This window comes from Peromyscus leucopus, chromosome 6 (genome assembly GCF_004664715.2).
Source record: "Peromyscus leucopus breed LL Stock chromosome 6, UCI_PerLeu_2.1, whole genome shotgun sequence".
Taxonomy (NCBI): domain Eukaryota; kingdom Metazoa; phylum Chordata; class Mammalia; order Rodentia; family Cricetidae; genus Peromyscus; species Peromyscus leucopus.
Genome location: NC_051068.1, coordinates 50,466,243 through 50,593,102, shown reverse-complemented (window position 1 = coordinate 50,593,102; position 126,860 = coordinate 50,466,243). Strand labels below are relative to the sequence as shown.

General features: G+C 34.3%; 1 protein-coding gene across 1 annotated transcript; it reads left to right on the top strand.

Annotated features, from left to right (window-relative positions):
- The first annotated feature begins 9,644 nt into the window (after positions 1–9,644).
- Positions 9,645–84,419, top strand: Si (sucrase-isomaltase). The gene is made up of 48 exons (XM_028867202.2): positions 9,645–9,942; positions 10,863–10,980; positions 12,261–12,367; positions 17,307–17,424; positions 17,699–17,808; positions 19,736–19,887; positions 21,447–21,618; positions 24,461–24,560; positions 25,492–25,604; positions 26,356–26,481; positions 28,127–28,258; positions 28,345–28,464; positions 30,470–30,583; positions 32,402–32,486; positions 33,834–33,951; positions 35,736–35,907; positions 38,109–38,225; positions 39,998–40,152; positions 41,448–41,532; positions 42,285–42,341; positions 44,030–44,154; positions 45,736–45,824; positions 47,579–47,628; positions 48,301–48,471; positions 48,704–48,859; positions 53,651–53,857; positions 54,074–54,228; positions 55,546–55,714; positions 57,762–57,858; positions 57,968–58,080; positions 58,167–58,292; positions 59,592–59,720; positions 60,380–60,490; positions 61,762–61,824; positions 62,862–62,978; positions 64,792–64,879; positions 66,400–66,538; positions 68,383–68,516; positions 69,480–69,514; positions 69,601–69,717; positions 73,025–73,173; positions 75,368–75,452; positions 75,535–75,591; positions 76,161–76,285; positions 79,454–79,542; positions 81,342–81,391; positions 81,590–81,757; positions 84,066–84,419. Exons 2-48 carry the CDS (start codon positions 10,863–10,865, stop codon positions 84,132–84,134), a joined length of 5,454 nt encoding a protein of 1,817 aa, XP_028723035.1. The 5' UTR covers positions 9,645–9,942; the 3' UTR covers positions 84,135–84,419.
- The last annotated feature ends 42,441 nt before the right edge of the window (positions 84,420–126,860 follow it).

The following is a 126,860-nucleotide window of genomic DNA, read 5'->3' as shown; positions in this document are numbered from 1 at the left end:
GGTGTTTTTGTGAGATTTCTAACTGTGGGAGTGAGTGTGTCTCTGACTCTTTTGGCTTGTCTTGGGTCTCATTTTCATCTATTGGGTTGTCTTGTCCAGCCTAGATATGAGGGTTTTTGCCTTGTCTTATTTTATCATGGTTTGTCCTGCTCAACTGTAATCTCTTGGAGGTCTGCTCTTCTCTGAAGAAGAAACAGGTGTGTGTGTGGGGGGGGGGTTCTGTGAGACAGAGGAGGAGGGGGAGAGGGGAGGAGTGCAGAGAGTGAAGGCTGTGGTTAGAATGTATTGCATGAGTGAAGAATCTGTTTTTAATAAATAAAAAAAGAAAATTTAAAAAAGGTGGCTTTTTGATCTTTCCCATGTTCTGTTTTAAACAGAAGTTGGAATTTTCAATATTGGATAAAACAAGCATTTAGGGAAATCATATTAAATTTTACTCATCAAAATTATATACTGTAACATTTAGAATACATATTTATTGCATATAATATAGCCTAAATCTAAATTTAATCTGAAATATCATTCTAAATTTATATTGCAGCTAAGGTCTCTCAAACGTTCTGAGAAGAATAAGTATGAAGTTAATAGTGTAATGTTAACTTTGTATATTTTTGAAAACTGTAGGGAAGTCACTGGCAACATAAAATGTCATTTTAGTCTTTGATTTATCTAAGTTAGACAGTTTTTTTTATCATTTCATAAAGAATTCTGTAACTTGAGACTTTTGTTCCAAAAAGAAGCTCCTTCATAGTTAATAGGCCTGTGATGGAAGTCTTACTTTCCTCTCCTCTCCCAGGAAGAGATGGCCTTCCTTAACACATTAACATGTAACCATGGTCACAAAAATCTCAAGATATGGCACTTATTAATATTTGAGCTGGGAAGATTTTCTTGGTCCAATAGCTGTTCAGTGGCTTAGAAAATATATGGGCTAAATGACCCTTTATGTCTGTCTTTTCTTCCTGGAAGCATATTCTTGAAATGCCTGTTGATGTGGACATAGAAAAGCCTGTGTTGGAAGCTGGTAAATGTAACATTAGGAATATCATATAGACATGGTAATTTATAAAGGTTCTCTTATGACTGTCAACATTTTACTTTAAACATCATTTGAAATTCTCCTGTGGTAACTGAGAGATAACATATAAACGTTCTATAAGTTAAGTTCTGCCTTTCTTCTTATTTCAGGGATAAGACAACTCAGAGGAGGGAAAGGTTTATTTTATCTTACAATTTACAGTCTCCCATGAAGAGAAACGAGAGCAAGAATTCATAAAAGTCGGAGTCTTACAGCAGGAACAGAATAGAATATAAGAGGGATGTTTCTTACTAAATTCTTCCTCAAGGGCTTGCTAGCCTGATTTATTATATAACCTAAGACCCCAGGACCACCTGCCCAGAGATGGTACTTCCTCAATGAGAAGGACTCTCACACATCAATTATTAGTCAAGAATATACCCTGCAACCTTTCTTATAGATAATTTGGTGGAGGCATTTTCTTGGTTGAGGATCCTCTTCCCAAATAACTCAAGCTTCTGCCAGAATGACAACAAAACCCACCATCTCAATTCCAAATATGAGAAATTGAGTATTTGTCCATGTTTTCTTGAAAATGTACTATCATTATTAAATACTTAAGAGACTTAGAATTTAAGATAAATTTTATGAAGTCCTAGGAATTAGTATAATGCAAGTTTTACTGTACATCTTCAACCATGTGAAATTACTTTTTATATAGCTAGAATGTGGATTTCGAAGATAGCTTTAGGGTTTTCATGTAATGTCTCAAAGAAATGTGGTTTTAAGTTTCTAGATTTCTAGTTCAGAGAAGTAAACCTCAGCATATCAGTGACCAGACTAATTTCAGGGAAGTCCTACTTGCCTTTAAAGTCTTTTCAGCTTTTATGTGTGCAACTTCTCTTTCAGCATGGTATATAGTATAGTCAATTTTCAAAGTCCTTAATCACTTTACTTTCTGTTTTTAATATATAAACAAATATTCCATATTTTCAAAGTAGTTTTGCCTGTAATAAATTTCATAAAATTAAAATATGGAGATATACTTAAAGAAAACAATAAACAAGTTGATAGTTTTAGACATATTTTAGAAATATGACAGATTTTCAAAAATGTTTGCCTTATTTGTTATATGAAAATATATAGTGCAATATTTATATTAATTAAATGTTCCATTTTAGGTGAATTTTGTAGTGATGACAAGATAAACATTTTACATATCACAACCTGAGTAACTACTAGATGCAGTATATTTTACCCATTTGCTTCAATGATGAATAAAAAACATGTTTTGAATATTATTAGGAGAATTTTAAGGACATACATTTGAAATAATGAACAAATTTTCCCCCCTCTGTCAATCTGAGTCTCCTCAGGCTGCTCTAGGCACTCATCGGCTTACACATGAACAGCATTCAAGCCCTTGATAGGCTCCTCTCCTGTAATGTTCTTTGCAATCACAAGGCACAAATCCAAATCCTGCTTCAAATCTCATCCCAAGTTTGAACCGACACTCTCTGCTCTCCCCGGATTATCTGCAGCTGTGTCCCAGACAGCATTAGGCTGGTGCGACTTGACAAGGAGAAACTGCTGTGAGTATGTAACTATGCTATCCACCGCCGTATCATTCCACAGAAGAGATCAGAGAAGCATTGTGGACCAAGGCAGTAAAGGTACTTCTGCTCTTTCTGTGTTCTTGCTCATCTGATGGCTTCAGTATAGGATGAGCTGAGCCAGCACTCTAATATTATATAACACACTGAGTTGGGTAAAGAAGAAAAATTTGTACTTTTGAGAAGTATTGTAGGAGAAGTGGAGGAGGTTTTTTTTTTTTTTTTTTTTTTTTTTTAATGATTGCTGTCAGGCAGGCTTTAAAATGTGGATTCAACCTGCATTAAGAAAGTACAAATCATATGTGAGACCAAATACACAAAGTTGAGCAGGTTGAGGTAGAGTGGAAGCAGATTGTATTGAAAATAAAATTTCCATTTAATACAAAATGGAGATCCCAATGTATGGAGTTTTCAAAATGGTACTTTTGGAGGGTTTTGCCTCATAATGCTTTGTCTTAGCTTTTTTTTTTTGAACATATATATATATATATATATATATATATATATATATATATATACATATACATTCAACAGAGAAATTGGGAGATTTGAATCTGCATGACTTTGAGAAGAGATATTAAGAAAGAAAACTAGAGTTGACTGAGTTCTATTTCATATCAACTGAAGATGAGACTACCTAGGAACTTGGGCATGAAGCTTAGGAGAATAGTCAGATATTGAGATTGAACCCTAAATTTGTCTATCCAGTGTATCCCTTCCTAATAATCTTGGGAACATTCAAGACCCCCCAAATCTCTATTTTCTGAAGGATCTTTGCCTGATGACATCTAAGATTGTCATCTCTCTAATGATGATGATTTTGGAGTCTTCCTTTTGTACTCCTCTCTCTGTTCTCCTCCTCTTCACTAGTCCCCTCTGGCTCTCTTCTTCCTTCTCCTTTGTTCTTATCTCTTGTCCTACTTGTCCTCCCTTTATCCTCCTACTGAATTCTAAGTTCACCCTTTGTCACTGTGGTCCTCTGCTTTGTCTTGCTGTTCTCCTGACCTTCTGCCCTTTGTCCTTATGATCTTCCTCTTTCCCTGCTCTGCTCCTTCTGCCCTCTTCTCCCTCCCTCTCTCCTTCCTTCACCTCATCTCACCTTTCTGCTTCGCTCCTCCCTCTTTTCCTTCTCACCCTTCTGTCTCCCTTCCTCTTCTTTTCCTTTATTTCCTTGTTGGTGAAGTTTTTGACATGTTCTCACACAGGATCAGTATCTCTCCCTTTTGACTTTGATATTTACTTCTGTTTCTGGCTTCTGTAAGTAAAGCTCAAGTTCTTCAAATCCTAGGGCCTCCTGCCAATGTAGCTCCAGTCCCAAGCCTGTTATTTCATTTCATTTCTGGGTATATTTTTTGTAAGTCTCTGAAATAAGTAGGAACTTTCTGATCATTCCATTTTTTTTTTAAATATCTCTGTATTATTGCTGTGAATGTTAAACTTTGGTCACTTATTCTTTCTACAACATTAAAAATCAGCATTTAACTATAAAGATTTTGTAACTTTTACTCTAATGTGCATATTGGATATGTTTAGCTATCATAAATTTCAAATCCAGAAATGCTAATTAATATGTCTAAGCACATTGATCTATAATGAGAACATTTTAGCATAAATCTGTTTTGATTATAGTAAGTGTCACTCACTATTTATTTAATTTCACTCTAGTGTTTACAACATCATCTGCTATTTTATAACCTACTTAAATTTGAGTTATTTTGTTTCACAGTCTTAACATTTTTGTACAGTTTGTATTTTGTCAACTAAAAACTTTGTGGCTGGAGAGATGGTCAGGAGGTACGGCTACTGATGGTTAGTTTTTGTTGCACAAACTAGTCATTTGCGAAGCTAGGACCTTAACTGAGGAGTTACCTACATCAGAATGGCCTGTGGGCATGACTTGGAGGCATTTTCTTGTTTGATGATTAATTCCAAAGGGACCAGACCAACGTGGGCAATGCTATCCCTAGATCAAGAAGGGCTTCTCCTGAATAATAATAATAATAGTAATAATAATAATAATAATAATAATAATAATAATGGGGGATCAGAATCTATCCCTGGTGCATGGGCAGGCTTCAGGAACCTGGTGCCTGTGGTGTGACACCTTGCACAGCCTTGGTGCAGTGGGAAGGTGCTTGGACATGCCTAGGCTCAGTGTGCTGGGTTCTGCTGACTGCCCGTGGGAGACCTCGATTTGGGGGATGTGGGGATGCGGGGTGGCTCGTGAAAGAGGGCTGGAGGGTGGGAGGAGGGAGGAGAGGGGTCTGTGGATAGCATGAGGAGTGAGTAGAAAATTTCTTAATGAAGAAAAAAAAAAGTAGCTGAGTAAGCCAGAGAAACAAACTATTCAGCAGCATTACCTCATGGGCTTTACTAGAGTTTCTGCCTCCAGGCTCTTCTCTTGAATTCTTTCCTTGACTTCCCTGGATGATGGACTGTAAACTATAAGCAAGATAAACCTTCTCCTTCCAAGTTTGCTTTTGGCCAGTGTTTTATCATAGAAGCACAAAGCAAACTAGAAAGCTGCTCTTACAGATGGAACTGAGTTCAGTTCCCAGCACCGAAATTAGGCAGCCCCAAATTGCCTCCAGCACCAGGGGAATTGATGCCTCTGGTCTCTGTGGACAACCAGTGCATACCCAAGTCCCTCATATACACATAATTATAATTAAAAATAAATATTTAGAAATTCACATTTATATTAAATTACAACATACCATGAGATAAATGCTTTTTTTTTTTGCTACTGCATATAATTTGTTTCTGTTCATAATTGAAGAGCTATCATGGTTTTATCGGAGCCAAACCTCTCAGTAGTTTCTAAACCGATTGCTTAATGTAAAGGAGAGTGAGAAGAGAGATAAAACAGTGGCAAAGAAAGAAAAGGATGAAAGAAAGTGCTCAAGGAAAAGACCAACTCATAGTATCAGGCAGATGGGAATTACAGAAGAGAATGTATGAAAATGTAACCATATGCATTTAAGGAAGATTAAGTTTACTTTAAAAATAAACTTTGATTAGCACGTAAATATTAGATTAAATAATGATATTTCTGAAACAAATGTTTTGTGGTTTCTTCTCACCTCCACTCGTCTCTCCTCCCCTTTCTGTCACCCCACACGGTAGTAGCTTCCTATGCTTCACCTTTTGACTTTTGCCCTTTTCTCTCTTCCGCAACACCTGTGATTTGCCCCCCACCCCACCCCCATCCCCAGCACCAGTGGTAGCCTAGCTAGTATCAGGGCCTCATGTGCTCTCACATGGTTTTCCTAACGTACACACAAACACTCAAATTAGGGTCCACATATGAGAGAGAACATATGATTTTTGTGTTTCTAAATTTGGGTCAACTCAATGTACGTGGAAAAGACAAAAGCTACTATTTAAGATGTTTTAATATACAAAAGAAAATGTGAAAGTGGAGTAATTAAAATTGACAGTTTCATCCAAAGATGTTGAACACTTGTAAAAATATTTGATCTTAATAGAGGGATAATAAGTGCAAACAGGCACAAACTGAAAATTGACGGGCTTTCTTTATACCTTCAGAGAATTAAAGCTGATGCTAAAAGAATTAAACTGAACATTAAAGTCATTTATGTTATTATTTTCATACATTAGAAGTTTCTAATTGTTGTTGCTGAGTAATTTGCCAGTTTATGTATATGTAGGATTGGCAACTAGATTCTATATATTTTAAGGAAAGTTTGAATCAAGTAATTATGAAAATTTTGATATAAAATTTATGTCTCATCTATGTCTATTTTCTATAATTTTAATTGATTTTTTATTTTATAGATGAATATTGTATTTACTTCATTTCTACCCTCTTCACCTTCCAAATTCTCATGTGCTTCCCAAAACCTCCTCTCCTCTTTGTTTTCTTCTTTAGTTACAGTTTAGTAATCCTATAGTTTTATATTTATACATTATATACACACATATCTCACTGAGTTTATTAGTGTTGCTGCTGTGTACATGTGTTTAGGGATGCCATCTCACCACTTGGGGTTGGATAACCAACCAGGGAGCTTTAGAAAAGTGCCTGGAGAAAAGTGATTCTTTCTCAACAGCAATTGTTGCCTATAGCTCTTTATCTAGGGTTGGGGCCTTATGAAATTTTCTACAAATATGTAAACATGACATGTCTCCTGGAATTGTCACTATGCATATCTTGTTTGGGAAACCACATTATTGAGACTTTACAGATACAACATTCCTACTAAGCACAGGAGCTATCATATCACACAGACATCTTATTCTGGCCATTACAGACTTTCTGCCATATGACCAAGCTATACCACAGATTGTCAAACACCCAAAAGATTCTTTCTACTACTGAGAACCTTGCTCATCCTTGTTCACTGTTGCTCTGTTCATAATAGGAAATGGAAACAACTCAAATGCCTTTTAAGTAAAGAATGGATAATGAAAATGTAGCATATATATGCAATAGAATCCTATTTAGCTGTGAATAAAAATAAAATCATTAAGTCTATAAGCATATGGTTAGAAATAGAAAATATACTGATATATACATATGTATGTGATTATAGATAGAAGATAGTTAGATGGATAGTTAGATGGATAGGTAGATAGAAAGATAGATAGATAGATAGATAGATAGATAGATACAGACTTAAATGTAGATAGATAGATACAGATTTAAATGTAGATAGATAGATAGATTGACAGATACAGATTTAAATGTAGTTATGAGATATAGAGGGAATTAATTTTCTCCACAAGAGCCGTAGGCTATATAACAAAACACCAGTACCTCCCTGTCATGTAAAACCTACCTCTTAATTCTTAGAGTAGTAGTCCAAGAGACTCTCAAAACAATTTATGGTCTTTCCATTGATCTTGGTTTATTCCCTGAATTTGAATTTATGTCTCCATTGAAAAAAACCACACACTTTGTACACAATACTTGAAGGAATTAATCTGTAAATGACATAGTAGTTTCCTCTGTGAATACAACATTTAATATCATTGGAAGGTGCTATGCAAGTTGCCAAGGGAAAAAATAGCTGAAAATTCTAGGAACCATGACAATGATTGTCCCAGCAATATGCCCCCAATGGTTAAATAGTGGCTCTTTTATGTAGGGAGTAGTCAATAACTGTCTAGTTGGATTTAAGGTCCATTCAGTAAGAGGGAATTCATGTCTCACACAAAAAACACAGCTAATTACCCATGACTGAAGAGCTCATAGACCCCAGAAGAGAACCCAAGGCTGCCATTTTCTTAAAACAATATAAATTATAACTGTATAAAAATATTTATTTTTATACACACAGATTAGTGAAGATTTCACTTCTTATCCACATTCCTTTCAGCAAGACCTTTCAACAAGACAATGACAAAGATCCTCAACTGGCCAAACTATAGAAAATAAGTGACTATGTGGTAAACAGTCCTAATTAATACATTTATAATAAAACACTCACAAGACAGAAACCCAAGGCAGAGAAATAGTACAGATGAAATTTTATTTCAGCATTTTGAAAATATGTATTTTACTTTGTAGAACCAGCAGCTTGATATTAAATGAGAATGCGACCCATTCATTCATTTGACTATTCTTTCATCAATAGATTTTTAAGTCTTCAGAATAGAATAACTTCTAATAGTTTTGAAAAAGTTCTACCCAGGAATGTGGCTTTTGTTCTTGAGAGGTGATTTTACAAGAACAAGTATATATACATATATACTTGTGTCTTAGTTTTAGCTTCCAAATGGTCATTGTTACCTTGGAACTTAATGGGCTAACATGTATCACCTTTATATACATTGTTTGCCTTCATATATTTTTTCCTAGGGGGTTTGAGAAGAGTTTATGGGGATTTTCTACATGTATTCACACAGTCTATAGGTAGAAAATAATAGTCTCAAAATTTCTGTTATATTGTACTTATTTTCTGCTTATGGAGGCCAGTCTAGGGCAATCTCATCTTATTTCTTTGTAACTAGAAGTTTTTCATTTCTCCCCAGAGTCTTGTAATGATTCAGTCATACTGGTCTTTTGTTGTTTATGTTCACATTTGTACTCCGATTGCCTTGAAAGGGAGTTGTTCTTTCTTCTGTGATCACATTATTTTAATATTGCTCTGTTCAAAACAAAGTGAGAGACTGTTTGCAGAGTTCCAGTACTATGTATGAGTCAAAGTAGACTGCCCTTGTGACAGTAAAGGTGGAAGAGTGGTAAGAGACTATGAGAAATGATCTTATTCTCTCATTGAGCACAAGGTAGTTTCTTTAGCTCTTTTAGGAAAATGAAGGGTATTCTTTAATAAATTTGCCCATAGAATTTGTGAGCAAGATAGATCCATATTATGTCCTATGCTCCCAGAAACCATAGTAATGATACCTTCAATTAGCAACATAATCAATTCTGTAAAGTTTGCAGTATGAACTGAGAAACATTTAGATTATGATTTTGTAAAATAAATTAGTGTCATACATAAAGATAAATGTGTGTTGCTTAAGCCCTACATTTACATTTTCTTCTTATGAATTTCCTCAGTTCTGCTGCTTTAGGGCTAGTAATATACATGATTAAATTTTATATAATCATTATTTTATAATGAAGTATTATCACATAATTGTTTTCATCTGAATGAATCTGATTTTAATTATTTCTTTATAAAGTGAACATCAAGCCTGAGAATGAACAAAATCCAATAGTCTGTAAAGAGACAGCTTCAACGCCATGTGTGGGAGACAGTGACCGAAACTTAGAAGTGGTCCTGAGGGTTCACATACCGTATTCAGTGGCTCTGTAAATCTTTCTGTGCCATTGGAAGTCTTGTGATGTAAGATGTCAGCTCCAACCTTTGATTTATCAAAGTGAAAAAATGCTAGCTAAGTGTTCGTTCTTGTAAATATTTTATAATCTACGTTGTTCAAATGTTTTTTTTAATTTCATAAAAGAAGATAAAAATTCTTAAAACCATGTCCAAATATTGAAATAAAAACATACTCTACAAAGAGTAAAGCCAATTTCAAACAATGACTATGAGATGTTTCAATATTTTCTGCTATCTAGATATCAAAAGCTATCTAAAAACATGGTTATTAATTAACTTGGGATGGCAGAGAGGTATATTTATATAAACCACTTTCAGGGCTGAGTTTTCAGCAATTGAATGTTGAACAGAAGAACATTAAATGTTGATAAGCTTATGAAAGTGCAATAAAACTTTATGAGTAGTCAATATATACCTGAGCAATTTTCTCTGATCATTACTTTAACAGCCTTGTCCAGCTCCAACAGAACACAGCAAACAGGACAGGCTATGAGCTAAGGTAAGTCTCCAGGTCCCATTATATCTCTATGCTCATGTTTCTGAGCAAATATGGTTTTCTTTAATTATGTTAGAAATAGCCCCATTTCTAATTTTTTAATAGTCAAATAGTAAATTTGTCATTCTAAGTATGTTTTTTGTTCTCAAAGCAGAGGAATGAATTTAAATATTATGAAATACAATTTTTTTCTTGCTTGTTCTAACAGTTATTATTCACATATAGGTAGAACCTTGGTTTTGTTTAAATATTTTTATAAAAGAAAATAGATTTGAACATTTAAAAAATACTGGGAAGCCCCAGTTATTGTGAAAGTATTTTTTAAAGAATACCTACATAGGAAGAATAGATTCTAGATTCATTACATATTTTATTATTGCTTGCAGAACCATAGAATAACATCCATCAAGATATCATTTAATAAAGCAGTATTCATGTAAAATTGGTTATCAATTGTAACTTACATAGTTTTCCTGAAAATTAGTATGGTCTGAAAAATAATTGCTGTAATTTTCACTCACAAAGTGGAGAATTTTAGCCCCTATTGATTTTAATACTCATATCTAATTTGAATTTGGAATATAATTTTTGTTCCTGTTTTCTACATAAAGGAATGTTGGTGTCATGATACTATGCATTTTCAATTCTTTTTTGTTTTTATTATATTAGACTTTATAAAATGTATTTTTTCCATTTTTTTTGAGATTACAATATAATTACATTACATCCCTCTACCTTTTCCTCTGCCCAAAACTCTTCCCTGTACTCTCTTCAAATTCATGGCTTCTTTGTTTTTCATTGTTCTTACATATATAAATGCCCACAGCCTCTTGGCTTAGAAATTAATATATAAAAATTCATAATCAGTTGTGGCTTACTGACAAAAATTTTATGTTTAAGCACAAATTTCTTTCTTTCCTCAGATGGCAAAGAAGAAATTCAGCGGATTAGAAATCTCTCTGATTGTCCTCTTTATCATAGTCACGATAATAGCTATTGCTTTGGTTGTTGTTTTAGCAACAAAGGTGCCTGCTGTGGAAGGTAAGTAATACTCTCCATTTTAAGCAGTAGAGGGAAGTTAAGGGAAAGTTACTCCTCAAGTATCTGTGGGTTAAAAACTGTATTGGTGCTTGGTAAAGGGAAGTAATGAATTAACTTTCATAAGTTGCAAGTTGCCCTCTTGCTTCCATGATCATGTAATAACATCAGAACAATACCCCCTGACTAATGAATAAATCAATGAGATCAAAAACAGTTTTTAAATAATTTATGAAAAGTGGTATGAAATGTGAAGAATTCAGTGTAAGTTCCAAAGTTGCTACAACATTTTCTGTCCACTGAATTCTTTTGTTTTCAATAGAAAGCACTAAAATTAAAGAATCTGTGCACTTTGACATTAGTGGACTTCCCAGCATATATTATTTAAGAAAGAGAAATGAAGCAAAGTGGTAAAGCATTAAAACAGGTGGAATAACTTGCTGGTAGGATCTCCCTCCTCCATCTCATCACTCAATTTTGAGGATGCCAAGGTTTTTGCTTTGGTTTTCAGAAATTTGAACAGTACATGGATAGTATAGACAACATTCTCCTTGTCCTTGCTGTAACTGATGAAGTAGAGAATATATGACAAGGTACAAAGAAGGTGATTTAAGACTTTGTGTTTCTAATGATCTTTTCCTATCCTAATTAGAGGTCCTTTATATTATTGTCGACCTCAAATTGTCTTTTCCACTTAAATTTCCATTGACCAGACAGGAGGTGAAGAGGATGTTCTACGGTGTACTTAAGTCAAACATGAGTTAGAGATCCCACCACTGTCACTATCATACCTTCTCCATGTCATTGACAGCTCTATAAAGACAATATTCTCTTTAAAAAGAGGTATTTAGTATGTATACAGTGTTTGGCTGCATGTATGTCTGCAGGCCAGAAGAGGATGTTAGATCTCATTACAGATGGTTGTGAGCCACCATGTACTTGCTGGCAATTGATCTCAGGACCTCTGGAAGAACAATCAGTGCACTTAACCTCTGAGCCATCTCTCGAGCCCCTCTCATTTCCAACAGTTTAAAGAAGATCTAATTAAAATGCCAGGTTCTACCCCCCCAAGACAATATTCATCTCTACTAGAAATCAGACCATGCCCATAATTTAAAAATATTATTTAAACCTTTCGTTTTACTGACCAAGACTTGAATTTTCAGATCTTCTAGAATCAGAAACTGATGTCATTTTAATTAAACATAAAATGAATCAATTTGTTAAAATATTCATTACTTGAGAAATACATAAAAATAATTTTTAATATTTTCATCTTCCAGTAATTGAAAATCCGACTTCAACCCCTAGTCTTGGAAAGTGTCCCAGTGAGCAAGATGATCGTATCAATGAGAGAATAAACTGCATCCCAGAACAAACACCAACACAGGTCTGCCTAGAATGCTCTGGATGATTTTAGGAATAAATACACCATTATATGAAGATAACTACTCAATAGAGGTTAATTCCATATGATTAAAGATCTAAACATAAACTTCACTTATGTTTCCATTATTTCTCTGGATAAACATACCACAGAATATTTTATATTTTAATGAACCTGCTTTTGATTCCTTTGCTCTCCTCAAATTAAGAGGTTAATATCCATCCATACTTACCAAACTGTTGTTGATGTTATAAATCTTCATGAAATTTCCATCGCTCTTCCCTGCTTCTTAATGTATAATCTGTAATAGCACAGGGCCCTTGAATAACACTTGAGCATAAGTTATGTTATTTGTAGTGTCGGTGATAAGAACAATTTCTATAAAATTAAATACTACTCACCTTTCCAAATATATTTCTATTTTATTGTATGACAACTAGAAGAGAAGCTTGTTGGATTCATGTCACCATACATTGACTTAGACTTTTTAATTCACAAAAATTGTGAAAATAAAAGTCAATAAGCATATGTCTATATTTGACAAGTCCTATAATATTTGTTGTGTTTGAATCTCACTTCAACATTCCTTATCAAACTAAATAATAAAATATTTACCAGAACTTTCATGAATTATAATTTACACAGGATTTTCTTATTAGTTTATCAGAAACTATATAAATAAATTAAGTATGCATCATAGTAAACTTACAGTAATAACTCATATTACTCATTGATGGAGTAGCTAAGGAGATCAGTGATTACTGTTATATAGATGGAGGAAAGTCGATATTCTGATTACCATTATTCTCAAGAAATTACTGAAGATTAACTCTAAATTCTTTTTGGAAGAATATTGGTCTTCTAGGAAAGTTACAGATAAAAAGGCAGTGATTTAGCTTTGACGCTATCCATAGGTCTTTCTTGTTTATTCAATCCATTAAGTTACTGAAGAATATTTTTATTTTCACATGCTTAGTAATAACCTAATAGTAATGAACTTAGTTATAAACTAAGCTCCCGAAGTAAACAAATTCTACTTCAGCAAATACATTCAACAAGACAAAGTGAGTCCAACATTGGGTTTCATGCCTGTCATTCCAGCTCCCGGGGAATCTGAGTCAAGATGATCCTAAGTCTGAGGATAGCATGGAGAAATTATCCAAGATTATAAATACGTCTTCAGTGCATTCAGTGGTAGAGTGCTTACAAAGCATAGTAGGGCCTGGCTGGATTGAAAGAACAGGAAATGAAGTTGAGGTAGAAGGAGACAGCAACAGAAAAGGGGTTTCTTGACATTTAGAGAGAGAAAAAAACAACAACTCAAACTTAGTCAAAAATAGTTTATCGCTTTCACGCATTGAATTTTAGACTTAATTGGAAATTCAGAGAGCTTATCAAGGCTAAGTGAATATGTCATAGGAGTTCTACAAGTGTGTACAAAGTTCAGTCTTAGCTCATGTTCCATAAACTAAGTAGGCATTAGTCATTAACTAGTATATTAAAATGTTTTTAATCAGATGATTTTCAAAGGTAAATTTTTACTGCAGAAAACTGATAAAGTAAATGATGAATGAATAAAAAATAAAATGTGCCAGAAATCAGAAAAATGGTCTAAGCATTCTTCCTTCTTTCTCATACTTATAGTATACATTTTAAATGTAATGTTTATTCAAATCATGTTCTGTAGATTTTTATAGTTCTATTTTTAATTATGTGTTTCCAAAACTATTTTCTCAGTAATACCTTGTAAAATCTTTAAGACACTTGAACTGTTAGCTTTACATTTTCTTTAGTGACAAGCTAAAATAGTTTATTAACTTAATGTATATATTTGTAACTCTAAATATGAAATTAGCATTTGAATATATTTTATCTAACCCAAAGAAGGCATTTAAGATTGAGTTAGTCAAAATGATTATTTTCTGCTAATTTCCATAAGTTTTTTATTATAAAATTTTTCTTGGGTTTCATATATTTGAAGATATATCATAATTGATATAAGATTTAAATTTGAAATATAAAACATTGTATATACAGGGCATGAAATTTTTATTGTTCAATAATGACAAGATATATAAGAGTCAAAATGGTAACTTAACAGCTATATTCTCATTCAAAGTGTTTTAGTTCGTTTAGGCTCTGATAACAAATATCTCAAATTTGATAGTTTCTGCACATATTTCCCATAGCTCTGGAAGCTAGTTGTCCAAGACAAAGTAGTCATTTTCACGGATTTATAGTGAGGACTTTGTATTTGTTTTTAAGTATGTGTGCTTATTAACATTATACCCACCCTTCCTGTTCTCTTTCCCAATAACCCTCCTTCCCCCAGTCTCTTCATATTCATGCCTTCTTTTTCTTAATTGTTACATATATACATATAATTGAATAAATACAACCTCCCAAGTCCATTTAGTGTTGCTTGTCTGTGTATGTTTTCAGAGCTGAGGGCTTGGTATTGGATAACCAATTAAGGGCCTTATCCTTTAGGGAGACTGATTCTCCTACTATCAGCAGTTGTTGACTGCCTGCACCTTTTCTAGGAATGGGACCTTGTGAGATTTCCCCATCCACATTTGGCATATTCACTACTTGTATTATTATTCAACTCTTGTGTGGGTAACCGTACTGTTCAGATACCATGGGTGTGTCTCCCTACCATATTTAGAAGAGACTGTGTCACAGCAGATATCCTGTTCTTCTTGAGCTTTAGGTGTAAGACTTGGGCTGTACATGTATCCGTTAGTTCTAGGAAACATACCATTATTTGTTCTTTACATTTTGACAAGTAGTGGCTTCCTGTAATGGTCTCTTTCTGCTGCAAAAGGACACTTCATTTCATCTGGCATGAAAGATCAACTTCTCTGGGGGTATCTAGAGATGAGTTACTACTGTTATTGTAGGTACTCCTTCTTGCCATCCTTACAGGACATTTCTTCAGTGTGCAGAAGGAAGAAAATGTTTTTATAAGGATAGCAATACCCTTGGATGAGGTTCTATACTATGACTTTATTGTAGTTTCTATTCTTCCTTAAGGGCTCTATTGCCAAATAAAGTAATATGGGAAGAAGAGGCAAGGCTTTCCTTCAACATTTGAATTTGAGAACACAATTTTGTTTATACTGATTCAGCTTAGTGCTATATACTTACACAATAGAATTCTAATTATAGTATATATGTATTCATGATGCATAATTAAATAAGAATTGAATTTTTTGCAATTTTATTCATGAGTTTACTTAAATTGTGACTATTAATGGATTTCAGTGTTTCTTAACCTTCTGTCTTTCAAGCAAATCAGAAAGAAACATGAATTTAGAGAAACAAATAAGAGTATTAAAAAATTTAAATACTAGGAAGAACAGCAAAACAAACAAAAGAAACATCAAATTCCACAAATGAACTAAAATTCATACCAATCCCCTTTGAAGTTCATATTGTTTTTAAGCTAACACTATAATGTATGTATGTAGTGAGTTACATTATGCCTGTCAAGTATTTATGTTGTCTTGAAGAGTCCCAAAACTGGACCTTATTTGACAAAAGTGTTTTCAAAGATCTATTTCAAATGTTGACTTTATATAGAGAATCCATTCAGAGTGACAGATAGAATAAAACTGAATGAAGATCAGAGCTAAGGGATGCCAACTCTTCCTGGAGCCACTGGGAGTCATGGAAAAAAAGGAGGATTTTCCTCTGGATCCTCAAAAGCAGCATGGCTGCCTGAACACCTTGAGTTAGCACATCAAACCAGTAGTGCTCTGAGAGTTTATGTCTGTTGCTTTAAGGCACCTTTTATTTTATGGTTTTTATGGCAGCCAAAGGAAAGTACTAATAGAGTATATTTTGAGAAATTTACTATAATTCCACTTTACTTTTTGCTTTGTCAAACTATGCTTATAATGTGCTCTGTTTTTTTTAAACATAACCTCACACATTTTCCGATTATTACATCTATGTCTTGTTCTACTTTTGTATTTGAACTAAATTAAATAAAACATCTTTGAAAGTTTGATATAATGGCCATTGTTTTAATTATTTTCCAGCATATCTTTGTGTTGTTGGGGATGTTTTGACAGGTTACGGAACTTGAGATAACAACTGTCCAATTAAAGGCTGTATATGAGTGGTTTCAACTGATACTTTTGCACTCTCACCTGTAATGTATGCATGTGCATGACTGTGTACATGACTGTGTACATGAAGCCATTTTAATGTGATAGAAAGATAGAAGATAGGAGTTTAAAGCATATATTCAGTTGATCAACACGTACAACTTGAAAAACTGTTTTCACAAAAATAGTTATGAAAACATTGTACCAGTATTCAAATTGTAAAAATGTTTCATAATTGAAAATTATATTATATGGCTATTCAATTGCACTATTGATAATGTTCACCATCATTATGCCATTCAACATTTTAAGCATGTGTGCATTTATGGCTTTTTCTACTTTCTATGATTTTTTTAAAGTAGGAAGTAAAATCAATCACTCTAAGTCAACATTTTGTAATGTTTATTAAATTATGGTAATTTTTTGTGACTATTTAAAATAACTCATCTGCTAAGATGTTTAGCTAATAAATGGTTGTAAATTTGTTATAAACCTTTGGGCTGAGAATGTGATTAAGTGGTTGAACAGTTATCTAGGATGCACAAGATCCTGTTTGTAAGCACTAATCTTTGCTGCATGGTATATGGGATGGAATTGAATCTAAATTTTTATTTAAGTAACTTCACCTGCTTTTGATGCTTAATGAACACAACATATGTATTTAAATTCTTCCTTATTAGTATCATGATGAAGGAAAAATCATAATTAATGAAGAGCATAAAGTTTTAAAATGTGTGTGCTTAGAGTGATAACAATAAGTGAAAACAGACTCTAGTACGTCTGATTACAGTGCCAAACATTTTATTCATTTAAAAATATTTTACCAGGCAAAATGTGAAGAGCGTGGCTGTTGCTGGAGCCCATGGAACAACTCTATCATTCCTTGGTGCTTCTTTGTAAATAACCATGGCTATAATGCTGAGGAAGTAACTGTAAATGATACTGGTAAGGAGTGTCCTTGTCATGATAGATCAGAATATGTTCTAAGTTAAAAGATTTTATTTTATGTTTTTCTTGAAAATAATATCTTCAATAGAATCTATTAAGTACATATAGCAAAATACAATATTGAGGCATTTTTCACAGTTTCATCATGTAATATAAAAAAGAAACAGTTATTTATACTATAAGAAAATTATTAGTAGAGATAAATTATGAATAATTGTTAATATCCATAAATTATTTCAAATGCATGTGCTTTTCTCCACCTTTATTTAAGGACTTGAAGCCAAATTGAACAGGATCCCTTCTCCTACTCTATTTGGAGAAGACATTCAAAGTGTCCTCCTCACAACTCAGAGTCAAACTGCAAATCGTTTGCGGTTCAAGGTTTGACTTTTACTATTTCTAAAGATTTATTTCTCTTTAGTTTATGTGTGCAAAGTTTGTCTGTTTATGTCTGTGTGTGTTTGTTTGTGTGTGTGTTTCACCAGAGAGCAGTACCCATAGAGGACAGATGAGGCCAATGTATCTCCGGGAACTGGATTTAGAGATGGTTATGAGGCATCATGAATATACTGAGAACTAAATCCATGTCTTTTGCAAGAACAGCAAAAGACATTAACTATAGAGCCATCTCTACAGCCTTTGGCTTTTAATATTTCTAAGAAAGATTTTGTGATAAAGTGTACTTAAAAAACATACTTTGGGCCGGGCAGTGGTGGCACACGCCTTTAATACCAGCACTTGGGAGGCAGAGGCAGGCGGATCTCTGTGAGTTTGAGGCCAGCCTGGGCTACCAAGTGAGTTCCAGGAAAGGCACAAAGCTACATAGAGAAACCCTGTCTCGAAAAACCAAAAAAAAAAAAAAAAAAAAAAAAAAAAAAAAAACATACTTTGTCTTTCTCCTTTCCATGTGTTGTCCACTGTGAGAAATATTTATGTCAAAAAAAATAACTACAATACTAGTTACCCTCTTATGTGTCATTCTCTCCTTGAAGACAATATAATAAGAAAAGTTTCTTTTGTAGTCATTTTTCAAGAATTCAAGCAATGCATGGTAATTTAAAGTTTGCTTTGATAAAAGTTGATAGTGCTCTATGAATGCAGTGGTTGAAACTTCATACTTGAGTTTAAAGTAAGAGACTGTTGGCTTATAGGAAGGGATTAGTCATGTGCATGTATGCTCACACATAAAAAGATATAATCTGGAGAGGAAAAAAATGACTGCAATTTTTAGGAACACATTAAAAATAAATGACTTAAATTATTTATATATTAATTCAGTTTTGCACTGATAAGGATAGAACCCTTGAGAATTAATATGCTAAAAAGTGGTCTACTGCCACAATGTATGACAAAAATATTATTTGAAAACTCTTCCTTGTGTGTGGTTTGTTGAGACAAAGTTACTCTGTATAAAAGTCCTGGCTGTTCTGGAACTTGCTTTGAAGAACAGGCTGGCCTTGAGAGATCTGCCTGCCTCTGCCTCCTGAGTTCTTGGAATAAAGGCATGTGCCATCATGCCCAGTCATTTTAAAACACTTTATTCACTGTTGCAAAGAGCTGGAATAAAACTAGCTGCCCATCAACAGATGAATAGGTAATTTCCATACATATGTATATAGTATGATGTATATAGTATATGTATAGTTTGCTATTTTAATCTAGAGAAAATGTAATTACAAATTTAAAATAATAATGGGTAGAGTAAATACTAAACAGAGGTAATAAATAGGAGTTATGAAAAAGGGTATATACCTAATTGTTTTCTGGTACTAATTCTGTCAAGATGGTGGATAAACGCATAGGAAATATTGTGTACTACAAGCTTAAAATCCAGTGTGAAGCTTCACAACTTCCATTCTAAGGCTGTTTATAATCTAGAGATTCATTGGGATGTGTAGATTTGAGGTGTAGTTAATTTCAGTGTGTAATTTTTCTCATTTGTGAGTTTTTAAATAAAGTAATTAAAAAATAAAAATTAAAAATATTCAATCTTCATAGGAATATCTATAGAGACAGACACTTAAGGCACTTACAGTAACTTTAAAAGCTAGTTGTAAATTATACTTAGTGACAATATCTTACCCATCCTCATAGAAAACTTTTTAACCAATTAATTTATAATTATTTCATAGGGATTTGTATAGCTTATCCTTGCACAATCATAAAGTGTTAAATTTATATTGTGGCATTAATTGATATTTTATAAAATTATATATGAATATATATACATATTTCACAGCTTGTATGCAGTAAATCAGAGGTGGGAATTTCTCTATCACTTACTGTTTATGTATTAAATTTTTGACAGATTACAGATCCAGTTAATCAAAGATATGAAGTGCCCCATCAGTTTGTAACAGATGTTGCTGGAATCCCAGCTGCTGATGCACTTTATGATGTACAGGTCACACAATACCCATTCAGCATCAAAGTGATCAGAAAAAGCAACAACAGAGTCTTGTAAGTGATGCTCTCATTTTGCATTTACATCAGTTCCAGTAGGTTGCCAATATTATTCTCTTGCCCAAGGATAAGAACCTCTTAATGTCAGTTCCAGTTCACAAAGAATATCCCAAAAAGTGTAAGTAAAGATCTATAAATATAATGATGATGAATCAATTTTGATTCCCATTAAAAAATAAACTAAAATACAAATTTGAAAACATCAGTTGCTTCCAACCAAAGGCAGAGATGGAGAAAAGTGCTGATAACATTGTACATTGTCAATATTACTCAAATGTAAGAATGACTGCTCTGTTTGGTACCCTCATTACTACCTCTTTCCCAAAAGAATACTCAGAATTAAATAGTTTCTACTCAGTGAGGTATGAATTTCCATGGCAGTATCAAAATCATTTCCTCATACACATCAAGTTAAATACAAGTTGAATATTTTCATTTAGAATGCGTTGTCTGGGGAAAGGAATAACTATTGCAAAGAATTTAATAATTTCTTGCTAAAATTTCAGTCTCGTCATACAGGAAGCATTATATGCATGCACACTCACACTCACACACTCACACACACACACACACACTCACACACACAGTATGTAACAAGAATTAATAATAAAAATTTATAGATTTAAAAAGGGTAAACAGGGATATATGGGAAAGTTTTGGGGAGGGAGGGAAGGGGCAGTGATTTAGTAATTACATTATAATCTCAAAAAAAGAATTGTTCTAAAAATAAAAGTAATGGTTTTGAAGTAGAGAAAAGTGAAGACACAGGCTCCATGTTATCATCTAACGATGAACAGTGTTGGAAACCAAATCTCACAAAATGACTTTCACTAAATATATTTGGAAAATTTTTAAAATTTGCTTTGTGCAATTTCCTAAAAAGTACTTAGTTCTAAGCATAGTAGTTCAGCACAGAAAGAAAAATATTTCACTGAATCAATTACATGTGAACTCTAGACAATTCTAACCATAGAACTGAGTAACACGCTGCTTATCTTGGGTCTAGGTCACGGTAGAAGACAGGAGGCTTTTGCTAATTAGTTAGACATGAATAATATGTTTTCAAGATTTTTTTCATGATATGTTTTAAAACAGTGGTTTTGAAATTAATTTTACCATGAATGAAACCAGTAGAGTGATGTATTATACACAGTACCAAGGACAATGAACACAGTTAAAACCTGAGTCTGCAGAATAAGATTCATGATCTTTGAAAACATGACTTGCTTCATTCATGCATTTGTTCATTCATTCATTCATTTACTTATCTATTATTTATTTATGTGTAAGTTGCACCTGTGTACAACGAATGATAGTGGTAGTTAAATTCTGCGACTGTGAGGAGGACTACAGGGAAGCATGCCTGTGAAACTTTGTACTAATGGAAATGAAGTTATTTTGATGACATGTGGAAGAATTTTCATTTTCCCTAATCATGACTGCAGCTGAAATCTGACACCTTAGAAATCAAATATCCTGGGTGGTGTCTACGGTTAACTAAAATGAAGGAATATTTCATCTATACACATACCATTTCTTTTTCTTCTGTGGTTCAGGTTTGATACCAGCGTTGGTCCACTGGTGTACTCAAACCAATATTTGCAGATTTCAACAAAACTTCCAAGTGAATATATTTATGGTTTTGGCGAACATATTCATAAGAGATTTCGTCATGACTTATACTGGAAAACATGGCCAATATTTACTCGAGATGAACTGCCTGGTGATGTATGTTATTATCTTGGCTTTATAGATTAAATGATTATACTGGAGAAGTTGTGATGGAATTTGACAATATTGTTCATATCACATTGCTGATTAAATTATTTACATAACAGAAATACCTATCCTAGCATTGTACTTATTTTCAATTTGTTTTAAAATTATATTTGTCAAACAAAGTATCAAATTTATTATAAAATTTTCAAACATGATTTGTTTGGCTTAATCCTCCCTCGCCCACATCCCCACAAACCCTCTCATCTTCCTGCTTCCAGACTTGCACCCTCCTACCCCTAGCAGCCTTACTGCTTTTTCTGTCTCATACGTGCTGTTATCCTCTCCCTTTCTCAACATCTATTTCTCTTCATGCTCACTTTTCTGGTTACATGACGTGTAACATGATAGAGGGAGAGAATGAAAAAGAGAGGGTAGGTGTTTAAAACCAGTACTCACATGTGAAAAGGAACATATGGACATACAGTATTTGTCTCTCTGAGTCCAGATTACTTATCTAATTACAGTATTTTCCAGTTCCATTCATTTCCCTGTAAACTTCATTTTTCTTTAAAACAAAATAAAATATTGTTGTATATATTTATCACCTTTTCATCATTCATTCATTAGTTGATGGGCATCTAGTCTGATCCATTCCCTTACTATTATGAATAGAGTAGCAGTAAGTCTAGATAAGAAGATATCTCTGCTGTAAGATATGGAGCCCTTTGAGTAAATGTCCTGAAGTGATAAACATCAGTAAATATGGAAATTTTGGTTTATTATTTATTTATTTAAGAAACTTCCATACTGATTTCCATAATAGATGTACCAGTTTACACTCCCTACATCTGTGAATAAGGGTTCCTATGTCCACACATCCTCATTTGGGTTTTCAGGCATTTGTTTTCTTTTTTTGTTAATTAAAAATATATATATTCATTTATTTTACTTTTATATGTGTGTGGATTTGTCTGCACCTTTGTGTGTGTATCATGTGCATGCTTGGTACCTGCACAGCTCAAAGGAGGTTATGCATCCCCAGGAGCTGGAGTTACTGATGGTTTTGAGCTTTCTTGTGTACTTCCTAGAACTCGGCTCCTCTGCAAGAGTGCCCCGTTCTCTTACCCACTGAGCCAACTCTCCAGTTCTTGTTTGTTTTCTTGATAACCAGTCTTATTCAGGCGACATGGAATCCAAGAGTTGTTTTAGTTTGCATTTTCCTAATGGATAAGGATATCGAACACATTTTAAAATATTTATTGATCTTTGCTGTATTTCTGTGTCAGAGTCACCTATTTCATTGATTACTTCAGTTGATTATCAGATTTGTTCTTTGGGCGTCTTGTAGTTCTTTATATATTCTATCAATTAACTACCCTGTCTGTAATATAGCAGTCAAATATTTTTTCCAGTTCTTAATATGGCCTCTGTTTTGCTCATACCTTCTTGGACATGAAGATTTTAATTTCACCTTATCTAAGTTGCTACCTCTTTGCCATTAGAGAGATGTTCAGAATGTTCTTTTCTGTACCTAAACACTTGAATTATATTTCTCCACTAATTTCAGCATTTTAAGTTTTTATAATTAAGAACCTTAAGTCATTTTGTGTTAATTTATATGAATTTTATGCAGAAGAGATATGTAGATCTAACTTATCTTAATGAAAACTGATAGAAAAATATCTGCACTGATTGATTTTTTTGTCAGTACTTGAGCATGCATTTCCAGCTAACTACTGCTTACTTTTTTATTTTTGCATTATATTATTCTATTTTTAGTCCTCTTGTAATTAAAGACAATGAGCTGGAATAATTCCAAATACCATGCTCTCCACAGGATGAAGTATCTACCTACATTTAGTCACCATCCATTACAGTTTCGACAACTTCCTCCTGACCCACAGCACACAATCCCCTAAAACATCTAGTTTCTGCAAAGAAGATGATTTCTTTGAAAATACCACAACTTCAGATTGTTTGTACCTCACATAATAAGTTATATGAAGTATCATGTTGCAAGAACTTCTCCCAGACCTTACCACGAAGAATTCAGCTTCTAATACTTTCCAGAGCCTCCCACTTTAAGAGGATCATAGTCAGTGTATATTTTTTTTCTGAATGGATGTGTTTCTTTCATTAATGTGGAACTTACAGGGCCAAAGGATCAACCTCTAAAGTTATTTTTACTTACTACTTGGTTATCTTTATTATTTTTAGACATGAATGCATGCTATTTCTCCAAAGGAGTAAATGGACAGTTGTTTTAAGGAATTTCTCTTGGTACAAAACTGCTGATTAATTCTAGCAGTCTCTGTGTTAGAGTTGACAGCATTACCCTCTGAAATAAACACCAGGCTGAAAGTTTCTTCAAGCTGTCTTTCTACACAGGCTTTCCTTTAAGCTTCTGTATAAAACCAATCAGATAGACTTAACTTTTCATTTGTCATCCTTTTTAGGACTTGGCTGTATTATCACACATTCTCACATGATCTTAACAAATACACTGCAGAATCTAAGATCTGTGTGCCCTATGAAAAAATGGGTCCTGATGAGTGTTGCCATAATATCCGCATGGCTTATTGAAATATTTCTATTTCTAATAAAACAAAGAGAAGCAAGTGATCTATTAATACATGCTAATGTTTCCTTTTGCTAACATAAAATAATTAACTGCAGTACATTATGTTATTTTATACTATAATCTTCTATGTGATATATAGTAAGGGAAATTAGTGTGGAACTATAGAAGGTTAAACTACAGGAGTAAATGCATTTGTAAAGTCCATTCTAGCATATTTTGTTTTCACTTTAGATTCAGTTCAATATTTAAAATTTGAACTTCACCTTTCAGCATAATCATAATCTCTATGGGCATCAGACATTCTTCATGGGCATTGAAGATAACTCTGGAAAGTCATATGGTGTCTTTCTCATGAATAGCAATGCAATGGGTAAGCATGATTTAATTGATAATTAGTTTACGTGGAGTTTATCTTGACATGCTCAAGCACACTTTTGATTCCCATCATAGATATTTGATTTCAAACTAAACAATTTTGTAAAAATTTTATTGGAAGGTTTTAAAATTAGGTTTTAGCTGTGAAGATTATAACACTATAATACATAGTGTTGTGACTCACAGGCAATCTCTTTCCCTTCAGAATAAAGCTGAAATGCATTCACACAGATAGGTGCTTCACACAGCCTCACTGTCAAGATAAGCTAACACACTACCCTCAGGAAAAGAAAAGCTAAAACAAACGGCCAAACAAACAAACAAAAAAACAAAACAAAAACAAAAAACAAAACAAAACAAAACAAAAAACCAGAAAGATCTTTATGGCCAAAGAAGGAGTAAGTTCACTTCAAGTAATATATAATCTCTTGTTTTCTGTATGATGTGAACAGAATGTCTTAAGAGTTGATTGAATGCTATTGAAATTGTTCAGCAAGAAAAATGTTTTTCATAATTATTCAGTCAATTACTTGTACAATGTTAAGTTAAACACTTTCAGAATTCTTTTTAGAAATTAATGCGTGGTAAGATGATCTTTCAATTGAAGTTAAATTGCAATAACTAATTGAGATACAGTTTTAGCAAAATATTTGTTCTTGTTAGGAGTCTTATCCTCTATGCTCTGCTAAACAACTTCCAGAGGTGACATGTCAGCTCTGGAGAGGGTATCCTGTCACAGGCCTTACAAGTGGCACCTTCTGTTGTCCCCAGAGTTGTTCTTATTTTCAATAGCTTACTTCTCCTTAACAATTGAACGTGATGTGCACTGAGATGGTTATCAAGAGGCTGTAAATGTGTGCCACGATTATTTTATCATTATGAGCATTTCTCACACTATGTTTATGTTTTCCTATTTTTATTTGTAGAGATTTTTATCCAACCAACTCCAATAATTACTTACAGAGTTATTGGTGGCATACTAGACTTTTATGTATTTCTTGGAGATACACCAGAAGAAGTAGTTCAACAATACCAAGAGGTTGGTTTCAGACTGATTTTGTCAAATATTTCCTATTTTATAAGCTTTATAGGTTATAAACAGCTTTATAATTTGTTTAATAATTCATTGTTGCATATATAGCCTTTCTTATCTACATGTATTTTTCTTCTCAAAATTTAAAGCCATGGAATAATTTTTATTTCTTCCCTGTATAATGAAATCTGCATATATTTAAATGTATATTTTTATTTAGATTAATTTTTATGATAGGTTTTTCTGAGTTCAGATGTCATATTTATTTAAAATGTTCCATATTAAAACTTTATTTAGTTATGATCATTTTTGAATAAAGCAAAAGAAAGTGTATAATTTTGGAGAATAGGAATAGTCACTGAAAGTGTAGGTTGCTCACAATTTTGATGAGAATAGGAAATGAGGATATGACAAAAAGTGTTCCTTTGTGTTATAATATCTTTTTTACTATACTTTAATTCTTGTCATTAATTTTCCATGATAGACGAATATATCTTTGCAAATGTTATTTTCCTGAGTGTTTCTTTAACACAAAATACACAAAAGATGTGGGACAGAACATAAACCGACTAAGTGTTTTATAAGGAAGTTCTGGGAGATTCTGAAGGAAAAAGAATAGAATTCAGATGGGATTCTGAATTGATAGCATGTAGTTCAGTGAGTACTAGAGGAACAGTAGAATAAGAGCACATTAGTAGTAATAACTCTAAAGAGATTTCTCTTTGTTGAAACTAACTGACTGCCCATTTACCTCAAGCTCATTGGACGACCAGCAATGCCAGCATATTGGAGTCTTGGCTTTCAACTGAGTCGCTGGAATTACAAGTCACTAGATGCAGTGAAAGAAGTTGTCAGAAGAAATCGGGAAGCGGGCATCCCATATGTAAGGAGAATAGGGATTGGGGAACCAAAGATAAACATTATATCATAATAGAAATTGACTCCAAGTGTCAGGGTACACCGATACATAAAGTGTGCTAGATTGATGTTCTAGAACATTTATATTTATAAAACTGATTTAATGGTAAATTCATTCTATATCCATATATGGTGTCCATAGGCCGATTGAATTTATTTCCTTTTTTCTTTTTGTTTGAATTTATAATGTACTTACATCATATCTCTCTCCAAACCCTCTAATATCTACCTCCTAGCTTTTTTCAAATTAATAGCCTCTTTTAATTTTTAATTGCTTAAAAATCATATTTTTGAAAAAAAACTTATCAGGAATTTTAATGTGTCATGATAAATGTTTGTTTGTTGTTCATTTTTAATGTAATTTTTGAGAACTCGTTAATGAGTGCTGTATTTAATCATTTGCACCCTCCCTCTCAGACTTTTAGTTCCTTCTGTGTTCTCATCATTGCTTCTAAAATTCATAACTTCTTACTTAATTACTGTTATATACACATAACACGTGTATATAAATATATCCTCATGAGTACATTTAATGTTGCCTGTATGTGTTTAAGGCTGATCTCTTAGGATCCAATAACCTATTCCAGGCCTTGTCCCTGGAGAAGATTGATTCTCCCTCTCTTAGCATTGATTATTTGCTAGGAATCTTCATCTAAGGTTGGACCCTGTGGGCTTTCTACATCCATGCTGACACACCGACTAGCATTGTCATTGTGCAACTCAAGCTTAAGCAACCTATTATTAAGATTTCAGGGCATCACTTCCTGTCACACACAAAGACACTATCTCACGGCAAATGTCCTGGACCTCTGGCTCTTACAATCTTCCTGTCCAGTCTTCTACAATATTCCCCGAGTCTATGGGGATTGCACTGTAGATATATCAGTCTGAGTTGGGGACACCATGATCATCTGTAATATACATTTTCACCAGTTGTAGATTGCTGTAAAAGTCTCCACTGGCTCCTAAAGGAAGTTTCTGTGATTAGGATTAAAAGCTACACTTATCTGTGGGTATAAGGAATGCAGTTAGCAAGTATATACATTTAGGTATATACATTTAAGTATGAAAAATCAAATTTGTCTTTAAAATTATATATATATATATATATATATATATATATATATGTATGTATATGTATGTGTATATATGACATGAATAGAATTCACCAATGAAAAATTTCAATTAATGGTAGTTTAAGGCTTTTACACATAAAAATGGGATAACCTAGGGCCAGGAGAGTGGTTCAGTAGTACAGCATTCATTAGATTCTAATTTTCTTAACAGCACTAAAAAAGGAAACACAATAAATGAATCATATGAATGAAAGTAGACAATTTTATGAGCAATATTATGTCTTATTTTTATGAAAATAAAGTAAATTACAAACAATGACTCACTCTGTAGCTCAGGCTGGCCTGAATTTTGAGGACCTCTTACTTTACCTTCCAAATATTGAGATTAAATACACTAGCCTGCTCTCTCATGACTAGATTGAGTTCATTGTTATGTTAGTTTCTCTCTCTATGAAACAAATGTTTGTGATTAAAGATTGACATTACAAGAAAGCTCTTTCAACTCTCACTGAAACACATTTTGCTAATTTTCAGGATGCACAAGTCACCGATATTGACTACATGGAAGACAAAAAGGACTTTACGTATGATGAAGTTGCTTTTAATGGGCTTCCTGAATTTGCTCAGGATTTACACAACCATGGACAAAAATATATTATCATCCTGGTAAAGATAAATTGTGTAGTAAAATATATTTTATCATTACACATTTGTATGTTAACATTGCCTACAGAATCTTATTTCTTTATCAGGACCCTGCCATATCTATAAATAAGCGTGCTAATGGAGCAGAATATGAAACATATAACAGGGGTGAGGAACAAAAGGTTTGGGTGAGTGAGCCAGATGGAACTACACCACTTATTGGAGAGGTAAGTTCTTCCATCCATTAAATTCATGTGGCTCTGGTTTCCTATTTTGCAAACATTTTTTTTGTGTAAATGGTGTGTGTGTGTGTGTGTGTGTGTGTGTGTGTGTGTGTGTGTGTGTGTGTGTTGTTGTTGTTGTTGTTGTTGTTGTTTTCCTCTTTGGATTTAAATTGCAGTTTTTCAAGGATAGTTTAGTCAGAATAAACACACCATTAGTCCTTACAGGAATTTAGTTGTACAAGAGTAGATGGCAGGTCATTTAAAGTCAATAATCAGAATCAATGCCAATAAATCTGACACACTGTTTAAATTCTTACAAAAATTCTGCAATGTTTGTGTAGATGATTTAATGCAAAATATTTGCAATTACAAACTGAGGAACTTTATACTAGGCACTGAGTTTTTTTTAAATTTACATTTAGACCTCAAAATACTGTGTAGTTATTGAAACTGTTGCAAGGAGGACAACGGAAATATAGAAAATTGAATTAAAATTTCAATGATCACAAAACCAATTATGAAAGAGATGCCTAGCTTTTAGATATATGTATATTTACATGTGTATCTGTCTGTCTACCTATCAGTAAATCTTTCTATCTATCTATCTATCTATCTATCTATCTATCTATCTATCTATCTATCTATCTATCTATGCATATGAATGCAGGCTTATGTGTGCCATGGCATGTATGTTTGAGACAGGGTCCTTGCTTGCTGCACTCTCTTGTTCCAGGAACTTCTAAGGATTCTCTTGTCTCCTCCCATCTCACTTTAGGAGTGTTGGGATTTTAGACTGTGCTACTGTTTGGGGAATCTAAATGGAAATCTCATGCTCATGTGACAAACACTTGATTGATGTAACCACCTGCCCAACATGTGAAGGACATGTTTGGATAGAATAAATATTCCTTTTAAAAGCATACTCATAAGTCATGTTAAAAGCAAAGAATGACTTGTATATGGAGTTGGTAATTCACTGCTGTGGTTTAATAAAACAAAATAACACTGTAAGAGGAAATAACAATTTTTATATGTGTATTTATTAAATCATTATTTGTAATACTGACAAATATCTTACCTATCCTTATCTTAGTTAGGAAACTTAAACTTTATGGGGAAGCATTTCTTTCCATGATTATAGGCTCCACCAGACCTACACGTGACCCTGTTTTTACTACCCCCTAATATTTCCCAGATTATGTTTTGTTAACACTCGTCACTGTGATCCTAGGCATATCAGTAAGCAACTGTGTTTATATGGTTTTAAAACAACATAAACTTGTCCTAATTAATTAAAAAATATTATTCTTTAATGCCATTATTTGAGGAATAGATCATGAAATATATTTTGAAAAGGAATACATAATCAAGAGACAACATAGTGTACTTTATCTTTGATATCATAGGGTCAGGTATTTGATGCCTTGAGTTTAAATATCTGCCAGCCAGGTGTGAGGAGGATGGCCTTGAACATCCTATTTGACATGTCTGTGTGTCACTTATCTCTCCTGCAAGATAGATTTAATTAACCTATCTTATATGTAAAATGATGACCAAAATGTATCTCCCAAATTTCTGTTGACTATGTTGTTAACAATTATAAAAATGTTTAGAACACAGAAAAGGTCTAGTGTATATTGCTATAATAATGAAATCTTCTCTTGAAGTTTTTGGAAGTAGATGTCTTTGGAAATGTAGTATCATGCTTTCAATTAATGAAACTGGGATGCATTATATTACTCTGGTTTATTAACCTGACATCTATAAATTTTCTTTCTTTTCTAAATACTTAATGCTTCTTCTTTATATTTACTTAACTATTTTCCCTTAAGGGAGTTTAACAAAATGTCCAGATAATTTTGAATGTAGGCTGCACATGAATCATACATACCTACTGAAGTACAATATTAGAAATTGAGTACTGACATTAAATACATGTGTTTGAAATACCACTTATTTTTAAATTCTCTTTTATTCATGTGTATATGTGAATGATCTATTCATCTAGGTTTGGCCAGGATTAACGGTGTACCCTGATTTTACTAATCCTCAAACCACTGAGTGGTGGGCAAATGAATGCAGTATTTTCCATGATAAAGTCAATTATGACGGACTTTGGATTGTAAGTAGTTATTGTAAAAGAACAAATGGTTTTATTTGGCGATCATAAAATGAATTATCCATAAATACATATATAGGTATGCATTGTGTATCTATATAGAGAATGAATTCTAAATAAAATTTAAATACTTTCTATCACTTTCTAAAACACAAACACAATTCATGTTGAAGAAAGTAATCAAAAGTAAAAACTGTAAATTTAGATGTTTTTCTCCCTTATTAGTGGACTTTGAAAAATAAATTTAATTTTTTAGATGAGGAGTTATATCTTTATCCCCTATCATTTTTTTCTGAGATGATTGATTTGGGGATAGACCTAGGACAGCACAATTCCAAAGCACATTTAAAAATATACAGGGGCCAACTGCCACACTGTGTACCATTAATGCCCATCTTAGGAGACTTCCCTTCTAGTAAGTGATGGAAGAGAAGAACGTGAAATTGGCAGTGGTCTGTATTTTATTTCATTAAAATTTAGTTCCTAGATGATTAGTGAAATCACTGAAAAAACCCATAATGTTTGGAAAATTCTTGGGATAATTTTTGTTTGCTTGTTTTCATAATTTTACTTAATCACAATTTGCCATTTACAAGGCAGTCCCATGAGATAATAGTCAAGGCAAACCTGCATTTGTGGTGACTATAAACCCACTGGAGGAATAAAAATACCTCAAGATTCTAAACCCTAAGCTTAGAATAAACTTCTCATAAACATGAACACACACAAAAAAACAAACAAACAGAGGTTTTAAGAAAAGCAGAACAGTTCTGTACAGTATTAAATATTGTTGATAAGTTTTCTTTGGCTGTCTGGGTCTGTTATCATCATAATGAGCTCACTCATAAGTTAGTTATTAATTTATCTAATAAATTAGTAGTTAGTTATTAATTTTTCTAGTGAATTAATAGTTATTAATTTATCTAGTGTATTAATAGTTAATTATTAATTTATCTAATTCGGAGTTGTTCAGTCCACAGAGATGGATGACTCAACTGGTCTTCTGTATATATTAGAATCATGTAAAAGTAGGCTGCAATTCCAGGTGAAGCCAGAGCAAGGGTATGCAGGAAAGGGCAAACACTTCCTTCTTCTCTGTTCTTCATATAGGCTGTCAGCAGAACCTGTGGCCCAGATTTAAGGCAGGTCTTAATTAAGTCACTTCAGAAAAATCCCTCTCAACTGTATTGTGCTGCTTGAGTTTTAATTCACTGAAGATATAATCCAATTGACAATAATAATACCCATCATGTATACCTTAAAATAATTCCCCAACACTTTAAAAAATTTTGTTTAACAAATTCTTAAAATAAAATTAAGCTAGCTTAAGTTTCCTTGAAAGACTTTCAGGGTTTTATGTTGCTCCTAACATCCCATGCCTCCATTACTTATGACAGTTTAGAAGCTGTGGACCTGTGAATACTGGTATCAGCAATAGGCTGAGTGAATGATAAATTCTAGATAACTGCCCATCAAAATCAAATATGTATAAGAACGCCTGTGCTGGAAGAGGGGATACGTACACCACAGTGAGACAACTGACACAACTCTCTCAATGATGTCTGCTACATGAGCAGATGTGCTTTGTGTAGATTTATAATTCTGTAAAGTGAGAGAGGTTTGCAAGATTTAAAAATCTTTCCCTCCAACCAAGGTACCTGTCTTAGCATATTCACCCCATCTTTAGGTCTGTCATGTACACATGTATGTCATATATGTGTATGTATATGTATGTCATCTAGGAATTAAACAATTTCAAGAATGTCTTTTTAAATAGCATAGGAAATCTGTTATTCACAATTTATTTTTCTATCCACTCAGGACATGAATGAAGTTTCCAGCTTTATTCAAGGGTCTCTGAAAGGGTGTGCTGTCAATAAACTGAATTATCCACCTTTTACTCCTGGTAAGTTCTATTTGCTTACCTAATTACCCTTAGTTTAGACAAAATTTGTGTTGACTTATAAATTCTAAAATATATTTCTAAATCACAAAATTTTTTATAATTTTGAATCCTAAAATCACTGATTTTTTTCTTTTCCTTTGCTGAATAGAATAACGTGTAGTTCTATTAATGTAATACGTATTTATGTATGTGTTGTATGTATGCATTAATGTTTTCAAGCTTACAGATGAGATACTGAGGGTCTTATCTACTGCTCTCTATCTTATTTATATTGACCTTTTCGTGTGTGTTGTTTGTGTATGTACACGTTTGTATGTTTCCACATGAACACGTGGAAAATACTATGCTCATTTCTTCATCTATCATTCTCCATCTTATTTTGTTAATTTTATTTATGTGTTTATTTATTATGCCCATATGAGTGTAAGCACAAATGTTCATAAACACGAAAGCTTGTGCTGAAGCACAGAGCCGAGAAGAAGGTTTCTGCTTTACTCTTCTATCTCCTTCTATCTGTTCCACTGAGGTAGAGTTTCTCCTTCAAGTTAGGACTCACACTTTCCCAGCATACCCTAATGACTCTTGTTCTGAACCACTGAGTGATAGATCTGCACTCTGCATCCAGCCTGTTAGGTGGGTGCTGGGATCTAAATTTCAGTACCCAAGTTTTCAGTGCAAGCATTATTAATTACTGAGCCAAGCTCCTTCAAAACTCATTTTGATATGATTTCTGCACTAAAGCTAGAGGTCACTGGCTGACTAGATAAGAGAGAGAAAGAAAGAAATAGTGAGAGAAAGTGAGGAGAGAGAGAGAGAGAGTTCTGTAGACCCACCTGTCTCTATCTTACAGTGCAGGGAGGACTACTCACCATCATGTGTTCCTTGCATGGGCTAGAGATTCAAAATCAGGTACTCATTGTGTGCTGAGCACTGTACATACTGAGCCATCTCCTCAGTTCCTAACCAATGTCATATTTAAACAAACTTGTGTACTATAAATGACTAAAATTAGTATTGGGGGAATTCTATACAAGTGTGTAAATTACAATTCACTTATCAATAACTCTTTCCCATGGATTTATTTGTTATTAAAACCATAGAATATTGTTTAGTTAAATTAAATTACCCTAAATGAATTAATGTGTATAGTATTTACACTGGTTGTAGCTAAAATCCTTTTCCAGTCTCCACAGGAATGAAATGCATAAACCTAATTGGATATTGTTCAACTGAATGTAGTCTTCTGTTATTTTTTCATTAGGTATGAGAGAACAGATTATAAATAAAAGACACAAATGTTATCATAAAATATCTCATGAGAACATTTGCTTTGTTATTTCCTCTAAGGTATTCTTGACAAAATAATGTATTCCAAAACCCTTTGCATGGATGCTGTGCAGAAGTGGGGGCAACAGTATGATGTCCACAGCCTGTATGGATACAGCATGGCCATAGCCACAGAGAAGTAAGGGAAATTTTATGTGGAAACTCAATGACTCATTGTTTTGTTCATACACGTGTTTCTGGAAGATTAGCAATTCATATTGAAAGTTGCAAGAGTAAGAATTAAAAAAAATCTTCATGGTAAAATTCCACATTATTAAAATATTTTTTTCTTTTACTGATATAGGATGTTATCAATATTAGTCAGCTATCAAGAATCACATGCCATATGATTTTCATAATTCCTAGAGGTTTAAAGATTTATTCTATTTACTTTCTAGGGAAAACAATAAAGTTATTTTTTTTTAGCAACCATGAAGTTCTCAGCTGGCTTAAAAAGTGATGATATAATAACTGTCCTTTACTCTCCAAAAATAAGTGTTTCAATTCACTAAGTTTCTAAGTAGTTGAACATAATACAATAAGGAGCATGACACAAAACAGAAGCAGAAACCCAGTACTTACTGACTTTCTGTTCCTTACTAGTGTTCCATAAGGTTCTACAGAGCAGTAACTGATAGCACTGAGATGTAGGGCTCAATATATTTGCAACTTTCTCTTTAAGTAAATGCTCAAGTGTAAAGGCCTTGCTGGTGGCAAAACATGCAAAGTATCAAAACTTTTGTATATTTTCATTACAGTGTTGACATTTCTCTTTGTGCACATCTACACATATAAATAGTAATAAAGGAACACTAGGCTATTTATCAGCTTGGAGTTGGAGGACAACGAATGGTTTTGAGGGATCATTCTTGGCACAGGCTAGAGGGAGGAAAGGGAGGAGGGAAATGTTATAGTTCTATTTTAATTAAAACCATTCAAAAATAAATTAATAAAACCTGAATGCAATGTGAAACATTACTTTTTTGTTTGTTTGTTTGTTTTTTGTTTTGTTTTTTTGAGACAGGGTATCTCTGTGTAGTTTTGGTGCCTGTCCTGGATCTTCTTCTGTAGACCAGGCTGGCCTCGAACTCACAGAGATTACCTGGCTCTGCCTCCCAAGTGCTGGTTTTAGAGGCTTGCACCACCGCTGCCCATCAACACTGGGCTGGAGAAATGGCTCAGCCGTTAAAGGCTAGGTTCATAACCCAAACATTACATTTTTTAAGTAGGTAAAGTATTGGAGGAAAAAAAGAGCAATATCTGTTGGTTCAATATAATATAGCTTATAATATGGAAAAGGCATGTGATGATATTATATATTCACAAAGCCAGTCTGGTTGACTTCATATTTTGAAGTACTTATTATTGGTGAAATTATTAAGGTCACTCCACGTAGATAAAAGGGAGGTTTATTTTGTGGGGTAACTTACAAGTGAAGGGATAGGTAGCAGGCTCTGGGAAAGCTCTGGAGAACTCTGCTCTGTCTACCTCCAGCGTTCAAGGTCCAAGAACCAAGAGAGCCCACACATCTGGATCTTGGGTGTTCAGGGTCCTCTTTTGGCCCCACCTGGTAGGCGTGACAGTTACTGAAGCCTCAATGGGGGTTGGAACTTCCAGATCAAAGCTGGAGTGTCTACTCACTACAACTAATGATTTTTTGTTTGTTTCTGATGATTTCCTTTTGTGAGAATATTGTCTTTTCCAAAGATATCCTTCTTTTGAATTTGATCAGAATGTATTCAAATGAGCTACATTTTGATAGCTAAATGCAAAACTGATGTTAAAATTTCACAAATTTTTGTAAATATTATGTGTTATGTCTGAGAAAGGATCAAATATACATTTGAAAGTAATATTTTTAAGTTAAAGAATTCAATTTTATTTTAGAGGAATACTTATGTTTTATTTTGGTTATATTTTTAGAGCTGTAGAAAAAGTGTTTCCTGGTAAGAGAAGTTTCATCCTCACTCGGTCAACATTTGCTGGCTCTGGAAGGCATGCTGCACATTGGCTCGGAGATAACACTGCCTCATGGGAGCAGATGGAATGGTCCATCACTGGAATGCTGGAGTTTGGTCTGTTTGGAATGCCTTTGGTAAGACAGTTTAATACTACACAAAAGATAAGTGCAGAATAGTGTTCAAACATTTTAAGGTAAAGAAAGTATAGTAAATTGTAAATATGAATCATGAGTCTGACAGTAAATCTAACAAAAAATCACATAAAAATCAGAGATTCAAGATTATATAAAGTCATCACCAAATATTTGAAGTGCATGTCTAATCATTTTTTCAGTTTTCATTCATATACATGAATAAAGTGAACACCCAAACACAATGAAACAAAGTAACTTTCACGTACAGTATTGAATTTGGGAGGTAAAGAAATACACCATCATAATATATACAAACAAATTCAGCAAAAAACAAGATGAATTTCAGAAAAGGAAGAAAGATCAATCTATTACTGAATGTTAGCAATTTGATATTTCTTAATCAAAGTTGGTATGTTTTTAGCTACAAGGAAAATTTATAGTCTTAAATATTAAACCAAAAACACAAGCAGGAGAGTATGGTCAGCATGTGCGCAACCTCAGCACTAGGGAAGCCATAGTCAAGATCGGGCTAGACTTCTGAGTGTCAAGTACCAAGAAAAACTGGACTATTTAGCAAAACCTTTGGCTTGAATAAAAAAAATAAATAAAATAAAACAAACAAATATACGCTAACTAAAACAAAATCAAAGACACAAATAGTGCAAATTTTAATTAGTGCATGATTTAAATATAGGAAAAAGAAAGCAATTAACCTGAAATGTATAGCAATGAAAGAAAGATTATTTCAATGACAAAAAGAGGAATATAATCAAACACACAAAAGTGATTATTTGAAAATTTGAGCAAACACATTAAGTTAAAACATATGCTAATAAATATATAATTTCAACAATGTTCCTTAACCAATAAACACTGATATCAACAATATAAAACATTTATTTTGAATTATTTTTATTAACTTTTCATATGTGTCATTCTGTTTTGCTCTTATTCATTCTTCTGCCTCTGTTCCCGCTCATCTTCCCTGATCCCCATGTTTTTTAATCATTTGAAAATTTTATATCTGTCTGTAACTGTTTTGATCAAGTTCACTCTCAATTCCCTTCCCTCCCCTTCTTTCTCTATCACCTCCAACTTTCCCCTCTATTTTTAAAACATAATGAGTCTGCTTAATGCAGCCAGCATTTACATTGTTGTAGGACAGTCCACAGAATCACAGAAAACCTCTCAGGGATATCATCCCTGAAGAAAATTAACTCTTCCACTGAAGCCATGTACTATCAATAGCTGTAATTAGCACATTAAATATGGTTTGTGAGTTTTCAATTAGGCTTACAATAAAAAAAAGCACAGGCTCATGTATGTATACATACCTTCTAAATGCTCCACATTACTGTAGATATATAATGAAAGTACTAGATACTCATATAGATGATTAATTATACATTTGAAAAGACAAAATAACACATATTTCTCATGTATTCTGTAAAACGTCAATACCAAGTAGATAAAAGACATGTAATTAAAGTAGAGTTTAATCAATTTAGAAGAAAATATGAGTATAATTTCTGACATGTTAGAGGAATAATGTCTCAAACAGAACATATTGGACACAATTACAGATGAATGTAAATTGGATTAAAATGAAATTAAACATTTTGCCAATCAAAAAATATCTTAATTGTTAAAAGTAGAAAGCGAGCAACATACTGGGAAATGATAGTTTCAATTTATGTAATCATAAATGGTTAGTACTGAATTTACAATGCCTACTGTAAATCTATAGAAAAAAAGAAAATGTTTGGAAACCTATGGAAAACTTTGGAAAACGTGTGACAAACATTACTAAAAGAAAAACCTCTACATACTCAAACACTTCACAAGATCTCAACCTAAGCAGAAATCAAGTAAATTAAAGTTAAACATTGGTGAGACACATTTCGTGTAAACCCTTGCTAAAAATTAAGCCTGGTCATTGAGAACAGTTCCAAAAATTAACAATAGGAACATTTAGGGCATGGAGGTGAAGGAAGGAGGGAGATGGGAAGCAGAGAATAAAAGTAATGTGGAAAGAGATTAAAGAAGGATCGAACATGGAGCGTAAATCAGTTTAGAGGGTGTGTATGAAGGCCATAAAACAAGTAGACTATGAGCAATGCCAATTAGTTGTTGCATACATTGGAATGTAGTAGACAAGGCAGAATGTCAACACTGTGAATAAGAGGAACACTGTTGTTTAGGTTGGAGCAGACATCTGCGGTTTTGTGGCTGATACAACTGAAGAACTCTGCAGAAGATGGATGCAACTAGGAGCTTTTTATCCATTTTCTAGAAACCACAATGCCGATGGCTATGCGGTAAGTGACACTTGTTCCTCATGTTTTTAAACAAGCACAACTGCATTTTTGAGCAATGTTCTTTCATTAGTATAAATATGGTAAGATAAAAAGTATGCAACATATTTTATAAATAAATGCTTGAAATCTACTTCTTAAACGTCAATGTATTTTATGTCTAAAAGTGGACAAATGAGAAAAATCACAAAACAAAATGTATTGATACCATATTTTTGTCTTGGATTTTGATAGTGAAAATTTTGGTTTATAACAAAATATAACATTATATGCAAGATCCTTGCTCTTTGTTTTTATAAAAGGAAGTCCAAAGTTCAAGACCCTTATAACTGAGCCCAAAATTATTTTGTAATGATTATTAAGAGTGCAACAAGCATGTCAGCAAAGACAATACTAACTATTAAAGCATACTTCTGAACTGGTAGGAACAGAATCATAAGAAAATTCACATATTCTCATCTGAAATATGCATGCTGTGGGCTATCATGAACACATTTTTAAAAAGAGAACCATAGCATCCATTTAAATCTTCAAGTCGGTTAAGAACATGCTGATCAAGATAGTTTCAGTGTTCACATGTTGCTCTCATACAAAATCTTACTTCCATTTGGGAAGTGTCAACTGCACAGTTCAGGTTGTAAAGAAACTTCAGAGAACAAAGTCAAAATGGGCACAAAGGAGAGTTTGGGGAATCCATGTCCATAGGAAAGCTTTGTACAAGCAATTCTGTATACATCTGAGTTTTCTAAAATGCAAATGGCATGACAGAACGAATATGGTAATGATTAATTAGAAAAATGAATGTGAAAGACAACAAAGTGACCATGAGATAGTGGAGTGGTGAGACTCTTGGATCCACTGGTCAGGTCTGGGCTTCATGAAGCTGACAGAGGGTGGCAATTGGACATGGAGCACCAAACAGCAGCTGGGTTCTAGCAGTCTCTGCCAGGTCAATGGGAAAGATGTTAAGGTGAACAGGACCCCTGGGTAGCCTTGAATCTCCAGAATAGAGTCAGACACAGCAATGCCACTATTATGTGGTTGGGATTAGTTAAACAGGAAGGATGATTTTGCTGTAATTTTAAAGGGAAAACTCAGTAAATTCTGTGACCCCTTAGCAAAATGTATGAACAAACTTTATCACTGTGGTCCTTCTTGGTACAGACAGGCAGTTATTTCATATGTAGAGGATCTTTTGGTCTCAGGAGGAGTGTTGAACTTCAAAACTGAAGTTTGCTAACTGGCCAGAAAACTTTGTTGCTTGTAGTTCTGGATCTGTAGATTGTTACTGTCATTTCTGAAGTCCATGGCTATGAACAGGACAGAATCCATTAGTACATTTCAGGCCTGTGCTTGAATGTGCTACGTACATCCTATTTGTCAAAGTATACCATGTAGCTGAGCACAAATTCCAGTATAGGCATGCTGTTAGAATTGAAATAAACCACCTATTATTTGACTAAGGTTTTGAGAACATGAAAAATTAAAATCATCAAAAAATTAGTAGTTTGAAATTTGGTCATTTTTTGCATATTGAAAGTGTATATTTAAGTGAGAAATGTGTACTTAAAAATACAATTTGATTAAAATACAACTGAGGATACAAACCCTGAATCATCCAGTCATAAAGAGTTTATCCTAGGGATGTATTCAATTTTTCATAGAGGAGCACAATTTCAAACAATTTGCTTTAAACGCAATAATCAAAATGGTTCCACTTTAAATGTTTATTTACATTTTCTTTTCTCATTTTAATTTCCTTTGATATCGTACAGGAGCAGGATCCTGCATTTTTTGGACAAGACTCTCTTTTGGTAAAGACATCAAGGCACTACTTAACCATCCGCTACACCTTACTTCCTTTCCTCTACACTCTGTTCTATAAAGCCCATGTGAATGGAGAGACAGTTGCAAGACCATTTCTTCATGAGTGAGTATTGGGAATTAATAGTGAGAATTACGATTTCAGGGGTTAGAAAGCTGTCTCAGAGGGTTAGAATCTTGATTCTGCAAACAAGAGGAATAGAGTTCTAATTCCCAGTACTCATTCAAAAATTTGACATAGCTGCCTTTGATTGTAACTACAATATTAGGGGGCGCAGAGAGAGGTGGGTCCCAGGAACTCGCTGGTCTGCCACCACGCAGGCCAACCTAGCCAATTCCTGGTTCAGGAGGATGCCCTGATCCAGGCAATATGGTGAAGAACAAATAGAATAAGACAAATTTCTTTGATCTCTACATGTGAAAATGGGCATGTGCGTTTGCAATTTCACATACATGCACCACACACACATATATTGCACACATGTGCAAACACCTACATGCCATACTTATGCACAACATGACACATCTACACACATACCAAAAAACATAACATACATGCACACCACCTACACACATACATAAACACAGAGAAATAACAGTAAAAAGTATATTCAGAAATATAAGAAAACACTAATGGAAAAAATCAAGATGCAAATTGGATCTATGATTACTATTTTTTTCTACTTGTATAGAAACTTTTCTGAATATATATATATATATATATATACATATATATGTATAAAATGATTGTGATAAATATAAACAGGTTAGAAAATATAAAGCTACAAATGAGATAATTTAGCAGAACTTATAAAAGAAACTACATAAAAAAATACATCAGGGATGCCAGAAAGATTTAGCTTAAAAATTACTGAAAATGTAACAATCATGTATTATAAAATCACCTAAATATAGATAGCGTGGTATAATCATAAAAATGTACATCGTCTACATGCTTATATGATATGAACAAACAAGGTATTTCTTAGGGAATGACCTAACATTCCTTATAAACGCACATTACATTTTTGTTGAAAAATACTGAAAGTATATTATGAAGTAATTCTAGAAATTTATAGACCTGCTTTACAAGAAAATAATAAACAAAAATGGTTTGTTAGCTATTAAAAGTAGCCATATATCTATGGTAGACTTCTTAGGGGTTTTGAGTATGAAACTGACTCATGCCTACCATTCTTCTTTCCCTTTTACTCCCCTTCATTCCTCTTTGCCTGTATTCCTTATTGTATATTGTATGAACTACGTTAGAATTATTGCTTAAGAATGACATAGTAAACAAATATTTAAAGTAATGATTCTCAGTTAAGAGCTTATCTAAAGAAAATGAGATATTTTGCCTTGTGTGTTTTATAATATCTTAAATATTATCATTGTTCTTAGATTTTATGAAGACCCAAACAGCTGGATTGAGGACACCCAATTTCTATGGGGCCCTGCTCTACTTATCACTCCTGTTTTGAGACAGGTAGGCTTTACACATGTATTATATTTATTGCTTAAAGACAATTTTGCATAACAAAATTTGTTTACACTTATGATGACCCTGGATACCACTTACTTCTCAACGAACTATTTCAAGCTCACAAGCTCTCACTGAAATTTAAAATGCCAAAATATTTTAAAACTCACAAAGGTATTTGATATGTGTAGATTACAAAATATATAATAAATAACTTAGCAAGGGCGTCTGTATAGTCAGTTTTATATTGAAAAGTTTATATTTATTGCATTACCTCAAAGTTTATCAGAATGTTAAATAGCTTACACTTAGGGAGACATAAACATAGCAATTTTGCTAAGATGTGAGTAAAATAGTCATGTAAAACTGCTGACCTTAAGAATATGTAAAACAAAAAAGTGGACTGAGATTATGTGTCTTCTGTTTCTAAACTCTAGTGTCCATGTAGTTTATGTAGAAATGAACAATTTACATGAAAATAATCATGTGGCTTATAGCAGCACAAGTGTGTACATGAATTATAATTGTCACCTACATAATATCCCCTTTGCCACTACAGTGTGTATTTTACACATAAAACTAAGAATTCAGAACTACTGGAGTGTATGAACAGAAAAGTATTTTTTTCTCTTGAAAATAGAAAAATCTAACATAATTCTTAGGAAGATTCTTTCTTCATTTGAGTTTCAAAAATGTGCAAAATATTTTGTGTATATTTACTATATTTTGTATATTTACACCGATTTTCTTTATCTTAGGGAGCAGAATCTGTGAGTGCATACATTCCTGATGCTACCTGGTATGATTATGAAACAGTAAGTAACATACATGTATATAAGGCCAGAAGTACTTTTCCACATAACAGTGCATCTGCATCTGTGTTTGGGAGTTCTGAGATTATTATAAGAAATATTTCTCAACTGGAGAACTGTGTAAAAATTGATGTACAATTATTTTCCATTACACAAAAGCCAGATTTTTAATATAAAGCCATATTTTTATTAAGATAATATATTTTTGTTCTTAAATGGAATTAAAAGAGTATTTTAGAAAAGAATCGAAATTTATTTAATTCCTGTCTTCTAGTTTACATCTGCCTTCTTGCCAGAAGAATTGAGATAGGTTTATGTGTTTTTAAATAAAAAAAAATCATTGAAAATGTTTTTTCAAAGTCAACTAGAAAAGCCCAAATAATAACATTCACAAATTCATATATACAATTCTTTTTTTTTTTTTTTTGGAAGTGGATGTTACTAAAGCATCTTCATATTCAGATATATTATTTTTTAAAGTGACTATGTTTTGCATATTCATTTGGCTGAACAAAACATTTGTTTGAAACAATATTTGAAAAGACTTTCTAAAGGCCAGCAGACTTTATTTGGTGTGTGTCATTTTTCTGTTATTTACTTCTTTATTATTTTAATTATGTTTATGGAGCAACATGACAACCTAATGCAAGCATGCAACGTGTAACAAACAAATATGTGAACACTTGCCTCTCAAGCATTTTACATAATGCTTTGATTGAAACATTATAAATGTACATAAATATGAGTTCAGTGTAATGTTTCATTGCATTTGTCTATTCTACATTGGTCAAATCAGCTTAATATAATTTTCACCCCCTTATCATTACCTGTTGTGTACTGCCTCTAGCTCGCCCTTTAACAACTGTTGTTGCTCATTATAACTCGTGTTGTTTCATTATAACTCAAGTATAATGAAAAACATTGTAAAATGGTCCTTGGATGGCAGTTACACTACTCTGGTGTAGAAAAAGAGTACTCATTTATTACTTCGTTAATCAAATTGTGTCTTGGTATCTGTTACAAAACTCCCTTCTATTTTTCCTTGTGTAAGGTAGCATAAAAGTTCCTCCCAAATCTACTGACAGATTTGGTTTACTATCAAATTATGTTACTTTGGAAAGTATACAAGGACAGTGGCAGGAATGTTTCAAAATGATACACTCTTATGTTTAAGGTTGCACTATTCTGAGAGTAATATATCAAATCAAACTCCACGTCCATTAGCTGAAGAATGTACAAAGAAAATGTGGTTTACATGCAACATACTATTACTCACACGTAAAAATAGTGAAATCCTGTCTACTGCCAAACAATGGATCAGGACTAGAGGGTGTTCTATTGAATGACAGAGCCACACTAAAGACAAATACCATGCATTCTCTATAAAATGTAGACATATGTCTGAATGAAGAATCATTAATTATTAGAAGCATGATAACTAAAAAAAAGTACAAAATGTGGGTATAATTGTTAATTTTCGTAGAAAGGAAATATTTCTCTATCCTATTTTATATTTCAGAAGAAAATGAACTTATTTTCATATGCATTGAAAACTGAATGAAAATTATTTTCTCCCCATGATTATAAACAAATACATGGTTAAGTAGATAAAATGTATAACTTACAAACATTATGAAGCAAGTTTAAAACATGCATTAACAATAAAAGCAATTTTTTTTCTTTAACTATAGGGTGAAAAAAAGCCATGGAGAAAACAAAGGATTGATATGTACCTTCCAGCAGATAAGATAGGATTACATCTTAGAGGAGGCTATATCATCCCAATCCAGGAACCCAATGTAACCACAACAGAAAGGTAAAATGAAGGGCCATTGCATAGTCATATAGGCTCCTTATGCTTTATTTGTTGTATGTAGTATGTCTGGTATCCTAGACTACAAACTTCATGCATGTCCAGAATCACATTTTTATAAATTTATAACTCAAATATAACACTGCCTGGCCTCTATTTTCTGCAAATATTTATTGATGAAACATGAGTGAGTACATCAGTTTATGTTAGCCTTTAAATACTTTGGTTTTCTGGAGTTTATTATGTTTACAAGTGTTTCATGAAAGTTTTCTCAAAGATCAGTCATCACCCAGATCTTCCTGAACAACAGAATCAAACTTTGGCTAATGTGTGTAACATATTCTGTGTAGAACAGTTGCTAGGACCCTATAGCATCAGCAGCGTTATCTTATGGTGATACAGCAAGAAGATATGTAGTAATTGACCTCATGATTCATTTTCATTCTAACTGACCTCACTTTTGAAATTATTGTACATTTCAATGTTTTAATTTTAAAGTTTAAAAATAACACTATTTTAGTTAGGGTTACTGTTACTATGATGAAAAATCATGACCAAAAGCAAGTTGAAGAGGAATGGGTTTATTTGGATCACACTTACACATTATAGTTCATCACTGAAGGTACTCAGGACAGGAACTCAAGCAGGGATGGAACCTGGAGGCAGGAGCTAATGCATAGGGCATGGAGGGGAGCTGCTTATTGGTTTGCTCTCCATGGCTTTGCTCAGTTTGCTTTCTCACAGAGCTCAGGACCACCAGGCCAGGGACAGCACCATGCATAATAACTAGGCCTTGTCACATAAATAATGAATTAAGAAAATGCTCTACAGTCTTGCCTACAGCAGGATCATATGGAGGCATTTTCTCAATTGTGGCTCCTTCCTTTCAGATGACTCTAGCCTGTGTCAAGTTGACATAAACTTATCCAGTACAGCCACATTTTCATTTGCGTAGGATAATTAACACATTTCAATTTAAGGTTATATTGGTTGAAATGAACACTCTTATTTACTTTAAAATTTTACACACACACACACACACACACACACACACACACATATATACACATGCTTGCTTGTCTGTATGTGTACAATATGTGTGTGGTGCACACAGAGACCTGAAGAGGTTGTAGTTTTCCTGATAACGAAATTACAGACAGTTGTGATTCCCCTGGATGGTGTTACTGGTGACCAAACAGAGGTCCTCATAAATAGCACGAGTGTTTTTAACACTGAGCAATGTCTCCAGCACCCTAAATTAAACATTCTTCAAACACATTTAATTTTTTTGTTTCAATTGAAATGTTACATTGTTTAAATTTTGCAGATGTCATATCCTTCAACAATTAAATATCATCATACTTATACATTTATTATGTTTTTGTTTGTTTACATGTATGTGAATTATCTTTTAACTCATAATAGTACATTTATATTGAATTTATGAATGCAAAAATATATAGATATCAGTGTTCATTTGTTAATACACAACTAAAACTTCTTAACTGTAAATGTATTTGTTATAAGTTATAATTTGATTGCAAATTTATTTTAATTCTATACAAACCTCATTTTCCATGGTAGCCGTAAGAATCCTCTAGGCCTTATTGTTGCATTAGACGAAAATCACACAGCAAAAGGAGACTTCTTCTGGGATGACGGTGAAACTAAAAGTAAGTCTCAACGCCCTCTGTTCTGATTACTTGGTAACTTAGCTTTATTCAAAGAGATTGCATTCATAATGATATTTTTATGTTTCTTTATGCAATTTGACATCACTATTTGACTTGTTTATATGATTAACATATCAGCTTCGTGAACTGATGCATTGTAGAACCTCTTTGACAAATGTATGTGATTTTTAAGTTACATTCATACTTTTAATTTAATATAACTTGTCATATTTTCAATGTAGGAATTGCATCATGTTTTTGAGTATTTTGGATAATTAATTGTAATTTTTAAACATGAAATGTTATTAATGAAAATAAAAATGAAACCAATAATTTCAGATGTAGTTAATGTCGGTGTCAAATTATTTAATGTAAAAAAAATTTTCCTTTCTATTATTTAGAATGCTTAATTTATATTTTGAGAATTTAGTACAAACAGGAATAAACTAAATAATTAATAAAACAACCACAAGCCATTTTATTATATAATGTTAATCATATCTATTAATTTCATGTTTTTATATTTAATTGATCCTTTAAAATTTTACTGAAATTATTTTAATTTATTTATTTTAATATGTGGCACTTAGATAATAACCATTTTATGTGTGTCTACAAATATTATCATATAGTTTCCAATTGAACTCATTACTTTTCAAATCTCATTAAATTTTATTTTCTTCAAATTTGGCTAGTACTAATTTTCAGTTTCCTTATAATAGTGCCTTGGGAATGTTTTAGTATATGTGTGATACAGACATCATTGTTTTCTTACATTTCCCTCGTTAAATGTCAGTTTATTTATAGGCTAAATTAGTTTTTAGTGTCTCTCTACATTCATTCCCTTTTCCAGAATAATGAAAAATAATAAATATAGAAATGTGAAATAGAATAGTTCTATATCATGTCTTCATAAAAAATCACGTAATTTCATAGCAAAAATGTAAGATACAAATATCACTTGAAATAGTAATTTATAACAACATATCATTCTTTATAACCTTTCCTGTTGTTTTAGTAGTGGAGACCGTGTCCTATATATCCCAGACTGGGTGACTTTCTCACTCTCCTTTCTCTACCTCTGCCTCTCCAACTGGGATTACAAGCTCCAGCCAATACATCTGAGTAGAATAAGATTTGTTTCTTCTGAATTTCTAGACTCTTTTATTACTCATGAAGAAAAAAAACTAAATTAGATAACATATTTCACAAGGAAATGAGATAACAAAAATTTAATATCTTATTATTATTTGAAATACATATACCCATATGTGATGTTAATTTAATTACTTAAAAATGGTATTATAACTGCATCATAATTGCAGCATGTCTCCTTTTTTTCTATCTCAAATCAGGGCTGACCATTTGATGCAGGATAACCAGGTTGAGCCTCTTCCCTGTGGAAGGCTTTCTCCCACTCTCAGCAATCATCAGTTGACTGTAGTTCATTTTGTAGGGTTGAGTTCTCAGGAGCATTCCCTGACATACATGATATTTTTAAACTGTGATCCCCACACATTGATTCCCTTCAGCCCACCTTGTAGCTGCCCAAGCAATTTCCTTCTAAACTTCTTGCCCTTTTTTCTTTTTAGTGTAAGTCTTAACCTGAGTCTAGTTACTAGAAATGTCAAAGTATTAGAACTGTCTACAGCACTTCATTATTATGATTTTAAAGTAACTATTATATAAATGTAAAGTAAGAAAAGAAAATTTCTTTCACTTTGATTGAATAACTGTTTATTTTTCAATTTCAGATACCATAGAAAATCGAAACTATATATTGTACGACTTTTCAGTTTCCAGTGTAAGACATTATTTTGGAAAATATATGTGTTTCTTAATGTCTATTTTATAATTTACTATAGGCTACTTCTGTGGAGTGCTTAAATTTCTCTCCAGTTTTCAATTAATTCAGTTAAAATAAATTGTTGAATTAATTGTTAAATCGAAATTATTAGATAATGAACAAACAAAACCTTTTTATTAACTGTATTAAATTATATTTATAATGAAGCTATGCATTGATTATTTGTTCTTCCTTAAGTCTATTTTAACATAGCTTGGAAATAATTTCTATATATTCAATATGTTTTGGTATGTCAATCACAGTGATAATTCATATATATTTGGTGATAAAAATGAAAAGTATGTGCACATTTAATTTTTTAAATACCTAATGAATTTTTTCACAGAAGTTATATTTCTTTATTCTTTCTAACAATTCTGAGTTATCACTTATCAATATAAAGGCTAGAATAAGAGATATTACATATTATTGGCCTCATATGTGAAGTCATCATTAATTCTAAAAATAAAGTTTTATGACATATACAAACAAAATCAATTATATGCACAGTGGTAACTGGTGGGATGGAAGGGTGGATGCCTCAACCATTTCCTTTTTTCATATTCTATCCATTAGTGGGGTTAATATCAAAGGACTTAACAGCTAACATTGCATACCATTCTTCCTCAGAATGAACTGATTGCTACTTGCACACATTCGGCATATTCAGAAGGAACTGCTCTCTCATTTAAAACAATCAAAGTCTTTGGGCTGACAGACACAGTCACAGAAGTCACAGTAGGAGAAACTGCTCAGGAGATGAACGCTCATTCTGGCTTCACTTTTGATGTGTCCAATAAGGTAAACTGGTTTCTTTAAAATGTCTGTTATGTTTTTTACATCTTTCATACTCAAGTTGGAGTTCTAGATATCAAGTCATATGCCTTTCCCCGCCCCCTTGCGTTTCTGTTCTTCAAAAAATATTTCAAAATATTAAATAATTCTGAAAACCTACGGGGTGTGCTGTATTTTGACATACTTTTAAATTTACCCCTCATCAAGTTAAAGAATTAATCATTCCTTTTTTCCATAGGTTCTCTCAATTACAGATCTCACCTTTAATCTTGGAAAAAACTTTATAGTTAGGTGGAATCAAGTTTTCTCAGACAATGAGAGATTCGGTTGTTATCCAGATGCAGGCATCGCGACGAAGGATGTGTGCGAACAGAGAGGCTGCTTATGGCAAGAGGTAATAGCAGTTTTCTTGTGGACAAATATATGGTTTTCATGTAAGCACATTAGTGGGAAACTTACACATGCATATTAAATTCAACGGCATATAAATTACATTCATTTATGAATCGTTTGGTATTTGAAATTTGCACGTTTATATATCAATCAAATTTTAAATGAATTCATTCTTTAAAGACGTAGCTTAGCAGATGACAGATGAAGTGAACAGATACATCACTTTTCATGTGGAATGGATGATAAACTTTTCCCTTATAAAATAGCATGTCGTTGTACTTCCTCTGTGCATTGACCACAGCTGACTGGCTAAATTGGCAAGGTATTTTGTCAGTAGTAGCAAGTACTTTCAAAACAAATTTTCAACCTTTAAAAACTTGCACACATGTCACTCTGAGTTGCTCTAGTTATTTTGGCCAGTCTGAGAACAATCATGGCTGTGCACAGCAGGTGTTTCTATCTATCAGTGCTATAGGACAGAGGAATCGATGGGAAACATTCTCACCTGCGATGCTTATTATTCAGTTCTCGGCCTTACATCTCTGAGTTTTGAGAGCAGGAAGCATTTATTTATAAGACCGAGTAATTAAATTTTCGTTCTATAGGACTAAAGCCACAACACATCATCCATCAACTTCCCAGGGGGTTCCTACTTATGTGAAATAAGTCATAATTTCTGCTTCCAGGAAAATGCCCCCTTTCCTTTCTGTTTATAAAGAAGTGCATAGTATTTAGCATTAGGAATAATTAAGCACATGATAAGTAAAAAAACAAAAACAATTGCTTCTTTGTAACAACAACTCTGGAGGGGAGGAACAATTCTGAAGTCAATGCGAAGAATGTTAAGTGGTATTTGGTACTCATTTAGCATGAATCTTATTGTTTAAATGCAGTTACAATCCTAAAGATAAATAAGAACATTTTTTTTCCTCAAACACAGATAACTTCTAAACATCAAAAAGTGTTAAAATGAACTTTCACAGAGTCAGTAACACTTAAGAAAGAAATATCAACTGGTAACATGAAAAGAGTGGTTATTCACCAGCCACGTTTCACAAATAGGCCAAGCTGTGTGAAACAGAATTAGTGATGGAATAACATCAAGAATTGTGTCATAAAAACATGAAAACAAATAATTTAGATCAATCGGATAGTCCTTTCTTAGAATAATGAGTCTTAGCCTGAGGGAGGTTGCCGTTAAGATACACAAATGTCGAATCTGAACTTCTATTTTAGTATTGCCATCATTGTTGCCGTGTTGAAAAGACTGTTAGAGAGCCAATCAATTAGTTTGGTGTGGTCATATTTAAATCAATGAATGATTAGTCTCATACATATTTAAAACAAAAAAGCCAAGAATTTTTGTTTTCTCATTAGAGTGGAGAAAAAAGAAGAACAACTGTTGACTTCAGTTTGTTGGTTTGAAAAATTAGAAAAACAAGAAATGGGTTAGGAGAGATAGAGAAATCTTTGTGGTTGAGGAGCAGGCTGGGAGGAGAAGCTTCTGTCTTAGATATATTGAGGTCAATATTCCTAATAGAAGTTCAAGTACATCTGTCAAGTAGCAACACACATTTAAACGTCTTAAAGGATACTTCCTCATCACATGTCAGCATATGTGAAGTATTCAAAGCCATGTCATGGGATGAGATGACCAAGGGAGTGAACATGAACAGAAAAGGGAAGATCAGGTCAAAGGCTAAACCCCGAATCCTCATGGTTCTCCATCAGGAAAACAAAAAGTAGCAAAGGTATTAATATAGAAAATTTGTGGGCTCTTGGTAAGGAAGTTAAAATGCATCTTAAGCCAGATAAAATGATCTATCATTCAAATTACAGTTATAAATCTATGAGAAGAAGCCTTAAAATTGACATCTGGATTTGGTAGGATGAAAGTCATTAATATTATGGGCAAGTAAAATGTTGAATGGGTTTTATGGCTGCTTTAACTTAGTTAAACTAAAATGAAGTAAAAAATTGGAAATTTTAAGGTAGTAAATTTGATAAAATTTTCGTTTTTTTTTTTTTTTCCTGTAAAGAAAAAAGAAAACATGGAACTATGGGGGAAAGGTTTGTGAGGTGACAGTGTTTTTACTTTCTTTTTTAAAATTTATTTATTTATTTTTAAGACAATTTCTCTTCATTTTACATAACAACCACAGGGGTCCCTCTATTCCCTCTTCCCGCCCCCAGCCTTCCCTGCCAATGCCAACCCATCCCCCATTCTCATCTCCTCCGAGGCAAGACTCCCTGGCTGGAGAGATGGCTCAGCCATTAAAGGCTAGGCTCACAACCAAAATATAAGATCATTTTTACTTTCAAAATGGGTTAAGTACAATCAGCCAATATTATTAAGGATAACCTATATGAATGGAATATAAGCCATACAGGAGAAACTGGAGCTGAGTTAGAAATGTCTTCGATCAGAGGAGCACTGGATACACAACTAAAATGTTTCTTATTTGATATAAACCAGACAGTACATACCATGTACTGGGAAGTGACATGGTAGGTAGTTGTGATATTCTGCTCTGTGTTGTTTTCTGATTGCTCTCCTTTCCACACTCAAATAATAAGGAAAGCCGTGAAGTCATAATGTAAATAAAATCTGTGTTGGTCAGCAGTGAAGAACAAATGTTTTTGCACAGGTTTGGTGGTAGTGGTTGAACAGTGGAAAAGTCAACTAGGGTTGTAGCATTAGTACCCACTAGTTCTGTTGTGATTTTAGGAAAAGTGAGTGATAAGCATGGTGCTGTATTACCCTACTCATACACATTTGCACTGTTAAGGCATAATGCAAATTGTTTTTTCCAGGACTGTGAATATATATCGAGAATATAAAATGAGACTGATAACAAGGGTGTATGGATTAATGTCAATTAAAAACGAGGGAATTTAGTGATGGAGAAATATGTCGGCTTGATAAGGAAGGAGTCAAAGATAAAAAGTGAAAAACAAGACAGCATTGGATGGTGTGGTTAACCCAGCTACATTCAGACTGTGCATAATTTATGATGTTTATTCTGATAAGAAAGCAAATATAAAATTTTTCTTTACAAGACAGTACTGAAATGAATCACTGATATTATCAGGAAGCATAGATCTTTCCTAGAACTTGAGGTCCATTAGAGATTGCTCCAAGTCCACCAAGTGGTCAGCAGTCTTTGCATTTCTACTTAATCTGACATTAATTTTTCTGAGCCCCAAATGTCCAAATTGATCTGATGTCATTTGAAAACATCATGTCTATAAACTACACAGAATTACTACTTTCAAAGTCACAGCATCTTATTTAATTCTCTAACGTAGAGATTTATTGCCACATGGTAAATTTGTTTTAAAACAAACTTTTTTTTAAATCATGTATTTTAAGTTTCGGCATTTAGAAATTTTTTGGAAAACTCACATTACTTATTTTTCTGTTGAATACTTATCATATAGGTACTTAAGCTGTTTTTATTAATTATTTTGCTCAGTTTATTATTTTTTTTAGTTTTATATGGATGGCCATTTTGCATGTACGTATGTCTAAACCACATGTGTTCAGTACATGTGAAGGTCAAAACAGGATGTCCCGTGGCATAGGACTGAAATTTCAAAAGGTCGTAAGCCACCATGTTGTTACTGGGAATCAAACCCAGGCCTTCCAAAAGAGAAGTTAGGACTTTTAACTGGTTAGCCATCTCTCCACATCTCCCTAAATTACTAATACTAGAATATACACACTCTAAAAGAATGTCAATTATAATGGGAATGATGAACAAGAAGGTGATAGTGAAATTTAGGAAAATAACTCTCATAGAGTCACGTAAAGTTGACCATTGTGTAAACTGAATTTCGAATGTGAACCACAGTATTCATATTTTACAAGGATTGCTTTAAACTGATACTTTAAGCACCTAAAATCTGAGTAGCTAAAGCAAAACAGAATTTATTTTTTTTGGTAAATAGAAATCGAAGTTTGGTTTGTCAATATTTTAATACGATCAATGTGTCAGATTCTTCTACATGGTTTTGTCTTCAAAATTTATCATAGCTATTGACATTATATTGCAAACTACCCAGTACAAGAAAGAAGGGAGGAAAAGACCATCTTGATGTAATTAGTTTGTTTCAAATTCTTTTAAGGAGTTTTGAATGTTTCATACAATTTCTGAAAAATAGACTGAAATATGGAGAAATGTATTGCTTCTTGAGAAACTATAATCAATCAATAACTATGGAAGACTGTGAGAAAATGCTATAGTAAGCTATTTAATTCTCAATGCTGTAGTTATCAATTTTCCTTCGGGTACTATCTACTACTGTGTCAAAGAGCAGATATAAAATATCTTAATTCGGAGTTCCTGTTTTAAATCCTGATAGGAATGCCATATGCAGCTTTCAACATAAGCCATAAAAGATACTGTGTTAGTATCAGTATAAGTGGAAGAGAAGAAACTACAACTTTGTATTTTACAGTCATTTTCAGAAAGAGAAAATAGCAGCATTGTGAGGCATAAAATTACATACAGGCAAAAATTAAAGTAATGTTTGTAAAAGCAATACAGTTTATATTATTTTGCATTGAAAAACAAATATTTGATCTTTTGTCTCTAGTATTCTAACATTAGAGTCAATATGTAAATATGTGATATAATAATTTAGAACATATCTCAAATGAATAATAGATTTTTTTATTATGAGTTACACAAATTGTTACTAAGCTCAGATAACATCTTCCTGTTTGATTTTTTTAAGTTCAAGTTTACAATGCTTACACTTTCTGATGTTGAACATGTATTGCTTTTAGGTTCATACACTATCCGGTGCACCTGAATGCTACTTTCCTACAGACCACAATCCCTATTCATTAACTTCAGTTCAATATTTGTCAACGGGTATAACAGCTGAACTCCAGTGGAATCCTGTAAACGCTAGAATAAACCTTCCATCTAATCCCATCTCCACTCTCCGTGTGGAAGTAAAGTATCACAAAAATGACATGCTACAGTTCAAGGTAAGTTTCAAATAAAGTTTCTTAGGAGAAAAGGTTAAACGATTTCATATTCTACTGACTGCATTAGTTTCTGCATTTGCAATGTAGGTCTGTAAGGTAGATCTGCAGAATCAGACAACAATTCTAAGTGCTCCCATGGGACATGTTATTTAAAACATGTGCTCTCTCAGCAGTAAGAATGAATACTCCTGTGTGGTTACTGTTTCTCTGCAATAGATTTACGATGCCCATCAGAAGAGATATGAAGTTCCAGTACCATTAAACATTCCAAACACTCCTACAAGCTCTTATGCAAATAGACTCTATGATGTTGAAATCAAGGAAAATCCATTCGGCATCCAGGTTCGAAGGAGAAGCAGTGGAAGGCTTATGTAAGTGATTAAGTTATTCGCTACAAAGGAGAAAATTTTTAGTTTAAAAGAGCAATATGATAACAGTTGGAGTTTTATTAAATATTTTCCCAATTTTCATATTTTTAAACAATATACTCATAGAATCGTATAAAAACTCATTTAAAATTCTATTTATTTTATAGGAATGATTACTTTTGTTAGTAAGTATTAGATTCAGTATTATAATAATGTAAAGCAAATTCATGTTGAAATACATAGTGAGTGATAATAAGATAAACAATAAAGAGTGTGTTATGCAAATGTACTATTAAAACTGTTGAGAACATTTGTGAGATCTGGAACCTGATACATACTGAAAAAAACAAATTGAGCAAAATATGTATTGATATTATGGTGAATAAATGTATTTAAAAGATCATTTTCTTTATTTTCACCAATTGCACCAGATTAAAAGCATTTTCAGTTAAGCTCTGCAAGCCTTCTTTTAAATGATATCAGGATTCTGTCAGTTATTGGCAGTGTTGATGCAAATAAAGAACCCCTGACTGACCTGGTTTAATATGATTTTATTATAATTTTTTTTTAGTTTAAAAGATTAACAAACAAAGTTATTCATGAAGCAGGCACTTGGGTACTCTTCTTATATAGTAATTTCAAAAATGATGCAAAAGCTTTGAGGGTGCCTCTGATTTTTCATAATACAAACACCTCTCCCTTGCTGGCCTTGATTACTTTTCATCCTCCTTTCTTTCTTCTCACAAATAACAAAAGTAAAATGCGTTCCTTTAAAATACATTTCTTCCTATATTCCATGTATTATAAATGCAAAATACAATAAAAAATGGCTGACTGTAGTAGCCGGGAAGAACTTGAAGTTGAAGGATTTTTTTAAGTTAAAAAAACAAAAGCAATGATTACCCCCAAAGGATAGATCACATTTAATTTTAGAATATAAATTAAGGAAACAATATAATTTTTAAAAGTTTTATTTTTAAGACAACATTGAACTAAAGATGAATACATATACTATAGTCTCATCTTATATTTCCATACAATGTTACATAAAACAGTTTACTTGTAAAATCATTAACTTAGTCAAGAAAAAATATATATTACAGTAATTACATATATTCATTTGAGGCCTTGAGGTAATTAGGACTATGAGAAACATTATGTCTTTTAAGATCACAAAGAAAGAATTGACATTATTTGCAATATGATTTTGTGTTTGCATACAGAAAAAGTATTTGTTTAAAGTCAACAAAAATAACTACAGCTATTACTTTTTATTTTGCACATATTTAGAGTAATAGGCTTGTTTCCTTTTATTTTCAGCTGGGATTCTCGCCTGCCTGGATTTGCCTTCAATGACCAATTCATTCAGATATCTACTCGTCTGCCATCACAATATGTATATGGTTTCGGGGAAGTAGAACATACAGCATTCAATAGAGATATGAACTGGCATACTTGGGGGATGTTCACAAGAGATCAACCTCCTGGTGTAGGTACCCATATGTGGCTGCCTTATGAGGAAGCTAAAATAATGATGGGGATCTAGTTCACTTCTTTGCAGGCTGATAGCACAAGATTGAAACAATGCAAAGAGTGCTAGAGATTCACAGAGATGATGCAGTTGTTTTCTAAAAAAGATAAACATTATCAGAAATCACTGAAAAAAGTAGAGAAAATACAATTTGTTGGGTATTTAAAAAAACATATTGAACAATTTCTTTTAATTTTACTTCATGTTTTTATCTTTTAATTTTTGGAAATGTATTTTTAATTTGGGTATCTTTTTTTTTGAATCCACCAAGTCCAATTATTGGTTCCCATATACACATGGGCAGTGGATCATCTAGTGGAGCATGGGGAAGCCACTAGTAACTGTTTGTAAAGAGTGATTCTCTCTTCCTAGTCATCATTAATGGTAGCTAACTCTCAGCTGAGGGTGGGACACTCTGGCTCTCCTCCCTAATCTGTATGGAGATCCGTTGCAGACAAATGAAGGAACTGTGAGTTTATGTGTACAGCAGTTATGTCCACAAGACAGCATTTCACAGAATTCTCCATTACTGGCTCTTACATATTTTGTGCCTTGTCTTCTGAAATGTGACCTGAGCCTTGAAAGTTGATTTAGAGATATAGATGTCCTATTTGTGACTGAGTAGCCATAGTTGCTTAGTTTAATCATTTTGAACAGTGATACATTTTTTTTATGACTAAGAATGGTAGCAGCTCAAATCTGTGGAAATAAACATGACTCTCAAAAGCAATTTGACAGCATGCTCATTCAGAAAAGCAACATCCGTAGGTTCTCTGCTAGAGCCTATGGCTTCCCTAGTACTGGTTTTTGACTGTGTTTATAGTATTAGGCCTGAAACCCTCATCTGCCCTTGAGGGCAGATCTCAAGTCCAATCTGGACAGCAGGTGGTTACTTCCATATACTATCTCACCACTATTGTCAAATTGTGAATCTTGCCAGGTGAGTCAATATTATAACATGTAGGCTCCAGCACTGGACAAGACCACTGATGTCTATCTGCAGAAACCTGCATAGCACCTTGCAGCATTTATGAAAGCTAACCAGTTTCTTAACCTTTCCAGTTACATTAAACAAAACATACTTATTCAGTATTCTTCGAAATAACTGCTTATAAATATTAAATTTCACTGTTCATGTTACATATAATAGTGATTTGATACTATCCCCCCATACCCACAGAGCTAAAATTATACATTTTATTTGGTCAAACTACTGCTTATATTCATAACAAATATTTGTATGTGTTTTGATACTTTACAGTTCTGTTTTGAAAACAGAACAAATTTCCTTAATACTTAATTCAATGAACAATAAGTAATATTATAATAATTCCAAATATATCATTAACAAATGTTATATTTATTATATTAATAAATGTTTCAAACACTAGCTCACCTTTAGTTTTACTTGTAATTGCTGCTTAAATTATACATTTAGGGACAAACAAATTAATATTGCATTCATTTTTGTGGCGATACGCACAATCCATTGCTATCTTTACTGTATTGAAATTGTATCAGAATCTATTTGAAAGAAGGCTATATCAAAATTATTTCTGAAAACTCAATCCACATTTGAATAATTTACTAAAGTTCAAGTTTAGAGCCACAAATTACATGTTATGCATATGTAAGTTTGTATCCTTATAAATTCTTTCTTCTTGACAGGTTGATTACTTACACCACTATGATTTTTTCCAGGATGTTTTATTTTAGGGAGAATGTGAGACACCTAACTTTTTGAAAGAAACATAACTACTCGAACACCAGGGTTGTTTGCCAGTTATTGCTGCATATTTTCATATTCATTTGCACCCTCTAAGGAAGTATTAGTTCAAACAAAAGAAGTAATAACTTTAGACGAAGTACATTTGTTTCATTCAAGCAGTGTAACTTCGTAATCAGGAATACGTTAATTTCCAAGATCAATTGTAATGAACTTAAGCAATGTTGATGTAGTTTGTGCTTTAGTTTTACTAAATATACATTTTTTTATATGTTTCAGTATAAACTTAATTCCTATGGATTCCATCCCTATTACATGGCTTTGGAAGATGAGGGCAATGCTCATGGAGTTCTGTTACTAAACAGCAATGGAATGGGTAAGCCTATTATTTGTTAAATTTCTCACATTAAATGGGTAAATGCGATTCAATAGCAAATAGATGTCTCACATATAGATAAAAATTAAATCTTATTTTGAATTTTCAGATGTTACTTTCCAACCGACTCCCGCTCTAACATACCGCATAATTGGAGGGATCTTGGATTTTTACATGTTTTTAGGACCAACCCCAGAAGTTGCAACAAAGCAATACCATGAAGTATGATTAAATATTCATTTAAAAACTATAAAATTTTATTTATAATTTAAAATACTTCTTTTATCTCACATATAATATTTTTAAAGGTAATTGGCTATCCAGTCATGCCACCGTACTGGGCTCTAGGATTTCAGCTATGTCGTTATGGATACAGAAATACTTCAGAGATTGAGCAACTGTACAACGATATGGTGGATAAAAAGATCCCCTATGTATGTATACCAATAAACTAGATGCTGTAAGGACAGAAGGAAATGCTTCAACACTATATTCTTTAGGAGTAAGATTTGGAAATAACGCTCATATTTTGGTGGTATCTTAATAATTGGATGAGGGATTTTTATATATCTTTGTCAGATACATAAGCAAGGAGCTAAAATATTCCACCATTGCCTACTTTCCCCCTTTAGTAAGACCCTGAACTGTTCTAAGCAAACCTCTTCACGTTTTTTTTTTCCTCTTATAAGTTGTGGCTTGCATATTCTGTGTTCTCTTTATGTTTGAGTAATCTATAGTATCACTGGTATTGTGACAAGTTGGAAGGAATTCGACATTCAACTGCCTGACTTGAGCCTTAAAATATGTAATTGGAGTACATAAAGCTAAACAGAAGGCTTTCAGAATAAGTTTTTTCCACAATGCTTAGAAATCAGTTTGTTTTTATCAATAAAAAGAATTCTAGTACCACATAAACACTGCAGTATATAATTCCTCTATGTAAGTCCTCATTTTACATCATGAACCTCACTATATGACATTGACATTGATTCTATATCAGAATCTAATAGTGCTGCATTATTATCAGAAAATTATTTACATACATTGAAAATACAGAAGTATGCAAGCTGATATTTGAAACTGAGGTTTTCCAATATTATCCTAGTATGACAGCTACAGTTTTTCCAAAAACTAGAATAATCAAGGACAATGTTGATTAAGAGAAAATGGTTGGAAAATTAGTTGCTTAAGACTAATTTGAAATTTTTATGGTAAAATTCAAATTTGATGGCTTAAATAAATTCCAACTTTTTAAATATAAACCATACATCCTTTAAGGTATTTCAAAAATTTATCTGACTTATTTGAGAATTTTTTTTATAATAACTGATGGAATTATAAATAATTTCTCCTTTTTGTCACTGGTAAAATTATCTTAAATTATTTTGATGTGATTTATGGTTAAAATGAGTTCAAAAGTATTTCTTTGTGTATGCATTGGAATTTCAGTTTATAACTGACCATATTACCATAATTTCATAGCATTAAAAGTTTTTTTGTTTCTGTTTCCCATGGAAACCGATATTGCAATATTGCTGACTTAGAATGTTTACTTCTCAAATTAAATTGTTGAACTATTGACCAAACCAATCACCTGTATAAAATTGTTTTTAGAGTACTTTCCATTCTTTATCACCTATTTTCTCTTCTTTGACCCAGATTTTGCTATATAGGTGAAGCTAGACACAACCTCTATGATGCCGTTACCAAGTTGTCTCTATTATCTATTTTAGGATGTTCAGTATACAGACATTAATTACATGGAAAGGCAACTAGACTTCACAATTGGTGAACGATTCACGACTCTTCCTCAGTTTGTTGACCGAATAAGAAATGAAGGAATGAAATATATTATTATCTTGGTCAGTATTTATTTTTGCATGAATTATATTATTTACTTATATTTACTCTTCTAAAATGAATGTATGAAAGCTTTTCAAAATGAAAAGTATACCACTGGGCTTCAGAGCCCGGAGATGGCTCAGTAGTTAAGAGAATTTCCTCTTTTTAAGAAGACCTGAGTTTTGATCGCAGTACCCATGTTGGACAGTTTTAAATTCTCCTCCGATCTATTGATTTTTCCCACCAACATTTTATTTTGTTTACTCATGCTCTTACCATCTACCTTAAACTAAGTTATGTGTGTAAAGAAGCATGTCAAGGGACAGTTATTAAAGGCAAGTTGTGCTCGAGTTACCACTCAAGTTACAAATTGGCTTTGATTTCCAAGAGTGATAGTAGATATTTTTGTCCCTGAGTAATTTTCAGGTGTTCGTTTGAAACAACAACAACCACAAAACATTCAATAAACTTGCTTGAGTTCCAGACAGATGTTTTTGAGCATTTCTTAGAATATAGCTGTGGCATTGATGTCTGGTCATTTTTCCAAATGGGAGCTGAAGGATACCATAGTGCTAAAAGAGAAAGTGACAGTGTCTCTGAATGGATACCCAACAAGCTTTAGATTGGCTCAATATGTATTTTTTTTTCATTTTGTTTTATTTTTATGTTTTAATTTTAGGATCCAGCAATATCAGGAAATGAAACAAAGCCTTACCCTGCCTTTGATCGAGGAATACAGAAAGATGTCTTTGTCAAATGGCCTAACACAAATGATATCTGTTGGGCAAAGGTACCTAATATTTTAAATTTAATAATTTTGAAAATGTTAGGTATTTTATTTCATTAAATATTCTAAAAGCGTGTTTGGTATGATAGAAAAAATATAGATTTAATAACTAAGATATTATATGTAGCATCTGATCTAAGTATGAATTATTAGGCATAAATAAGGGATTCACACAAATCCTAAAATAAATTTTTATCACTAAATGGTTTTTTATTAAACTTTTAGATATATTTTATGTTTAATAATAAAACTTCCAATAATGGAGTGGCTGCTCAGGATGCTCTGCTGTGACAAATGCTTAGTATGAGCAAAATGCTTTTCGGTCTTGCTGTTGTTTTGCTTTGAGAACTGAACTTATATGATGAAAGTGAAGAAGGAAACTCATTCACTGGATGTTACAAAGCAGTGATATGGAGATTCAGTGAATTATGGCACTATCAAGGATTAAGCAGGTAGAGGGAATTGAAAGATGGAAAACTCAGAATGACTTCTACAGTGATATGAGACATTCCTTGGTGTCTTAGGGGCATGTCAAGACCCAGCAGGACTAGTCCCAAGGGTGCAGAGTAAAGGGCTGTCAGTGTAAAGGGCTTTGGAACTCACTGCCAGTGGGAAGGAGGGAAGTCAGAGCTTAGCCAGACCAGGAACCTTTTTATGTGTAACTGTGTTTGTGATAGAGCTAAGTCAAAGTGCCTCTTTTTGCAGCCTCTGGGCTTCATGGCCTGTGATGGGGTTGGTTGTTTCCTGGGAATTCTACAAATAACAACTTCCTGGAACCCTGGACCTGTTTTAGGTCCCTGGACTTGGAAGATTTCTTTCATATTTAAGAAAAATATTCCCAAACATCCAATAATGACATTCCAAATAGATTAATTTTACAAATTGCTATGTTGGTGACATAATTTGCTATTTACGTTTTTGGGTTTTTTTCTAATTTAATGATTTAGGGTTGTGGTTTTAACATTGTCACAGGATCAGAGTGTTGACATTAATTATGAAAATAATGGAGTTCAAGCACAGTCTAAACATTAGTTAATTATATTGCATCTGTGGCGGTTAAAGGGAAGGTAAATAAAGGAAATAGACTAATTTTTATCATTCTTTTTCTCTAAGTCTAAATATATTGTAAAGTGAAATGGATAAGATATAACTATAAGGATTAGAGGGCCAGGGATCTCAAAGTTAGACTATGTCTCTAGTAACATATTCCTAATTTTTATAGCATTCATTCCTTATTCATTTTGAATTACTAATTCACTTATATTTTCTTATAGGTTTGGCCAGATTTACCTGGTATTGAAATAAATGAGAGCTTAACAGAAGATGAAGCTGTTAATGTAAGTTTTGTATTATTGGACTTTATAGCTAAAACACATTCAGAATTTGGGATTAAAGGTCATATTAGTGTATGATGGAATCTGAGTATTTTCCTTTAAATGGAGGAAGTTTACTTTAAAATATTTTCCATTTGATTAATTTTAATCACTTTTAATGAACTTTTCCAAAATATGAAATTTTAGGAATAATTAGATAAAGCAATTGTATGTTTTACATTGTTTTCATGTGACAATAATATCTAAGATTTTTATGTTAAGGCATAACATGAGATATACTTTACAATAATTTTAAATATCTTGCTATTGGATTGATGCTTTATTTTTCTTCCCTTGATTTTCTTATATCAGTTAGCATAATACTCATGAATTATCAGTGATGATAAAATAAAAAGTATTATGCTTATCTCAAAGAAAATAGATTTTCAGACACAAAAGACAGAGATTTGCCTGGCTCTTCCTCTCCCAGAAGATATCATTTACCTAAAACTCCAGCTAGGAGTTGGACTTTTCCCACACTTCCTCTCTCTGTGTTGGGAATTCACCTGGTTTGAACTTGCATAGATTTGGTGTATGCTGTCACATGCCTGTGATTCATATGTGAAACTGCTTTATTTTCTCCCAAAAGGTTTCTGTGTGCGTGCGTGCGTGCGTGCGTGCGTGCGTGCGTGCGTGCGTGTGTGTGTGTGTGTGTGAGAGAGAGAGGGGGGGGGGAGGCGGGGGGAGTTTTCAAGAGGTTTTCACTGAGTTATGTAGGGCTGTTCTGGAACAAACTCTCTAGACCAAGCTGGCCTCAAACTCACAGAGGTCCACCTGTCTCTGCCTCCAGAGTTCTGGGATTAAAGGTATGTGTCACCACTGCCCTGCAGGCTGTTCTCTTATCACTCACTTTCTCTTTGCATGTATATCCCTGTCCCATTGCCCCTGGATGCTGGAGAGAAACGTGTAACTAGAGTCTGAAAACAAAGTTCTGTTCACATATGCATGTTCTCTGAGGACTTTTTGAATATGAGCATGTACCTCCACTTTGTTTTGTTTAGGCTTCCAGAGCACATGTAGCATTTCCAGATTTCTTCAAGAATGCCACAGCAGAGTGGTGGGCAACCGAAATTTTTGACTTCTACCATGAAAAAATGAAATTTGATGGCTTGTGGATTGTAAGTGAGCTTTTAAGATTTTATTTTATGTTTATTCTATAGAGGTTTTGTAAATCTAATAATGCCTGTATAACCCTGTGCAGGTTAGCTCACTCTTTCATTGCTCAGCATTGTTATACAAAAGAATGCTAAAAATAGACATTTAACAATTTAATATATATGTATGACTGTAATTTCTTGGGCCTCTCAACTTGTCCAACTATTCAAAACAGACTATGTTTCTGGCTATGAAAATACATTAACCACTTATTTTATTTTTACCTAATGCAAAAATGACACACTCAAATACTAAAATTTAACCAAAGTAATGTCTTTTGAACAACTTTCCTATCTTAATAAAAATATATTTGCATAGGTTTGAGATGGTATAAAAAGAATCAACTTTTCTATAAGTAAATATTTAATGCAGGAGAATGTACATGATGCTTGACTAGCTGTTTAGAATGGCATTGCTTGCTGTGATGCTTTGCATATGAATACTTGTATTTAGTTCGATTTTAACTGAGGAACATGTAGTGTAGGTACTGCTATGTGCATACATATAGGATAAAAATTTGCATAATATCGAATTCAAAAATCAATATTTATTTGATATTCAAATATTTGAAGTACAAGGAATATTTCATAAATATGTCCTTGAAAATTACTAATGGGTCAGAGAAGATTACTCACACAATGGGTGTGAGAAATCATTTCACGAGAGCTACTCAGGTTTTTGTCCATTCTGCAGGATGACAGAGATTCTAGTTCATGTGCTCAGTAGAGGCGCTCCTTGTTTCCTGGCCCTTTGGTTGAGATCAAGCATAGAGATGCCCCTTGAAACTGGCTACATTTTAAGCTACATTTGTATTTATTTATTTATTATTTTTAATTTTTAAAAATTTTGTATTCATTTTACACACAAACCACAATTCCCCCTCCCACCCCTCCTGCTACTCTCTCCACTGCCTCCCCCCTGACCCATCCCCAATCTCCTCTCCAAAACGATAAGGCCTCCCATGGGGAGTTAACAAGGCCTGGTACATTCAGCTAAGGCAGGTCCAAGACCCTCTGCCCTGCATGAAGGCTGAACAAGGTGTCCCACTGTAGGGAATGGGTTCCAGTAAAACCAGTGCACGCACCAGGGACAGATCCTGATCCCACTGCCAGGGACCCCTCAAACAGACCAAACCCAATTGATGTCACTTTGAAGAGGGGCTAGAGAGGGAGGAGGTTTTTTTTTTTTTTTTTTTTTTTTTTTTTTTTGGTTTTTCGAGACAGGGTTTCTCTGTGTAGCTTTGCGCCTTTTTCCTGGAACTCACTTGGTAGCCCAGGCTGGCCTCGAACTCACAGAGATCCGCCTGGCTCTGCCTCCCGAGTGCTGGGATTAAAGGCGTGTGCCACCACCACCCGGCTTGGAGGTTTTAAAATATATAATATAATTTGTATCATGGAAGCATATTACTCAATTCACATTTATGTGCATAATCTACAGTGGGGAATACAGTATTTTATGTTTTTATAGTGAGGTAGATTATGGAAATCACTTTAAGTATTCTGAAGAAAACAATACATCTTGATGAAATGTTTTATAATTTTGAAATATGGAGTAAAGAAAAGGCTGTTCAAACCCAATTAATTCATTTGCACCTTAGTCCTTCAAGTTGATTACCTGGAACTCCCTACCTCCAAGGTATCCCAGACTGCCTAAAAGTCATGACAGGACTGCTTCAGTCTCCTGAGTTCTGAAATTACAAACTTGTGTTACCTATGAAACTTTACAAATTATTATTTTCAACAGATATGCAGTAAAACCCCTTGTTTTCTCTTTCAGGATATGAATGAGCCTTCGAGTTTTGTAAATGGAACAGTTAGTAACCAATGCAGAAATCATACACTAAATTACCCACCTTATTTCCCAGGTATAATTTGATGGCTATACATTATATAATATGGTACTATTATTACTGTTTATTGTTGATTTAGACCTTAAGTTGCAGTAAGTGGAAATTCATTCTAAAATTAAGTAGTCAGTCACACAGTCCAATACACTCAACCTCAGGTCCAATATCTAATAATTAAACATTATTTTGAGAAGAAAAGTAAATGTTTTATTTATGTACCCATAATTCTATCTTAAATTTAATTTGTTTTGTTACAGTTTCCTAAGAATTTTCTATGTTAAATGATTTAATACCCTTTACTCATTAAATATTGTTTGCAATAACTATTCTAATGAAGGGAAAATGGAAGAAAACTATTTTGTGCTCATCTGTGGTCTGGTGACAGCTAATGTCTGGAAAGAGGCAACAAACACAATGTTTGTTGGTGACAACAGTGGCTTTAGTCCTGAGATTTGTGCTCCAGTTGGATTCTTTTAATGAAAATGTACTGAATCAGTACTTTTCATTTAAATGAATAAAAAGAAGTAGAAATCTCAGGGATGGACAGATGGCTTAAAGGTAGAGTGCCTCCTGCTCTTGCAGAGAACTACAGTTTGATTCCTGGCACCCACATGGGGCAGCTTAACACTATCTATGTAACTTCCGATCCACAGGATCCAATACTGCTTTCTGGACTTTCTGCACTTCATGGGCACTTGTACTCATGTGCATTTGCACATATACACAAATAAAAAGTAAAAAGGAAATCTTGAAAAATGTGTATAACAGACACTCATGTTTTAGATTTTTATACAAGGTTCAGCTACTATTACACAGATCACTAAAGAGACTTAAAATTAGTATACACAAAGTGTACAAATGATTACAAATCAATAATTATTTGAAATCTCATAATTTGAATATCAAAAATGTGTGAGCAGATGCAATTTTATTATTTGAGGGAAAGAATACCTGTTTTATATGGCCTCCCATGGGAAGTTAACAAGGCCTGGTACATTCAGCTAAGGCAGGTCCAAGACCCTCTGCCCTGCATGAAGGCTGAACAAGGTGTCCCACTGTAGGGAATGGGTTCCAGTAAAACCAGTGCACGCACCAGGGACAGATCCTGATCCCACTGCCAGGGACCCCTCAAACAGACCAAACTACAGAACTGTCTCCCACAACAATTGATGTCACTTTGAAGAAGGGCTAGAGAGGAGGAGGTTTTAAAATATATAATATAATTTGTATCATGGAAGCATATTACTCAATTCACTTTTATGTGTTTCAGAATATTTATAAGAACAGGTTGTTCACTTATCTTGATAAAGAAATGTTTAAAGCATTGAGTGATCATTATACAGTATGCTATAGTAATCTGAATTAATTACTATCCAGTTTATATTTGCTTAAAACATTATCTTGCACTTCAAACGTATCTTTCAAATCATTAGTAAAATTAGAGTCCGAAAATTAAGTATTAAAGAATGTGTGGTTATGAGCTACACTTTTAAAGTCCTGTTCTTCAAAGTATTATTACTACATTTTTTTTTTACCAGAACTCACAAAAAGAACAGAGGGGTTACATTTCCGGACCATGTGCATGGAGACTGAGCAGATTCTTAGTGACGGATCATCAGTTCTGCATTATGATGTGCACAATTTATATGGATGGTCACAAATAAAACCTACTCTGGAGTAAGTAATATTTATCATTTTTTTCCTCTGGCTTTCTAGTTCATTTTTTTATTGATGATATCAGCTTCAAGGTTTCATATTTCAGGAGTCTTGCCGAATTTCTTTCTTTTCCAATTGTTCTTTGTAAATTACTTATTCCTACCTAAGTCTCAGAAGAAAGTAATTTCTATCTATCAGTCAGTTGAGCAATGGAACAAAATCTATCAGTCCTCATTATAGCCTTATTGTTTATATTTCTTTCATGTTATTCCAAAAAATTCTTGGCCATATTTATTTCTTTTCCAAAATATGCTCAGCACAATACTTGGTGAATAATGTTGAATGTACAAATGAGTAAATAAAACTTGAGTAAATATGCAATTTAAACTAATTATTAACATAATCCACATAACCTCCCACCAGCATTCAAACAGACCTCCAGAATATTCCCGATTACATCAAGCTGGCAACTAACACTAACCATCACTTGAATAACAAAGCAACACAATGAGTTGTTATAGCTAAGCTGATCCTAAGAATCACTGTGTTTCTTGCTATGACCAGAAAAGTGTATGATTCTGACAACAAACTTAGTCAATATTAAAATCTACCTAATTATGTATTTGAGTTGTCATCTCCTGATATGCTTGGGTTGTTTTATTTATGTGTTTTGTTCTGCTTTTGAGACTAGATTTCTCTTTGTAGCCCTGACTGTCCTATAACTCACTCTGAAGATTTCAGCCTGGCCTTGATCTCATGGCCTTGATCTCACAAGGATCTGTCTGCCTCTGCACCCTGAGTGTTATTATTAAGAGCATGAATCACCTCTGTCGACCATTCTGAAATACATTTATATTTTGTATTCATATAAAGTTATTTTTGAGCAAGAGCAAATTTTATTTCAATTAATAGAACATATATATGTGTATATATATATATATATATGCTAGTCAGAGAAAGAGAGTGATAGATGAGAAAGCAAACGAGGAATGACAGAAAAGAGAAAAGTGAAAGAAAGAAATGCAGAGAACATAAACTAATGTAATATAGTGCATTATATTTTAAACTTGAATATGTTTTAAGATACATAAGTCATCAATGCTACTCTCTCTCTCTAAAGGTAGAAAAGAAAGAGAAGACAAATTATAAACAAATTTGTTTACTTTCTTGATGAGATTTGACTTGGGATAAATTCCACAACTAAAGTATGATGATTCTTTATTTAAAAAAACAAATAATCCACTAAATATTTTCATTCTTTATTTACTGTAAAGCAGGGGAGGCCTTGGCATATATATTTTTCATATTAATATGTACAATAAAAGTGATAGGTTATAACTGAGAAGAACTGCATTGATTTATCACATCCATACTTCTACCAAATGTTGCAAATTTAAGTAGAATAAAATGCTCTATTCGATTAATTAGCTTAATTAATAATATTTGTAGTTACATGCATTGAAAGATTAAGAAAGGAAAATTTCACATTATATATGCATTTTACTCTAGCAAGTTTTAGAAGAGAAGAAATTTATCTGTTGTACCTTGGAGCATTTTACTCCATAGTTAGTGAAGGCTCTGTTATGAAGAGTTGACTATGACAGGAAACCTGATGCTAAAGTAGATACTGTATGTTCATGGAAGTTGTTTGTATGGAAATAGTTAAGCCATACATGGTAACTCAAGCCTCCAGTCCCAGCACTAGAAAGGCAGATCTCTGAGTTCAAGGCCAGCCTGGTCAACAAAGCAAGTTCCAGGACAGCCAGGGCTACATAGAAATACTCTGTCTTGTAAAACAGCAGTAGAAAGAAGTATTTAAAGAAAATAAATTATGTAAACATACAACATATGTCTTCATTGTGTAGTGCATTACAGAAGACCACTGGCCTGAGAGGGATAGTCATCTCTCGGTCTACATATCCCACGGCTGGTAGATGGAGTGGACACTGGCTCGGAGACAATTATGCAAACTGGGACAATTTGGAAAAATCTCTCATTGGTATGGGATAGTTATCTTCTATTATTATTTTTAAGCTCTCCAATAAATATTGCTTTGCATTGTGCTAAAAAATATCACAGCTAAATTGTAAGAATTAAAGTACTCACATCGTTTTTATGACACAGGACATCATTGAAATTTCATTAGTCAGAAAGGCATAATCAAGGATGCTTCAGAGAAACAAATGACTGGTGATATTCAGCTAGTTTATTTGGAAAAAAAAATCACTATCTGTTCTGGACCCTGTTTCCAAGTTGAAGAAGGCACAGGCTTGAAGAGACACTATTCTAAAGCTAAGAAAGAAATGTATAGAAGTTATCTGCTAGAGAATAAATCACTGAGAAATGGTCAAGAAGGAAACACATGAAATCAAAGCCTTTTCTGAAAATAGAAACATGGTAAATAGCAACGTCATTTCAAACCACAAATAAACAATTACTGGTTTCCTTCTAGACTTAAATCTTATTGAATAATGAAAGGTTCGTTAAAACCATATTTAGAATGTTTCTTTTACTAAAGAGCTGAGAAATTACATGCATTCTACTTTGTTGAAGTTATCATTTTAAATATTATTTAATAAGAGCAATTATATTTGTTTTATATTGTAAATAAATGGTTAAATAATAGCAGAAAAACAATTTATTTTTAAAAATGAAATTAAGGAAAACACTACCACTCAGTCTTATGCCTCTATGTTGTGTTTATAAATTAATTGTGTTTACATTATGTTTTAGTGCTATTGTCTCTATTGTCTTAAAGCAAATGATCTCTTATTTTTGAGAATGTCATTGACACTAATAAGTACAATAAATATGATTATAAGATAATAATTTATCATGAATATCAAAATGTTTTATGTAATAACACACACACACACACACACACATATATATATATATATATAATATATATATGAATAGAACATCTTTAATAAAATACTAAAATTTTTATTCTAACTTTCAGGCATGCTGGAATTTAATCTTTTTGGGATACCATATGTAAGTAAATCTATTCATTTTATATTTGTAGTCTATAACCATTAATAAATAGTACATAACATACATTAAATATAACTGTCTTTTAGGTTGGAGCAGACATCTGTGGTTTCTTCAATGATTCAGAATATCATCTCTGTGCTCGTTGGATGCAAGTTGGAGCCTTTTATCCATATTCAAGAAACCACAACATCCAATTCACTAGAGTATGTAATTACTACATTTAGGTCAATTTTCTTCTATTGTGTTTGTTTTTGTCCCCTACACAACCTTAGAAATGTATGTTGTTGTTGTCTCAATCATATTTTACTTGACAGAGTTTTACTTGAATGCTTCACATCTTTTCATGTTTATGAAGTACTTAGTCTAGCTTTTTAAGACTTGTAGAACCTGAGGTGTACTCAGGGTGCATGTTTGATTGGGGAACACACATACAGTAGCTGTTCTATAAGATGTTGGAAGTGTTAGGAGAATGTCCTACTATAGAACTTACTCCACACTGGGACAGAGCAACAAGAAAAAGTCAACTTGGAACTAAATTGGTTAGAAGTATGAGACATTTGCAATGATGAATGAAATGGGAAGGTTTAAAATCAAATATCTAAAGAGGAAGTTGGTAAATTGAGAAAGAAGAAATGATAGCACAAATTGCAGGCTCAGATTTCTGCACAATACCAATCACTGAGAGTTATTAACCTATTTCCATACAAATTTTGAGCACTGTATGAAACAGTGCTTAATTTTATGTAAAACTGTGGACAATTAGAGGCAATATCCTAATAAGCACTAGCTTGTGCTAAACTTTTAGTTAATAGTGCAGAAAAAGAGTGAACTGAGCATAAAATACGTCAGTCAAAGGTCGACAATATAAAGACATAGTCAAAGCATGTTTCCTAATCAACAAAATGCCTGCTGTGCTGAGAACATTTTGTACAATCCAAATTTCATTTGAATTAGAAGAGGTGTCTTAAGTGTTTTTGATCTTAGCCATTCTGATAGGCTTAAGGTGGTATCTCAGAGTTGTTTTGATTTGCATTTCCCTGATGATTAGGGATGTTGAGCAATTCCTTAAATGTCTTTCAGCCATTTGAGTTTCCTCTGTTGAGAATTCTCTGTTTAGTTCTATAGCCCATTTATTAATTGGACTGTTGGTCGTTTTGATGTCTAATCTGACTGAGGAATCTAGATGCAGACATCCACGGCTAGGCCCCCGGTGGAGCGCTGGGAGTCTAATTAGCCAGAAAGGGGAGGGTTTATATGAGCGAGAATTGTTGAAACCAAGGTTGGATAAAGCACAGGGACAAATAGCCAAACGAATGGAAACACATGAACTATGAACCAAAGGCTGAGGGGCTCCCAACTGGATCAGGCCCTCTGAATAGGTGAGACAGTTGATTGGCTTGATCTGTTTGGGAGGCATCTAGGCAGTGGTACCAGGTCCTGGGCTCGCTGTGTGAGATAGCTGTTTGAAACCTGGGACTTATACAGGGACGCTTGGCTCAATCTGGGAGGAGGGGACTGGACCTACCTGGACTGAGTCTATCAGGTTGATCTCAGTCCTCCGGGGAGGCCTTGATCTGGAGGTGGTGTGAATGGAGGGTGGGCTGGGGGAAGGGGAGGAGGGCAGGAAGGGGGAGAACAAGGGAATCTGTGGCTGTTATGTAGAACTGAATAGTATTGTAAAATTATATATATATATATATATATATATATATATATATATATATATATAAAGAAGAGGTGGATTTATTTTCTTTATAGCCAAAATTCAGTGATACAAACCAAGTTATGACTACATATTGAAGCAGATTGAAAGACAGACAAACTGTGGTGAAATGTTTGAAGAAATATGAAAAATATAATAGAAACTTGTTACTAATGTACGAGATTGAGACACTGGAGGAAAAGGGCAGGGACTAAGAAAGGCCCAATTAAAAAAGGAGTGATTTGGGGAATATGCATTGGGATGTATCTTTTAAATATTTAGTGTATCCATTCTAGCGATTCATTATATTCTAATATGATTTATTTATAGTTATATTTCATTTACATTTAAAATATTTTAAAATCATATGAGCATGGGTTAAGGAATATATAGTTGAAGAGATGCGTGGAGATTATGCACCTGAATGTTAGTTCCCCTAAGATCTTGTAAAAGAGAACATTTGAACACAGATCTCAGTGAGAAAAATATAAATATTTAGAGGAGGAAATTTTCAAATGTAGACCTCTAGATTCAAAAGTCCCTAAGATGGTAACATTGAGAGGGAAGGACAGATGAAAGAAACATTTATAAGTAAATATTCCCAGAAAATAAAACTCAACTTGCCTAAGTATGAATTAATATAATTGAGCTTAACACTATGGCTTAGATATATATGCTAGTGTAAGACAAGAACAAAAGCTGAGATTGATTAACTTGGCTATATCCTATGATTTTTGTGTCTTTCTACATACTTGACTATGAAACTACAAAAATATATTGTGTATATCTAACATATATTATACATAGGATCAAGCATAATTTAATAATTGTTCAGATAGTGTAGTTTCTAGTCTTTGATTATTCTAATGGTGCAGCTGCCAGGGAGAACACCAGGTTATCATTTAAACTTTCTTATTTTCCAAATCTAGTAAAGTCGGAATCTTCATAAACATGATGAAGCTCTAAACGACCCCCCAGTGACTCTATCAACACACATGAGAGGTGTTCTTTGTGATTGTGAGGAAGTGCAGTTTGTATACATGATACAAATTAAAATATACAATAATCATTGTCCCTCATGTTTTCTTAATATGAACAATATTTTTGTATCCTAATATGAACAATATTTTTGTAGATTCTTAATACTGCATCATCAATATTATTGTTTTGACTTGAAATGTAAATTCTCAAGCATATTGAAATGCTATCATTTAAGACCACAGTAATATTCCTCCTGTATTATTAATATTCAGTGCCGTAATCTACTCATTTCACATGAAAATGCATGGAATGTGAGGTTAACATGGACAGCTTGGTTTATCTCTTGGTATTTCAGGTCACCTTTGTATAACAAGCCATGTAATTTCCTTGTTAGACTTCAACATTGCAGTACTCCGTATTATCATAACTGAGAATCAAAATGCATTCATCATCTTTTAAAATATGAACTACATGTTATATATGTTTACCTAAATTAAGCATTCAGCTTAATTTAAATTATCTTGTTTTTTATTTATTTTTTTTTATTTTTTTTGAGACACGGTTTCTCTGTGTAGCTTTGCACCTTACCTGGAACTCGCTTTATAGAACAGATTGGCTTTGAACTCACAGAGATATATTATCTTTTTAAAGTATTAATATTGTACCACTTTCATTCTTCATAAAAGGAGAACTGAGACAGCATTCAGAATTTTTGTAAAGATAGTTCATAGTACGTGACATTACTAATAACTTGCTACTTTTATTCTCCAATTTGATGTCATGATTTAAACAGTGAGTTATAGCTGATACATTATGCTTTCTTTCAGAGACAAGATCCTGTTTCCTGGAATGACACTTTTGCTGAAATGTCAAAGAAGGTTCTAGAAACCAGATACACCTTGCTGCCCTATTTCTACACACAGATGCATGAAGCCCATGCTCATGGTGGCACAGTCATCAGACCCCTAATGCATGAGTAAGTACAAGCTGTAATTTTTCCACAAGTAGCTTTCATTTACTTTAATCTATTATCTATTTTAATACAATATATTGTAGTTGCTTTACTATATATTTTGAGCTAATAAAGGGTTTACAAACAATAAGTATAATAAACCTACTAATGGAATCATTTAGCATATAAATGCCCTAATTATAAAAAAAGTAATGCTTATTTTAAAATATGTCTTTAACTTATTATGAGGCACTTTGCTTCTCAATTCTCCAACTATTTTAACTGAGTTTTACTAATAATCAAGTAATAAAAATCACAACTGTATAGTATAAATTAAGACTGAGTACTCAAAATAAATTTATCAAAATAGTAATTTTCCCTTGTATGCCTTCACTTTTTATTAAAGATTAAAATATGTAGCAAATAACAAACCGTAGTGTGCTCAGCCCTAAATGGGACATCCATGCAGTTCCTCCTTTCTCAAGGCTCAGCAATCACTGCAGGAGAGGTGGAATGCCTGTAAGAGCCAGAGGCTGTGGATGACTTCACTCAAACAACGTTTTCTACACAGCAGGGAAGCTGCACATATGAACTCAGTGTTGTGACAGTGTGCACAAGACCTATGCAAGCTCAAGCCAGACAAAGTTCAAACATGGAAGGGGAAGGTAGACAGGAAATCCTACTCCTGGCTAAGGAACTATTAGTCACAAATGACTGGTAGGAGAGGAGAATTAGTTTGATGTGTATACCTCCTGGTAGGATGAACACACTCCAGTGGATGGCCATAGAATGAAGAGTGTATAGGTAGCACTATTTGGACCCAGTAGCTTTTTATAATATAAAAGAGGACAGAGGGTAAGATACGGAAAACAAAAGGATGTGGAAGTGAAAGGACCTGGAAGTCGTGAGGGTGATTAAAATACAAAATAAATTCTCAGGGAAATTATAAAATGCTTTAAAAGAAGTAAGGGTGTAGTAAAAAATGTATGCCTCCATTTGAAGTACATCAAGGTTGTACTCTTAGCTCAGCTGTCGCCACTCCTCTGTCTCATCGTCGTAAAGGCACTCTTATGTTTCCGATTCATCCCCTTTGCATTTCTACATTTTGACAGCCTGGTTATAGATTCTGAACATTATTTTTTTCTCACTGAGAGTGTGTCATGCTTCAGCCTTTGTCTTATGGAGAGTTCAGTGCCGGCTAAAGCTCAACTGCTTCTTTATCACTCCTCTTGGTTGCTAATGAAATAAAGCAAAAGCAAAACTAAAACTAATTATTAAAATGATTAATTGTTTCATTTCAATAGCATAAGAAAGGGGAACATTTGTTAGTGACGCTTTCCAAATTTGTAACTTTTTTTCCTATGATCATTTATTTTTCAGTGTTAGAAATCATCTTACATATATGAAAATGTTTAAAGACATATTGGCAAGTTAGACAATATGAAGAGCGCAAGATAGGCAACTTCTCCCGCCACGCACACACCATGACATTTTTTATCTTCGTTTTTTGAACGAAACATTCCCTACGCAGCAGTGTAACTCCTAACTTCTAAGGTCTTATCTTAGTCCAATACCTGTTAAAGTGGTATCTCTACGTCAGTGGGCCTCACTTACTTTTTATTTTTCTTAAGATTATTTGAAGTTTGGAAACAGAATTTTACTTTGTGTATTTAGAACTCATTATGCTACTCAGACTGATCTTCATCACATGGCAATTCTGTCTCAGTTTTCGTGTATGGAATAACAGGTGTAAACCTATACACCTTGTCTTTTAAAAAAATCCCATTTTAGAATTTTAAAAAGAAATAATAAATAACCACATAGCAAAAGTTTTACAGACTTTTTGCAGGTTGTTTGTAATTCCTGTTTCCAATTTTGCTGATCCTCCACTAGACAAAGTTGATATTTAAATAATTGTACTTACTCTCCTGTATAAACTCTACTTCATAGTGACTTGGCATTATTTTGTTCAAATGTTCCTTAACAATCCTTTCACTAGAACATTTAGACATAATTTGGTTTTGCTCATAAATTATATACTTCTCCACACTGTGTTCCAAACAACAGACTAGCTTTTTGTTTTAACTATATTTGAGCATGGTTTTTAATTAAATCCACAATGGTTCCAGCAGTCTGGGGCCTGAATAAGCATTTTATGGTGTTCAGAAGAGAATAAGTTCTTTGGTTTAATTGAATACCTTTTGATTCTTCTGTGAAGGTTCTTTGACGACAGAGCAACCTGGAAAATCTATAAGCAGTTCCTGTGGGGTCCAGCTTTCATGGTGACTCCTGTCCTTGACCCTGTAAGTGTGACCATGTGTTTGTTCACACAATGATTTGATTTGATTTTGGGTGATTTCAAAGACTTCCTTTCTTCAATTCCAGTACATGAACAGTGTGAACGGCTATGTCCCTAATGCCCGATGGTTTGACTTCTATACGGTAAGTTTGGGAAGAATTCTTGGAAGTTAACTATCCTGAAATATGTTATATTTGGATGATGCATATAATAAGTTATGTATCTGTTTATTTTCTACTCAAAAATTCAAAATTAGTTATGTGCTGTTAATTATTGTTGAATCAAATTAACATACCATGGAATAATTTGTTTATTCTGATCTAGTGTGTTATGTGGGTCATTGTTTTATTTTAGTAAATAAACACAAAAATGTATACTATATTGCAAACATGTGTTGCTTCCTTTGGTTAGGAAAAAAATGGTCATTAAAAATAATAGAGTTTTTCATCTTTTGTGACGTTGCAAAATCCACACATTTGTGCCTAGGAGATCTTGAAAACAAATAACAACCTTGAGGATGAAAATGTAACCAGGAACCAAGGATACACTTTAAACAAGATTTCTTTTTTAAAGTCATATTTGTTTTGTTAGTTTTAAATTTTTCTACTTGAAGTAGAAAATTGTAACATTTGATTTCATAACTGTGTTTTTTTTACATTCTTACATTACTTATTATTTCATTTCTCATTCCTCTCCTCCTTCTTGTTACCAGGGGGAAGATATAAAGGTCAGAGGCCAACAACAAACATTTCCAGCTCCTTTTGATACAATAAATCTACATGTCCGAGGAGGTTATATTCTACCATGCCAAGAACCTGAACAGAACACATATCACAGGTAAGTGAACTGTTTGTAGGAATTTCATTTCATTTTGTAATACATCCTGTTCCTAAAAGTCAGTGTTTAGAAAGGATCTGACCTTTTCCCTGTGAGCCTTCTGTAATAGCAAAGGTGCTCAATTATAAACAGAAGGCATGACAGAAAGAGGCTTTTGATGAACTTCAGTTTTCCCTGCTCCCTCCCACAAGAATGACCTTTTGTTATTTAGGTAGATCCTGAAATTGAAGCTTTGAGTCAGCTGAGCATCCACTAATCTAGGGGAGTTGAATATGTTTTTATGAGATGCAAACAAACCCTATCCATCCTGAGCTTGGAAAAAGACATTCATTCTCTTTAGTATAATGGACAGTGAATATAATAATGAACAGTAATTTATACCATTTTAAGATATGATCTTATCTTCCAACAACACCTACTCAAAAATTTCTTTAAAATGAAATTCAATTTCTAGTAGCTCTCCACATGCAATATGCATAAATTTTGAAGACTCATGGAAAATTATCTCTGAGTGGCACATCCTCTTTAAAAGTAAGACTTCCCTGACTAAGTATGAACTAAACCTCCAGGAGCTCAGTGTATAATATACAGAAGCATTTGTAAATGAATACCTTGTCTTTTGAGTGTCTAACTAAGCAAGGTCATCATCTCTTTATTTTTAACTATGGCATGGAAATAACTACAGCTTTTAAAATATTATTTTGGGGTCTTTAATTTTTTTTTATATTTGAGGCAAGGTATCATATATTAAAAACAGGCTTTGAACTTGCTATGTAGCAAAGGATGACCTTAATCTTCTGACCCCGCAGTCTGTCTCTCCTTTCCGAGGGCTGAGATTTCAGGTGTGTTCCACTCCGCCTAGCTTCTGTAGGGCAAAAGCTCACAGCCAGTCCTTTATGTATGCTGGACTGGCTGTCTTAACTATACTACATTCCTAGACCTGAAAGCAATATTATCATAAAACATTCTAGAATACAACTGTGAATTGTAGAAAACTAAGAGAAGGGTTTAGAGATCTCAATGTATTTGTCAATTTTATAGCCTCTTTATCATGAAAAACTTCACCATATTTGATGAACCTGCAAGAGCACATCACTATCATCCAGTGTCAGTAGTTTGTTACAGGGCTCATGCCTGCTCTTTTACAATCTGTGATTGTAAACAAGTGAATAATATCACAGAGATCAGAGCAGTTCCATTACTCCAAGCAGCCTTTAGTTTCCATCCACTCAACCCCACTGAACCCTTTGCAACCACTGAGCCTTTAGCATTCATCATTTGCAGCTCATACAATGACATATTTTGGGAACTACATGGCTCGTAGCCTTTTCAACTGAATTTCATTCATTTGGTAGTACACTCACACAGTCCCTCCATCTCCTAACATCTTATTTCATTTATTTTTATCATTGAATAATATTTGATGTTTCTGAAGTTTATGGATTTGAAGTCCCATTTTATTTGGAAGATTTTATTTGGAAGTTTTCCTTTGATTTCCATTTTATTTCACTGCTTCTACCTCTTTCTTTTCTGTCCTGTGGTCCATTTCCTAACTTGTACTCTATGCAAATACAGATATCCATTAGCAATGTAGTTAACAATGGTTCCTTCAAACTACTAAGTTCTCTGAAATCTGGAGGAGCAGGACTTACCTTTTATCTTCATAAAACCTTAACATGTATAAGACTAATGGAGACAAAGCTTCTTTGAATTTCACTCTTGTTATTCATTATTTAACAAAACATCAGGTCCTTTCTTAATTCCTGAGGGCTCCTAATGATATGTCCAACCTCCGAGGAATGTGAATACATTCAGCGCATGTGGTTGATGTAGGAGTGAGTCTTTGGCTTGCTTATGCTTTCCTATGGCTACTTTCTTGGAAAGCTACAAGATGAAACCCAGCGGGCTTCAACAGACTCCGCTTAACTACTTGAGCCATGTCTCCATGTATACATAAGAATATGTAATTTGTAGAATGAAGAACTCTCAGTTTCACTGAGAGGTCTTTCTTCTACTTCTTTCTGTTTATGGGGTGAGGGTCACATCTTATGTGGGATATTGGCATTACATTACACAGAATTAAAGAGTAAGCTATATGACACTTTAATATACTTTTCATGAGTATTTGTAAATTGTGGGTTTGACCAGATTTTATTTTTGTTTTCCAGGCAGAATTTTGCTATATATCAGATGTAAACAATATATTTGTGATGTTCTGTCTCAGCCTTTCAAATTTTGGTAATATGGGATTAAAGTTATATGACACTATGCATATCACCAAATCAGATTTTTATATTTATAAGATATACTTTCCTTTATCTAAGTAAATATTAATATTCACACATACATTTGTCCTTTGCTGTGTTTATATAAAAATTGAATATGAAGTTATTGAATAATTGAGCTTTAAAACTCTGTATATGTTAGGAATCTTAAGGACAGTATGCTTCAATATCTGTGATTACCAATGCAAGACAGAAAAAAATAGTTTGGTAACGAAAGATCTTTCTTAACCATTTGATGCCTTCAAACCAAGTTACTTCTTACACATTGCTAGAGTGAGCTGTCTTTAATTCATAAATGAGTCTATGTAGGCATGAGCTGAGAGACATTGTCCATTAAAAAGACTGAACTTTGAACTATCTAGTTATTCTTTTCATTGGTAATTATATTTGAATCCTTTATATATAGAAATGTAAATAAATATTAAGCTTAAGATATTGAAAATTCTATGAATAGTACTGAGGCCGCAGCTCAGTAGCGACTACTGGACATACATCTCTGATCCTGTTACTATGAGACAGGGAAAAAGGGAAGCAGGGAGGGAGGGAGGGAGAAATGGATTAAAATAGTGACACATAAAAGTAAAGATATCCATAAATTTAATGATTTTAATTACTATGAATAAGTCCTTCTCTGATTAGTGGCAGTAGGTGGACTCTGAGAACCCAGTGACTTATGCAACATTTGATTTTGAATATAATGAATTTCTTTTCTGTATCTCTTTTTTTTTCTAATTTATAGAAGGAAACTTCTTAGTTTTCTCTGTTTAGATGTTTATTTCCTTAACTTCCATTCTAGTCGTATTCTCTTTATGACTATCATATCATACAATATCCTACTCTGAACACATGGATAGACTACAAGAGACATATTTCTTTCTTATAGTCGAAAGAATTTCATGAAGCTCATCGTTGCAGCAGATGACAGTCAAATGGCACAAGGCACTCTATTTTGGGATGATGGAGAGAGTATAGGTGAGTGTTCTGTTTTCCAGATGAATGGAGCTGACAACATGCACATTCCCTACATTGTGTTAACTTTGCACTTGAAAGCTGAGCACCAATCTAGAGCTACCAGTTAATGTTAAAAGAGTATAATAATTGTTTGAAACAGTACACACCAATTTAATAATAAAAAAAAAACCTTAAAGAATCCTCTCTTACTTTAAAAGTACTTAATTCATACATTAAAAGATAAGTTAAGAGAATTGCATGGGCAGAGCTTGCTTGTAGCAGAAGCTGGCCCAGTGTTGTTTACATTGACATAAATCCATGAGCCAAACACACCATGTTCCGTGTGCATAAGTGATCTCTAAAACCAGTAGATATGCTGGGTGGCCGTTTAATCCCAGCACTTGGGAGGCAGAGCCTGGAGGATCTCTGTGAGTTTAGAGGCCAGCCTGGTCTACAGAGCAAGATCCAGGACCGGCACCAAAACTACACAGAGAAACTCTGTCTCGAAACAAACAAACAAACAAACAAAATCAGTGCATTCTCTGCAAAGCAGGCGGAAATAAGTTTACTTTCCTTAAAGTGTTACTATTGATTTTTGTTTTGTTTTTCTTTTTGCCTTTCTTTTTAACATACCATGTTTTTTGTTGTGATTGTTTCTTTTTTTTAACCATAACATATTCAACTATCTTAAACCTAAATTTATTTTCACTGTATTCATAACTGTGTCCCAACATTACAGTAAATATCTAAACCTCTCACTATATGTTTTGTTCTCCATTGGTATCAGGAACACCTAGAGGTTCTGTTAAGAGTACATATTCTGAAGGTTGAGAAGATAACTGAAGCTTTAATGTACTTACCCTGAAAACAGGAAAATCTGATTTCTGTCCCAAGAACATAGCACCTCCTACTTTTTTTCCAAATCAGAGTAGTATGCTCTTGCCATACTTCACTGCGGAATTGGAACTACCCTGAGCTTTGGGGTGAGATATAAACAGTCTAGTCTATGAGACAATTTCTGGGTTAGTGTGAGAACCTGTCTCAAAAAATATGAGTTGGAATCATCCACCTTTCACACATAAATGAGCACAAAACACATGTATATATACCTGTATGTATACATACACAAATACATCAAAAATACATGTATTCTGTGTGAATATATAGAAAAAATGCTTGTGGCAGAATATCAGTTTTAGAATCAAAAAAATTAGCAACAAATGAATTTTCAAAAAAGTAATGACATGAATAGACTATAATGGGTACATAGTAACATATGTGAGTAGGTGGGGAATTGAAAGACATTAGGTTTTCTACATTATGCCAGTCCATGTTTCCATCATATATGTGACTGTTCTTTTCTTTTTCCATCTTCGACTCTGTTCTTATATAAGTAAAAGAAAAATCCTATTTATATTTGTATTTTTTAAGTTTCTTCATAGGTTTAATTTTCTTATGACAAATTACTTCTTTCTACAATAAGAATAGCAACAATAATAATGATGATGATTATAATAATGACAGCACATATCTCCAATAGCGTTTTTGTTATTGTACATAAAATTTGCCAAACAGTCTTTTGTAAGTGTTGGCTATATTATTATTTTGGCAAGATGGACTTTAGATAAAGTCATGGGTCCAAACAATATTTTTATGTGTGTGTGTGTGTGTGTGTGTGTGTGTGTGTGTGTGTGTGTGTGTGACTTTAGCTAGAAATGCTGCAGTAGTATATAGATCCATTTATAACCAGAAAAAAAATACTAGTATTTACTATTGTTCTTTGAAAAATAAAATCACTTCCCCTTTTTCTCTCTTTACAGACACTTATGAAACAGGTCTATATACCTTGGTACAATTTGATCTAAAACAAGTATGTAATACCTTCTATAATCAATTGTACTAAACCATGTATGGAGTTTTATTCTCTGTTCATGATATAAAGTGCATTATTTAATATATTTGAATCACTAATTTGCTATGCAATATGATTCATTTTGGTTCAAAGCTATGTATTTTTCTGACTATTTACTTGAATTTTCAAATTGAGACTTTTTCTTTGCCTTTATAGAAAAATTTAACAAGCACTATACTGAAAGATGGGTATAAAAACAAAGCTGAGATGAAGCTTGGATACATCCATGTGTGGGGGAAAGGAACAGCCAGCGTCACTGAGGTTAATTTGACTTATGGTGGAGTGACAGGAAAACCTAAATTTAATAATACACAAGACAAGGAGGTGAGTGACATACGGATGGATGTGCTTTTACTCAAGCATGTCTGTAAAACATCTCCATGACTCCTCATGGGCATCACCAGGACAAAAACAGAATTACAAATTAACTGTGTTGTCAATTTTGTTATATTCACATTTTTATGTGTCATTACTCTCAATAACTTGCCATACAAATCAATTTAATGACACCTATTCTATAATTTTCCTCATATAAAATAAGCAATATTAATTTAGATTACTACACCAAATTGCTATCAAGAGGAACAGTTCCTCAAATACTGTTTTCAATAGAAAAGTTTACCTTTAAGCATTGAATGTATCTTAGATAAAAAGTCTCTGAAATTGTTTCAAAATTAATATAACTCCTCTTAGCAAAATGAATAATTTCATCAGAGAGACAATAGAGACTCTGAGCCAGGCATCAGGAGTCTTGTGTCAACAGTACCACTGCCTACATTGGCTTTTTATTTTCCACTATAATTTTAGGTCTTTCCTCCAAATTTGGTAGATCTGTAGAAGTATGCAATCTATCAAGTTCTTTCACATCTAAGTTGGGTGAATTCAATGACTCATAAGTGTGGATTTAATAGAATATATATTTCAGAACTCAGTTAACTCAATTTCCTCTGAGTAAGCCATGTCTTCATGACTATAACTGTGAGAAAAACATACTTTTCCAATTTAATTGTGTATGAAAGAGCTATCAATCAATCAGTCACTTTTAGTGTACTTAATTTACAGAGTAACAGGTTGTGCAACCTCAATTTTAAGGAAGACAGCTTTGAACAACCTTAGGTTCTAATGAATGGCCCAGGCTTTTGGTGTTAAAGGGTATCATGTCCATACCTCTTTTACTGGACTCTCTGAATGAACACTCTCTGTTGATATTGATGTCCCCTCTGCATGTTGGATTTCCATTTTAACTTAGAATTTAGTCTTTTTACTGCTTTGATGTCAAACTATCCTAAATTTCTTTAAATTGTGTCAACATGGGCAGAGGAGCAGTTTGGGCTATTTGGTGCCCTTTCTTGGTAATAGTTGATAGTTTAGCTTTTCAGATCTACCTTATTCGTGAAAATTGTACTGGCTTATAAAATTGCTAGTAAAAATGACACAGATTTAATAATTCTTTTGTCAGAGGTAGAATGTCAAGAAATTGTTTCCCTGTAAAAGCAAACTGGTTCTCCATGGTTCAGGTTTTATGGGCCATTAATCACAGTTTGAAATAAATTGTGCTATAATGCGTATTTTTTAGTCAGATTGAAAAAAAGAAGATGACATGCTTTTAATATTTTCTTGATATTTATTTAGCAATGATAAATAAACCTCATAATTTTGCCATAAAATTGAATTACATAATGACAGCTGAACAGGGTCAAGTGAGGTATTCTGACATGTGTTATGTCAAATTCTTTTGGGGCAATTATATCATTTAAAAGCATACTCTTTCAAAAGAAGTTTGCTTCATTGATTATACACCTTTGCACAAAAGTTTAAATGTTAAGAACATTAATGATTTTTAAAAATATATCCATTTAAAATATCAACTATAAACAGTTCTTTATAAGTCTATGTCAATAAATCTCATGCATGAATATATACCTCAAAGTCACATGTGTTGGTTATCCAATACCAAATGGTCAGCCCCGAAAAAAAATACACACAAGTAACATTATTCACACTGAGTAAATTTTATTTAGGAATTTAGGAATATATTTAAATAACAACAACTAATGAAAACAGAGGCCATGAATTTGAAAAAGGACAATATAGAAATCATCAACTTGACACACTCCAGAATCACCTGGGAGAGAATCTCTATGAGATATTGTCTAGACTAGGTTGGCCTGTGGGCATGTCTATGGGAGTTTGTCTTGATTGTGTTTATTGACATGAGAAGACCCAGAACACCATTCCATTCCTTGAGTCTGTGTCTTAGACTGTATTAAGACAAAGAGAGCTGAGCACTAGCAAGAGGTCATGTATCCGTTATGTGATGTGACTTGTTCTTTTAAGTGTCCAACTTAAAAGGTCCACTTTGACTTCCTGGGATGATAAATTATAAAATGGACTATGAGATAAAACACACACACACACACACACACACACACACACACACACACACACACCTTTTGAGAACCACACACACAAAAAGGATCATGTATGAATGCCATCATCAAAATAAGGAGAAGCTATATCTGTTTATTTACAGATGACCTGATATGGAAATGGGGTTTATTTTTTTAAAAAATGACAGGAAAAACATAATTATAAATAAATAATTAATTGTAACTTTACTTCCTGTTTTTAGATACTAATAATTGACCTGCAAGAATGGAATGTTTTTCTTTATGAACCAATAGAAATCAGCTGGTCATGAAGATTACCGTCAGTTTGAGTTCCTGAGAAGGAATTGATAATAGGTTCATAGTTCACCTTCATACACTTCTCTCTTCCTGAATTCTTACGTTCTTTAAAACAGAATTGCCATAGTCTTTATCTTAATATTTCTGCATTTTGTACATCAAAGGAAGTGCTAACATGTTCTATTAATGTGACCTGGATGTCACTACTTTGAAGGTTTAAAAGGATTTGAATAACCACTTACCTTTGAAACAACAACTAAACCTGTAAACGTGTATGCATGTAACTAGTATATGATTAAATGAAGTGATTTTTAAATTAACAATTCTTTTGTAATATAAATTATACATAACATTGTATTCAATTGCATTGACTTAACTTATTTAAGAAATCATAATATTTAATCATTTTGTACTATGTATATTTCATTACAAAACAGAAAATAAAGGTATATAAATACATTAAGATGTGGCTTCTTTTCCTATGTTTTTCAAGGAAGCTCTCTCATTCAGGTTGTGATACTAAAATAAGTTAATATAATATGATATTTTAATCAAGAATATCAAAATTTCCCAGTTCTTAAGTACTGGTAGCTCTTTCGATTTAGAGTATCATCTTACACTGACAGAGAAGTCAAGAAAGGAATCACCTCATTGTATCCCTTCTCTAGTGGGCATTAACAATTTTATGAAAACTCCATCCTCATGGCCTAACTACTTCCAAAAGGTCCATGCCCAAATGTCATCACATTGGTGTTTGAAGTGCACAAATGTCGAAATTCCTGTTTTTAATAAAAATCATTTTCTTTGTTTACTTTCACTTCACAGACAAGGGAAAAAAAATAGTGTTGTCTATTCTTAGGCATTCAGGCTATAGGGATGGCTCTTAGTCTTAAAAATAGGTCCCCATGTTGTCTTTGAGTTTTCAGATTTTAATCTAGCTGCAGTAATTAGCATCAAGACTGGAACTGAAAGAATAGACACTTAAGTGGAACAGAATACAAAAATATCACAGAAATCTGGAAATAGTAGAAAGGCAACTTGGACTTTTTCTTTTATTGTAAATAGATTCTTTTCTTATATAATATATCCAAATTATAGTTTCCCTTTCCCACATAATTATAGTTACTCCTCCCAGTTCCTTCCCATAGCCCCTTCCCTCCAGATCCACTCTCTTTCTCTGTCTCCTTAGGAAAGAACAGGCTTCTAAGTTATAACAACCAAACATATCAAAATAAAATACAATGATATGATGCAAAAACTATTATACTGAAGTTGAACATGGCAACCTAACAGGAGGAAGAGTCCCAATTGTGGCGACAAGAGTCAGAGACCAACTCATTTTCAAAGTTAGGAGTCATATAAAAATAAACAGTAAGCTAATAATGACAGTATATATGCACAGGACCTGGTTATGTTGCTGGAGGGCTTCTCTCCAGGTTCCCCAAGCCCCGCAGTCCCACAATCCACTTATAAAATTATCACTCAGACGCTTATATCACTTATAAACTGTATGGCCGTGGCAGGCTTCTTGCTAACTGTTCTTTTATCTTAAATTAACCCATTTCTATAAATCTATACCTTGCCACGTGGCTGGTGGCTTACCAGAGTCTCTACATGTTGCTTGTCCTGGCGGTGGCTGCAGTGTATCTCCTCCTTCTTCCTGTTTCCCCAATTCTCCTCTCTCTTTGTCCTGCCTATACTTCCTGCCTGGTCACTGGCCATCAGTGTTTTATTTATATAGAGTGATATCCACAGCACTTCCCCTTTCTTCTTTTTTTAAAAAGGAAGGTTTTAACTTTAACATGGTAAAATTACATATAACAAAACAATTACCGAGCAAGAATTATAGTTACAATATTAAAGAAGATGTCCTATCTATCTTATATTTGTGAGTTTAAGGTTTTATATCTAACTTATCTTTTATCATAACTGAGGAAATTACGACTATCTAGTCTTCAACCACATCAAAGACCCGAGAAGGAACATAATGGTACCTGAGAAATGGTAGATGGATGCAAGCAACTTTCGGGAATCTTGCAAGAGTAGACCAAGACAGCTGGCAGCCTGGACAGTCACCTAATGTTTCTCAGCATTGTTGGTGCATTCAAATTGGCTACAGGCCTAGAGTATCTGACAGACCATTTTTAGAAGCAGGAATTTTAAGAGACCATCTTACCCTGTCTTGGCAGAGTACAGTGGTCGCTTTCCTTGTGTCCCGCTTGTCCAGAAAGGACAGCATTGCATTTGTACTGTCAGCCATCAATGCAAGGGCAGTTCTTTGCCCAGTAGGCCATTTTGTGCCAAAAGACAAACTTCCAAATGGAAATGTCTTAGAAGCCCAACATTCTCTCGGGATCAATTGGTGCAGCCAGGAGCAATTGTGTCTCATGTCAACAGAATTCTAAGTTATTTAAATGCCATATTCTCTAGGTCTATGAAGTGTTTGAAGATTACCTATCTATCTGAAATATATCTATGTATACCTAGAAGACTTAACTAACATGGCTACAGATATGATTATCATAGATGACTAATTATTAATCTATTTTTTAATTATCCATTACAATTTTAAATGAGTTATACAAACACAATACCTCAAACAAGAATAGAAATATATATATATATATATATATATATATATATATATATATATATACAGTATAACAAAACCAACCCCAAGCTTGTATCAATGAGCTAAAATTTCTATCAATGTAAAACATTTTAAACATAAACTAAAATCTATACCAATGTAAAACATTTTAAACAAGTTGTTCTTTAAAAGTAGGTTCGTTAATCTATACTTTTATCTTATCATCTCCATATCCTCCTATATATCATATCCCCTTTTCTTTTTTAGAAAGAGATCACATTTATAATCAACCTGTTTTAAATAAAAATATTGGTTTTTCTCTGTCCCACACCAGAGGGCTCTTCTGATTTGGGACACAAGAATCTCTTAACCATTTTTTTTTTTTTAAAAGCAATATGTCTGGGTTTAGAGGGGGAGTGAGCCAATTCCACCTCTAAAGCCAGCTTGGTATATTTGGGAATTTGGGCGTAGCATCTCTTACTACTTCCTGCTGGAGGGGGGTGCTGTATCTTATGGGGATGCAAAGAAAATTTTAGACCTATGGGGTAGTCCGTGAGGCTGTATTGTTTGAACCAGTTGCCTTGAAACCGCTCTGGATGTTGGATCATCTGGGCCATGGTGTCATCGGAGACCTTTCAGGGGGTCTTGGCTGGTGAAACCTGATGTATCTTAATCTGGAACAAATCCACAGCCTCTGGCTTTCTGTGGAAACAAAAGCAGAACCTCTTTTCCAAAGCAACATATCCTTAAATCCAAATTTTGAAGTCAAGGTACCTTTAATATATACATTTTGGCATAAGTCAACAGCTTTTGTAATCAAATGTTTTTCTTTAGTTACGAATATCAAAGACAACATAATCCAGATTCTCTGTGTGGTAGCCATCGTTACGTGGCTTATTTTTTATATTACCTTGAGCCTTGAGCCTATTGCTTTAAACTGCACCATTCTAAGACTGAAACGGAGCTGTGGCTGCTGGCTCCGCCCACTTCAGCTTCCCAACATGGCAGTGGTACATTTTTCGCCAGCTCTGGGAGTCATCAAGTCTCAGAAATAGTGGGTCTAAGCTTTTATCAAAGCAGCGTGTAGCCCAGAAATCTTTTTTTTTTTTTTAAATAATAGTAAAGACTAATTCTACCACACAGCTTAATGTGCCGCTGGCAGACGCCTCATTTCCGCCATACTGCTGGTCAAACGCACATACCAGGAACCCGCCAGTGTTCAAACCCGCGTTTTGCGGCAACTAGCTGCCCGTATGAGTCAAGAAGCAGGAACCTGGTTTTGGCTCTGTTTAGAATTGGTTATTAAATATTCTCAGGTTTAAGGTGGAAACTCGAGCCCTTGGGCGCCATTTGTTGCTGGAGGGCTTCTCTCCAGGTTCCCCAAGCCCCGCAGTCCCACAATCCACTTATAAAATTATCACTAAGACGCTTATATCACTTATAAACTGTATGGCCGTGGCAGGCTTCTTGCTAACTGTTCTTTTATCTTAAATTAACCCATTTCTATAAATCTATACCTTGCCACGTGGTTGGTGGCTTACCAGTCTCTACATGTTGCTTATCCTGGCGGTGGCTGCAGTGTCTCTCCTCCTTCTTCCTGTTTCCCCAATTCTCCTCTCTCTTTGTCCCGCCTATACTTCCTGCCTGGTCACTGGCCATCAGTGTTTTATTTATATAGAGTGATATCCACAGCAGGTGTATACCCATGCAGGCTCTGTGCTTACTGCTTCAATCACTGTGAGTTCATATGACCCTTCCTTCCTTGATTCAGAGGGTCTTGTTCTCTGGGTATCCTCCATTCCCTCTTGCTCTTACAATCTTCATCCTTTTATGCTAGATTCTCAGTGTCCTGAAGGGAGAGATTTAGTTGAGACCTGCAATTCATACTTTCTCTTTGCATAATGTCTGGCTCTGGCTGTGTCTCTCTGCATTTGTTTCCATCTGCTGCCAGAGGACCCCTCTCTTGATGGTGATTGGATAAGACATTGATCTGCATTAATCTGTGAGCATAGCAGAATATAAATAGGAATCATTTTATTGATTGTTATTTTTATTTTTTAGACCAGTAGTGTTTTGTTTTACCATAGGTCTCTGAGCTGTCTAGTCTTTGCTTCTTGGTTACCCAAGCAGTACCAGGTATGGATTCCTTCCTCTAGGATGGGCCTTATACCAAATCATACAGTGGGCGACTAATCCCACAAGTTTTGTGCCATCATTGCACCAAATTTTGCAGACAGTGCAGATTGTGAGTTGCTGGGGATGCTGTGAATGTGTTGCTCTGATTGATTGATAAATAAAACGCTGATTGGCCAGTAGCCAGCCTGGAAGTATAGTGTAAACGGGATAAGGATAGAGGAAATTCTGGGGGGTGGAAGGCTGAGGCTAGGAGACGCTGCCAGCCACCAGGAGGAGAAGCATGATGTAAGATACTGGTAAGGCATGAGCCACGTGGCAAGGTATAGATTTATAGAAATGGGTTAATTTAAGATATAAGAACAGATAGCAAGAAGCCTGCCATGGTCATACAGTTTATAAGTAATATATGTCTCTGTGTGTTTAATTGGTTCTGAGCTGCAGGAGCCGGGTGGACACAGGAAAACTCCAGCTATAGTGAGTCAAAGGATTTGTGCCTGGGTTGGTGTCCACATTTCTTTTTTGGTAGCATGCAGAGTACTTTCCCATATCAGAGACTAGAACATAAAGGTTTGTATACAATTGCCCTAAAATCTTGCATGAACAAATTTAGCTGAAATTAGAAAGTTATTGCCACTATATGATATTTGTAGAAAAGTAAATTCTAAAAAATTGAAAGCAAGCTTATCTTTGAAAAAGACATGCCATGACTAGGATTAGAGATACATAATATTGCATATTACTCTCCTCAAAATTTTATTTTCATTTTTGATTATTATTTATTGTATTGCCTTAAAATTTGCAAATAAAATATTTAATACACATTGCATTTGCAAACAAAATATTGTTTTTCATTATGTATGTGTGTGGTTATGTGAATGTGAGTGCAGGTGCCTGCAATGGCTGGAAGAGGGAATGACATTCTCCAGAGCTGGAGTTACAGGTACAAGTGAGATGCCCAACATTGAGTGCTGAGCCATCTTACAGAAACTAAACTGTACATTTTAATTACATATTGTTACCATCTTTGCTCCAATCCCCAGACTGAGCATGAATTATTCATTTGTGTACCCCTAGTCCTCTGAAGAACACTAAACATTCAAAACAGTTTTGGAAGTGCATGCAAGGGCCCTTTTAAATGCTGACACTTGAAGTTTGTAGGTTAACTTTCATTTCAGCAAAGTGAGGAATTGCTAAATTCAGAAAGCAAAGTTTCATTACAAAGATGAAAATTTAATTTGCGTTGCTGCCTTCTGCCTTGCTTTTGTGCCCTTATATGTAGTTGGGAGAGTTGGGAATGGTAAAAGAAAAAGTATTCAAACAAAAAATCATTACTTTGTATAGTAATTCCTAGAGTACTCCATTTCTCGGTTTTCCTCTATTAAAGTGGTAAACATTGGGCTAGACAAATGACTTGCATGTTAAAAGCTCACTGGTGTTCAAGAAGACCAAGATCCTAATCCCGGCACTCATTTTGGAGCTCATACCATCTGTACATCCCGTTCCAAAAAATCTTCTGCCCTCTTTTGGCTTTTGTGGGCACTTCATGCATCAAGTGTATGAATATGCATACAGACAAAACAACCGCACCCATACATTCATAAATTAAAATTAAAATTAAATTTAAATGATAAATATTGAAGAAGCAGAAATATTTATCTTTTCAATGGTGAAGTTTTTCACCCAAATAGTCATACATGTCATATATATGATAAAGTTTAGCTGACAGAAACCTGAACTATCAAAATATAGAAAAAAATTACATTTTACATATTGAAAATACAGTTTCATTCTATTTGATTCAATACATCCTAATTAGTATAAATATTTAATATAAGACTTAAAATTGTATTTTATCTCCTCAAATACTGCCAATTTATAAAATAGATTTTTTCTTAAAATGACAAACTGTTATTTACTAAGAAAAATTGAAAATGAAAGCTAACACACCCCATGCTTAATTTATACTTAAGACTGAAATCCACAGAAACATCTCATCAGAAAACAAGTTTTTTTTGATGTTATATTTTTTTTTTTATTCTTTGAAAAATATCTTTTTAAATTTGGGCAAATACAAGACACAACAACCAAAGAATGATGAATTTGAAGGTTTATGGGCTGAAACCTTAATCTGTGCTCTGTTATAATTCTTAACTGTGATAAAAAGAAAAATATCCATGTAAGTATACATGAATTAAACCTATAACCTGTGAACATGTAAGGTTATATGATTAATAGAAATTTTCAAGGTTGAGGATAGTTTCTATCAAACAGGCCTTGAATTGGAGAGATTATAGTTGATAGAGTTGCTTGAAGATAATTAGTGACTGTAGGTCTTTAGAATTAGAGAAAAGAAAAAGCATGTCTTTGGAGATCAAAAGGAACACACATATAGAGACATAGACACACACACAAATACACACACTGCAGACATTTTAAGGGGAAGAAAACGTCAAGAAATTAATATCCCTGCTGCAGTACCAAAACATGGTGGTCTTATAATAGTTTGAATTTTTCTATTAACACTCATTACGGAATTCTGTCATTTGATACTAAACCATGTGCTGTTTATAAACACTATTACAGTGTTGGTTATATATGCGTATATTAAATGTTTGTTTGTGCCGGGCGGTGGTGGCGCACTCCTTTAATCCCGCACTCGGGAGGCAGAGGCAGGTGGATCTTTGTGAGTTCGAGGTCAGCCTGGACTACCAAGTGAGTCCCAGGAAAGGTGGAAAGCTACACAGAGAAACCCTGTCTCAAAAAAAAAAAAAAAAAATGTTTTGTTCATGATATTTTTATTTTCAAAATTTTCTACTACAAAAACAAAATTAACCATGCTAATGGAGTGCCAGGTTTTGATAAGTTTGTACCACAGAATGTCTACACACACATACATCTTTATAATTTATTCATCAGGGATAATTTGCAAGTATATTCATCTTTTTGAAACATAACTGTGCCTCATTGCTATCAACAGCACCCATCACTCCACTGTGCAATTTGCCACCAGACTTCTCTTCCTCCTTGGTGTAATTTAGCAGCTGTTGCTGGCATTTGTAGTTATAAAAAACTTTTTTGTCTTTACTTAAAGCTACTGTATTTTTTATGTTTTTATAGCAACAATAGAAAACAAAATCATTTATTGCGGGGATTTAACATGAAAGGAAACAAGGCTGCCACTCCTCTTTTAATGATTTTCACTATGTATAATATATTTGTAAAATTATATGTAATATTAGCTATAACAAAATATATAATTACATATAGCATTATATATATATAAAATACATAGCATACAGAGTCAGAGATTTACATGTTATTTTCACAAAATTAATTTAGACTGACATTGCCATCCCCATTCTTCTCCCCATCCCTTCCCCCTCCCTTTCACTTGAACCATTTTGTCCTTTCCTCTCACCCCTGCCTTCCTCTTTCCACTTTCTTGGTCTATGTCATCAGCTACAGGCCCTATGCCGCTCTTATAGCCACACCCCCAATGATGAACCCCTCTGATCTCTATCCACAGTCACTTCCACAAAAATACACATGCAAAAATTAGAGGATAGGGCTTGTATATGAGAAAGATCATGAACTATTTCTTTTTCTGAGTTGGGCTTACCTTAATTAATTGGATATTTTCCTGAAATTTTCACATGAAAATTATCTTTCTTTATGGATGAATAAAATTTAGTTATTTATATTACTCTATTTTCATTATTCATCTATCTGTCAATAGATTCCAAAGCTGATTCCAATTCCTTGCTACTTGTCCTATAGAGCAATTATTAACAAGGATGTGATAATACCTCTGTGGTAGAATAAAGCAATTTGGGTATTTTCTTGGAAGTGGTATAGCTAGGTTGCATAGTAATTTTACTGTAGTTTTTGGAGAAAATTTCACACTGATTTCCATAGTGACTATGTCAGTTTACAGTCATATCCATACTTTAGTCTTTGAAATTCTTACATATGTCCCTAGCACATTTTAATATACTCCTCACTTCAACCATTCTGTTCATTCACCCATCTAATGTATCTCCTTTTCAGATTCAAGTCCTCTTTAATTTTTTGAATTTTTTTTTATTGTTTTATTTATTATATTCACCATCTACTCCTTCCTCTATCTCTTTCTAGATTAAGAACCACCTTTCTAGACCTCTACCACTTAATAGTCTCTCTCTTTTTTCTTTTTCCTCTTTTACTAATTCAGTGATTCTAAGTTTTGCTACAATATGCTACTAGGCATGGGGTCATCTAATAAAATATGGTCCATCTATCAGGATTCACACAGTCTTACAAACAGGACTATTCCTCTGAAAGAAAACATCAGCTGTTCATAAGGGATGGGGGCTGTAAATCTCTTCCTACTATATGCTAAAATTTTGACAATTTGATCCAGTGCAAGTAACCACAACTTCTGTGAGTTTATAACTATCGAGATCCTGTCATGTTCAAAAGACAGCTTTTAGCTGTTGATGCAGGGGATCATGCTCACCTCAAATGCCACAGGTTGCTAAATAAAAAGCCCATTGCTAGATGTAGTATACTTTCCCTTGGATTGTTGGTCAGATGCATCCTACATGACTCCCCTATCCTCAAAAACAATATAGGCTATTCCCATTGCTCCTAGTTTCCCACCAGAACTTGGTAATGAGATATTATTTTTTCAGATACTGCATACTTTGAACACAGAACACAGGGAAATTAAATTGGTACTGACCAGGAAACAGTCTGCAGGTTAGCTTTCATAATAGAGGAAGGTACTATGCAGGCTGCTGGATCCACAAAGTCATCACAAGTCTTACTTAATAATGAACTGTAATTATGACCATCATGGCAAGAGGTGTCCATGGATACAATAGTTTCATAAATCTTATGGGGGTAATTATCCTACTTTCTGATTGGACTTGAGTTCCATTCTACAGGAGAAACCATGAAGTTTTTACTGAAAATCTGGCCAAGGACACATGGTTGAGAAACTCAAAGGACCTAAGGTGAAGCTACTACTAGTCTGCTATGCAGACATATTATCAAACTACTCTCTAAATTGCTCTCTCTATAGATAAGTGTTGTCCCTAGACCTCATCAGAGAAGTTCATTATGATAAAAAATCAACTCATAACAGTTCAGAAAACCAGGAAAAATAGCTCTTGTGCCACATAATAATCAAAACACTAATCATACAGCACAAAGAAAGAATAATGAAAGCTGCAAAAAAAGGAGGGGGCAAGAAGCACATAGAGTAAGCTCTATTAGAATTACACCCAATTCTCAGTGGAGACTCTTAAAACAAGAAGGGCTAAGACAGATGTCCTGAAGACTCTAGAGACCACAGATCCCAACTCAGACTATACCTAACAAAACTTTGAACACTGTAGGTGGCAAAAACAATATATTCCATGATAAATCAAATTTAAACAATATCTGTCCACAAATTCAGCCCTACAGAAAATATTAGAAGGAAAACTCTAATACAAGGAGGTTAACTACATCTATGAAAACACAGGGAATAAATGATATCACACCAGCAAAGCCAAAAGAAGGGAAACACACACACACACACACACACACACACACATAAACACTTCCACCACCACCAAAACCATCAAAGATAGACATTACCTCAGAGTAAAGGGTTGGAGAAAGGTTTTCAAAGCAAATATTCCTAAGAAACAAGCTGTTTACAGCCATTCTAATATCTAGCAAAATAGACTTCAAACCAAAATTTATCAAAAGAGAAAAGAATGGACACTTGATACTCATCAAAGGAAAGATCAGCCTATATAGACTTTTAATTCTTAACATCTATGTCTCATACACACAGAATCCATGTTTGTAAAGGAAACACTGCTAAAGCTTAAGCCATGTATCAACTTTCACACATTGATAGTGGGGACTTCTATTCAGCATACACCCAAAGGAAGCTCCATCCTACCATAAGAACACTTGTTCAACCATGTTCATTGCAGCTTTATTCATAATAGCCAGAAACTGGAAACAACTAAGATGTCCCTCAACCAAAGAATGGATAAAGAAAAATGTGATACTATTTTACAATAAAGTATTACTCATCTGTTAGAAACAATGACACCAGGAAATTTGAAAACAAATGTATGGAACTAGAAAAAAAAAATCATCCTGAGTGAGGTAGCCCAGACTCAGAAAGACAAACACGGAATGTACTCACTTATAAGTGGACCTTAGCTGTTAAATAAAGGATAATCGTGCTATAATCCATAGATCCAAAGAAGCTAAGTAACAAGGAATGCTCAAGGCGGGGACATATGGATCTCCTTGGGAAACATAAATAGAACAGATTTTTGTGCATAGCCTGGGGGTGGGTGAGGACAGGAACAAGGGGTCTCAGGCAGGGTGGGGGCATGGGAGGGATGGAGGAAGAGAAGAGTACTGAGAGAGACAATTGGAATTGGGGGACATTGGGGGGGTGGGGGTGAGAGGAGTGGGTTTGGGGGTGGGGGAGTGGAGGGGGTGGTGGTGGGTGGGGGAGTGGGGTGTGGGGGTATGGAGGGGGGATGCGATGTAGAAACCTAGTGCAGTGGAAATTTCTTGGATCCTAGGAGCATGATCTTATCAATGTCTTCTAGTAATGGGAGGTACAGAGCCTGTCTTAGTTAGGATTTCGATTGCTGTGAAGTGACAACATGACCACACCAACTCAAGTGGCAGCTTACAGCTCAGAGTTTCAGTCCTTTATCATCATGGTGGGGAGTATGGCGGCTTGTAGGCAGACATGGTGCAGACTACCTCTTGATCAGAAGGCAAAAGGAAGTGGACTATGTATCATACTAGGTGAAGCTTGAGCAAAAGAGACCTCTAAGCCTGTCTTCAAAGTGATGCACTTCCTCCAACAAGGCCACACCTCAAAATAATGCCCCTCCCTTTATGGGCCAATGTAGATGTAAAGAACAGTCTTATTAAATAAGAAACACAGAACCAATGTAAAAGAGAAAGCCGAGAGGTCAGAGCTCAGAGCTAAAATCTCACCCTTCCTCCTACGGTGTCCCAGCTTCCTGAAAGAGAGCTATATCCTGTCTGTCCGTCTTTTTATAGTATTTTGTTCTGCCTTCTCATTGGTTGTAAACCCAAACACGTGACTGCCTCGTCACTGTCTGTATGTACAGCCCCCCCAGGTCTTAAAGGCATATGTCTCCAATGCTGGCTGTATCCCTGAACACACAGAGATCTATGGGATTAAAGGCATGTGCCACCACGGCCACACTCTTGCTATGGCTCTAATAGCTCTGACCCCTGGATAACTTTATTTATTAACATACAATCAAAATCACATTTCAATACAATTAGAATACCACCACATTTCCCCTTTTCTATTTTAATAAAAAGAAAAAAAAGCAAAAGGTTATAACTAACAAAAGAAAAACTATATACAAAAGTACAATAACTATATATAATATATACAAGTAATAAATACCTAAACAGGTATTTGACAATTCAGAGATAATAATTCCATTATCTATCCTATTTTGGTAAATCCAAGATGTATCTAATGCACTTTCTATCCTAATTAATTTTCAACTATAACTAACTAATCTTCAACCATAACTAACTAATCTTCAACTCCCTCAGAGACCCAAGAAGGAAATAATATTAGCTAACAAAAATAAAAACAGGAAGTGCATGCAAGCAACTTCCAAAAAAATTGTGAGTTGACAGAAACAGCCAGCTGCCTGGGCAGTCACCTGAGGTTTCTCCGAAGTGTTGGGGCATAATCTTCAGCCTATAGGCTTAGTGTATCTGACAGACTCATTTGTGAAGTAGGATGTACACAAGGTCAACAGTTCAACCTCACATTGGGTGAGAGCAGTCCACGTACCAGAAACACCTGAATTCCACTAGTGTCCTGTCATGATTCAGGATTTTAAATTTTGGAAATTGTTGACAGTTTTTTAATTCAGCTGTCCATTCTTCTTGGCTGTGTATATATGGCTTCATCTCAATATCCCCTTATTCTCCACATCCCTCTATTAAATGTCAGTCTACTATCAAGAGCTGTGAGCTTTCAGCTGCTATTCCATTGCACAACAGAAGTCATCGGCCCTCTGCCTGTTAAGCTGCCTTTGAAGAAAAGGGCACTGTACCTTTTCCGGATTGTGAAGGCCACTTCAGGGATGGGGCCATATTGTCCTGGCCTCAGAAGATGCCTTTTGATAAAGCCATAACCACACTTGTTTTGGCAAGAATCAGTAGTCCTTTGTTTCGTGTTCTGTCTGTCCATTTTGTCCTGTTGATTCGAGGATACTTTGTTGTCCAGTGGCTAACTTTTGCCACAATGAAAGTGACTCCATATGCAGTTTCTTCAATGCCCACATTTTCTCTGAAGTAGATTGGTACTGCCAGGAGCTGACGTGTCTCAAAAAAGAAAAATTTTCTAAGTTATTAAAACATTTTAAATGCCATATTCTGTAGATCTCTGAAGGGTTTGAAGATGACCTGTCTAAAACATCTCTGCTCAATTTTTAAAACATATCTAATATGACTACAAGTTCTATTGTAATGTCTAACTACTAACTTTCATTTCTTTGTATCCTAATAGTTGGTAATAATAACATTCAAGGATCAGAAAATTGCATTACATTGTTAAATGATGGTATAAATACAATTAGAAATATACATATAGCATTTTCTAACAATATCAGTTTCAAATTTGTATACAATATAAAACGATCCAATCCAATGTAAAGTATTTAAAACTAGTAATTGTCTTTTTCTTTTCTTTCTTTCTTTTCTTTTCTTTTCTTTTTTAAACAAGAACCTTAAATCTAATCTCCTTTGCTTAGCCTTTTTCCTAACCCTTGACAATAACTTGTAACCAACCCCCCTAAACACTGAAAATTATCCCAGACCCAAAACCCATTAAAAAGACCAAAAAACCACCCTCCCCATACCACCTCTTTGGGAATGTGAGCGTCGTATTCTTAAAATTGCTTCCTACTGGGTATGGGCGAAGTTTTCTTTATCCTGAAAGAAAAATTTTAGGTTAATTGTCAAATTCTAGGAGAGGTAACTATATCCTTCATTATCCAGTCTGTGTATAATGCCAAAGTTCAGGGTTTATCTCAAGTCTTTATTCAAGTAGTCTTTGAGACTGGATCATCTCAGCTAGTCATCTCAAAATTGCTCTGAGCACCTTGTAGTTCAAAGCTTATCTGTGGATGATGTTTGTCAGCTTAATGATATTATTATTGTCCACGTGGAATTGTTGTTGTTGTGGGGCCCCATCTTCTTTCTGGAGACTTCAGTTGATGTTAGGCCTGGCCGTGATTTCCTGCAGAAAACTGATAAGAGACTCGAACACAAAGACATATATATGCAGGTAATTAAAGCCTTTTTTTTTTTAGTAGAATTAGTTAGTACTCTATATGACCATTCATATCTTAACAAAGTTTAAAATGTATATATATCTATATATGTTAATCTTGTAAATTTTGATATAAAATTCATACTTTAAGAAAAGTTTAAAGAATCAGAATAGAATCAAAGAGTTGAGACTAGTAATAGAATAGTCCCTTAATTAATTTTGCTTTTGTCCTGTACCATAGCAGAAGATAAAAAGGGAGATTACTTTTAAAAATGAACTACTTGTTTTAAATAAGATAAGTAATGAAAATTTTTTGGTCTGGGTTTATCAGATGTTACTGGACTAGACATTGTTAATATATATAATGGAGTTTTCATCTGAATCTGTCAAATGTTAATGGACTAGACATCATTAATGTAAGTTTTGGCTGTATATATTGTATATACATATTGGATAGTTTTTCTTGTATTAGTTACAAGCTTTCTTTAATTTTAGACAAAAAGAGAGGAAATGTGGTGGTATTGTGTTCCCCAAAATATCGTGTACCTTAATAAACTTATCTGGGGTCAGAGAAAGAAAAGCCACTAGTTAGGCAGTAATAGCACACGCCTTTAATCCTAGCATTCCAGAGACAGAAATCCCTCTGGATCTCTGTGAGTTCAAGGCCACATTGGAAACAGCCAAGAATGGTGACACATGCCTTTAATCCCAGAAAGCCAGCCTTTAATCCCAGAGAGTGGTGGTAGAAAGCAGAAAGATATATAAGGCGTGAGGACCAGAAATTAGCGGCATTGGGCTGGTTCAGCATTTGGCTGGTTAAGCATGTGGCTGGTTAAGCTTCAGGCTTTCAAGCAGCACAGTTCAGCTAAGATTCATTCTGGATGAGGACACAGAAGCTTCCAGTCTGAGGAAACAGGACCAGCTGAGGAACTGGCAAGGTGAGATAGCTGTGGCTTGTTCTGTCTCTCTGATATACCAGCATTGACCCCAATAACTGGCCTCGGGTTTGATTTTATTAATAAGAACTTTTAAGATTCATGCTATAGGCCTTATTCATTCAAACCACCACAAAGCTGTAACCAGCCATCTTCTATAACTACGAAAGGCTCCTAGCAGCAGGACTGGGATATCGACCTGGTCATAAAGCCTTTGACCTACGATGTGTCGTGGCTGCAAGATGTGCTGGAGTAATAGTTGTGCAGAACTTGTGAGAGTTGGCAAGCAGTGACTGGACCAACTTGAAGATCGCTACGTAAGAAGGGTCCCATGCCTGACTCTGCCTGGTTGGTTGTTCACCAGAGGTAGGATAACCCAGAAACCCAGAATAGAACTAAACACAACTGGCAAAACAACAACAACCAAAACAAACAAAAAGTCAATGAAATGATTGTTATTCTGCTGTTTTCATTAGAGGGTCATTATCCAGAAACTGATGGGAGCAGATGCAGAGACCCAGAAGCAAACACCAGGTAAAGGCAAGGGATTCCTCGGCAAAAGAGCAACAGGAAGTACTGTAGGAGCCAGAGAGGTCAAGGACACTATAGAGAACACCGCCCACAGAATAAACTAAGCAAGGCTCATAGGTACTCACACAGACTGAAGAGACAAGCATGGACTTTGTATGGGTCTGAGGTAGGTCTGCATATACCTTATAGCTGTGTACCTTGATATTCATGTGGGTCTCTCAACAATGGAAATGATTGGTGTCTTTTTTATTATTATTATTTTTAATTTTTCTTTATTAAGAATTTTTTTACTCACTCCTCATGCTATCCACAGACCCCTTCCCTCCTCCTACCCCCATCCCTCTTTCCCAAGCCACCCCGCATTCCCACATCCCCCAAATCGAGGTCTCCCATGGGGAATCAGCAGAGCCCAGCACACTGAGCCTAGGCAGGTCTGCTAGGCTTCTCACTGCACTTAGGCTGTGCAAGGTGTCGGACCACAGGCACTGGATTCCCAGAAGCCTGATCATGCACAGAGACAGATCCCCATCCCCCTGCCTGGGTGCCCCCCAAACAGTTCGAGCCAAACAACCGTCTTCCGTGTCCAGAGGGCCAAGTCCAGTCCCATGGGGGCTCCACAGCCACTAGTCCACAGTTCATGGGCTTCCACTAGTGTGGTCTGTCACCTCTGCACATCCTCCCATCATGATCTCGACGTCCCTCATCTGCAGTATCTCTCCTCTCTCTCATCAATTGGATTCCCGGAACTCAGCCTGGTTCCTGCCTGTGGATCTCTGCATCGGCCTCCATCTGTCACTGGACAAAGGCTCTATAATGACAGTTAGGTTATTTGCTAAGCTGGTCACCAGAGTAGACCGGTCCAGGCACCCTCTGGACCACTGCCAGCAGATGATTTGTGTCTTTGACTCCTGCTTGCATGTGGGACCACTTCTTTCTCCTGGGTTGCCCTGTCCAGCCTTGATATGAGGGTTTGTACCATCTTACTGTATCTTGTTAGACTATGTTTGGTTGATATTCCTGAGAGGCCTGCTTTTTTTTTTTTGAGGAAAAATGGGTTTGAGGGAGCAGGGAGGTGGGAGAAAGGAACTGGAAGAGTTGAAAGAGAGGAAATTACACTCAGGATATAAGTGTGTGAGAGAAGAATGAAAGTGTTTATTTTTGTTTGTTTTTTTGGGTTTTTGTTTGTTTGTTTGTTTCTGTCTTGTTTTTTTTTTTTTTTTTTTTTTTTTTTTTTTTTTTTTTTTTTTTAAGGCCACTAACCTGTTTGATTGGATTAGGGTTCACAGGAATGGCCACATTTTAACTTAATCACAGTACCTCCAAATAGAGTCACATTTTGTGGTACTAGGGATTAGAATTTAAAGACAAGAATTTTTTTTAGTGGTGGTACAGTCACCCCTATATTGACTATATGATCTTGAACAAGTCACTTCTGAACTTGTTTCTCCTGAGGAAAATGGAAATAAAGTTAATTTTTTATGTAAAATGAAAAAAAAAAAACATACTGGGAGCCTGGCTATGGTAGCAAAGCCTTTAATTCCAGCACTTAGGCGGCAAAGGCAGGCAGGTCTCTAAGAGTTTGAGGTCAGCCTGGTCTACACAGTGAGTTCCAGGAAAGCCAGAACTATACAGAGAAACACTGTCTTTAAAAACAAAACAAACAAAAAAGATTACTAGGAATATCTGGTCATAACCTCACACACCATTAATCCCAGCACTCAGAAGGTAAAAGCAGGCAGGGTTACTTTGAGTCTAAGTCCAGCATGGTCTACATGAAGAGTTCTAGGCAAGCCTGGTCTGCATAGAGAGTTCTAGGACAGCCACAGATGCATAGGGAAACTCTGTCTCAAATAGACAAACAAAAACAACAACAAAAAATACTGAGACTATGGGACTAGAGAGATGTTTCAGTGGGTTAAGTGTCTCCTGCATAATGATAAGTACCTTTGTTTGGATCACCAATAGCTGTGTGTGGGCAAATATTTACTTATGGCACAAGAACTGGCAAGGTGGACACAGGATATTCACTGACCAACCAATCTAACCAATCAGGGAACTCAGGTTCAGTGAGAGACACCCTCAAAAGATAAGGTAGAGAAGAATTTGAAGATGGTACCCAATATTAACCTCAGGGCTGCACACAAACATGCACACACACAAACATGCACACACACACACACACACACACACACACACACAATATCAAGACAAAATAAAAAATACATAAAGAATTCTAAGAATATAAGAAATTGAAATTTTAATGTATCACATCATGTATAGAAAAGCAGTTGAAACAGACTTGTGGTACATGTGTGTTTTACTTGAAAGCATGGACAGCAAGTTATTAATTTATTTTTAATAATTTTTATTGTGTGTATATGTTCCTGTGTGTGCAGATACATGTGGTGTGGGGGTGGGGGTAGGGGTGGGTGGGTGTAGGTCAAAGGAAAATCTCAGCTGCCATTCCAGTTCCATTCACCTTATCTTTAAGACGGGCCTTTCATTGGTCTCAAGAGTGTCCATTAGTCTAGAATGTCTGGTCAGAAAGCCCCAAGGAACCTTTAGTCCCCACCTATCCAGCACTGTCATTACAATTGCCCACCATCAGACTTGGCTTTTCTACACGGATTCAGATAGCTGGCCAAAGAGTGCACCTATGGGATCACAGAAGAACACAATGTGATAAATGGATGATTTATACTTGATAGATGGATGAATTTTAAACTAAAAGAAATTTTCTCCTACGGATGGAGAGATGGTATAGGGATTACTGCTCCTTCAGAGGACCAAGATCAATTTCCAATGCCCACATCATACAGTTCTCAACTGCCTGTATCTCCAGCTCCATAAATCTGATGCCTTCTCCTGGCTTCCTCAGGTTCCCAATTATAGAGGACATACATTCTCTCCCTCCCTTTTCCCCCATTTCCCTTCTTCTCTCTTTCCCTACCCCTACCCCACACTTTGTCTCTCTTACACACATTTTATAAATGAGATATATTTTTTAAAAAGCTTGTCTTCCCATTCTCAAAGGGATATTGGATTTCATGATGCATAATTTATGCTTTAGAGGATGAGGTCAGCAGTCTTTCTAAGATTAAAAATAAAACAAAAAAATCTAACTCTTAAAAAAGTAAATATTATATGTATGTGTCAGGAGTTGTTTCTACCCTATCTTTGGATGATAATTAATGTAGGCTAAGACTTAGCTTACCTGAGGACATTTAGATACTTGCCCTCAGGTATCATATTGGATTAAAAAAATGGTCCTTTTATAGATGAAAGAGAAGTTTCTCTATTAGGAGTTCGTTTCAAGAGACACTTGGCAATTTCATACAAATATATATCACATAAGAATGTAGAAAGGTTCATTAGGTAGACAATACCACTAAGTATTAGTGGGAAATAGTTTTACAAATTTAGATTATTTTGTTATTATACTATTTCCCATATAATGGTAATAACACAATTCAGTTCTACATTTATATGGACTAAAAGTAATGATGATTGAAAAGTATTGAACTAAGAGTCTGAGGAAATGCAGTTGGTGCTGAATGTATATTTGTCGTGTTCGCAGACATCAACATTTAGATACATACAATGAGCTTAATGTAGACTAGATAGATATTCTAGTTAAAAAATAATTCAGAATATAATGAATGTAAGACTCCAGTTTATTTCCATTAACTTGTTTCATCACGTTTAATTTACTTGAATTTTTTTAATTACTTGGTCCTGTGTTTCTTACTGTAGCAGAACATAGAGACACAGTCATATGTTAATAAATAGCTGCCATTTTAAGTGATCAGTAAATTGTGGTCATTCTTATTTTTTATATTTAAGTCTTATTATTAATAAGGGATTTTAATCCAATGGCATTTGTGGCTGGATAAGTTGTCTTCTTTTGCTTGCCAGCAAGTGAGAAGCAAATATAAAATGTAGTATATAAAATTAAGATTTGTATTGCATTATATGTCTAGTTTCATATGGAGAAAAGACGATGAAGTATGTGACAAAATCTGTGCCAGAGCAGTTCCTCACTATTCTTACTGCAGACACAGTGTTGTGCATTAAACACCATCCACTTTGAACCTGGGTAAACTCCTCCTGCACTTTGAACACATTATTAAAATGAACATACTGGTGTAATCTTTAAAATGTCTTATATAATATTGTAAAGATATTAGGAGGTTTTTATTAATTTTATGTATGTTTATTGTGTGACAAAGGGTCTTAATCTATCTCTGGTTGGCTTGGAACTGTATAACCCCAGATGGCTCAAAGTGGGAATGACCTTCTTGTCTACACCACTAAACAGCTAGAATGCCAAATACATGCTAACTTGCACAGCTTTATTCAGTATTTGCCATTATACTTATTACTTAAGGAAAATTCAGTGCATTGCCTCTTTCAAGTAAAACAAAATTGTGATAAGAAAATAATCTGTGATCATTGCAAAATACTACACTTAGAAATGTTCATTATCTAGACAGTTCAATATTTATACATCTAGAGAGCATAAAAATTTTCTTAATATATTGCTTAATTTCAGCAATAGTGTGAGAACAGAAAAATACCAGCAGCATTTATTTCAGTCTGTTCTGTTTCTTCATATAGTTACAACCAATACAAAATATATGTTACAGTTCTTAAGGAACTGTACAAATTTACAATTATAACAGTTAAAGTGTTACAGTTTAATATGAAATGGTCACTGCACATGTTTATTTTGCTTGTTTCTTACTGTTAGACAATATTATTAGGCTATCTTTTCCACCCTAATAGTAATACAATGTGACCCTTCCCTCTAGTTTTAATCTTCCTTTGAAAATTTAAAGAGCTTATTTAACTTATTTCTTTAACTGTAAATGAACACCAGTAAATCTGTTCCTAGGATTCACATTTCAAATTTTCATATATGCAAATTATAGTGCAAATGTAAGTTGTATTCTTCAAACCCGCAAGGACACTTGCTCAAACCCCCATTAAAATCACCAAAGGAGCAGCTCACACGGAGACACTGGAGACAGCCTTGAAGTTGAGGCTGTATTACAAGTTGGTCTCTCTTCTGAAATGAATGTGACCCTTACTCATATAAATGTCCAAGTACGCATGTGATTGGGATTTATACCACTACAAAATGGACAATTACCATGCCAGAGACTCTTCTAGTCATTATTGAATTATCTAAACCAAGAATGCAGATGAGAGTTTTTAATGGCATTTCATTTCAGATATTTATATTTTTCCTTCTGGTTTGAATTTTAAGGAGTTGCTCTGAATTATTTAAAGGCTATCGTGCAGTCTTTCTGGACTCTGAGGAAGACAAATCCCCTCTTAGTCACTTTCTAGAAAATATTCTTCTCAGTACAAAGATTTGGGGGCAGGTTCTGGCATCAGACTAGTTAAAGAAGGCAGCAAGAATTTGTAGTCAAATACTCATTTCTTTGAGTCCTCCCTCCCATTTCCTCCCTCTTTCTCCCATCTACAGATAAAAAGTCATTTATATTTTAATGATCAAAACTACCAGATAAATCATCTCAGTTTTAGAGATGAGAGTTACAGAGTTACTGGCTCTAATACTGTTTCTCTTTTACCTTTAATATTAAATGAACATCTGTAAATCTACTTCTATGATGCAAATTTCATATACAAAAATTATAATAAAAATTCAAGTTATATTCTTCAAACTCACACTTAAGATTACCAAAAGAGCAGCTCACATTGAGACATGGGAGACAACCTGTCTCATAAAGTGGCCAGCCCTGAAATCATCCATATAAATAACAAATGATTCTTACATAAATACAATTTCTCTGTCTGTATAATGTTTACTTGCATGCATATGATTTCAGGTTTGTTCATTTGGTGTTGGATAACCATTATGCAGGCTCTTTCCTGGAGAAGATTATTATCTCTTCAGATCTCAGCATTCTTAATTGCCTTTAGTTCGTTGTCCAGAACTGGGGTCCCTAGAAGTGTAGCTTGTCTGTTGTGGCATCTTTGTCCAGGTCTTGTTTAATCATTCCTGTTGTGACATCATGGGTTGTTTCTCAGAGATGCAACCTCACAGGAGACTTAACTGCTTCTCTGGCTCACCCATTGTTTCTGCCTACTCTTCATGATACTTCCTGAACCTTAACACCTTTTATTTTTCCAACATTCAATGAAGTTATATTTTATTTATATCTGTTTGCTATTTGTTTGTTTTAGAAACAGAGCCCCTGCATCCCTGGTTGCCTTAGAGTTTTTGATTTTCTTGCCTCCAAGGCTCCCATGCTCCACTCTAGTAAATGAATCTTAAGAACATAATATTATAGGTACTACAATGCCTAGTTATACCATCAAAACAAGGGGAAACTAAATCGAATAAAATACAAAAGTATTTGTTTTCCACATTAGCTTAGGTGATTAGCTTGTCTGTATACTCCATTAGCAATATTTGACTCTCTTTGAGTTGATTTCTGTTCTTGACACATAGAAAATTATTTTCTTCAATAGGTAATCAGTCACAGTCATGCAAGATAAAATTTCAGTAGCTGTCAATATGCTGTCATGTTAAAAATTGTGGTAATAGTTGATTGCTCATTTTTACTAAAAGTGATTTAGAACAAATAAATATGTAGGTTGGGATTTAAAATATCTAGTTTTACAAATTAAGTCAGATTAAAAAAATATTCTTCCTTTTCCCAGTTAATCTTCAGTAAAATTCTGTGTAGTGGTTTTTGCATACTTTTTTGTTATTTTTTTTTGCCTTTTTGGCTAATTTGATTCAATTTTTGTGGTGTGAGTGTGTGTGTGTGTGTGTGTGTGTGTGTGTGTGTGCATTTTGTCTTTTTTACAGAGAGAAGGAAAATGCAGTTGGGTGGGTGGAGAGGTGGTGAAAACCTGGGACTAGTTAAGGGAGAAAAACTATATTATCAAATATATTGTATGAAGACAAACTTTGTAAAGCAAATAGCAATATGTGTGGATAAAAAATACCAGAAACTGAGTAAACTGTAAATAAAAATGCTTGTTAATACTCCAGGGAAGAATCTAGGAGTCCAGAGTAGCAAAGGTTGTATGAGAAGAGGATCTACTTGATGAATCACATGGCAAAGGGTATCAGGTAGAGGAAAAGCATAGAGCAGGAAAGAAAGAAGGCCTCCTGTGATGATTTGAATGTAAGGCCCCCATAGGATCATAGGGTGTAGCACTATTAGGAGGTGTATAGGTGTGGCCTTGTTGGAGGAAGTGTGTCACTGGAGCTGGGATTTCAGGTTTCAGATGCTCAAGCCCTGCCCAGTGTCAATCTCTCTTCCTGTTGCCTTAGGATCCAGATGTAGAACTCTCAGCTACTTGTCCAGCACATCTGCCAGAATGCCACCATTCTTCCTGCCATGAGGACAACGAACTAAACCTCTTAGCTATAAGCCAGCCTCCATGCAAATGTTTTCCTTTATAAGAGTTGCCATGGTCTTGGTGTCTCTTTGCAGCAAGATACCACCTGCCTGCCTATATAACCTCTCAATAATGATAATTAGCTTATTAAAATTATGTGGTAATGATTTTCTTCTGTTAATGAGAGTGGAATTCCTATGACTTGGTATTTTATAAAAGGATTCTGCTGTGGATATTGCTCTATATAAATAAAACACGAATGGCCAGTGACCAGACAGGAAGTATAGGCAGGACAAAGAGAGAGGAGAATTGGGGAAACAGGAAGAAGGAGAGAGAGAGACACTGCATCCACTGCCAGGACAAGCAACATGTAAAGATGCCGGTAAGCCACCAGCCACGTGGCAAGGTATAGATTTATAGAAATAGGTTAATTTAAGATATAAGAATAGTTAGCAAGAAGCCTGCCACAGCCATACAGTTTATAAATAATATAAGCATCTGAGTGATTATTTTATACGTGGATTGTGGGACTGCGGGGCTTGGTGGAACCTGGAGAGAAGCCCTCTAGCAACAGAATTCAGTTCTTAATATTTTCACAATAACAATCATCCATTGTAAGATTGAAGTCAAAGCTGGACTGAATAAAACAGGTAAGTTTTATTTTATAAAATGTTTAAAGTAAAAAAAAATTATCTTTCTACCATTTTCCTTCTTTAATAAAGCATGTTTTTTAATTTGAATCTAGAGTATAAGAACAACATAAATCTGATTTTCTTTTTAATATAAAACTGACAAGCAGCAGTTACAATGCTGATTTCATAAGAACATGCTAAAAACATAGATGAAAATGTCTCTGAAAATTGAACATTAGTGTTTATTTAGATCCAAAATTTCATTCATATTTGAAATTGTCTTTGAAATTTTGAATAGTAAACATTATAACAATAGTGTATGCTCTGATTTCTATATTTACCAATTTGTGGGATCACATTCTCTTTAGTAAAACCTTTTGATATCCAGAGGGAAAATTGTCTTTGTCTTAGTTACATTTCTATTGCTCTGATTAGGCACCATGACCAAAACAACTCATAGAAGAAAAAGATTATGTGGAGCTTATAGTTTTAGATGGTTAGCATCCTTTACCATCATGACAAGGGTGCACTGTGACAGACAGAAAGGTGTGGCCCTTGAGTAGTTAGTAGCTGTGAGTTTACACCTCCATTCAAAATCACAAGGCAGAAAGACCTAATGGAGAATGCCATGGGCTTTTAAAACCTCAATACCCATCCCCAGTGACATACCTCTTTCAACAAGGCCACACCTCTTAATTCTTCCCAAAGACTTCCACCAACTGGGGATCAAATATTCCAGTGTATGAGACTCTAGCAGCCATTCCCATTCAAATAAACACTGTCTTAAAGATTATAATGAGCGGGGCTGGAGAGATGGCTCAGAGGTTAAGAACACTGGCTGTTCTTCCAAAGGTCCTGAGTTCAATTCCCAGCAACCACATGGTGGCTCACAGCCATCTATAATAGGATCTGATGCCCTCTTCTGGCCTGCAGACTAGAACACTCTCTCTATATATAATACATAAATAAATCTTATAAAAAAAGACTGAGCTGGGCGTTTGGGATGCAGAGGCAGGAGGATCTCTGTGAGTCCCTGAAACAGTGAGACTCTGTTTAAAAAAAAAAAAAAAAAAAAAAGATATAATGAGCAGGGCATGTTGTAGACAGCCTCCTCACATTGGCTTGCTCTCAGGTTTTCAGTGGTGCCTGGAAGCATTGGAAAGTGAAAGCAGTATGTTCTTCACACTGGGTAGATAGGCTCTGTGACATTAGTCACAAGAATATTACTTCTCTTTGCATATCTATATTTTCTCCGTGGACTATGTTTTTCAATTTTATTTTTATTGTTCTTGATATATAATCTGAGGACCAGTGGCTTTCAGTAGCTGCCTTGAATCATAAAAATATTGTAAGTAAACAATAGTTTAATTGCTGATTTTTTTCGCTATTGTTGCTCAGGTGTATCACAGCTACATTAATTTTCATTTATCACAAATATTTATTATGGGCACAGTCTTATCCTGGGTTTTCGAATGGGGCCTATGAGTTATTTTTCCTACAAAAGTTATCTAAGTACTGACTCCAATTGTAGCTATAAAAAGCTGAGAATTCATCATAGTTATCTAAGCCTGCTGTATTGGCAAATATGTGATAAGAAGCTTTTAAATTAAATGCATTAAAATTTTCTGGAAAGCAAATTGTTCTGTCTAGTTGTTTTGCTTGTTTATTATTTTTAAGTTACTTATTTATTTATTTTATTTATTAAGTTGTTATAAACTAGCATCATTTGAGAAGAGTAGGAAATCTTAGATGTGAAATGCCTGCATAAGATCCCACTATTGGCAAAAGATTGGGGGCATTTTCTTCATGGAATTCTGGACATCTAGCCAATGAATATGATACTATCTGCTAAGCATGTGGTCCTGGGGTATACAAGAAATTAAGCTGAGCATGTAGCTCATAGAGAACAGGCTTACAGGCTTCAATTTCAGTACCTGATGAGCTTTTGCTCTGACTCCCTTCATAATGAAGGTGGTAATATTGTGTTCTCCAATATATTGTGCACCCTAATAAACTTATCTGGGCCAGAGGACAGAACAGCTGCTAGATAGACATAGAGGTCAGAAAATGGTGGCACACACACCTTTAATCCTAGCATTCTGGAGACAGAGATATGGGGATCTGTCTGGATCTCTATGAGTTAGTTCAAAGCCACATTGGAAATAGCCAGGCATGGTGACACACGCCTTTAATCCCAGGAAGCGATGGCAGAAAGCAGAAAGGTACATAATGCATGAGGACGAGGAACTAGACCTGGTTAAGTTTTTAGGCATTTAGCAGCAATTCAGCTGAGATTCATTCTGGGTGAGGACTCAGAGACTTCCAGTTTGAGGAAACAGAATCTGCTGAGAAGTTGGCTGGGACCTGTTCTCTCTGATCTTTCAGGATTCACCCCAATACTTGGCTCAAGGTTTGTTTTTATTAATAAGACCTTTTCAGATTCGTGCTACAGATAGACTGTGAAGTGAAAGTGTAACAAACTCTTTCCTCTCCAAGTTGTTTTAGGTCATGATGTTTTATTACAACAGCAGAAATCCTGATTATGACATGGAACATAGATATTTTATGAAATGTCTCCTATTTATCTACCTTTTCAAGTTATGCAATATTTTCTCACACTTTTTGTTTTATTGATTTCTGCCACTAAAACCAGATGAAGAATAATATACCCTTGTTTATGATATCCTAGATGGCAGGGACAATCAAGACCAAGGATTTAAGATACATACTGAATATGAGGTGACTGAGTTCCCTGCTAGATTAAAACTTTCTAAAGTTATTTCATTCTAGAATTCTTTTTAAAAGTTTATTTTCTTGTTTTTACATCCTAACCAATGCTTCCCTTTCCTCCACTCTTCCCAGTCCCTTCTATCTACCCACCTCCTCCAATGTTTCTCTTCAGATACAGTCAGGCATCCCATGGATATCAGCCAGCCGTGGTCTATCAAGATTCTCTGAGACCAGGCACCCCCTTCTCCACCAAGGTTGGATGAGGCAATCTGACAGGAGGAATGGGTCCCCAAATCAGGCAACCGAGTAAGAGACATCTCCTAATGTCACCTCTAGCCCAACAGTCACCAGAGGGGCTTCACCCAGCAACTAATGGAAACAGATGCAGAGACCCATGCCAAATATTAGGCAGAGCTGGGGTATCCTGCAGATGAGGGGGGAAGAAGGATCATATGACCCAGTGGTATCAAGGGCACCACAAGAAAATCCACCGAACCAACTACCCTGGGCTCATAGGTATTCACAGAGACCGAACCAACAACCAGGGAACCTGCATCACTGACCTGGGAGCTCTGCATATATGTTACAGTTGTGAACTTGGTCTTTGTGTGGGACTTCTGAAGTTTTTATAGTGCATTCCTAGGGGTAACTTTTGTATTTATCAGATAATGGGGGAAAAGAGTAGAATAAAAGGATGATTATTCTCACCTATCTACAATGAGCCAACACTCTGTCACTGGACTACTAGTATCCTATATCATTTAATGTAACATTTTAATAATATTCAATCATCCATGTCAGCATCTATTTATAGCTCCTTTTATTCTTTTCATACTTCTGTAGATTCCTTCAGGCATAGCTTTACTTACCTAATACCTATGTCTAAGCATTTCATTTTGTGGTCATATACCTTGTACTGTTTGTAGTTCTTAATTCCAATTGATCTTGCCATGGAGAAAATAGTTCAATGTTCTATAATACTGTATTTTCTAACTTTGATGCATCATGTAGTGGTTCAGGATGTTCAAATGACTTACTAATGTCACAGGAATCATGTCACGTTTGAAGGACTGATGGAGTGGTGATTTGAATGAGAATGATCTCATAGGCTCCTATATTCGAATGGTTGTTCTGCAGTTGGAACTGTTTGAGAACTATGAGGAGGTATGGCATTGTTGGAGATGATGGGTCTGCCATTCCCTTGCTCTGCCTTACAGCTGTGGATCAAGTAAGCTCTCAGATACTTATCCAACTCTGACTGCCTTCCTTCTGCCATGCTCCCTGTCATAATGGTCATGGACTCACCCTCTAAAACTCTAAGCAAACTTCCAATTGAATGTTTTCTCATATATGTTGTGTTTGCCATGGTGTCTATTCACGGCCACTAAGACAATGGCTTTACAACTGCCTTCTGAAACTTTATGCATTTTATTTAAATTTGTTGTATTTCTTAAAAAATAACCCAGAACTTTGTGGATAATAGTAAATAGGAGTAGTGAGAAAGGACTTTTTCCATGTTTTGATATAAATAGGAAATATCCAATTCCTGCCCAAAATGATTTCTTTTTCATATTCATATACTTCATCAATTTGACATTGTTTCTACATATTACTATTTTTGTAGAACATTTTTTAAAAAAAAATCATTACTGAGTGTTGAATAGAGCATACATTTTTCTTATTTTCTTAAACCCAGTATGTAAAATCATATAAATAGAAAATTGAATCAGCTTAATTTCTGTTTTCAACTGTAGCTTTGGTCATCAGCCGATTAAAATACTACCAACAGGTTTATAGTCAGTCCTCAAATGTTGAATCTAAGACACTGGAAATCCATAGTGTGAAATTATTTAGAAACAGACCCATAAAGTGATATGTGCCCTCTGGTTCATCAGCCAATCACATCATTTTAGTTTGGGTAGAAAAGTTGTTACCCAGGAGCCCTTCATCATCCTTTCTGCCTGTTGAGGTCTGTTCATTCTCCTCTAAGTTGGCCAAGTTTGAATCTCATTCTGTTCCTTTTGTTTTGTGGCAGAACACTGGAAATAATCTGAGATTTCCCAACAGAATACTTTCAGTTGGAGATTTAGCTGAGGATCTGTGGTTGACTATTGAATTGGAAATTGGGGCCAGATTTCTATGTGGAATCTGAGACAGAATGCTGTTGCTGTCGACATCAGTTTTGGAATTTAAAATCTTCACACTTTGGATGAGTCTTACCTGTATCATGAGAGTAGTAATGATTGCATAATGTAAAAGAGCTGGTGAGAAGGGTCAGCAGGTAAAAATCACAGGGGTCATTAAATCTCAAATTGTTAATCTTAGAAGCACTGTGATCCACTTGGTCAAAGGGGTGACAAAGTTGTCCCATGAAGTCTACTGGCATGCTGTGGATATGTACATCCACACATAAGAACATATAGAATAAGTAACTGTGTAAGCAATAGAAAATATTGATAGTAGTGATTATGAATGTTCATATCTGCAAAATATCTGCACAACAGTGTTTAGACTAGGGTTTGACCAAATAATATAGTCTAGCCAAGTGGATGTATAAATTCAACTATCACAGTTTTAAAATTTTAGTACCTTGTATTTTCATTATTAAATATTATCTTTCAGGTTTGAAATTGATGACTTCTTTCATTGATTTTTTTTATGTAGAGGATAGTATTTTTAATTTATATTGTCCTCTTAGTGCAATTTTTGTATGAAGTTAACAACTGTTGTCAATTCTGTTAAGTAAAAAAAAAAAAAAAAAAAAAAAATCAAGTTCTCATTTTAAAAACTAATTGGTACAAATAAATTAGCTTGAAAACTACCATAGACATTAACTTTTATTCCCATTCAGAGTGATTTTTTTTCAGGAAATATTTTTAACAAAAGCAAAATTTTCAAATAAATTATATTAATGATTCATCCAACTGGATGCCTATTATTAGATCCTTCAATATCATGGGCAGTTGACACCTTTTAATTAAATATGTTCACAAAATAAATAATTTTAGACAATATATGAAAATAGACTAGCTCACTGTGCTGCAAGTGACTGTGAGGTTTGTTTTCTTTGCATATTGAGGTATGACTAAATTCTAATTTCCCAGTGTAACTGGAGTTCTATGCATTTTGCATGACATGAAGTAGGCCAAGCACAACTCTCTGATACACATGTAACTGAGAAAACAGCATGATGTGCTTTCCCTTCACCACCTGAGGCCATGCAAACATCTGCCTCTGTGGGTAATTGACTTCTATCAGCAGGTGTGCGCTCTGTTATTGAAAGTGTGGTGCTAATTCATTGTATTTGACAAACAAAAGGACATTGAGTAGGATCATTGATGGCCATCATTCAGACCCTAGCAATTATTAAAGTGTAAATGTAACTCACTATTTAGCAGTCTCATGTTGTTCTATATAGGAAAAGGAGATATTTACTAGAGAGAGGGCCTGGGAAAAAAGAAAAGAAGAGGGAGAGAGTTCTAAAACACCTTGTTTCACAAAGGAATTCAAATCCACATTATTATAATGGAAAATATACTACAACGCATAAACTTAAGCAGCTGGAAAGAGACAATTCGTGTTGAAGGAATGAATTGGTCATTGTAGAGAATGGAAATGAGAAAGCATAGTGTCATCCATTATATAGTAGAACTGAAGCGATTCATGCTGAAAAACAATGGACAATCATCCAAAATTCTAAGAGTATTTTTATAGAACATCAGCCTAACAAAAGATAAATAAAATGCTACAATTAAAAAAATATTATTCCACTAAAAAAATCTCACACATTTAATTAATGAATCAGTTTTGTAAGCTTTATATCAAATGATCACACACATCAGCTTCCAGCAATATTGATTTATTAAATTATGAATTCTTCCCACTTAATCACAAAGGCCGATCCATAAAGTGTTACAACACGTAGATTATAAGAGAAATTGTTTGCTTTATAATATCATTTCTGATAGTCTCTATCTTCACGTCCTTCAGTGAGCTTGTTTTCTAGTAGGATATAAGTAAGGCCAAAAGAGACAACTGTAGCCCTCTACTGTTTGTTGATCCACGGGAATGACTAATATATAGGGGTCATGTGAAATAAGTAAATGTGGAAAATGGAATTTTCCATCACATACGTTTCCTTTTCTGCCACCCTGTAGACCCCTCAGTCCTCCTACATCAGGGAACACACACAATCGATGCTCCCACAGAGAGACCTCTGCCCTTCACTGTTCTGATTAAAGCCAAATCTGCTTCCTAAGAGGTGGTGCTTCTCCTCTTTCCACAAGACCTCCATCAATCCCCACCTAACAGGAAGTGTATCCTGTTTGCCTCAAAATGGATCTTCTGATCTCCTCACGGATGCCCTGGGGAGTATTTTCAGCCCACATGGAGCCCAATAATGGAGAAAAAGAGCCACAGAGATATATCTTTCTATTTCTAGAGTTGCAGAAGTCCTCTTCTCTACATCATAGTCTACATTATTTTTTATAGGGCATAGGGGTAGTGTCTCTGTTCCTATATATGTAACTCTTCCAACAGTTAGTATATTTTTACCTCAGTGAAAAGGCAGACTTTTAACAAAGTTATCCTTTTCCAGGTCATTAAAAAAATGTAGCAAGCATTTACCTCATGAAAGGAAAAGGCACAGAGCAGTTAAGACTACATTTACACTTGTATCTGATTTGGCTTTCTCTACCTTTGGTTTTCTTGTTTATTGCAATTTATCTGTGCCATTCAGTAGTTTATGCTTATATGTAAACACTTTACATATTTGCATTGAAATCATGTGTGACATAAAGCTAAAGCACTGTAAAGATATAAATTATCAAACTACTGAAAGGGCAGAATAACACAAAGACCTAAATAAAGCATGGGAACAAGATTAGTGTTATGAGCCTCATGAGTTGAAGTAGGAGCTTTGTGCTCTATCTTCAACATCATAGATGACTTCTGAAACTTTCATTATTGCACGTGTATGTGCACACAAGACAAACAGACAGACAGAAAGACACACACACACACGCTCACACTAGCAGGCTTGCAGGCATGTGTGTGATGTGGGTCTGGGATGTGTGTGGAGGTAAAGGGAAGGATGGGGGTTGTGGGGGGTGCTATGGCCAGGATGTAAAATAAATGGATGAATAAAAAAAGTATATCTGAGAACCAAAATTCTGTAATGATTCAACATTGAAAAGGTCAGGGCACAGTCTATGTTAATTCTGTTATAATAATTAATTGTTTAGCAGAACTGGGAAGCTTCTACACATGCAACAGTTTTAAGGTTGTGACTATATTGACAGGTTTACATAACTTACAGAATTATCACTAATTTTTAATTATGATCATGAATATTTCTATGTCATAAGTAGATAGCTTGCTTTCCATCAGCAGACACTATAAAACAATCCTGTGGCAGAATTTCAGGCAAGGAGTTCACTCTACTGCATAGAAACTATAAACTGATTATTGAAAGTCTAGTTATCTCATTTCCAAAGATTGCCACTGTTTCCACTTTACTCTAAATTGAGTTTTGAATTCACAATTTAATTGTATTTACCTTAGTAAAACATTTCTTTCTTTTAGAGTGGAGAACATTTTAGGGAAACATATCTATGAGGCAAATATTTCACATTTTTACTAATTTGAAAAATTTAAGAATATTTGTGACTATATTTCTTTTTTTCCACTTCTGGTTTCTTTTCTTTTTTTTTTTAAAGATTTATTTATTTATTTATTTATTTATTTATTTATTTATTTATTTATTTATTTATTTATTTATTTATTATACAGTGTAATGTCTGCATGTATCCTTGCAGGCCAGAAGAGGGCACCAGATCTCCTTACAGATGGTTGTGAGCCACCATGTGGTTGCTGGGAATTGAACTCAGATCCTCTGGAAGAACAGCCAGTGTTCTTAACCGCTGAACCATCTCTCCAGCCCGTGACTATATTTCTAAAGTCATACTAATGGACAATTATTAGTTTGAATTTATTCAACTGGCAAGTGTTATATCTTATTTATAAATTTATAGTACTATGCCTACTTAAAAGTATAGAACAGATAACCTGCATTTTCTGTGTATAATGACATTTGAAAATAGTTCTTCGAAAAAGTATATATGAAATTCTTCTGTGTCTGTTGCTAAATATTGCTACAAGTGAGTTAGCTGGATTGTAGCCTCTCTTTTTCTTTTATCTTTTTTTTTCCTTTTATTTTATTTTACAATACCATTCAGTTCTACATATCAGCCACGGATTCCCTTGTTCTCCCCCCTCCTGCTCCCTCCCCTTCCCCCCAGCCCACCCCTCATTCCTACCTCCTCCAGGGCAAAGCCTCCCACAAGGATTGAGATCAACCTGGTAGACTCAGACCAGGCAGGTCCAGTCCCCTCCTCCCAGACTGAGCCAAGTGTCCTTGCATAGGAGGACTGGTCTTTGGTCAAGGGTATAGGAGTAGCTGCGCTTCCCTGCTAGAACCTGCAAACAAGCTCTTAAGGCCTCTGTTTTTCTGAAGGCCTTTCTGCTCCATTTCAAGAGGAAAATGGAGGCTAGGGTTTGAGTGTCTTTACTTCAGAACAATATAGGAAAGCTTACATGTCACCTTCTGATTTCTACTCTAACAGGTTTGTAACTTAGCATTTGAAGCGATTTTGAGCTCAAAGTTTATATAAAGTAATTCCCAGATACCACATATCAAATGTCATGAAGCACATTTTAAGAAATACTGGGCTGTTTCACTCTTGTTCTTTTATGTAAACAGTGCATGCTTACATAATTTCACTGAAAGTCGGCACCAGGTAGCATTATAAAACATGTCAACTGCTGCAGTTCACAAAATTTTCTATCATAAATAATTTCAGAATCATCTCATACTATATCTGAAAAATACTCAAATGAATACAAATATTACTCCAAACAGACATTTTTTGTTACATACATGATAACTTGCAACAAAAGTTCTACATACAGATGAAATGTAAGGGATTTGTAATTCTTGAATGTGTGAAAAAATTATTCCTTTAGTGTATTTTAAGTTATTTTGCTTGCAGGCAATGAAATTAAGAATTTATAAGTAATAAACTCAAGAGTCAAGAATATTATGAGGTGTTGTCTTTGACAGGTTCTTGGGCTGTAATGGCATGAAACCCAAAAAACTCAAAAGGATCTTTCCAACAACTCATGTTAGCTCAAAAATACAATTACTTTATATTTACTTTTATTATTTAGCATAAAATATGTATTCTTGCACAGTACTTTCATACAGATGTACATATCTGTGCATATGGAATTTAGCCTTTCTTCAGAAAGGTATTTTAGGCACTGATATATGGAAGCAATCGTCAAAGCAGAATAGCTGATCCATAGAGAAATAGTTTTATGTATAATATTAAAGAGGCAGTGATTGAATTCAAAGGGAGAATTAGAATTATTGAAAGTCAATTCATGTAAATATAGTGTATTTCCTAATTGTCGTTTCATTACTCAAATACATGTTTGAGGAGACAATAATTTTTTATGTCAATATACTTTTGAAGGAGTCAGAGAAGACACAGTGTTATCAGTGTCAATGCTCACAAAAACAGAGAAAGAATATTTTATGATAACAAGTGCCACTTTAAGGGAAACATCCATAGTCCCTATCATTTGTCATTCACACTGGCTTGTAGATATATTCTAACAAAGAATATAAGAAAACTGACTTCTCAAGAAATGTATGCTGTAATAGACAATAATTATTCAATGTGTTCTATGTATCATGTAAACATTTACATTACAGTTAATACTCATTCTAACTTGTCAGGGTAATTGGAATTAAAATATTCTTTAGCTGTGCTAATGTAGGATCAGACATTTGAAATATTTATTTGTTAGTATGACATATTTGTTGTTCTAATCTTTGGCTTTCTTTCTAGCAAGGGATTTTTGGTTCCCACTAAATTCTGCTGAATTTCATAGTAAATTTTATTTTGTGTGTATGTTTATATACATGTATATTTAAGTATAAATGCATACATATTTATGTATGTATATTTGTGTATTCACAAATGGATTCATGTGTGTGTGTGTGTGTGTGTGTGTGTGTGTGTGTGTGTGTGTGTGTGTATGTATGTATGTATGTGTAGAGCAGTGAAGATTTTGCTTGCATGATCCAAATGAAGTTCTATTAAAATTTGAGATTGGCATAATGGAAAGAGAGAAAGAATGCAGTTCTTTATGGGTCTTTCACAGGTGGTCTATGAACAGAAGATGCTCCTGGCAGTTATTGGATGAGTCTTCCCTTCCCTGGTGTTTCTTTATAGACAGTCATGGCCATAAAGTTGACTGAATGATTATAACACATGCTGCTAAGGCAGATTTCTCTTTTAGAACCACATGTTCTTTATTTCTACAACCCTATAGTGGTACTTGTGAAATCCCTTGCCTGCTTCTTTAACTTTTTCACTTTAAAGAAATTAAGCCCTTTGACTTAGGTGAAGTTAACCAGGGTAAATTCTCAGAAACATTGGAACATGGTTCTGTCAATGAAAAGTATGACAGAAAAGCATTTCTACTACAAAACTGGGTTTAAAGTGTCTCAAGTTCAACTTTGTTATATATGAAAATTATTTATCACACAAGTTCATTTATATTCCATCTTAATTACTATGATTTAAAGCTAAGAGAGTTTATGAACTCTGTAACTAAAGTGGATCAACATTTTTGAATAAAATCTGGTAGCTTTTTATTTTCTATTTTAAATAATCATCAACAATGCAAGTACTCAATAACAAATATATACTTGTTATTCCCCTCCACAAAATACATGCATAAGGTTGATTTGGAACCATGTTATGAGTATATGTGTATAAACTAGAATGTATTCAAGGAAGTACTCCCTAGTTGAGAGATACTGAGTTCATCTGTCCCAGATACCTTCAAGATAAGACATAAAGTTCCACTGGGTTATGCATTCATTCTAAGAATCACATTCAAGATATAAAATGCATCTATATTTTAAATCTAGAGTTTTTACTGTTATTTGACAAATATTTATCTCATTGTGAATTAGCCACAGATAGGATATAATATTCACCTAAATCTCATAATACTGTTATATTAAATATGTGTGTTTTCTAGTCATTTTATGTATTGGGTGATACTGGTTGGCATCTTATTTATTCTTTCTAGAAGTTAAACATAAAATTAAACATGATAGTATCAATTTTACATAAGATATGTAGTTAACATCTAAAATATTTTATTAGCATATTAATAATCTTTCCATTCTGAGATTAAAATTATATTTTCAGCATACATAAAAGGCAAAAAATATTTAATTAATCATTTTGTCCCCTAAATTAGCAAGTAAAAGTGATCAAGCAGTGCTTTTAAAATGTCAAATTATATGACACTTACAGAGCATTATAAGTCAGGTCTTTACAGGAAAGAAGTTCAACTGAAAATAAATAAAATTAGTGTAGTGAGAAAAGCAATTTACATTACTATATTTAAGCATTTATGAATATTTCAGTCAACAGAAATGTCAGCAACAAGAGTTGCTTGAATTTTAGAATCAAGTGAAGTATGAAGATAGAATTCTAATATTCATAGTCGTGTAAGAGAGTATGAATTTAAGTGATTATCTTTCGTGCTAAAATGTATGGAAATTATTTAAAATGTTCTGTTATGATGAATCTATACTTTTCAGTTTGTATTAACTCAAAGTAAAGATACTTAGATGTGTTTACAATTTAGTTTACTAATGATTCACAGCATAGTTGGAAATACTGTCACTCTTGTAACTTTCAACTTTATAATGGTTTTATTATTTGTAATATCGTTTCCTTACCTCATGATTATCACAACATATAAGTTGTTTACACAAATTATATGATATATATATATATTTATATTTATATTCTGTAACTAATTAATGACTGGCAACATTATATATATTGATTTCCTCATGGATATATTAAAGGTTTCTCTGGTTGATCGACTTCTGACACATGGTGTTTTGTTCAAGTGCTAGACACGGTGTAGCATTAAAGTGATTAGGAAATATAATGAAGTTTCCCCAACAATTTTCTTTTTTTTTTTTTTGGTTTTTCGAGACAGGGTTTCTCTGTGTAGCTTTGCGCCTTTCCTGGGACTCACTTGGTAGCCCAGGCTGGCCTCGAACTCACAGAGATCCACCTGGCTCTGCCTCCCGAGTGCTGGGATTAAAGGCGTGCGCCACCACCGCCCGGCATCCCCAACAATTTTCAATTTGTGATTGCTATAATTTCCAACATGTAGCTAATATTTGTCATTATTACTCAGAAGTCAAATATAGAAAACATAAAAGCACTTTCATTTTCTGGTAGATTACTACTTGTCTTAGCTCTCTATTGCTGTGATGAAACACCATGACCAAAGCAACATGTGGAGCAAAGTGTTTAATTAGCTTATATACCTGAATTTTAGCCACAGAGGGAAGCCACGGCAGGAACTCAAACAGGCCAGGTAAATACATGGAGGGAGAAGCTGGTGCAGAGGCCATGGAGGAGTGCTGCTTGCTGACTTGCTCCTCATGACTTGCTCAGCCTGTATTCTTATAGTACCCAGGACCACCAGCCCAGGGGTGGCACCACCTCGATGAACTGGGTCCTCCCACATGAATCAGTAATTATGAAAATGCTATATAGGCTTGTCTGGAGCCCAATCTTTTGGAAACATTTTCTCAATTCAGATTCCCTCCTTTCAGATGACTATAGCTTGTATCAAGTTGACAAAAATCTAGACAGCCCACCACTCTACTTTAAAAAATTAAAGATTCTATTATTTACTAATAAATACTTCTATATAAATATGAAATTACAAGGCAATTATCTTCTCAGCATGTAAAATATAGCATGCTGAATTCTGTATTAACTGATATTAATGAGCTTTTAAATTCTAATAAAATGTAATCTCAGAAGTTGTATAGCATTCTGAGTGCCACACTTCATTAGGTGTTACAATTCAAAAACAACAATAACAAAAAAAAAACCAGCATAGGTTCATAGCCAGAGGATCAGGATCCTGCTTCTTTTGAGGAAGAATAAAATACACGGAACTAGAAAACTTCAGAATCTTTGTGTGTGAGTGTGTATTTGTGTGAAATTATAGGTGTCTATTGTGAATGTGTTTTGTGTATATGTATATATCTCTGTGTTGTTTTGTCGAAGGTTATGAGTTTCTGTGTATCTCTGTGTATGCATGTACATCTATATATATATATGTATATATATATATATATATATATATATATATATATATATATATATGATAGGTACGATATTTTTTAGGAAAAAGAAATCTGACATAAGTATGCAGGATACAGTGTGGGTCTTGTGACTGCTTGCTGGCCACTTGCTTTATTTTTTGGCAATGAGACTCAATAACAGTGATGAATGTCTTTGGTAATTATGCAAATAATGGTAATTAATGAAAAAGCAATTTGTTAAGTATGCTGCAAAGACAATGATTGGGCATATATATTGTGCAACAAATCTCATAAAAGTTCAAAAAAATACGTTTTACCATACATTAATCCATTCTAAATACTTGTTATTCAAAATATTTGATAAACAGGGTAACCATTTTCAAACTTGAAGACTGTAAGATATACTACATTTTTTTCCTTATGAGTATAGCTGCATGGCATGGGAACTGTCTTATCTCTATCCATTCAATTTCATTGGGATTTGCTAAGACACTGATTTTGTCAATTATACAAATGTGAATTACTAGATAAATGCTTATAAACTTTTTTATAAAGAAGAAATACTTGATTTTTTTAGATTGTTAGAAATTATTCTTTTTTTGGAGAATTTTTCTTCTTTCTTTTTTTTCAAAGATTTATTTATTTATTACACATAGAGTGTTCTACCTGCATGTACGCCTGCATGACAGAAGAAGGCACTAGATCTCATTACAGGTGGTTGTGAGCCACCATGAGGGTTACCGGGAATTGAATTCAAGACCTCTTGAAGAGGAGCCAGTGCTCTTAACCTCTGAACCCTATCTCCAGCCCTCATATTCTTTCTCAATTAGAAAAAAATTACTGTTCTTTTGATACTACTACTCATACATAGTGACAGTAGATTTAGTGTCCCCATGAACATGCTGTTTTAATTACTTTGTATTTCTGAAATAAACCACTGACTGTAAGCCACTTGTGCAGGAGAGTGTTTATTGCCTTACAGATAACAATAAATCATCAAGGTAGTTAAAAACAGAAGCAGTTCAAAACTAGAACCTGCAGGCAGAAACGGAAGCTGAGATCATGGATGAACACTGCTTTCTGGCTTGCTTTTCTTGGCTTGTTCAGCCTGTTGTCTTATACACCCTGGTACTACCAGCTAAGAGATTATACAACCCCCAGTGTACATACCTCTCTCTATGAATTATTAATCAATAAAGTGGATGCTGGATATTTGGCTCAATGGTTAATAACATTGTTTGTTCTTCTTGAGAACCTAGATTCCAGTACCAGCATCCACAGTGTATTTCATAACCAGCCATAACTTCAATTGTAGGGGATCTACTGCCCTCTGACCTCTGAATGCACCAGACATGCATGTGGTACCCATTCAGACATGCAGACAAACACTTACACAGAAAATATTTGAGACTCTGTAGTAATATACTAGGTAACACATTTGATAACAGAAATTCTAACCCTTGGGTGAGTTTGCCCTTTTCAGGTATATGTAACAATATCTGCAGATGTGGTGATATTGTGTTCCCCAAAATATTGTGCACCCTAATAAATTTATCTGGGGTCAGAGAACAGAACAGCCACCAGATAGACAGAGACCAGAAAATGGTGGCACATACGCCTTTAATCCTATCACTTAGGAGGCAGAGATCCATCTGGATCTCTGTGAGTTCAAAGCCACACTGGAAACAGCCAGGCATGGTGACACCTTTAATCTTAGGAAGTGATGGCGGAAAGCAGAAAGGTACATAAGGCGTGAAAACTAGGAACTAGAGCTGGTTAAGCTTTTAGGCTTTTGAAAAACAGTTCAGCTGAGATACATTCTGGATGAGAACTTAGAGGCTTCCAGTCTGAGGAAACAGGATCAGCTGAGGAATTGGCAAGGTGAGGTGGCTGTGGCTTGTTCTGCTTCTCTGATCTTTCAGCATTCACCCCGATACCTGGCTCCCAGGTTTGATTTTATTAATGAGACCTGTTAAAATTCATGCTACATGCAGACATTTTTGTTGCCACTGGAAAGTACAGCAGACCTTAACTGGCACTTTACAAGCCACAATACTCAAACAATAGTTAGTAGTATCTGTACATGCCTTTAGTGAGAGCATCGGGAAACAGAGGCAAATATCTTCCTGAGTGAAAAGCCTGTGGGCTGTACAGTGATTTCAAGGGCAGTTAGAGCTTCATGTAAGATTCTGTCTACATATATATATATATATATATATATATATATATATGTATATATAATATATAATATATATTTAAGAATTGTAGCTACTACAAATTCAGTCCTGTGGTTAACAAATTCCAGTGTTTTCTCCTTAATATACTTTATTTTTAAAAATGTTGACACAATAATAAGGTGTTACTTGTAGATATTAGTCACATAAAATTTCTAATAGTAGATGATATTTCATATCACTTAAGGCAGGGCTTTACCTCTAAAAAATATTCTTGATGAAATGAAACTCCCAAGTAGTATTTTCCTTCCCTAATGCTAGGCATAGTCATAACTTTTCTTTAGGCTCCACTGTTTCCCTCAGCAGCTGAGAGCTGCCTGACACTTCTCAGGTGTGTGTGGGGGGTCCATTGTGAGCCTCCCCCTATCCGTGCTGAAGTGTTGGCTGCAGTGGTCTTGTGGAGTTCTGGTGCAGGCCACCAACCATAGCTGATCGCTCATAGTTACAGCATCCCTGTCACATTCAGAAGATACTCTTACACAGCAGCTCTTGACCCTGAGGCTCTTGTTGTCTTTATACCCCCTTTTCTATGATGTTTCCTGAGTCTTGGATGGAGGAGTTGTGTTCTAGATATTCTACTTGGGAACGGGAACTCCATAGCACACCTGTCTCTGCATTTTCCACACATAATCAATAAATAAGCATTAAAAATGAGAAATTATTTAATGATAGCAAATTCCTGCATTACAATGTATCTGTTAAAATATTTGGAAGCAGTCATTTAACACTAAACTCTGGATATGACAGTCATCCCTGTTAATGAGTAGATTTTAAATAATAGTAAGCAATGGATAGCCTTTAAATTAATTTCTATTCCTTCCTTCCTTTCTTTCTTTTTTCTTTCTTTCTTCCTTACTCTAACTCTTTCTTTCTGTTTCTTATTTTATTTTTTAAGATATGGTTTCTCTGTATAGCCCTAGATGTCCTGAAACTTTGTAGACCAAATGGGTCTTGAACTTGGAGTTCTGCCTGCCTCTACATCCCAAATGCTGGGATTAAAGGTGTGCACTACTACTGTCCTGCTTAAATTTGTTAATTTTTATTTTAAACATTTAATAAAGATACACTATTAAATGCACAAATGTTAAGTGTTCCACATGATAGTTTTCCCATATGTTTATATTCATAGAGCAATAGAAATTAAAATAAAGGAATCTCAACCATCTTTCCCTAAAATAAATTTAATAATGCCTAGAAGGTGTAGTGAAAGATCAATTGTATTGCACAATTAAAATGTAGTTCATATAGTTGTTCCTTTGAGGTATAAAACTTGAATTAATTTATAGGGAAGTAAGATCCCTTAATAGGTAGTATTGATGAAAATTAGGCAGTTAAATTTGGAAACCCGTACAAAGGTAATGTGCAGTTGTGATGGAATTTGCCTTTGAGAATAAGATTTAAGATATAGAATATTATTTACAGAAACTTAATTCAATTCCTTTCTAGTAACAGTAGATGAATAATAAGAGATTATGTCCAATCAAGGATTCATAGCTCTAAGGTCCTTTCTGAATTAAGCTGAAGAATTTAGCTTTGAGCAAAATCTGATTTTACCTGATTAACTTTCAAGAGGAAGTACTAAGTGAAAATAATAGCTAATGATTATAGGCCTTCTAACTGCACTGGGGAATTCTGGGCCCTTAAGCAGGAGATTCTATTTGTAAGATGAAATCCCGCATGATAGTGAAGTGCAGCCGTGGTATTAGTTAACTGAAATGAGAAAACGCATTAGAGACAAAGTTAGAGCTTTCATTATGCAGCTATTAAGAGAAAGTTCCATCCAAACTCCACAAAGGGTTCAGAATAAAGGGTGGAGCATGAAGTTCAGTAGGAGAGCCTTTGCCTAACATGCATGAGGCACAGGATGACTTCCCACATAATTGGGAGGGGTGGAGAAAAGAAAAGAACAGGAAAAGAAAGATGTGGGGACAATGTCTTTCAGGTATTTTGCATATATCTGTGTGTCCAATCAGGTACTATGCTGATAGGATGCAAAACAGCTCTCTACTGAAAATCTGAAAATCCATTGTGTGCTGTAGTCTGAATTCCCATGATACCTCGGGTTGAAACTGTGACTGTCAAGGAGCCAGATTTAGACAACATTCTTGTGGGTGCTTTTTCATTCCTGTTTGAAGGCAATATTTTCCAGATGTTGGCAACAGTAACCTTCAACGCAATCTCAACGTTACCTTCTACACTGAACATTGAAGTGCTTAATGGCTACTGAGTCAGATTTAACCAGCGTGTGATAGATAGTTCTAGCAAAAAAAGTCCTTTGTTCCTCCTGTTCTACAATAAAGTGTCAGGACAGATGAGGGAGCTTAGATACGATCATTTCCTCAATTACAGATTTGTCAAATTATTTATACTGTAAGGTGTAACATTTAAACTGTAGCCATGCTATTTTAGTTGTAACATAGCTCCAAGCAAAACATAGACCACCCTCTCACTTTCAGATTACTAGAGTATATGGCTCCATTTTCAATCAGATAATATTAGTGATTTCTTTTAAATGAATGATTCTTTAAAACAATCTAATATTTTTAACTTTTTAATTACTATTTACTTTTTTTATTCACTGTCTTAATCACATTAAAAACTTGAACTTGCTACTGAAGCTCTGTACAACCAGATTTCCAGCTCTCATGTCCTTTTTCTTGATATCTTATATGAGGGAAATGAATTACTAATTTTTTTCTTTGAATTTTAATTTAATTGTTATTGGACTGGTCAGAAAACACATAAAACAACATCTGCCTTCTTAGCAGTTTTAAGTATTCAGTACACTGTTAAGTATGTGGAGATCGCATGAGAATTTTCTAGATCATTTCTTATTGTAGGCTTACAACTTCAGTTCCATTAGACATCAAGTATAACTTTTCTACTATAACAGCCATTGGCTACTGTAGCAGGAATTGTTAGAAGGTCTTGTTAATAAAATTAAACCCAAGGCCAGTTATTGGGGTGAATGCTGGAAGATCAGAGAAGCAGAACAAGCCACAGCT

Bases quoted from the DNA above. Each gene is read 5' to 3' on its own strand.
- Si (XM_028867202.2), top strand. From the start codon at position 10,863: ATGGCAAAGAAGAAATTCAGCGGATTAGAAATCTCTCTGATTGTCCTC. The intron at 59,721-60,379 runs GTCAGTATTTAT...TTTTAATTTTAG, and splicing joins TGAAATATATTATTATCTTG to GATCCAGCAATATCAGGAAA. The intron at 61,825-62,861 runs GTAAGTTTTGTA...TGTTTTGTTTAG, and splicing joins CAGAAGATGAAGCTGTTAAT to GCTTCCAGAGCACATGTAGC.